Below are 137454 nucleotides of genomic sequence, written 5' to 3'. Positions count from 1 at the left end.
ATTCATTTATTTCAGCTGCAAGTGTTTGTGCCTCACTTTCTCCAGGGACGGCATGTTATGTAACGGTGCCATCTTCGCCAAAGCATCATGGAATCTTCCAGAATGTTTCCCACTCTTGGGACATTTATGCAGCTGTTTACAGTTTTGGAATTGGATCCCCCGTGGTTCCAGGGCTCAGAGCACAGCGCGAGTTACAGAGGCCAGCTGTTTCCTGTTTCTCCCTCACTGTCTGCAACCTAGCAACAAGAGGAGGCCACTCAGCCCCTCTGTGAAAGGACTGTCAAATTAATCACTTGTTCTGGGCATCTCAGTAGAAGAAGAGGTCCCAATGGTAGAAGCAATTCTATCAACTCTATTTGGAACTCTATCAACAAACACTTTGACTTGTACCTGATTTACCACCCCCTGAGAAAAAGAACAGGAAATGACATCTTCATAGGAATTGACATCGCCACAGGAAATGACATCACCAACCCAAGGAAACCAAAACATATAAATAGAAAGCAGGAACCATCAGCAATGCTTTGTCCGGAGGCTCATTGAAGATGTTACCATGTATGGTGACGAAACGTCTGAAAATGAACCTTCCAGCTCAGCGAGCAATCCTACATCTGGTAGAAGCTAATATTGGTGAACAGGCCCAGGTTAATGTTCTGGTATAATTTAACATTAATTAAAAACATCTGGAATATAAAGTGAATTGCAGTTTTTTAAAAATTCATTCACATGGTGAGGGTATTTATTACCCAGAGGACAGTGAAGTGTTGGTCTGGAGTCACATGCAGATCAGATTTCTTTCCCTAAAGGACATTAGTGACCCAGATTTTTCTGACAATCGATTCACAGTCAGCATTAGGCTCTTAATTCCAGATTTTACTGAGTTCAAATTCCACCATCTGCCGTGGTGAGATTCAGTCCCAGGTCCCCAGGACATTACCTGGGTCTCTGGATTAACGGTCCAGTGATAATGCCACTGTGCCATTAAACCTTTGCTGATGATTGTAAACACCCATCTGGTTCACTACAGGGAAACAGAGAAGGAGTTTGCCGTTTAGCCCCTCATGACTGCTCTGCTGTTCAATATGATCATGGCTGATCAGTGAGCTCAATAATCTCATCGCTCCCCACCAATATCCCTTCATCCAAAAAGAACTATATCCAGCTCCTTCTAATGTCCGTTAGGGAAGGAAACTGCCGTCTCTAGCTGGTCTGGCCTACATGTGACTCCAGACCCACAGCGAGGTAGTTGACTCCTAACTGCCCTCTGGGCAATTAGGGATGGGGTAATAAATGCTGGGCCAGCCAGTGACACCCACATCCCGTGAATGAATGGAGGAAACTGTTATTCCTCTCTATCTTATCAACTTCTTGAATTACCTTAAAACATAACCTCCATCTTCCTTAATCTTTGACAGTACTCAATGGAATACAAACTGAGTCAATGCCATTGTCTTTAAACTTTGACCCTTCATCAGAGAATCTTACAGTATAGGAGGCCATTCGTGCCTTGTACTGACTCCTCGAAAGAGCTTTCCAATTAGTTCTGCTCCCCCCCTCAACCCCCCCCCCAATAGCCCTGGGTGTAAGTTCAGGTAGTGTGTCCCAGATCACAACAACTCGCTGCTGGGTGAGAGAAATAGAGCAGGTTAGGGGGAGATTAATTGGAGATACTTTCATACCAGCCTGTTCAGACAGATGTTAATAGGAAATTCACCATTCCATAAGGACCCTCACCAGCTTTTACAACTGCCCCATTGACAGCATACTGTCTGGGGGCATAACGGCCTGGTACAGTATCTGCTCTGCCCAGGACTGTAAGAAACTACAGAGGGTGGTGTGCACAGCTCAGCCCATCACAGAAACCACCCTCCCATCCACGGGCTCCATTTACACGGCTCACTGCCGCGGAAAGGCTGCCGATGTCATCAAAGACCCCTCCCCCCCCCGGGGAATGCTCTCCTACAACCTCCTCCGTCCGGCAGACGGTACAGAACCCGGAACACACGCACCAGCAGGTTCAGGAACAGCTTCTTCCCCCCTGTTATTAGACTGATGAACGGACCTCTCTAACTTCATGCTTTGTGCCCCTCGTGTACAGCTGTAACCCTGTACACCTCGCTCCGTCTCAGCACCCTAGGATCTGTATGTGCCTGTCTGCTGTGATCTGCCTGTACTGCTCACAAAACAAAGCTTTTCACTGTACTCAGGGACATGTGAGTACAGTAAATCCAATCATCACCTTTTATGCATCGCTGGGGATTGACCCCCACCCCAGCCTCCTCATCCAGAGATAGGGACACTACCACAGCACCACTGGAGCCCTGAGATTACCTGGAGAGCTGATTGAATGAGCCAGCAGACTGTGGGCTCAATGTCCATGCTGGACCTTACCGTGATTCTATCCTTTGGGAGGGTAGAGAAGCTGGGAGGGGACATCTGGAACTCTCCCATAGAGTACTGGGGGGGGGGGGAGGGAGCGACTGGAATCTTAAAATCTAGGATTGCTGTTGGTCAGGAATTATGGGACCTGGCACCATGGTGAAGCTACAGCATTGATCAGGAACAATCTGATTAAACTGTGGGTTAGGTTCAAGGGGGGGGGGGGGGCTGAATGGCCTCCTCTTGTTGCTATAAACAAGAAGCTGGATGCAGCTGGGCTGAGTCATGGGACTGCGAGTGACTCCCTGTTTGAATCCATCCCCTCAGGGAGTACAAGCAGCTGAGCAGTGGAAAACATTCCGGAAGATTCCGTGAGGTCATGGTGGAGGTTGCACCCTTACATAACATGGAGCTCCCCCCACCTCCCACCTCCGCCCCACTCCGGAGAAAACACAGGATAAACACCCGCAGCTGAAAGATGGAATCAACAATCTAACTAAACATGAACTCTGTCTTCGCTGAAAGCGTTGAGTTTAAACCCTCTCCGAGTTTCAGACTTGGCATTCCAGACCGTAACAACTCAGCATACAAAATATATCTTCCTGTCTGGGTCTCTGTTTCTTTAGCCATTAGCTTCCCCTGGTCATTGGTATTTGTGTATAATCTTGCCAGAACGAGAGAGAGAGAGAGAGAGAGGGGGGGGTTACTTTAACTTTAGGGTCACCACACCTCAGGCCAGAGCATGGGTTAACGATGGAGAGTCCCTTGTAGGAATTGAACCCAGACCGTTAGCACCAATCTACTCTGCAAACCAGCCATCCAAGCTAATTCACCAGGCCCCAGCATTGTTCTGGCAAATCTGTGCCCTTCCTAGATCCATTGACTATGCTTGAGAAATTTTCATTGGCTGTTAGGCACTTTGTAAGGTGCCCTGATGGGGAAAGGTTGCTATACAAATGCATTTAGCTCCTTTACAGAAGGAAGGTTCCTGAAGGAATTGCATGATGGAGGAGAGGCAGAGTTCCGGAGTTCGGGCCCACTGGAAGTTGGGAAGTAGCATCCGGAAATGATTAGCTGTGACCTTGGTTGTTGCCTGTCCCCACCTTCACACGGCAGGGGAACCTAGCCATAGGTGAGCTTCCTCCAGGAGGAGGCGCTCTCTTGTGTAGAGCGTTAGTGAGCCACCCCACGGTGAGGGTGAAATCGGCCAAGGTGGGATCATCGTGCCTCATTGACATAGGAGTGGCAATCATTACTCACCAGCTTTTCTGTGGGATCTTGCTGAGCAGTCAATGTCTCTTCCCTCCTCGGGGTCTCTGCTGCCCAGTGATTGGCCATCCTCTATCACAGCTACAGCGAGCTCTCGCTGTCTCCCCTCAGTCCGGCTGCTCGTGCCCATTTGTAATTCGGTCTACTACCCACTGGGAGGAAAGCAGTTGAGACTCTGCGTGGTGCTGGGGGTTAAACGTGTTAAGAGTTCTCCAGGTATCCTTGGTAACCGTGTCTGGTGACTGCGATAAGCAGCACATGATGAGCTCGGGAGATGGGACACAGGGCTCTCTGACCTTGCTCCATGCTCTCAGGGTGTCTCAGACTGTGGGGGACACTGAAACCGCTGGGGTAGCAGGGAATCATGGTGTTCTTTCACCTGCCCACACCATCACTGTTCCTGAAGGCTCATGCCAACCATCGCCAAGTGGGTGACATTAGGCCTTGGGACAGTATGACCGTGTCAGATGGAGCAGAGCACCCAGTTGGAGTCACTCTGGGACCCACCCTCCATCCCTGGGGGACGGTCCCCCTGCAGATTGTCAATTTCAGTGACAGCGACATTGACCTCAGACCAAGGGCATCTGGAGAAGTCCTTAAACCTGCCACCATCACGGTGAGCGCCCTGAGTGGAGGAGACATCTCCGAGCTCCTTTCCAAATCAGACATTGGTGAGTGGGAGCAGATCCACAGGAGGCCATTCGTTACTGCTATCACCAATTACAGGGCAACCTTCAGGAAATGGGACGATGGTGTTGGGTATTGGAGCAAACTGAACCTCGGGATTGTCACTAAAGAGGAGCATCCAGTAAAGATTCCTTCTCACAGGATCTCACTCCATCACCAGGAAGGAAGCCTGGGCTACCTGCTGATACCTTTGGTGTGAGATGCCGTTGGAGAGTTGGGACGTCCGTACACCTCCCTCCCTGATCACCATGAGGAGGGAAGACAGAACACTGAGGGTCTGTTGTTTACTGGGGACTCAGTGCAAAGACCCTCTTCCCAGAACTGAGGAAGCATTGTAGGTTCTCAAGGGGATCCTATATCTCTACCGTGTCAGTTTGACCCACATCGCTGAACGCGTCATTCTGAAAAGGAACCAAGAGACTTTACAAACAATATTGGAAAAGAATGAAACTAAAACAGGAATTGCTGGAGAACCCCACCTCTGTGAGGAGACCATAGGGTTTCGGGATACAATCAGGTAAGACTTGTTGCTGTCTCACCCTAGAGACTAATCAGACAAGAACCATCTTTTCTGAACAGATCTAACACTAGTCAGTTCATCATCATCATTGGTCCCTCGCAGACAAAGCTGAGTCTCTCCCACTCTCAGGGTGAATCTGTAGGTGTCTGTATGGGGCTACCATCGGCTGTCTGGGGCGGGTGATACCCAGGTGTCACTGGGAACGCCCTCACAAGTCAGGTAAAGGTAGGGCAAATGCCAATGCCCCTCATTGGAAGACTGACCACGGGGAGAGAAGCCCGCTCTCCCCAGCTAGAGGGGTCTGTGCCTGACACCATACCCATGACCCCCCAAGACAGAGGTAGTATTTCGACCACAATTCCCAATGACAGTGACTCCTGTTAACACAAAGCACAGAGCAACACACAAGATGAAAGTTACTGAAATCATGGGCTCACATAAATGAAGGCCATTCAGCCCATGGTGTCTGTGCTGATGTACCATAAGACTTCAAAGCAGAAGTATGGATTGTGCGACATTAAGGAGCCCTGGCAAACCTGGAATTTTTGTTTGAGGGATCCTGAGGCAGAAGATGAGGCGTTCTTCCTCCAGTGGTCGGGTGGTAAAGGGGTGGCGCTGGAGGAGGCCCAGGACTTGTATGTCCTGCAGAGTTGGAGGGGGATTAGATTACTTACAGTGTGGAAACAGGCCCTTCGGCCCAACAAGTCCACACCGACCCGCTGAAGCGCAACCCACCCAGACCCATTCCCTTACATTTCACCCCTTCACCTAATACTAGGGGCAATTTAGCACGACCAATTCACCTAACCTGCATATTTTTGGACTATGGGAGGAAACTGGAGCACCCGGAGGAAACCCACGCAGACACGGGGAGAATGTGCAAACTTCACACAGACAGTCGCCTGAGGAGGGAGTTGAACCCGGGTCTCTAGCGCTGTGAGGCAGCAGTGCTAACCACTGTGCCACCGTGCCGCCCATATGTTCAGCTACGGGGCTGGTGGGGTTGATCGATGATCTAAATGGACTTCAGTAAGGCGTTCGACATGGGAGACTGATTGGCAAGGTTAGATCTCATGGAATACAGGGAGAACTAGCCATTTAGATACAGAACTGGCTCAAAGGTAGAAGACAGAGGGTGGTGGTGGAGCGTTGTTTTTCAGACTGGAGGCCTGTGACCAGTGGAGTGACACAAGGATCGGTGCTGGGTCCACTACTTTTTGTCATTTATATAAATAATTTGGATGCGAGCATAAGAGGTACAGTTAGTAAGTTTGCAGATGACACCAAAATTGGAGGTGTAGTGGACAGCGAAGAGGGTTACCTCAGATTACAACAGGATCTGGACCAGGTGAGCCAATGGGCTGAGAAGTGACAGATGGAGTTTAATTCAGATAAATGCGAGGTGCTGCATTTTGGGAAAGCAAATCTTAGCAGGACTTATACACTTAATGGTAAGGTCCTAGGGAGTGTTGCTGAACAAAGAGACCTTGGAGTGCAGGTTCATAGCTCCTTGAAAGTGGAGTCGCAGGTAGATAGGATAGTGAAGGCGGTGTTTGGTAGGCTTTCCTTTATTGGTCAGAGTATTGAGTACATGAGTTGGGAGATCGTGTTGCGGCTGTACAGGACATTGGTTAGGCCACTGTTGGAATATTATGTGGAATTTTGGTCTCCTTCTTATCGGAAAGATGTTGTGAAACTTGAAAGGGTTCAGAAAAGATTTACAAGGATGTTGCCAGGGTTAGAGGATCTGAGCTACAGGGAGAGGCTGAACAGGCTGGGGCTGTTTTCCCTGGAGCGTCGGAGGCTGAGGGGTGACCTTATAGAGGTTTATTAAATCATGGGGGGCATGGATAGGATAAATAGGCAAAGTCTTTTCCCTGGGGTCGGGGAGTCCAGAACTAGAGAGCATAGGTTTAGGGTGAGCGGGGAAAGATATAAAAGAGACCTAAGGGGCAACTTTTTCACACAGAGGGTGGTACGTGTATGGAATGAGCTGCCAGAGGATGTGGTGGAGGCAGGTACAATTGCAACATTTAAGAGGCATTTGGATGGGTATATGAATAGGAAGGATTTGGAGGGATATGGGCCGGGTGCTGGTATGTGGGACTAGATTGGGTTGGGATATCTGGTCGGCATGGACGGGTTGGACTGAAGGGTCTGTTTCCATGCTGTACATCTCTATGGCTCTGTGACCTCCATTCACTTTGCTACCTTCTCCCCCTCCCATTTATTTCTCCACTATGGAGTCTCCCAGCCTCATTCCTGATGGAGGGCTCTGGCCTGCTCCTTGGATGCTGCCTGACCGGCTGTGTTTTTCCAGCACCACATTAATCTTGACTCCATGACTATGGCACACTGGCTCAGAGTCAGTGGAGTGTGAACCAAGCACCGACATGAGCCAGGTCCAGACAGAGGTAGAGGAATGAAGGAGCATAGAGATCTCGGAGGGTTGTAGGGCAGGAAGATGGGATGAGGAAATTAGGGAGGGACTGAGTGGGAAGATAGATTAGATTCCCTACAGTGTAGAAACAGGCCCTTCAGCCCAACAAGTCCACACCGACCCTCCGAAGAGTAACCCACCCAGACCCATTTCCGTCAAGGAAAGTTCACCTGACCTGCTCGTCTTTGGACTGTGGGAGGAAACCCACGCAGACACGGGGAGAATGTGCAAACTCCACACACACAGTCGCCTGAGGCGGGAATTGAACCCCGGTCCCTGGTGCTGTGAGGCAGCAGTGCTAACCACTGAGCCACCGTGCCGCCCTAGAATTTGAGCTTCAGTGAGCCTGATGTAATTTGAACACACTTCCTTCTGATCCGGTGTCAGAAGCAGTACTGTTGTGCCACAAGTTCACACCTAAAGGTGGGGTCTGGGGGCTTGTGAGGAGGTGGGTTTAAAAATAAGGATGATGATGTGAGGTTTGAGCCGGGGAGCTGAACAGGATGCAGTGTGAGCTCAGACACAGGACAGCGATGGGTACGCTTTCAGAGTTTACGGAGAGTCAGCAGAAGATGCTGAAGAGATGTTGGGGAGCCCGAAGCTGAGGTGAAGGTCAAGCCTGACCGAGACTATTGCAGCATTGTGTTTCCTGAAGGCAGGCTCTCAGAGGAAGTGTGGAGCCCAGCGTCAGTGCAGGCATTTATCTGGATGCTGCACCATCAGGGGGAGCTCAAGAATTACAAATAACACCAGGAAATCAGAACACCAGAACCTTTCATTTTGCCATCACTAATGCTCCTCACCACCAGCTTATCTCTATTTTTATCAAGAGCTCAGCATTCTAGTGAAACAGTGAGGTTGTGAGACTGGCTCATGACCTGGTGGCCAGGGATCACAGGTTTGTTTGGGAGCAGCATCTTGTGATCTCTCTGTTGTAGTCCAGGAGCTAATTAAACGTCAGCGGCGATGGTTAATTCAAACATTAGTGAAAACAGCTCATCTTCCCTAAAAGGTAGATCTGCCAGCTACCAACTAAGTACAATTTACAAAGTGACAAAATCGAGACAGGACCTTCTGCCCATCTCATCCATGTTGGCATTTACCCTCCTCACAAACAGTGGTGGTTATACTTACCCAGCCTTCCCTCATAACAAGCAGGACATGAGGACCGCAGATGCTGGAGACCAGAGTCGAGAGTGTGGTACTGGAAAAGCACAGCAGGTCAGGCAGCATCCGATTCTCCTGCTCCTCGGATGCCGCCTGACAGGCTGTGTTTTTCCAGCACAGCACTCCCCCCCTTCCTCCATAACAACCCCAAGATAGCTTTTCAGCCTCAGCTCAATCATGGACAAAAGGATCACAGAGGGGAGGGGACAGGGACAGCCCTTGACATCAAGGCTGCACTTGACCAAGTGTGGCATCAAGGAGCCCTGGCTAAACTGGGATCAATGGGTGTCGGGGACAAACTCTCCTCTGGTTGGAGTCATACCTGGCACGCAGGAAGATGGTTGTGGTTGTTGGACATCAGCCATCTCAGCTCCAGGACATCTCTGCAGGAGTTCCTCAGGGTAGTGTCCTAGGCCCAACCATCTTCAGCTGCTTCATCAATGACCTTCCCTCCACCATAAGGTCAGAAGTGGGGATGGTCACCAACGATTGCACAACATTCAGCACCATTCGCATCTTCTCAGATACTGAAGCAGTCTGTGTCCAAATACAGCAAGATCTGGACAATACTCAAGCTTGCGCTGACAAGTGGCAAGTAACATTCACGCCACACAAATGCCAGGCTATGGCCATCACCAATAAGAGACAATCTAACCCTCGCCCCTTGACATTCAATGGTGTTACTATCACTGTATCCCCACTATCATTATCTTGGGAATTAACAGAAACTGAACTGGAGTAGCCATATATGTATGTCAGAGGCTGGGAATACTGCAATGAGTAACTCCCCTCCTGACTCCCCAAAGCCTGTCCACCATTTATAAGGTACAAGTCAGGAGTGTGATGGAATCCTCCCCACTTGCCTGGATGGGGGCAGCTCCAACAACACTCAAGAAACTCAACACCATCCAGGGACAAAGCAGCCGCTTGATTGGTCCCACATCCACAAACACCCACTCCCTCCCCCACCCACACTCAGTAACAGCAGTGTGTACTATCTACAAGATGCACTGCAGAAACTCACCAAAGATCCTCGAGCAGCACCTTCCAAACCCACAGCCACTTCCATCTGGAAGGACAAGGGCAGCAGGTACATGGGAACCCCACCCCCTGCAAGTTCCCCCCCACTCCTGACTTGGAAATATATCGCCGTTCCTTCAGTGTCCCTGGGTCAGAATCCTGGAATTCCCTCCCTCAGGGCATCGTGGGTCTACCTACAGCACATGGACTGCAGCGGGTCAGGAAGGCAGCTCACCCCCACCTTCTCAAGGTCCAACAGGGACTGGTGATAAACTCTGACCCAGCCAGAAATGGCACATCTGGTGAATGCATTTTTAGAAAAGAATTATGAATGAAAAGGTTGTGGACAAATTGTACGTAGGAATTGGGCAGACATTTCACCAAAGCACTATATACGTGCTCCTGGTAACGGATTATACAAACCCTACAATGTGGAAGCAGGTCATTTGGCCCATCAAGTACACACTGACCCTCTGAAGAACATCCCACACTCTGCTGCTGCATTTCCCATGGCTAACCCTAGTTACTTGCACACCCCTGGACACTACGGGCAACTTCCCACGGCTAATCCACCTGACCTGCACATCTTTGGACTGTGGGAGGAAACTGGAGCCACGCAGAAGATACCCACGCAGACTCAGGGAGGATGTGCAAACTCCACACAGACAGTCACCAGGTCTCTGGTGCTGTGCTAACCATTATGGGGCAGCTGTGCTAACCACTGAGCCACCATGCTGCCCAATACAGAGGGTAAAATTAGCATGGAAAAGGAATTGGTCAGCTAACAGGAATCAAACAATTTAGGTCGGCACGGTGGCTCAGTGGTTAGCACTGCTACCTCACAGCGCCAGAGACCTGGGTTCAATTCCCGCCTCGGGCAACTGTTTGCACTTTCTCCCCGTGTCTGCGTGGGTTTCCTACGTGTGCTCCAGTTTCCTCCCACAGTCCAAAGATGTGCAGGTCAGGTGAATTGGTCATGCTAAATTGCCCGTAGTGTTAGGTGCATCAGTCAGGGGGAATGAGTCTGGGTGGATTGCTCTTCGGAGGGTCGGTGTGGACTTGTTGGGCCGAAGGGCCTGTTTCCACACTGTAAGGAATCTAATCTACAAAACAAAATTGATATATACACGCCTTCTCTTGGTTAGCAAGATGTAATGGATGGTTTGCTACAGGGATTAGTGACACAACCTCAACAATTTACAATCGATATCCATGTTAGGTCAGGAGAATGGAAAAGCAGAGTATTGCTGAGATGGAGAGGGATTGTAAAACTGTGGGGTACAGGGGATCTGGGTGTCCTGATCAAACCTGAACGTGCAGGTGCAGCAAGAGAATGAGAACAGGAAAGGAATATAAAAGTGGGAATCGCTTGCTACAGTTGTACACCGCATCAATGAGACCACATCGAGAGTAGATTCACCTCCTGATTTAAGGAAGAACATTACTGCATTAGAAACAGTTCAGACAAGGCTTATTTGACTGATTCCTGGGATGGGAGGAAAGATTGAGTTGGTATCTGTTGGGGTTTAGTAGAATGTTTGGTGATCTTATTGATACAGAGAAAATGCTGAGGGCTTTCGACAGATGGTAAAGGATGTTTTCCCCAGTGGGAGAGAATAGAACCCGGGAACACAGTTTTACAAATAAGAGGTACCCTTCCTCAATCAGAAATGAGAATTCTTTTGGAGTCTTTGAAACTCCCTTCTGCAGAGGGGATGGGGGTCATTGTACATTTTAAGCAGAGGTCGATAGATTCTTGACAGATAAGAGAGTTGAAGGTGACTGGGATAAACAGGGAAGTGAAGGAACCACCATCAGACCAGCCATGATCTTACTGAATGGTGGAACGGGCTCAAAGGGCTGAATGGCCTACTCCTGCTCCTAGTTCATATTTTCATAAATTCTCCCTCTTCCCCTTTATCCTCGTATTCAGTTTAATCCTCAGTGTTGACATAGTTTAGGTCTCAGTCATGACTTTTACAATGAGTGTTGTTTATGCATTACCTTCGACATCAGAATCTTCTGGAGTGTGACAAGACGAGACATCTAAGGGCTTACAGAGAATAGACTGCCACCCACTTGCTTTTAAACCCAACCAAAATCCCACCGATGCTGGAGATCTGAAACAAGAACAGAAAGTGCTGGAGAAACTCAGCAGGTCTGGCAGCATCTGCAGAGAGAGAAAACAGAATTAATGTTTTGAGTCCAACATGACTAATCTTTGGCACTGAAGAGAAACAAGTGGGAAGGTGATGCGTTTCTGTCGAGGAAAGGTCAGGAGGAGCAAGTGGAATAGACACAAGAACATCAGAACCAGGACCAGCTGGAGGCCATTCAGTCCCTCGGGTCTGTGCCGCTGTTTAATTCCACCGTGGGCTGAGCTCATCTCAGCATTCCTCCTTAATTTACTCAGTGTCCCAGCATCCACCGCACTCTGCGACAGTGAATTCCACAGATCCATGTCCCTCTGAGAGAAGGAATTCCCCATTGTCTCTGGTTTAAACCTGCTGCCCTTTATCCTAAAACCATCACCTCTCATTCCGGATTGTCCCACATGAGGATCCATCCTCTCTACGTCTACTGTGTCAATCCCCTTTAGCATCTTATAGACCTCAATTAGATCTCCCCTCATTCTTCTAAGCTCCAGGGAGTATCAGCCTAAACTGCTCAATGTCTCTTCATCAGACAAACCCCTCATCGCTGGGATCAATCTGGTCACCCTCCTCTGAACTGCCTCCAATACACCCCTCCCCAGGTAAAGGGGATAGCCACATAATAAAAAGCAAAGGGGGAGGCAATGGTTTAAAGAAGTCCTCCGGCCCAGCAAAGATGTTTAACTGGAGGTCAACTAGTGAATAAAGGAGCATGAAAATGTTACCACAAGGCACAATCTCCCCGTGTCTGCCTGGGTTCGGCCCCAGCCTCGGGCGACTGTCTGTCTGTGTGGAGTTTGCACAATCTCCCCGTGTCTGCCTGGGTTCGGTCCCAGCCTCGGGTGAGATTAGAGTCAAGATCAGAGTGGTGCTGGAAAAACACCGCAGGTCAGGCAACATCTGAGGAGCAGGAAAATCAACATTTCGGGCAAAAGTCCTTCATCAGGAAAGGTTATCACATGGTCTGCTATTACACCCCACCCATTGTTCGTCACTAACACTCCCCATTCACAGCTATTGAGCCTCCCAGTCAGATCATTATCAATTCCTTTGTCTCTCCAACTGTCTGTGTGGAGTTTGCACATTCTCCCTGTGTCTGTGTGCTTCGGTTTCCTCCCACAGTCCAAAGATGTGCAGGTCAGGTGGATTGGCCATGCTAAATTGCCCACAGTGTTCAGGGATGTGTAGGTTAGGTGCATTAGTCAGGGGTAAATATAGGGTCGGGGAATGGGTCTGGGTGGCTTTCTCTTCGGAGGGTCAGTGTGGAATTGTTGGGCCGAAGGACCTGTTCCCACACTGTAGGGATTCTAGGATTCTACAACGGTGGACCAGGTTCCTGATCTAAAGCTCGAAGTTGTGTCCTGAATGCTGGAGAGTGTCTCAGTGCAAAAATAAGGCATTGTCCCTCCCACTGGCACTGGGCAGACCCAGGGCAGGAATGTGAGTGCGAGGTGAAAGCTTTAAAATGACAAGTGACCAGGAGGTTAGAGGTCATGCTTGCTGAGTGAGACCCAAATCCTGGTTTTAAGGAGCATTTTGGCAGAGGTCAGTGAGGTGGGAGGCAAGGCAAGGTTTCAGGAGGGAATTCCAGAGCCTGAGACAAAAGTGACAGTGCTACCAGCAGACTGAGAACCAGACTCAGGATAGTGATCAGAGAATTGTAAGGTTGGAGGGTGGTCAGTGTAAGGAGAGCTCAAACAACAGTTAGCATTTTACAATTGAAGATTTCTTGGTCACAGAGACATGGCAAGTGTGATGGACCTGCTAGGGTGGTCAGAACAAGGGGAACCAGGATGCTTTTCTGCTTGGGAAGTCTACAGCTTTCTCGACATAGTATCAAGGTCAATTAATTTAGGGGTTGAGGCACCTTCTCCCACATCCTTCCCCCCTCCCAACTACCCCCACCCACCCAACCAGGCCTTGTGATCACATGGTCTGCTATTACAGCTCGGAAAATGTGAGGACAGCAGATGCTGGAAATCAGAGTTTAGATCAGAGTGGTGCTGGAAAGGCACAGCAGGTCAGGCAGCATCCGAGGAGCAGGAAAATCTATTCCTGAAGAAGGGCCTTTGCCCGAAACGTCAATTCTCCTGCTCCTCAGATGCTGCCTGACCTGCTGTGCTTTTCCAGCACCACTCTGATCTAAAAACTGCTATTACAGCTCAACCGTTGTCAGTCACTAACAGTCCCCATTAACAGCTATTCACCCGCCCGGACAGTGTTTTAGATTAGATTAGCTTCCCTACAGTGTGGAAACAGGCCCTTCGGCCCAACAAGTCCGCACCGACCCTCTGAAGAGTAACCCACCCATATCCATTTCCCTCTGAACGATCCATCTAACACTACAGGAAATTTAGTATGGCCAATCCACCTGACCTGCACATCTTTGGACTGTGGGAGGAAACCGGAGCACCCGGAGGAAACCCACACAGACACGGGGAGAACGTGTAAACTCCACACAGAGAGTCGCCTGAGATAGGAATTGAACCCTGGTCCCTAGTGCTGTGAGGCAGCAGTCCTAACCACTGTGCCGCCCCCCAAAAGAGTTATTGTCTCCTTTGTCTCTCCAACTGTCAAGTTTTGAGGAAGAGTCACTGGACCCGAAATATTATCTCTGATTTCCCTCCACTAATGCTGCCTGACCTGCTGAGCTTTTCCAGCAACTTCTGTTTTCATTTCTGATTCCCAGCATCTGCAATTCTTTGGGTTTTTATTGAGTTAGGATAAGACAGGAGGCAGAGTCGAGTGAGGGGCCTGGTGAGGGCGACCTCAATGTCAGCAGCAATTCCTGTCTTTGTTTACAGTTTCACAAGCATCAAGGGGAGGGTTTCTCCCTCAGCGAGACGTCAACTAAGGGGCATTATTACTCATTAAACAGCAGTTCACCTCTTTCACTTCCAGCTCCCTATTTTGCCATATTTACTGAAACAAACCAAATGGCAGTACAATCAGGATGAAACCAGGGCAGGTACCTGGTGATTATACTCGCTGCTTATCTAAAGGAGCTTGATGGTTACCAGTCACACACAGCAATCCACCCACATTGGTATCGAACATGGGCTAGCCTCTGAGAACCCTGACTGTACACCTCCTATCCACTTACAGGATCCTCCGACCCTTCAGTGCTGACCCTTAGTGTGGGAACAGGCCCTTCGGCCCAACAAGTCCACACCGACCCTCCAAAGAGTAACCCACCAAGACCCCATTTCCCCATACCCTATTACTCTACATTTATCCCTGACTAAGGCACATCCCTGAACACTATGGGCAATTTAGTATGGCCAATTCACCTGACCTGCACATAGAGTCACAGAGTCATAGAGATGTACAGCATGGATACAGACCCTTTGGTCCAACTCGTCGACACGGTGGCACAGTGGTTAGCACTGCTGCCTCACAGCGCCAGAGACCCGGGTTCAATTCCCGCCTCAGGCGACTGACTGTGTGGAGTTTGCACGTTCTCCCCGTGTCTGTGTGGGTTTCCTCCGGGTGCTCCGGTTTCCTCCCACAGTCCAAAGATGTGCAGGTCAGGTGAATTGGCCATGCTAAATTGCCCGTAGTGTTAGGTAAGGGGTAAATGTAGGGGAATGGGTCTGGGTGGGTTGCGGTTCGGCGGGTCGGTGTGGACTTGTTGGGCTGAAGGGCCTGTCCCCACACTGTAGGGATTCTAGGATTCTCAACAATGTCTAATTTGTGCCGACCAGATATCCCAACCCAATCTAGTCCCACCTGCCAGCACTTGGCCCATATCCCTCCAAACCTTTCCTATTCATATACCCATCCAGATGGCTTTTAAATGCTGTAATTGTACCAGCCTCCACCACTTCCTCTGGCAGCTCATTCCATACACGTACCACCCTCTGTGTGAAAAAGTTGCCCCTTAGGTCTCTTTTATATCTTTCCCTACTCACTCCAAACCTATGCCCTCAAGTACTGGACCCCCCCACCCCAGGGAAAAGACTTTGTTTATTTATCCTCTCCATGTCTTTGGGAGGAAACCGGAGCACCTACAGGAAACCCACATAGACACGGGGAGAACAGACAAACTCTACACGACAGTCACCTGAGGCTGGAATTGAACCTGGGTCTCTGGTGCTATGAGGCAGCGGTGCTAACCACTGAGCCACGCCAGCAGCCTGTGTTCAGGGACACACACCCCAGATGAGGGACTGCCCCAGGCTGTATCCCTGTGATCTTCAGTCACTCTGAGCTCAGAGCATCCCTGCTCTGCCCTATCTTACCTTCCTGTGCCCCCTCCCTCTGAGATACCAGATTCATGTCACTTTTGTCTCACGGAGAGTTTTTTAAGACCTGACACCAAGGCCGGAAACGAGTCATTGGTGCCAGCGATGCCTCAGTCATGTCTGGGGGGAGAGGGAAGCCTTGGCTCCTCACACGGTGAGTCAAGGGCAGCCTCTGATCCTAGTCCAGGGGCTTGGACACAGTCAGTTAGTCATTCCGGGCAGGAAGAGTCAGGATCGTCTCCACCTCCGAGGTGAGGAGCTGAATGACAAATAACCCTTCACCCAGCTTGACTCTTTATTCCTGAAGGAAGGGGTGCTGTTTTCCTCCTGGAATGAGAGACAGGCGGGTATTGAGGGAGATGGAAGTGGGTGGCACAGCTGTCTCTGTTGGTATGGGGGTATGGTCTCTGAGTGGGCAGCACAGAGGGCACACGGGGTCAGTGGTGCTGGGGCTTGGGGTGGGTGTGAGTGAGTGGGGGGTGGATGTACCAGGTAATGAGTGTGGTAGAGCAGGAGCCTGGTGGGTACAGGAACAGAGATAGATGGAGGGTGAGATTTTTCTCATTCAATGTATTAAATTGTATTTCAGATACTGTTTAATGAAATAGCAAGACTATAAATACACAGTGGAATTAGCAACTCTCAAGTCTTGACATGACGTGTCAATGGACTGTGTACACAAGACCAGATTATGACACAATTTCCTGATTATAATGAGTTCTCTGCCAGATTTTGGAGACAAGGTGTTTGTCAGAGTGAAGAAGATCACTGACCTTCTCCCCGTAGCAGAGGGTATTTCTCCAGATGCTGAGACTGCTCTGACCCAGGAGGGCATCCTCGGACCAGGCTGGGCAGGGTCTGGTGCCATGGACACAAGGAGGACTTTCCACATCTGCACCATCCCAACCAGCAGCAGCTCAAAGACCCTGCCCACAAAGCGGGCTGCCCACTGCCCCCTTTCTGCCAAACTCGGGGCAAAAGTCAGACATGGCAGCTCTGCACGCACAGTGCTTGTCTGGGTGCCTACCAAGATCTCGAGAGGGCATGGGCACACGCGGTGTTGGTGAATTTGGGAATATGTGCAGAGTGAGTGAGGTGTAACAGGAATGATGCCTGGGGTACATCGGGTGTGAGAGATGCCCTGGGGGTGGGATAGTTAGTTAATGAGGCCAGTGGTAATTTGTGATGGGAGAGTGCGCACACACACACACACACAGTCACATACACATAAACACAGACACATACACACACACAGACACATAAACACAGACACATACACACACACAGACACACACAAACACACACACAGACACATAGACACACACGGTCACGCACAGACACAAGACATACAAACACACATGTACACACACACAGACACCACACACAGACAGACACATGGACAGACACACTCCAGAAAACCCGACTCAACTCAGACTGAGCAAAGATAACGTACGATTCTGTCCTTGGTGTGAGTTCGGATACAGGTGTCAGATTTTTGACCCCAGGGTGTTTGGGAATTGGAAGGTTGACAGTGGGCTGTGAGACCATTGGAATTGTTGGGTTTATGGATAGCATCACAACTGGGGCTGAGAACCACACCCTCACAACTCTGTCTGTGTGGAGATGTTTCTCAGGAGAATTCTAAACTGTCTCCAATATTCTCCATGACTCCTCAGGAAGCAGGCTGCTTTGGCCTGAAGAAGGGCTCATGCCCGAAACATCGATTCTCCTGCTCCTTGGATGCTGCCTGACCTGCTGTGCTTTTCTCGCACTACACTCTCGACTCTGATCTCCAACATCTGTAGTCCTCACTCTCTCCTGGTTTGACCAGTACCTAGTCCTGCCTTTTCATCATCTTAAGATCGTCCGTTGCATAATCCTGTAATTCAAAATAAAAACAGAAGTTGCTGGGAACATTCATCCGGTGAGTGGTGCGTGTGAAACAAACGTTTCAGATCTGTGACCTCTTGTGAAAGCTAGGAATGGGGCAAACTGTCACAGAATCCTTACAGTGTGGAACAAGCCATTCAACCCACACTCACCCTCCAAAGAGCATCCCAGTCAGACCCAGCCCTGTATCCCCCTTGGCCAATCCACCCAAATCTGCACATCTCTGGATTGTGAAGGAAACCGGAGCACCTGGAGGGAACCCACCTGAGGCTGGATTGGAACCTGGGTCCCTGGTGCTGTGAGGCAGCAGCGCTAACCACTGAGCCACCCCAGAAAGGCGAGACAGCAAATGTGACATCATGTAAGCTAGAACTACCTGCCAGCGCAAGGTTCGGGAACACTGGAACTGGAGTAGGCCATTCAGCCCCTCAGGCCTGTTCCACCATTCAATGAGATCATGGCTGTTTCCTAACTCCACACACCTGCCTTTGGCCCATATCCCTTTGCTTAACAAAAATGTATCTCTCTCAGATTTAAAATGACCAGCTGATTCAGCATCCTCTGCAGTTTGTGGAAGAGAATTCCAAACCTCTGCCATCCTTAGTGTGTGGAAGTGTTTCCTAACATCTCGAGTGGTAATGGAACAAGTTCTGCTTTTTTCCTGCAAATTATCATTATTGAATCAAAAAAATGTCTCACCTTTTTATTTGTGTTTTGTTGCTGTCGTCACCAGCCTGTTAGTTTCCTCAGTCCTCTCTGTGCATTCTCTCTCTCCTTCCTATTGCAAAGAAAACTGATGTTGCACATGGGTCTCCAATAGAAACCTTAGAAATGCAAAATTACAGAGTCACAGAGTAATACAGCATGGAAACAGGCCCTTCAGCCCAAACTGATCCGTACTGACCATGGTGCCCACTCAGCTAGTTCCAATTTCCCACATTTAGCCTATATCCCTCTAAATCCTTCCCATCCATGCATCTATCCAAATGTTTTTTAAATATTACTGTTGTACCTGCCCCAACTACATTCTCTTTCAGCCCATTCCACATACACACCACTCTCTGGGTGAAGGAGTTGCCCCTCAGGTCCTTCCTAAGTCTTTCCCCTCTCACCTGAAAATCACACCTTGGTTTTTGTATTCAGCGCTTCCTGAAAGCACACCAAGGGATGCCCAGATTTTGTCCAACCGGAGACATTGACCTTATCCCGAGATCGCTGTGTTCAGTCACACTGCTCTTGTCTTCTTCCAGCACTAGTCCCTCTGTTACGTCTTGAACCGAAATGTGTCATCTCGCACTTCCTGACATTGAGCTCCATCTGCTGATTTCCTAACACATTTCCCCACTTGATCACACTTTCCACTGTGTCTCTTGAAGTGATGAAAAGTAGACAGGAAGGTGGTTTGTAAAAGCACTCAGAGACAGTCTGAAGTCATGGAAGGAATTATGGAAATGCTAATCTTCCTCTCTCCTTTGGTAATCTGATAGTCTCTCCATCAGAAGCAGGAACAGCAGGAGGCCATTCAGCCCCTCGAGCCTCCTGCCCTGATCAGTTAGGATCCTGGCTGATCTGAAATTCCTCATGTCCACTTTTCTGCCTTTCCCCTTGAATTCCCAGATTGATCAGGAATCTAACTAAAACCAAAGGAACTGCGGATGCTGGAAATCAGAAACAATGCAGAAATTGCTAGAAAAACTCAGCAGGTCTGGCAGCATCCGTGGAGAGGAATCAGAGTTAATGTTTCAGATCGGGTGGCCTTTCCTCAAAACTCAAGAATCTCTCTCTCTCTCAGCCTTAAATATCCACACGGACCCTGCCCCCACAGCTCTCTGTGGTAAGGAGTTCCAAAGACTCTCAATCCTCTGAGAGAAGACATTCCTCCCCATCTCAGTCTGAAACTGGTGCCCCTTTATTCTGAGACTGTACCCTCTGGTCCCTGACCCTCCCATGAGGGGAACCATTCTCTCAGCATTGACCCCGTCAAGCCCCTTAAGAATCCAACATGTTTCAATGTGATCACCTCGCATTCTGGTAAACTCCAGAGAGTAGAGCCCCAACCTGTTTAAACTTTGCTCATAAGACCTTTGTTTAACCTTTGCTCATCCCTCCATCCCAGGGACATCCCAGTGAACCTTCCCTGGACTGCCTCTTTAGTTCTTTAATTCACTTTGCTCCAATACCCAACGCCATCGTCCCTTTTCCCGAAGGTTGCCCTGTAATTGGTGATAGCAGTAACGAATTGCCTCCTGTGGATCTGCTCCCACTCACCAATGTCTGATTTGGAAAGGAGCTCGGAGATGTCTCCTCCACTCAGGGCGCTCACCGTGATGGTGGCAGGTTTAAGGACTTCTCCAGATGCCCTTGGTCTGAGGTCAATGTCGCTGTCACTGAAATTGACAATCTGCAGGGGGACCGTCCCCCAGGGATGGAGGGTGGGTCCCAGAGTGACTCCAACTGGGTGCTCTGCTCCATCTGACACGGTCATACTGTCCCAAGGCCTAATGTCACCCACTTGGCGATGGTTGGCATGAGCCTTCAGGAACAGTGATGGTGTGGGCAGGTGAAAGAACACCATGATTCCCTGCTACCCCAGCGGTTTCAGTGTCCCCCACAGTCTGAGACACCCTGAGAGCATGGAGCAAGGTCAGAGAGCCCTGTGTCCCATCTCCCGAGCTCATCATGTGCTGCTTATCGCAGTCACCAGACACGGTTACCAAGGATACCTGGAGAACTCTTAACACGTTTAACCCCCCGCACCATGCAGAGTCTCAACTGCTTTCCTCCCAGTGGGTAGTAGACCGAATTACAAATGGGCACGAGCAGCCGGACTGAGGGGAGACAGCGAGAGCTCGCTGTAGCTGTGATAGAGGATGGCCAATCACTGGGCAGCAGAGACCCCGAGGAGGGAAGAGACATTGACTGCTCAGCAAGATCCCACAGAAAAGCTGGTGAGTAATGATTGCCACTCCTATGTCAATGAGGCACGATGATCCCGCCTTGCCCAATTTCACCCTCACCGTGGGGTGGCTCACTAACGCGCTACACAAGACAGCACCTCCTCCTGGAGGAAGCGCTCAGTGGGAGGTCTAACCAGTTAACATTCAGTGAAGTGGGAGGGCTGTTGGCCTGGATGTGGGTCTCTGTGGTGGCTCTGGTCACTGAGGGAGTTTTGCCTGACATGCCCAGGTCCTGTGTCGGAATTCCAACATCTCTTCGGGGCAGGTGGAGATTGGGAAGCAATCTGTTCCAGGTCACCCCTGAGGCCTACATTCCCCCCACCCCCACCTGACCCCTGGCTCTCCCATCATCATGGAGCCAACAGTCACTTCCTGGACTGAAACCTCATCTCTGGTCTGAGCACTGCAACACGCCCCCACGACCTGGACAATGTGATCCTGTGCCTGAGGAAAGACATTGGAGGTTGTTCACCATGAGGTCTCCTTACCTCCAGTCAGAGATTCCCATTCAGCACTGTGTTCACTGATGGGCCTCATCCAGCTGAAGGAGAGAATCGGGGGAGGAGGGGGAACCACGCAATTGAACAATGTCCCCAGCTCCAGGGGCATAGTGACCGGCTCCTCCCCTTCAGCTTGTTCCCATAAACCCTCTCTTAACACGGGGTCAGGGGATTCCTGTCCCCAAAGCCCCTTGTCCGTTCCCCAGTGTTCTGCTGTGGACTTCTGTACCTTTCTTTCATATTTCCTGAAGGGCTTTTCCATGCATCCATCCCATCATAAACACCACTTGCCCCCTCACCTTGAGACCCCAGGATGCAATAACCAACTTGATCCAATCTTGTGTCCAGGCTCCATCTGGATCTGCCCAACTTCCTATTCAATAACAGGAAACAAAGGCATTACTGATGATAGCCCAGGGTGCTGATGGGAACAGTGAAAGTGGGTTGGCCATTCTGGGAACAACCCACATGGAGCCAGACCGAGGGAGGGGTCTGTTCAAGTCCACATCAACGGAGTGGAGGTTGAGAGGGTGGAGAGCGTCAGGTTAATTGGAGTGACAGTAACTGATAACCTGTCCTGGATTCCCCACATTGATGCGATGGTCAGGAAGGCACAACAGCACCTCTCCTTCCTCAGGAAGTTCAGGAAACTCGGCGTGTCCATAAAGACCCTCACCAACTTGGACAGATGCCCCATTGAGAGCTTACAGTCCAGGTACTTTACGGCCTGTTTCAGCATCTGCTCTGCCCAGGACTGTAAGAAACTACAGAAGGTCATATTTATTTTTATTTTGAAAAGTGGGCAGCACTGCTGCCTCACAGCACCAGGATCCCAGGTTCGATTCCAGCCTCAGGTGACTGTCTGTGTGGAGTTTGCACATTCTCCCCAGTGTCCTCCCACAATCCAAAGATGTGCAGGTTCGGGTGAATTGGCCATGCTAAGTTACCCATAGTGCCAGGTGCATTAGTCAGAGGGAAATGTGTCTGGGTGGGTTACTCTGTAGAGGGGCGGTGTGGACTGGTTGGGCTGAATGGCCTGTGTCCACACTGTAGGAAATCTAATCTAATCTAAAGGTGGTGTGCATAGCCCAGCCCATCACCGAAACCACCCTCCCATCCATGGGCTCCATTTACACGGCTCACTGCCGCGGAAAGGCTGCCGACATCATCAAAGACCCCTCCCCCCCGGGGAATGCTCTCCTACAACCTCCTCCGTCCGGCAGACGGTACAGAACCCGGAACATACGCACCAGCAGGTTCAGGAACAGCTTCTTCCCCGCTGTTATTAGACTGATGAATGGTCCTCTCTAACATCAAGTAATGTTGATCTCGCTTTGTGCCCCTTTTGTACAGCTGTAACCCTGTATACCTCACTCTGTCTCAGCACCCTATGATCTCCCTCCTGATACTGCCTGCCTTGTTGTGTCCCTCTCCCTCCTGATGCTGCCTGCCTTGCTGTGTCCCTCTCCCTCCTGATGCTGCCTGCCTTGCTGTGTCCTTCTCCCTCCTGATGCTGCCTGCCTTGCTGTGTCCCTCTCCCTCCTGATGCTGCCTGCCTTGCTGTGTTCCTCTCCTTCCTGATGCTGCCTGCCTTGCTGTGTCCCTCTCCCTCCGGATGCTGACTGCCTTGCTGTGTTCCCCTCCCTCCTGATACTGCCTGCCTTGCTGTGTCCCTCTCCCTCCTGATACTGCATGCCTTGCTGTGTCCCTCTCCCTCCTGATGCTGCCTGCCTTGCTGTGTCCCTCTCCCTCCTGATGCTGCCTGCCTTGCTGTGTTCCCCTCCCTCCTGATGCTGCCTGCCTTGCTGTGTCCCTCTCCCTCCTGATGCTGCCTGCCTTGCTGTGTCCCCCTCCCTCCTGATGCTGCCTGCCTTGCTGTGTCCCTCTCCCTCCTGATGCTGCCTGCCTTGCTGTGTCCTTCTCCCTCCTGATGCTGCCTGCCTTGCTGTGTCCCTCTCCCTCCTGATGCTGCCTGCCTTGCTGTGTCCCTCTCCCTCCTGATGCTGCCTGCCTTGCTGTGTCCCTCTCCCTCCTGATGCTGCCTGCCTTGCTGTGTCCTTCTCCCTCCTGATGCTGCCTGCCTTGCTGTGTCCCTCTCCCTCCTGATGCTGCCTGCCTTGCTGTGTCCTTCTCCCTCCTGATGCTGCCTGCCTTGCTGTGTTCCCTCTCCCTCCTGATACTGCCTGCCTTGCTGTGTCCCTCTCCCTCCTGATACTGCCTGCCTTGCTGTGTTACCCCAGCCTCCTGATGCTGCCTGCCTTGCTGTGTCCCTCTCCCTCCTGATACTGCCTGCCTTGCTGTGTTCCCCTCCCTCCTGATGCTGCCTGCCTTGCTGTGTCCCTCTCCCTCCTGATGCTGCCTGCCTTGCTGTGTCCCCCTCCCTCCTGATGCTGCCTGCCTTGCTGTGTCCCCCTCCCTCCTGATGCTGCCTGCCTTGCTGTGTTCCCCTCCCTCCTGATACTGCCTGCCTTGCTGTGTTCCCCTCCCTCCTGATACTGCCTGCCTTGCTGTGTCCCTCTCCCTCCTGATACTGCCTGCCAGGCCATGTCCCTCTCCCTCCTGATGCTGCCTGCCAGGCCATGTCCCTCTCCCTCCTGATGCTGCCTGCCTTGCTGTGTCCCTCTCCCTCCTGATGCTGCCTGCCTTGCTGTGTCCCCCTCCCTCCTGATACTGCCTGCCTTGCTGTGTCCCTCTCCCTCCTGATACTGCCTGCCAGGCCATGTCCCTCTCCCTCCTGATGCTGCCTGCCAGGCCATGTCCCTCTCCCTCCTGATACTGCCTGCCTTGCTGTGTTCCCTCTCCCTCCTGATACTGCCTGCCTTGCTGTGTCCCTCTCCCTCCTGATACTGCCTGCCTTGCTGTGTCCCTCTCCCTCCTGATGCTGCCTGCCAGGCCATGTCCCTCTCCCTCCTGATGCTGCCTGCCTTGCTGTGTTCCCTCTCCCTCCTGATACTGCCTGCCTTGCTGTGTCCCTCCCCCTCCTGATACTGCCTGCCTTGCTGTGTCCCTCTCCCTCCTGATGCTGCCTGCCTTGCTGTGTCCCCCTCCCTCCTGATGCTGCCTGCCTTGCTGTGTTCCCTCTCCCTCCTGATGCTGCCTGCCTTGCTGTGTCCCCCTCCCTCCTGATGCTGCCTGCCTTGCTGTGTTCCTATCCCTCCTGATGCTGCCTGCCTTGCTGTGTTCCCTATCCCTCCTGATGCTGCCTGCCTTGCTGTGTCCCTCTCCCTCCCGATACTGCCTGCCTTGCTGTGTTCCCCTCCCTCCTGATACTGCCTGCCTTGCTGTGTCCCTCTCCCTCCTGATACTGCCTGCCTTGCTGTGTCCCTCTCCCTCCTGATACTGCCTGCCAGGCCATGTCCCTCTCCCTCCTGATGCTGCCTGCCAGGCCATGTCCCTCTCCCTCCTGATGCTGCCTGCCTTGCTGTGTCCCTCTCCCTCCTGATGCTGCCTGCCTTGCTGTGTCCCTCTCCCTCCTGATACTGCCTGCCTTGCTGTGTCCCTCTCCCTCCTGATGCTGCCTGCCAGGCCATGTCCCTCTCCCTCCTGATGCTGCCTGCCTTGCTGTGTCCCTCTCCCTCCTGATGCTGCCTGCCTTGCTGTGTCCCCCTCCCTCCTGATACTGCCTGCCTTGCTGTGTTCCTCTCCCTCCTGATGCTGCCTGCCTTGCTGTGTCCCTCCCCCTCCTGATACTGCCTGCCTTGCTGTGTCCCTCTCCCTCCTGATGCTGCCTGCCAGGCCATGTCCCTCTCCCTCCTGATACTGCCTGCCTTGCTGTGTTCCCTCTCCCTCCTGATGCTGCCTGCCTTGCTGTGTCCCTCCCCCTCCTGATACTGCCTGCCTTGCTGTGTTCCTCCCCCTCCTGATACTGCCTGCCTTGCTGTGTTCCCTCTCCCTCCTGATACTGCCTGCCTTGCTGTGTCCCTATCCCTCCTGATACTGCCTGCCTTGCTGTGTCCCTCTCCCTCCTGATGCTGCCTGCCTTGCTGTGTCCCTCTCCCTCCTGATGCTGCCTGCCTTGCCCTCTCCCTCCTGCGTGTCTACCTTGGATTCCACCACCTGCAGTATTTTTTGTCTCTGTGGGAGTGTGCAGGAGGCAGGTTCATTCGAAGTGTTTGCTAAACTCGCTGGTGAAACGTGAAGACTGTAAGGTGCTGTGCCGGAGAACGAATTATGTTCGCTGACTCTTTTTTTTCTCATTCTCACTTGACTCTCTTCCTCCAATCACTCTCTCCCCCACAATCAACACCCTGTCACCATCACAATCACCACCTTTCCCTAGCTATCTTCAGCTCTGATGAAGGGTCACTGTTTTTCTGTCTGTGCAGGTGTTGTCCGACTTGCTGAGATTCTCCAGCACTCCCTGTCCTTGTCAGAAGGAGATTTGAATGAATTAGAAGTAGAATTAGTTTTATTGTCTCATGTGCTCAAGTGAGTACAGTGAAAAATGTACAAGTGGCCACTTATGATGCCATCTCAAGTACAAAGCTCCTTCGGTAGGGCTCCTTCAGTTACAGTTCTTAGAAAAATAGAGAAATAAATGATCCAGCGATGCAGATTTTAGGAATAAATTAAGATGGAGAAAGTTCAGAACAGATTGATGAACAGCTGTCATGTTGTTTTTGTCTTATTCCCTTTCTCCTTGTCATGTTATACCACAGAACCCCAACAGTGTGAGGGCAGGCCATTTAGCTCACAGTAACTCTCCAAACCCCCATCCCTGTAATGCTGCATTTCCCACAGCCAACCCACCCTAACCCACATGGTTTTGGACTGTGGGAGGAAACCCACGCAGACACGGGGAGAACATGCAAACTCCACACAGACAGTCGCCTGAGGGTGGAATCAAACCAGGGTACCTGGCGCTGTGAGGCAGCAGTGCTAACCACTGAGCCACCCCTATTGCTTAGCATACACTGTCGCTGCAAGTCTGAAGCATACCTCCTAACTGTTATTGAAAGATCACTTCCACCTGAGCGCAAACTGTACCAATAATTATCTGTGTCAGGGTCACTGTATAAAGAAAGAAAGCTTCACAAAAATAGCTTTTGGAGGATTGAGTCCGGAATTTGATTTGTGCAATATTTAATTGCTCTGAACAGTTGGGACCAAACTCAGCTACAATTTTCTCATCCCTGAACACATCGATTGATGTTTCCATTTCAATGTCAATGCTCAAGCAATTACAGAGCTCCCCAGTGCTCTGCAAAGTTAATTTCCTGGGGACTGTAATGAGTCCAATTAATTATTTCAGTCGGTTAAGCAGATCGGCTTTGATTCTTCTCCCAATTATCTCAATATTCTCCTGGAATATCATAGAATTGTTTTGGTGAATGTGAAGAGAGATTGTCCTCCTACAAGTGGGAAATTTTCAGCAGAGATTAGGATCCTTCAATGAGCCCGAGACTCGGACTGAGACGGGGAGGAATTTCTCCTCTCAGAGAGATGAGAGTCTTTGGAACTCCTTCCCACCGAGAGCTGTGGGGGCAGGGTCCGTGTGGGTATTTCAGGCTGAGAGAGAGAGAGAGAGATTCTTGACCAAATGATTGTGGGCCTGTGGAATTCACTCCTTCAGAGTGCAGTAGATGCTGGGACATTCAGTACGTTTAGGAAGGAGGTGGATTTTTAATTAATAACAGGATGAGGCGTTATGAAGAGCAGGGAGGAAAGTGGAGTTGAGGCCAAGATGAGATCAGTGATGAACAACAGAGCAGGTTCAAGGGGCTGATTGGCTTCCTCCTGCTCCTACTTCTGTGGATCTTAACCCATTGATTTTTGCGGGATCTTGCTTTGCTATAGCCCTGCAGCACAGTGGCTCAGTGGTTAGCCCTGCTGCCCCATGGACCCCAGTCTGATTCCACCCTCGGGTGACTGTCTGTGTGGAGTTTGTACACTTTCCTGTGTCTGCGAGGGTTTCCTCCGGGTGCTCCAGTTTCTCCCCACAGTCCGAAGATGTGCAGGTCAGGGTGGATTGACCGTGTTACGTATGGGATCTTGGGGTGTGGGTGGGATGCTCTTTGGGGGCAGATTTGGTGGGCCGAATGGCCTCTTTTTGCACTGTAGGGAATCCACGAAAATAATCTTAAACCCAGTTAGAAAGGTCTATCGAACACGTCCAATTCACTGAGCACAGTCACTTCATTCCAGGAGGGATTTTGCGAATTGGCTGGGTCTTCCTCAAGTTGCAGGATCAACACGAGTTCCTGTGGGATGTTTAGTTGACAGCCTGTGTCTGTGTGGCTCTGAATGTCATTGGTGTGGTCCTGGAGCTCAGTGACCTAATGTGGGATGTGCAGAAGGTAAATAGCTTTGTGTGACAAGTCATTGTGTGCTGATGGGTAAATAATTGACCACAAAGGGTTTGGGAGCCAACACAGTGAATCAGTTTGAGGTCTTTGCTTGGGAGATAGTAATGTCATTGATAATCATTATTGTCAGAGTGGATCACCGGGCTCCCACTTGGTCAATGGGTCAGGAATTAGAGCCAGCTACGTTGCACAGTGTGTACTATCACTGCCTCAAACCTAGGAGATCCAGGTTCAAGTCATACCTGCCTCCCAAGTGTGAGCTAACATTTCTGAATGGGTTGAATCAGGAAATATCTAGATGCAGATAGTGAGGTGGAGGAGAGCGAGAGTCTGTGGAACTTATCTTAATGGTCTTAACAAAGATCATCAATAGTGATCCACACCACTGAGTGTTTGCTGAAGGTAGTAATTTAAGCTAATGACTAGAGTCCCTCGAGCCTGTTCCAGGGTTTGGTTAAGTTGTTAAAAGTTCTTACCTGCTTTTAGAGTCATAGAGTCATACCGCACAGAAACAGACCCTTCGGTCCAACCAGTCCATGCCCCATGCTGACCATAATTTTCTTAAATTTCAAAATGCACTTTATTCATAAAATATTTTGATGATCTGTACAATTGGTCCTGCCATACATACATAAACATCCCATTTCTTTGCATACAGAGACAGAGTAATCATTCATATATACAGGTCTGTACGATTACTATCCACATATTTAGCTGGGGGGGGTCAGCAGAGCCCCCTTACTGCATCAGACCCCTGTGCTTAGGCAGGCAGATGTTAGACGGTGGTCTTTCCCCACCACGCCTTGGCGGCAGCTGCCCCAAGCTTCAGCGCGTCCCTCAACACGTAGTCCTGGACCTTGGAATGTGCCAGTCTGCAACACTCAGTCGGGGCCAACTCCTTCAGCTGGAAGTTCAACAGGTTTCAGAGCGTCCTCCCAAAGTAAACCAGTCCCACCTGCCGGCTCCTGACCCATATACCTGCTAACCTTTCCTGTTCATGAATCTATCCAAAATACCTTTTAAACGTTGTGACTGCCCACCAACACCAATTCCTCAGAAAGTTCATTTCACGAGCGAACCACCTTCTATGCAAAATATTTGCCTCTTCTGTCTTTTTCGTGCCCCCCCCCAGTGCTGAAACCCCCATCCCATGTTTACATGACATTTCTCTCGTAATAGCGGATCATCCCATTGCCCTTCCTGATTCACTGCTGCACCCACACAATAACTCTGTCTGCTTTGTGTACCAGAACACCTGGACCCTGCTGTAGCTCAGAATCCTACAGCCATTCTCCATTTCAGGAACATTTTATTCTTCTTCCCAAAAGTGGATAACTTCACATTTTCCTCCCCATACTTCATCTGCCAGATTTTTCCCACTCCCTCAGCCTACCTCCACACGCCTCCAGCTCCCTAATGTCTCCCTCTCTTTCCTACCCGCCTCAGTGCTGTCCATGAGTATAGGGACAATGTCTTCACCAACACCCCAGCCCGCCCCCACGCCCCCACCACTGTCATCGAAGTCATTGATGTGGATCATAACAAATTGGGACCCTTAAATGTTGTCAAAGGACTGACTGTCAGCAGTTCCCATTATGGGACACATTTATGGATAAGCTTTATCTGTGTATCAATCCTTGCTAATATATTGCCCAACTGCTGGCAGGAGTACAATAATTGAATTGAATTGAACTGAATTTATTGTCCCGTGCACCGAGGCATGGTGAAAAGCTTTGTCTTGCGAGCAATACAGAGTTAAACAGCATAGATAGTAAATAATAGGGAAACAGCGGCAAAAACAAAATCACAGGTACAGGTGAATGTTAAGAGTTTGTGAGTGCATTCAGTATTCTAACAACAGTAGGGTAGATACTGTTGTGAAACCGGCTGGTGCGTGTGTTCAGGCTTCTGTACCTTCTCCCCGATGGTAGAGGTTGTAGAAAAACATTGCCAGGGTGGGATGGATCTTTGAGAATGCTGGCAACCTTTCCTTGACAGTGGGCCTGGTAGATGGATTCTATAGATGGGAGTTTGGCCTTTGTGATTGTCCGGGCCGAGTTCACCACTCTCTGTAACCGTCTCCAATCTTGAATGGTACAGTTCCCATACCAGGTTAAAAATCACACAACACTAGGTTATAGTCCAACAGGTTTAATTGGAAGCACACTAGCTTTTGGAGCGATGCTCCTTCATCAGGTGATAGTCACTCCGAAAGCTAGTGCTTCCAATTAAACCTGTTGGACTATAACCTGGTGTTGTGTGATTTTTAACTTTGTACACCCCAGTCCAACACCGGCCTCTCCAAATCGTTGCCATACCAGGTAGTGATACATCCAGACAGAACGCTCTCGATGGCACACCTATAAAAGTTGGCAAGGGTATTCGCTGTCATGCCAAATTTCCTCAGCTGCCTGAGGAATAAGAGACGTTGTTGGGCCTTTGTAACCAGTGCGTCCACATGAAGAGTCCAAGAAAGCTTGTTGTGGATGACCACTTCCAGGAGCTTGACACTTTCCACTCATTCCACCTCTGCGCTTTTAATGTGTGGGGGGGTTCATGAGTAACATCCTGCCGAAAGTCAATAATACGTTCACCTGTGTCTTGTCCCTTACCAAATCCTGTGGTGCTTGAAAAGCACAGCTGGCCAGGCAGCATCCAAGGAGCAGGAGAGTCGAGGTTTTGAGCACAAGCTCTTTATCAGGAAAGTTCCGGATGCTGCCTGACCTGTTGTGCTTTTGCAGCACCACACTCTCGACTCTGATCTCCAGCATCTGCAATCCTCATTTTCTCCCCTTTATTAAATCCTGTTTGACAATTCCAATACATTACCTCTTCTAGCTTCCCTTATCCACCTTCTAAGTTCAGTGAGGTTCAAGCAGACCGTGTTAAATACAGGGTCCAGTTCAGAAATCCATAACGGAAATTACACACATTATTGCAGAAGGTGCTAATTTTGTTTGTGGACATAAACAGTCCTTGTAACCTGTCTATTTCAACTCAACAAAATGGGTGACAGACATTCGCTCTTTCATTTCTTCAGAGACAACCTGCCTGGTTTGACATTTAAGCAAATTCTGGAAGTTAAATGTCAATCATTATTAATTGTGGCATTCTCCATAGCAATGGCTGTACCAAACATAGACCACATGTCAACCAGTTAGCACTTTTATCTCTTGATGTATTAGTGTTGGTTTTCACTTTAATTGGCATTCTTGCAAAGAATCCTGATGAGTGCAAGATGGAAACCTTTAACCCGCATCTTTCTTCAGCAATATTCGAGTTCTGTAATTATAAAATGATTAAAAGTCCTTATTGGTTTAACATCAGTAAGTGGAAACCCCAGAAACATAAAGCTGTGAAAGAGGGGTGTCAGCAATCAATGGCAAGAATTGAGTGAGCTGTGTGAGCAGTTTGCTTATGAAATAATATGAAGCAACATATTAATTTTAAAAATTCTATTGAGGAAATGCAAAATTTTGCGGGAAAGAAAACACATGCAGCAGCATCAATTGTACAAGGAACTTTAGAGAGGAAATAGGATGACTGTTCACTGAGGTTGAGTATCTGTAAGGTTGCTGTGAGGATTAAGGGTTGAATTTTTCTTTGTTATATTTGTAATGAGACCATTTCAACTAATTCCTGTGCAGTGTAATAGATTCTGGGTGTTTTTCCCCTTTTGAACAATAAACTTATGCTCCTTTGTAAAAGTACACTGACTGCCTCTTTTTCAGTGAGCACGTTTGGTGATTTACCACCACAGTCACCAAATTGCAAAAGTAAAACTTGTGATCCATCGAGTTGAGTTTCACTCTGGGGTCCGACCTGTCCAGTGCTTGTGGGTTTGGAAGGTGCTGTTTCAGAACATCCTTGTCATATAAGCTGAGCTTGTGTTTTCTAACATATTTATTTGATTTTTCCTTACTTGTATGTGACTTTTATTTTGATAACTGTCTCTGCCCTGTCGGTACATATGATAGGTTAAGTATGCCTTATCTTTTTGGACTTTTTCTATATTTAGGCACTGATGTTTGGTGAATTGTAACGCTGCCAAATTAATATGTGATATTTGTTGGTACTCCTACTGTATTAATACTTTATTATTACTTGCTAATACTGGTTCCCATTGGATTTATAACCTTTATCATTCTCTATACTTTGACCTTTGTTCCAATCTCTTTTATCTTCAGTCATTTTCGATGTTCATTAGGAACCGCCCCTCTCCTGATTGGTTAACACCATCTCTATCTTTTTCTTTTTTATCTTTTTTGCCAGGACCTTCAAGTACAGGTCATCCAATCAGAACCACTCCCTCCTGTCCCAACGCTGGTGCCAGAATTCCCTTGGCTCCCCCATTCCATGCCTGACCTTTGATCTGATTGACGCTGCACTAATCCAAGAGTGGTTCAGGCTAACGTTGGTGGTCTGGTTTTTAAGGTAGTTCAGTTTAGTGAGCACACCCCCCCCACGCCTCCACCCCTGCCCCCCCCATGCCCATCCTTTCCTTGGTCCTTGGTCCTGGTATGACACCTGTGTTTTCTCTCTCCCTGTCCCAGTAAGCTCATTGGCCACATCAAGTGGAATGACAAATGGGTTTTGAGAAAATTTGTAGCCCAGGTGGAGGTTCTGGATGTAGGTTTGCTTGCTGAGCTGGAAGGTTCATTTCCAGACGTTTCGTCACTGTACTGGGTAACATCTTCAGTGGGCCTCTGAATGAAGCTTCACCAGAAACTCACTGAAGATGTTCCCTACTATGGTGACGGGATGTTTGAGAACAAACCTTCCAGCTCAGTGAAATGACAAGGGATTCTCGATGGATGTAATTTGTCTGGTTTCCTGGAGGTGTGAAACAAGGGGTTAATTCAACCTCTACTCATGGTATGTGTGTTAGGAGCTGCTTCAAGTTTGAGGCTCCTTAACTGAGGAAGGATGCTCTGGCGATGGAGGGAGAGCAGCGAAGGTTTCCCAGACTGACCCCTGGGATGGCAGGGCTGACCTATGAGGAGAGACTGGACTAGACACATTGGAGTTTTAAGAAATGAGGGGGAAATCTCATGGAAGCCTATAAAGTTCTAATAGGACTAGACAGGATAGATACAGGAAGGTAGGCTGAAATGGTAGACTGCAGATGCTGGAGAGCAGAGTCGAGAGTGTGTTGCTGGGAAAGCACAGCAGGTCAGGCAGCATCTGAGGAGCAGGAGAATCGACGTTTCGGGCAAAAGCCCTTCATCAGGAAAATACAGGAAGGTGTTCCGGGGAGTCAGAACCAGGGCTCATGGTCTAAGGATACAGGGTCGGCCATTTCGGACCGAGAGGGGGAAATACGTCTTCACCCAGAGAGTGGGGAGCCTGTGGAATCCTCTAATGAATGTTTTCAAGGGGGACTTCGATATAGTTCTTAGGGCGAAAGGATCAAAGGGAATGGGGAGTAAATGGGAACAGGGGACTGATTTGGAAGATAAGCCATGACCTTTGATAGAGCTCAAAGGGCCGAATGGCCTACTCCTACCTCTATTTTCTACACTTGCATGTAACATCAGAGCACTGGAGCTAGAACCTGACTCTCTAGGGTTCCAGAGATGTTCTCTCTGATCATCCTTTGGTTTTAGTTGGCTTTGTTCATGTTCCTGTCCCTGAGTATCCTGCGACACGGTGGGAGCAGTGATTAGACTTCCAGGTCCAGAGGCAAATGGCAAGATAGGGCTGAAGTAAAACGTAGAGATGTCAGAGCACCACGTGTGAGGAATGAGACCAGCAATCTGACTGTGCAAGTCGGAAAAACATCCTGAAGGGGAGCTCAGCAGCGGCAGGAATCAGTCAACATCCCAAAAGGAAACAAAGCACGGCTGATTCCAGTCCAATGGGAGATCTGCAAATATCCCAGGGGGTCAGGAGAGCACCAAGAGATACACTGGACTGGAACTGCATCCATTTCACATTGAACAAAGTTCAAAACAGAACCGTAACAATCTGTCCGAGTCCCAGACGGCAGTCAGTCACCATCTTCTCAAAGGCAACCAGGGTTGGCTCATAAAATGCCATGGGGAAACTAGAAAGGGTTCAGAGAAAATTTACAAGGAAGTTGCCAGGGTTGGAGGATTTGAGCCAGAGGGAGAGGTTGAACAGGCTGGGGCTGTTTTCCCTGGAGCATCGGAGGCTGAGGGGTGACCTTATAGAGGTTTATAAAATCATGAGGAACATGGATAGGATAAATAGACAAAGTCTTTTCCCTGGGGTGGGGGAGTCCAGAGCTAGAGGGCATAGGTTTAGGGTGAGAGGGGAAAGATATAAAAGAGACCTAAGGGGCAATTCTTTCACACAGAGGGTGGTACGTGTATGGAATGAGCTGCCAGAGGAAGTGGTGGAGGCTGGTACAATTGCAACATTTAAGAGGCATTTGGATGGGTATATGAATAGGAAGGGTTTGGAGGGATATGGGCCAGGTGCTGGCAGGTGGGACTAGTTTGAGTTGGGATATCTGGTCGACATGGACAAGATTGACTCTCCCCCTCCAGGAAAAACAGCCCCAGCCTGTTCAGCCCCTCCCTGTAGCTCAGATCCTCCAACCCTGGCAACATCTTTGCCAATCCTTTCTGGACCCTTTCAAGTTTTACAACATTTTTCCGATAGGAAGGAGACCAGAATTGCACACAATATTCCAACAGTGGCCTAACCAATGTCCTGTACATCCGCAACATGACCTCCCAACTCCTGTACTCAAGATTCTGACCAATAAAGGAAAGCATACCAAACACCTTCTTCACTATCCTATCTACCTGCGACTCCACTTTCAAGGAGCTATGAACCTGCATTCCAAGGTCTCTTTGTTCAGCAACACTCCCCAGGACCTTACCATTAAGTAGGTAAAAACAATGACTGCAGATGCTGGAAACCAGATTCTGGATTAGTGGTGCTGGAAGAGCACAGCAGTTCAGGCAGCATCTGCTTTACTGCTCCTCGGATGCTGCCTGAACTGCTGTGCTCTTCCAGCACCACTAATCCAGAACCTTACCATTAAGTGTATAAGTCCTGCTCTGATTCACTTTTCCAAAATGCAGCACCTCACATTTAAATAAATTAAACTCCACCTGCCACTTAGCTCATTGGCCCATCTGGTCAAGATCCTGTTGTAATCTGAGGTAACCTTCTTTGCTGTCAACTACACCCCCAATTTTAGTTTGATCTGCAAACTTACTAACTATGTCTCTTATGCTCGCATCCAAATCATTTACGTAAATGACAAAAAGTAGAGGACCCAGCACCGATCCTTGTGGCACTCCATTGGCCACAGGCCTCCAGTCTGAAAAACAACCCTCCACCACCACCCTCTGTCTTCTACCTTTGAGCCAGTTCTGTATCCAAATGGCTGGTGATTGATGGGAGATGTTCATCCTGGAGTTCAGTTCCTAGTGGTGTACCGCAAAGATCGGTTTCGGGTCCACTGCTGTTTGTCATTTTAATAAATGACCTGGAAGAGGACATAGAAGGATGGGTTAGTAAATTTGCGGAAGACACTAAGGTTGGTGGAGTTCTGGGTAGTGCCGAAGGATTTTTCAGGTTACGGAAGGATGTAGATAAGGGGCAGGGCTGGGCTGAGAGGTGGCAAATGGAGTTTAATGCAGAAAAGTGTGAGGTGATTCACTTCGGAAGGAGCAACAGGAAGAAAGAGTACTGTGCTCATGGTAAGATTCTTGGTAGTGTAGATGAGCAGAGAGATCTTGATGTCCATGTACATAAACCCCTGAAAGTTGTCACCCAGATTGATAGGATTGTTAAGAAGGCATACGGTGTGTTAGTTTTTATTGGTAGATGGATTGAGTTTCGGAGCCATGAGATCATGCTGCAGCTGTACAAAACTCTGGTGCGGCCGCACTTGGAGTATTGTGTACAGTTCTGGTCACCACATTATAGGGAGGATGTGGAAGCTTTGGAAAGGGTTCAGAGGAAATTTACCAGGATGTTGACTGGTATGGAGGGGAGGTCTTACGAGGAAAGGCTGAGGGATGTGAGGCTGCTTTCATTAGAGAGAAAAAGGTTGAGAGGTGACTTATTTGAGACATTTCAGATAATCAGAGGGTTAGATAGGGTGGACAGGGAGAGTCCTTTTCCTCGGATGGTGATGGCGAGCATGAGGGGGCATAGCTTTAAATTGAGGAGTGATAGATATAGGACAGATGTCAGAGGTAGGTTCTTTACTCAGAGAGTAGTAAGGTTATGGAATGCCCTGCCTGCAACAGTAGTAGATTTGCCAGCTTTAAGGGCATTTAAATGGTCTTTGGATAAACATATGAATGAAAATGGAATAGTGTAGATTAGATTAGATTACGTACAGTGTGGAAACAGGCCTTTGGCCCAACAAGTCCACACCGACCTGCCGAAGCACACCCACCCAGACCCATTCCCCTATATTTACCCCCTCACCTAACACTACGGGCAATTTAGCACGGCCAATTCACCTAACCTGCACATTTTTGGACTGTGGGAGGAAACCGGAGCACCCGGAGGAAACCCACACAGACACGGGGAGAATGTGCAAACTCCACACAGACAGTCACCTGAGGCGGGAATTGAACCCGGGTCTCTGGTGCTGTGAGACAGCAGTGCTAACCACTGTGCCACCGTGCCACCCACATAGGATAGATAGGCTTCAGATTGGTTCCACAGGTCGGCGCAGAATTAAGAGCCGAAGGGCCTGTACTGCGCTGTAATGCTCTATGTTCTCCCTGTATTCCGTGAGATCTAACCTTGCTAATCAGTCTCCCACGGGGAACCTTGTCGAATGCCTTACTGAAGTCCATATACATATACTGCTCTGCCCTCATCAATCCTCTTTGTTACTTCTTCTAAAACTCAATCAAGTTTGTGAGACATGATTTCCCACGCACAAAGCCATGTTGACTACCCCAATCTGTCCTTACCTTTCCAAATACATGTACAGAGTCTACATTAGAGTGGTGCTGGAAAAGCGCAGCAGGTCAGGCAGTATCCAAGGAGAAAGAAAATCAACGTTTCAGGCAAAAGCCCTTCATCAGGATCCCTAATGAAGGGCTTTTGCCTGAAACGTTGATTTTCCTGCTCCTCGGATGCTGCCTGAGCTGCTGTGCTTTTCCAACACCACTCTGATCTCTACTCTGGTTTCCAGCATCTACACTCTTCACTTTTGCCAAATACATGTACATCCTGTCCCTCAGGATTCCCTCCAAAAACACCGAGGTCAGGCTCACTGGTCTATAGTTCCCTGGCTTGTCCTTACTGCCCTTCTGAAACAGTGGCACCATGTTAGCCAACCTCCAGTCTTCTGGCACCTCACCTGTGACTATCGATGACACAAATATCTCAGCAAGAGGCCCAGCAATCACTTCTCTAGCTTCCCACAGAGTTCCAGGGTACACCTGATCAGGCCCTGGGGATTTATCCACTTTTATGCATTTCAAGACATCCAGCACTTCCTCCTCTGTAATACGGACATTTTGCAAGGTGTCACCATCTATTTCCCTACTTCCTATATCTTCCATGTCCTTTTCCACAGTAAATGCTGATGTAAAATACTTGTCTAGTATCACACAAAGGCTGCCTTGTTGATCTTTGAGGGGCCCTATTCTCTCGGTAAAAACAAGGACTGCAGATGCTGGAGACCAGAGTCTAGATTAAAGTGGTGCTGGAAAAGCACAGCAGGTCAGGCAGCATCCGAGGAGCAGGAAAATCAACATTTCGGGCAAAAGCCCTTCATCAGGAATAGAGGCAGGGTGCCTGCAGAGTCTATTCTCTCCCTAGTTACCCTTTTGTCCTTAATGTATTTGTAAAAACCCTTTGGATTCTCCTTAACCCTATTTGCCAAAGCTATCTCATGTCCCCTTTTTGCCCTCCTGATTTCCCTCTTAAGTATACTCCGACTGCCTTTATACTCTTCTAAGGATTCACTCGATCTCTGCTATCTATACCTGACATATGCTTCCTTCTTTTTCTTAACCAAACCCTCTATTTCTCTAGTCATCCAGCATTCCCTATACCTACCAACCTTCCCTTTCACCCTGACAGGAATTTTTCTGTCTCTGGACTCTCATTATCTCATTTGTGAAGGCTTCCCACTCGTTCCTGCTCTTGTATCCCTGGTTCTTTTGAAATTAATGCCAATGTTGCATTTGCCTTCTGAACGACCACTGAATCTGCACAGCAGGTCAGGCGGCATCTGAGGAGCAGGAGAATTGGTATTTTGTGCATAACCTCTTCTTCAGGAATTTTAGGAGGGGGGTGGAGCTGAGAGATAAATGGGACTGTGGGGGTCATACTGGGGGGGGAAGATAACTGAGAAGGTGATTGGTAGATGCAGGTGGGGGAGTGATGGTGTTTGAACGATTTCACCAGTTTCCAAATCTCCCCTCCCCCCACCTCATACCAGATCCAAGCCTCCAACTTGGCACTGCCCTCTTGACCTGTCTCATCTGTCTATCTTCCTTCCCATCCATCCACTCCACCCTCCCCTCCAACCTATCACCTTACCAGATACCTCCCCCCTCCAGCCCCACTCTTCTATTTATCTCTCAGCCCCTTTTCCTCCACCCCATCCAACCATCACTCCCACATTCCTGATGAAGGGTTTATGCCTGAAATGTTGACCCTCCTGCTTCTCAGATGCTGCCTGCCCGGCTGTGCTTTTCCGGCACCACACTCTCGACTCTGATCTCCAGCATCTGCAGTCCTCACTGTCTCCTGCCAACTGAGCCTGCATGTTAACCCTAAGAGATGCTCAGTAGCAGCAGTGTGTACTATCTACAAGATGCACTGCAGAAATTCACCAAAGATCCTCAGACAGCACCTTCCAAACCCACAACCACTTCCATCTAGAAGGACAAGGGCAGCAGATACACGGGAACACCACCCCCTGCAAGTTCCCCTCCAAGCCACACACCATCCCGACTTCAAAATACATCGCTGTTCCTTCAGTTAGGAGCCAAATTAAAAAGTAGGACCTCAGAGGTAGTAATCTCAGGATTGCTACCAGTGCCCTGTGCCAGCCAGAGTCGGAATGATAGAATATTCTGGATTAATGCGTGGTTTGAGAGGTGGTGCAGGAGGGAGGGGTTCAGATTTTTGGGACATTGGGATTGGTTCTGGGGGAGGTGGGATTATTACAAATTGGATGATCTACACCTGGGCCAGACTGGATCCAATGTCCTTGGGGGGGGGGGGGGGGTCTTCTGCTAACGCTGTTGGGGAGGGTTTAAACTAAAGTGGCAGGGGGATGGCAACCAAATGAGGCGGTTAGTGGACAGGAAAGAGGTAGCAACTAAAGCCTGTAAGGAACTAGATCATGAAGTCAGTGTGACTAAGGGGAAGAGGAGGCAGGGAGCAGATGATGGACACAAAGAGACACACCCTTCTGTCTGAGGTGCATTTGTTTTAATGTGAGAAGTGTACTAGGTAAGGCAGATGAACTTAGGGCTTGGATTAGCACCAGGGAGTATGATGTTATTGCTATTACTGAGACATGGTTAAGGGCAGGGCATGATTGGCCTGGATATTGATGCTTCAGGCGGGATAGAGAAGGAGGTAAAAGGGCTGGAGGAGTTACATTACTGGTCAGAGAGGATATCACAGTCGTGCTGAAGGAGGGTACTATGGAGGACTCAAGCAGTGAGGCAATATGGGCAGAGAAATGGGAAGGGTGCGGTAACAAAGTATTACAGGCCGCCCAACAGAGAGCGTGAGATAGAGGTACAAATCTGTAAACAGATTATGGAAAGATGTAGGAGCAACAGGGTGGTGGTGATAGGAGATTTTAATTTTCCCAACATTGACTGGGATTCACTTAGTGTTAGAGGTTTGGATGGAGCAGAATTTGTAAGGAGCATCCAGGAGGGGTTTCTAGAGCAGTTTGTAAATAGTCCAACTTGGGCAGGGGCCTGGTGTTGGGGAATGAGCCCGGCCAGGTGGGTGAAGTTTCAGTAAGGGATTACTTTGGGAACAGTGATCACAATTCCATAAGCTTTAGGATCCTCATGGATAAAGACGAGAGTGGTCCTAAAGGAAGAATGCTAAATTGGGGAAAGGCCAACTATTGCAAAATTCGGCAGGACCTGGGAATATGGATTGGGAACAGCTGTTTGAAGGTAAATCCACATTCGATACGTGGGAGGCTTTTAAAGAGATGTCGATTAGAGTTCAGGAGAGACATGTCCCACTGAAAATGAGGGATAGAAATGGTAAGATTAGGGAACCATGGATGATGGTTGAAATTGTGAGACTAGCTAAGAGGGAAAAGGAAACATACACAAGGTTTAGGCAACTGAAGACAGATGAAGCTTTGGAAGAGTATCGGGAATGAAATGAGGAATTAAGAGGGCTAAAAGGTGTCATAAGGTATCCTTAGCGAGCAGGGTTAAGGAAAATCCCAACGCATTTTTTTCATATATAAGGAGCAAGAGGGTAACTAGAGAAAGGGTTGGCCCACTCAAGGACAAAAGAGGAAAGTTATTCATGGAGTCAGAGAAAATGGGTGAGATTCTTAACAAGCACTTTGCATCAGTATTCACCGAGGAGAGGGACGTGGTGGGTGTTGAGGTTAGGGATAGATCTTTGATTGCTCTAGGTCAAGTTGGCAAAGGAGCAAGTGTTGGGTATTCCAAAAGGCATTAAGGTGGACAAGTCCCCAGGTCTGGGCAGGATCTATCCCAGGTTGCTAAGGGAAGCGAGAGAGGAAATAGCTGGGGCCTTAACAGATATCTTTGCAGCATCCTTGAACAAGGGTGAGGTCCTGGAGGACTGGAGAATTGCTAATGTTGTCCCCTTGTTTAAGAAGGGTAGCAAGGATAATTCGGGTAATTACAGACCGGTGAGCCTGACGTCAGTGGTGGGGACGCTACTGGAGAAGATACTGAGGGATAGGATATATACCCACTTGAAAGAAAATGGGCTTAGCAATAATGGGCAGCATGATTTTGTGCAGGGAAGGGCATGCCTTACAAACCCAATAGAATTCTTTGAAGAGGTGACAAAGTTGTTTGATGAGGGAAGGGATGTAGATGTCATATACATGGACTTTAGTAAGGCATTTGATAAGGTTTCCCATGGTAGGCTGATGGAGGTGGTGAAGTCGCATGGGGTCCAGGGTGTACTAGCGAGATGGATAGAGAACTGGCTGGGCAGTAGGAGACAGAGAGCAGGAGTGGAAGGGAGCTTCTCAAATTGGAGCCCTGTGCCCAGTGGTGTCCCACAGGGATCTGTGCTGGGGCCACTGTTGTTTGTGATATACAGAAATGATCTGGAGGAAGGTGGAGGTTACCTCATTAGCAAGTTTGCAGATGACACTAAGATTGGTTGAGTAGCAGATAGTGAAGGGGACTGTCAGAGAATACAGCAGATTATAGATGGATTGGAGAGTTGGGCAGTGAAATGGCAGATCCCAGATGACACTAAGATTGGTTGAGTAGCAGATAGTGAAGGGGACTGTCAGAGAATACAGCAGATTATAGATGGATTGGAGAGTTGGGCAGTGAAATGGCAGATAGAGTTCAATCCGGGTAAATGCGAGGTGATGCATTTTGGAAGATCCAATTCAAGAGAGAACTATTCAGAGAGATCTGGGTGTTCAGGTCCACTGTTCCCTGAAGGTGGCAACACAGGTCAGTAGAGTGGTCAAGAAGGCATACAGCATGCTTTCCTTCTGTCCGAACCAGCCCACTCTCTTGGCTTTCAGACTGATATAGTTCAGTGTAAAATTTCCGGGATGCTGCATTGATTCTTTTAGAATCGTGGGTTAAATTTCCAGTGTCCTCCCTGATCGAGGTAATGACTTGGGTGGGCACTCCTTTTCCTAGCTGGTTGCGCTAGATACTTGCCCGGCTTATCCCCATGTTCAAACAGCCTTTAACTTGCAGATGTACGCTCCCTCTTGGCTGTCCGTGTGAGCATGGAGTTCTGCATAGACTGAAGCGCCGTGATCCTCTGCAGTTTAACCAGTGAGGGCCAGTCATAGTTTGCCTTTTCAGCTACTTTCAGATGTGTCTCGAGCAAGCATTGCTGCTCACCCGTCTGTCACTTCTTATTGGCTGAACAGGAGATAATCAACCCTCTAGCATCAGCTTTAGCTGTTTCCCAAAGAATGGATGGGTTACTGGCTGAGCCTGAATTAAGATCTAAGAAAGCTCTGAACTCAGTAGAAAATAATTCAATAAACTTGCTACCCTTCAGGATGAAGGGGTCCAGTCACCAGTGCCTCGAGCCTACCACTGTATCCTTACTCTTAACCATTAAATACACTGGGGCGTGATGAGAAATAGTGATATTGCCAATTGTCAAATGATGCCACTGAGCCCAGATGTGCTGCGGGGGTCAGAAAAAGATCAATCCTGGTACGGCATTTATGTGGGTTCGAAAAGAAGGTGAGGTCCCTGTCAGTTTGGTAAAGGTGCCTCCCAACATCTACCAACCCTAAATCAGCTCACAAATCCCTTAATTGGTTAGATCATAAAGAAGATATCAGCGGTTCTTTGGGCAATCTGTCTACCGTAGGCTCTATGAGACAATTGAAATCCCCACCTACGATGATATGTTGAGATGCAAGATTAACCAGTCTAGAAAGAGCATCTGTCAAGAATTGAAGGGGGTGAGCCGGGGGACAGTAAACATTTAAGATCCCATATTCTTCCCCATGTATCAAAGCTTTAAGAATTACAAATCTCCTGTGTGTGTCTTTAACACACTCTAATAACTTAAATGGGAGGTTCTTTCCAACTAAAATGGCCACCCCTCTACTCCTCGTATTGAAAGATGAAAATTAAACCCAGTCATACCCATTCTGTTGTAGCTTAAAATGCTCTGCATCATCCAGGTGTGTTTCTTGTAATAAGGCAACCTCCACCCTCTCCCTCTTAAGGTTAGAAAGTACCTTCTTCCTTTTGACAGGTGAATGACTCCCCTTAATATTCCAGATGCACCACTTAAACTATTGTACAAAATACAGAGGAATGGGATTGTGGGAGATATAGCAGTTTGGATCAGTAATTGGCTTGCTGAAAGAAGACAGAGGGTGGTGGTTGATGGGAAATGTTCATCCTGGAGTCCAGTTACTAGTGGGGTACCACAAGGGTCGGTGTTGGGTCCACTGCTGTTCGTCATTTTTATTAACGACCTGGATGAGGGCGTCGAAGGGTGGGTTAGTAAATTTGCAGACGACACTAAGGTCGGTGGAGTTGTGGATAGTGACAAAGGATGTAGTAGGTTACAGAGAGACATAGATAAGCTGCAGAGCTGGGCTGAGAGGTGGCAACTGGAGTTAAATGCGGACAAGTGTGAGGTGATTCACTTTGGTCGGAGTAGCCGGAATACAAAGTACTGGGCTAATGGTAAGATTCTTGGTAGTGCAGATGAGCAGAGAGATCTCGGTTTCCAGGTACACAGACCCTTGAAAGTTGCCACCCAGGTTGACAGGGTTGTTAAGAAGGCATACAGTGTTTTAGCTATTATTAATAGAGGGATCGAGTTCCGGAACCATGAGGTTACGCTACAGCTGTACAAAACTCTGGTGCGGCTGCACTTGGAGTATTGTGTACAGTTCTGGTCACCGCATTATAAGAAGGATGTGGAAGCTTTGGAAAGGGTGCAGAGGAGATTTACCAGGATGTTGCCTGGTATGGAGGGGAGGTCTTACGAGGAAAGGCTGAGAGACTTGAGGCTGTTTTCATTAGAGGGAAGAAGGTTGAGAGGTGACTTAATAGAGACATACAAGATAATCAGAGGGTTAGATAGGGTGGACAGGGAGAGCCTTTTTCCAAGTATGGTGATGGCGAGCATGAGGGGGCATAGCTTTAAATTGAGGGGTGATAAATATAGGACAGATGTCAGAGGTAGTTTCTTTACTCAGAGAGTAGTAAGGGTATGGAATGTTTTGCCTGCAACGGTAGTAGATTCGCCAACTTTAAGTACATTTAAGTCGTCACTGGACAAGCATATGAACGTACACGGAATAGTGTAGGTTAGATGGGCTTCAGATTGGTATGACAGGTCAGCGCAACATTGAGGGCCGAAGTGCCTGTACTGCGCTGTAATGTTCTATGTTCTATGTTCTAAACACATCCTTAGCCAAACCCTTCTGTAGCACCATCTGGACTCCAGAGAGGAGGAACCCGAACCACAGATCCCTGAGCTTTAATGCAAAAGAATCCACAAAACCCAAAAACTACACAGACTAAAATAACTACAGCCAACAAATCTCCAACACTTAGAAAAACTATGTACAGCAAAACCAGAAAAAACAAAAAAAATCACCAAAGGCACTGATTGGAGGAATTTACCCCCCATTCAAAGGGGGTACTTACACGTCCCACAGCCCTACTAACCATTCCAACCACCCTGTCAACTCCAACCAGCTATGGTCGCACCACATACACTGACCACCCAGTAAAGAAATAAAACAGCCAAGAGCAAGGTTAGCACTGTAGACAATTAACTAAAAATAAATATGCAACCCATCCCTTAACATAAGTTAAAAATTAAAGATTAATACTCTCTCCATCCCGGACATCATTTAACACAACTTATTACCAGAAAGGAAACTCCACCAAATCCTTCTTGAAGAAGAACAAACCTGAACTGCTCTGTCCCCTACGTCTATTCAGCCGTTGACTTCAGTCAATGTGTCCACAAAGTTCTTTCCTTTCTCTGGCCAGTCAAATGTATGATCCATTAGGATTGATCAGCAGCACGGCTGGATATCTTCGAGAATACTGGATCCCAAGTTCTCTCAATCTCCTCAGGACGCCATCGTAGGAGTTCCTTTTCCGGACCACTGCCTCCGGGAGGCCTTGAGATAGCATGCCCTCGGATCCTTCCCCTGGCCGCCAGGTCTTCCATGAGCCTCTGCTTGTCTTTACAATGATGGAAGCTCACCTGGACAGGGTGCGGGCGCTGATCCACAGCTGATTTTCGTGTCATGATCTGGTGGGCTCCTTCAATTGTTATCCTTCTCTTCTCAACCTCTAAACCACCCAGGTTGACAGGGTTGTTAAGAAGGCGTACGATGTGTTAGCTTTTATTGGTAGAGGGATCGGGTTTTGGAGCCATGAGGTCATGCTGCAGCTGTACAAAACTCTGGTGTGACCTCACCTGGAGTATTGTGTACAGTTCTGGTCACATTATAGGAAGGATGTGGAAGCTTTGGAAAGGTTCAGAGGAGATTTACTAGGATCTTGCCTGGTATGGAGGGAAGGTCCTGCAAGGAAAGGCTGAGGGACTTGAGGCTGTTTTCGTCAGAGAGAAGGTTGAGAGGTGACTTAATTGGGACATATCAGATAATCAGAGGATTGGATAGGGTGGACAGGGAGAGCTTTTTCCTTGGATGGTGATGACTAACACAAGGGGACATAACTTTAAATTGAGGAGTGATAGATATAGGACAGATGAGAGTAGTAGAGGCGTGGAACGCACTGCCTACAACAGTAGTGGACTCACCAACTTTAAGGGCATTTGAATGGTCATTGGATAGGCGTATGGACGAGAATGGAATAGTGTAGGTTAGACGGGCTTCAGATTGGTTCCACAGGTCTGTGAAACATCGAGGGCCGAAGGGCTTGTACTGCGCTGTAAACTTCTATGTTCTAAAGGGCATTAGTGACCCAGATGGGTCTAATCCAACAATTGGTCATGGATTCATGGTCATCAGTAGATTCTTAATTCCAGATTTTTTAAAATTCAAGTCAAGACCACCCTCTACTGTGCTTCCAGAACATTAGCTGGGTCTCCGGATTTCCAATCGTACCACTCAGCTATCACCTCCCTTCAGGGTATTTCCCTCCCCAAGGGCATTGTGGGTCTACCAACAGCAAGTGGACTGCAGCAGCTCACCCCCACCTTCTCAAGGGGCAACTAGGGACAGGTAATAAATACTGGACCCAGTTAGTGAGGCCCACATCCTTTGAGTAACTATAAAGGGATATCAAGGACTCCAACACAGATTCCTGGGCATTGAATACTCAGAGAGCTTGGATCATCTTCGGTTTCCCATTGCAGAAATCACCCAGAGGGCAGATTAAGAGTTAACCCGTGGGTCTGGAGTCACATGTAGACCAGACCGGGTAAGGATGGCAGTTTCCTTCCCAAAAAGACATCGGTGACCCAGATGGGTTTTTCCTGATAATTGATGCATGATTATCATTAGACTCTTAATTCCAGATATTTTTCAATTGAATTCAATCTCCACCATTTGCCATGACAGGATTCAAATTCAGGTCCCCAGGAAACTACCTGTTTAGAGACAATAGCACAACATCATTGCTTCTTGAGGGTAATAGAACAGGTGCTGACATGATGGAGCGAATGGCCTGCTTCTGTAATGGCAATATCCCAGCATAAAGCTTTCGGCAAAACAGAAACCTCTGAATTTTGTAGAATCAGGAAGTACAGGAGACGCCCTTCGGCCCATCGAGCCTGTACTGCCACATTGCACCTTCAGAAATGATTTGTTTTGGCAAGTGGCGGTGGGAGTCTGCAATGGAGGCTGACCTGCATTCACGAAGACTTCCTCTCAGTAAACAAATAGAAGACAAACGAAATACCTTCGAGACCTGAGAGTTCCCCTTGGGAACATGGTGGTGGTGGGGGTGGAGGCAGATACGATAGGGGCATTTAAGGGACTTGTAGATAAACACATGAATATACAATTAATGGTAGGGCCTTGGAACAGACCAACCGAGGGGTGCAGGCACAGAATTCTTTGAAGTTTGCGTCACAGGTGGTTAAAATGGTGTTTAGCATGCTTGCCTTCATTGGCCAGAGTATAGGAGTTGGGATGGTCATGTTCAGGTTGTACAGAACGTTGATGGAGTCTCTCCTGGAATACTGTGTGCAGTTCTGGTCACACTGGGATAGGAAGGACGTTATTAAGCTGCAGAAGCGATTTCCCAGGATGTTGCCAGGTGTGAAAGGTTTGAGTTATAAAGAAAGGCTGGACCGGCTTTCCCGCTGGAACGTAGGAGGTTCAGAGGCGAGATGATAGATGTTTACAAAATCATGAGGGGCGTAGACAGAGTTAACAGTAGTTGTCTTTTCCCTAGCGTAGGGGATTTCAAGACTAGGGAGGCACATTTTAAAGGTGAGAGGAGAGAGATTTTAAAAAGACAGGAGGGGCAATTTTATTTAGACAGAGGGTTTTCACGTGTGGAATGAACTTTCTGAGGAAGTAATGAATATGGGGACAGTTACAACATTTCAATTATATTTAGCTAAGTACATAGAATATAGAACATTACAGCGCAGTACAGGCCCTTCGGCCCTCGATGTTGTGCTGCCCTGTCATACCAATCTGAAGCCCATCCCACCTACACTATTCCATCTACGTCCATATGCCTGTCCAATGACGACTTAAAGCATTTAAACTTGGTGAATCTACTACCGTTGCAGGCAAAACATTCCATACCCTTACTACTCTCTGAGTAAGTAGGAAAGGTTTGGAAGGATATGAACCAGGAGCAGGCAGGTTGGACTAGATTAGTTTGGGATTACGGTCAGCATGGACTGGTTGGGCCAAAAGGTTGGTTTCCATGTTAGATGACTCTCTGACTCTCCGACAGTGCGGCACTCCCTCAGCACTGACCCCCCCCCCCCCCCGACAGTGCAACGCTCCCTCAGTACTGACCCTCCAACAGTGCGGCACTCCCTCAGCACTGACCCCCCCCCCCCCGACAGTGCAGCACTCCCTCAGTACTGACCCTCCGACAGTGCCCACTTCCTCAGTACTGACTTTCTGACAGCGTGGCACTCCCTCAGCGCTGATGCTCGGTCAGTGCATCGCTCCCTGAAGTGTAGACTGTGTCCCAGCCTGTGCATGATATTAGATCCCATGCTGAAAATGTGTTGCTGGAAAAGCGCAGCAGGTCAGGCAGCATCCAAGTAGGAGAATCGGCGTTTCAGGCATAAGCCCTTCTTCAGGAATGAGGAAAGTATGTCCAGCAGGCTAAGATAAAAGGTAGGGAGGAGGGACTTGGGGGAGTGGTGTTGGGAATGCGATAGGTGGAAGGAGGTTAAGGTGAGGGTGATAGGCCGGAGAGGGGGTGGGGGCGGAGAGGTCAGGAAGAAGATTTCAGGTTAGGAAGGTGGTGCTGAGTTCGATGGTTGGGACTGAGACAAGGTGGGGGGAGGGGAAATGAGGAAACTGGAGAAATCTGAGTTCATCCCTTGTGGTTGGAGGGTTCCTAGGCGGAAGATGAGGCGCTCTTCCTCCAGCCGTCGTGTTGCTATGGTCTGACGATGGAGGAGTCCAAGGACCTGCATGTCCTTGGTGGAGTGGGAGGGGGAGTTGAAGTGTTGAGCCACGGGGTGGTTGGGTTGGTTGGTGCGGGTGTCCCAGAGGTGTTCTCTGAAATGTTCCACAAGTAGGCGGCCTGTCTCCCCAATATAGAAGAGGCCACATCGGGTGCAGCGGATGCAATAGATGATGTGTGTGGAGGTGCAGGTGAATTTATGGCGGATATGGAAGTATCCCTTGGGGTCTTGGAGGGAAGTAAGGGGGGAGGTGTGGGCCCAAGTTTGGCATTTCTTGCGGTTGCAGGGAAAGGTGCCGGGAGTGGAGATTGGGTTGGTGGGGGGTGTGGACCTGACGAGGGAGTCACCGAGGGAGTGGTCTTTACGGAACGCTGATAGGGGAGGGGAGGGAAATATATCCCTGGTGGTGGGGTCCGTTTGGAGGTGGCGGAAATGACAGCGGATGATCCGCTGTACATGGAGGTTGGTGGGTGGTAGGTGAGGACCAGTGGGGTTCTGTCCTGGTGGCGGTTGGAGGGGCGGGGCTCAAGGGCGGAGGAACGGGAAGAGGAGGAGATGCGGTGGAGGAGATGTGGTGGAGGGCATCGTTGATCACGTCTGAGGGGAAATTGCGGTCTTTGAAGAAGGAGGCCATCTGGGTTGTACGGATTTGGAACTGGTCCTCCTGGGAGCAGATGCGGCGGAGACGAAGGAATTGGGAGAATGGGATGGCGTTTTTACAGGGGGCAGGGTGGGGGGAGGTGTAGTCCAGGTAGCTGTGGGAGTCGGTTCTGCGTGACTCTCTGAAAACCATCTGAGGAAATTCCCCAAACAGAAAACAAAGCAGGGACAGAGTGTTCAGGGAATACTGTAAACATTTATTTTTTTTAAACTTTTTTTTTATTTTTCCACACAGTACAAGATCAAGATTTCTAATACAATTCTGGAACCATCACCTAAGAAAGCACAGGACAAGTGGGTACACGGTATAATATAAATACATATCTTTTATATCTTTTTTTCCTTCTAAAAAAAATGCAAACAGCTAAAAATGGAACGTTTAAGTGCGTTCCACAAGAGCACAAATGTTCAAGAAAGGAATTGACAGGGATTACTGACCCTTGACCCGTGAACCACATGAGGGGTGACCCCAACAGTGCTTCCCCCTCCTTCCTCAAATACACTCATTACAAATTCATCTTCCGCATTAAACGGGGGGGGGGGGGGGGGAAAGAGTGTGAAGGGGAAAGAGAAAGAGAAGGTGGAGGACAGGAAAGAATAATATTCAGAAAGGGAAGGGTGAAAGTCAGATACCTTGAACCTGAGTGGGCTTTAGGGGTGCCAACTTTGGTTGGTTCCATTCCTGAAGGCTTTGTCACATGACTTGCCCCACGCCCCAGCCTTTTGGTCAGCTGACTTGTCCATTCTGGGAAGCCAATTGGGAAGCAAACAGAACTCATTACCCAGCTGGACAATGTTCAACTGTTGGCTTCGTTTCCTCATGTTCAATATTTATCTTTCAATCTGGTGTTGCGGGGGGTGGGGGAGGGGGGAGGAAGAAAAACCGTTGAAGAAAACGTTAAACTAAGCACAATCGTTTTTTGAAGGTCCTTGTGATTTTTCTCTGAGGAACTCGTGGTCATTGATTGCCAGAGTCTCCAGGCCAATCCTGGAGGGTTGACATTGCCAAGGCCTGGGCTTTGGGGTGCGAGAGAAGACAATCCCTATCTCTCTCCCTCCCTCCCCTGTGTATCACTGTCAGGTCAGGCCCAAATGGTTGGGCGATCACCGGGTGAAAGTTTCCTGCCAACTACATCAAAACAAATCGACAAACTTACCAGCTTGTACATGTCAAATTCGGAGACGTACTCCTTAACGTTTTTAAAAATAAAAAAAATACACATTTTTTTAAAAGCTTATTCACTATTCAAAGTGTAGTTTTAATATCTATGTTCATGATGTGTAGTTTTTGACATAAAAAAAACTAAAAGCCAGAGTGATGATGAAATGTGAGAGTAAGTTGTGGGCTGGCCATATTTACAGGTGGAGCAAATCAGTCAACGGTTTCCATCTTTTGGTTTGAGATTCCCATGCCTAACATTCAGTCAGGATATTTCAGTCAGTACGCCAAAACTAATCATAAAAAAAAAACTTAAAAAGATCGCGGCATCAGAAAGTGATGAGGCTTCTGTTAAAATACTAGTATATTACCGTAAAACATAAAGCAGCCAAATTATTGATAACACTGAACGGTTCAGTGTGCCACACTGGGCCTACACACTGCCCGGCTTTCCTGTTGAGGTTGGGGTAAGGGTGGTGGTGCTGAAGTCAGTGCAGTTTGCCTGGCATACTGTGTACCATCTGGCTGCCCCCTTTCTGTGTGTGTGTGTGGTGTGTGTGTGTGTGTGTGTGTGTGTGTGTGTGTGTATGTGCGCGTGTCTGTGCGCACCACCCACCCATGCCAAGGGCTGAGAAAGCCATTATCTGGCAAAAAGAAAGGCGCAGACCTTCCACCGCCCCAGGATCCCAGGCCCCCCGTTAAACTGACCAGGCTATTTCACAGCGTGCCGTCCCCTGACAGGGTCAGTATTTTGGATACTTAGAAAGCTTGCTCTCGGTGTCTGAAAGCAATGCATTTTTTAAAAACAAAACAATTGAAAAGAAACAGTAACCCAGGTCAAAACCAATATTGGGATTCTCGCTTGTTTCCTTTGTTCAATGTTGTGCGAGTCCAGCCTAACTGTCTCTGCACTCAGTGGACATGGTGGCACCTTCTGGAGGTGATTTTGGGATAGTGTGAGAGGCTGGGGCAGGATGGGAACTTCTGACCGTCCAACCCCCCCCCCCCCCAGGATCACAGGTGGGTATCAGGTTAGAGGCCGGATCCCTCATAACCCGCTCTCACTGGGATCACTGGGCTCACCTACTCAGCCTGGAATGATTTCCATATGATCGCTCCCTCCCGTCAAACCCACCTTCCTCTCCCACCATTTTAAAACCTTCCCTCAACAAAACTGTGGGAAGGAAATAAAGGAACATGTCATTCTGTTGTCAAAGCAGCCTTTCTGCAAACTCTCCCTCTCAGTGGAGTACAGCTGCCTGTTGGTTTAATCATTCACCTGTCACTTTGACACAGTCAATAATAACGAGCTGGTGCCCAGAGTCCCTGACTCACCATTATCTCAGTGTTACAGCTGCCAACGCTGACTGACCTTACACAGAAATAGCTACAGCCCCACACAATGCAGCTCTCATTATTACCAGGCCTGGGCAGAATGGAAAACGTGGAGCTGTGAAGCAGCTAAACCCCAGCCGCACTGAAGATGAAAACATCACTAACGACAATCCTGAAAATAAGTGGGGGTCATTCCCCCCCCCTCATGATCAATACACCAGCCAGAAATACTCCTGGTTCCAACAACATACCCCCCAGCCCAGGCCACATGATCTTCACTGACCCTGGTGCACAAACCTTCATTCCAGTGAAGAGAGAGAAGATGAATCATGACTATGTGTATGTGTTGGGTGGGGTGGGGGGGGGGGGGGGTGTCCAGATTTGCTTAGGAGTCGGGTTCTCTGGGTCTTGGGGCTAACATTCTAGGCTTGATAGGGCCGAATGGCTTACTTCTGCTCCTGGTTCCATCAAGGAGCTGGAGGAGCCACATCTTTAATTCGTTGACCGGGTGGGGGGGGGGGGGGGGGGGGTGACCCGGTGGGAATTCTATTTTATCACCAACCCTCAGCTTGGGGGAGAATGGGGAGAAGGGGGGGAAGGGGGAGGAGAGGAAGCAGGTACTAGGCCGCCATCTTGAACACACAAAAGGCTTCAGGGGGCAGTCCCCCCACACGGACTAGAGTCACATGGAGGCCTGGTGCGGCTCTAACGACGGTTTCACAAGATGGTGGGAGGGGGAAGGGAAGGGGGTGTGTGTTAGCTTTCGCCTGGGTCAGTCCGTACCCTCCTGGGATTTTTTTCCCCCACAGGCTGGCAAAAGGTGTTTGACTGGCAACTGTGAACTTGAGAGCGAGGGAAGGTTCTGGAAGTTTTGTGAGGCAGAATCTGAGGGTGTCTCACATTGGATTTCCCGCTCAGGAGATAAAAACTGCTTCCAAAACAGGTGCCCTTCCAGGAATGTGGGTGTGTCCCCTCCCAGATCCCCTACTGAGAGTGTGCAAGAGGCAGAACTGATCCACGCAATTCTTGATACAACGTAATCTCCAGGAGAGAAAATATGTCCCCCATTCTCTAAATGACTTCCTTTCCACTACCCGCTTCTGTCTGGAGATGCATGCAGTGGGGTTGAGTGAGGGGCTGTGAATTGTTTGGTTAATTTTAAGCCAGGGTTAAGGAGGAAGCATTTGGTCAGCGCTGACCCATGACCTCCTCTATATACACACACACACACACACACACACAGACACACACACACAGACACAGACACACACAGAGGGTTGAAAACCAAAACTGAATAGCTATTTTCTTTTAAAACATGTTTTAAAAACAGGTTGATGGTTCAAAAGGAAGGGGGCCACTTCTTAAGTTGTACTAAACTGTTGTTACAATAAATGCAGTGCGAGAGAGAGAGAGAGATGGGGTGGGGGGTGGGTACAGGACTCTGTGCAATCCGGACTGACTTGTACAACACAGCCATGGACGCAGTGCATGTCTAACACAAACAACAGAATCCGAAAGTCGTTAAAAGGGCGATTACAGATCAGAAATAGGCTCCATACGGAAAAAGAACAAGGGTTAGAACGTTTTCATTAGATTCACTACAACATTGATACTGAAAGCATCAGCATTGTTCTATACACAATGAGTGTAGTTTTAAAAAAAAAGCCACAGGTACAATGTCAAATTATTCCTTTTACCACGCACACACACACACACACACACACACACACGCGCGCGCACACACAAAAGAACTTCAAACATTGTGCAACATTTTGTTTTAAGCTTCTTGTAAATCTATCAACTGCAAGTTACTCACAAAACAGCTGCAAATAAATACCCCCAGTCCACTATGGTTTGGTCCAGTGCATTGTGGGATTGACTCTCTCACCTTGACCACAGGGAGAGAGAGAGAGGAGGGGGTGAGGGTGTTGGGGCATGTGAGGGGGGGAGGCGGGGGGGAGGAGTGGTGGAGAGGCAGGGGGCAAGGAGGGATGAGGGGATATGGGGAAGGGGTGAGTAGAGGAAGGAGGAGGAGCAGAGGAAGGGTGGGGGTGGAAAGACGAGGGATGAGGGGAGGGGAAGTGGTGAGGAGGAGGGGAAGGGTAGGAGGAGGGAGGTAGGGGAGGAATAGGAAGATGGGTGAGTGGTGGGGAGCAGACTCCTACAATGCAACAGTGTTTATTTAGAACGGTGTTCCTGTTGTTTGAACATCTTACGTACAAAAAGCTAAATAGAAAACGATGGATCGGGGGTAGGGACTGGTGTGGGTAGGTGGGCGGGGGGGGGCGGGGGTGGGGAGGTGAGGGAAGGGAAAAGAATGAAATCGGAATTCCAATAATTCTGCTCCATGTATAACCTCCTGATCACACTGTCAAATCCAACCAGGGAGCTCCCGAGACTGGCTCCAACTTTCATGGGATGGGGTGTGTGTGCTCGGGGGGGGGGGGGGGGGGAGGTGGTTTACAAATCAGAAAACCATATCGAAGAGTGATGGAGGGTGAGGAAAGGAGGCAACTGGGCAAAAAAATAAACAAATAAACAAATAAACTCCAGTGGATCACCTTAATGTTGGAAATGCATCCAGAGTCTTTCCCCAAAGGGGTTAGGAAGCAAAACTAAGCCTTCAGATTGGAGTGACCAACATTTGGAATATTTGCGAGTGATTGCTTGACCAAGTTAGAGAGGTTAGTCATTTCTATAGTTGTATTTACTGCGTTCTCTGGAGGGATTAACCATTCAGTTCAGACAAAAGTCTAGAGTAAGCACTACTTTAGGTGAATGGGGTTATATGGTCCTGAAAAGGCTGGAGTTCACATCAAAAAAAAAGCACAATTTGAGTCTCTCATAGAGAGCTTACATCGCAGTTTCTATAATTATCTGAGTGGGCTTCCCAACATCACTTCCTGCAAGCCCATTGGGACTGAGTGGAACTGTGGCCTCAGCATCCAACGCTACGTCTTTTGGTTTCCTTCCTTCTCCCTTTGGTGCAGTCAGCATCTTAATCCGCTGTGAGGGTGGGGAGGGGAAGCAGAGAGGAGACAGGGTGGGGGCAGTGGTTAGACTTGGCGACAACAACAAAAAAACCGGCCCCTCCAGCCGACTCAGTCACTGGGTTAGCCCACCTGCATCTCAGCTCCAAACCCTCACCCACGACCCGGAAAGCAATCCCTCAGGTGGAGGAGGATGAGGCCGTTCAGCCCATTGAGCTCCACCATTCAGTCAGATCGTGGCCAATCTGTCTATCTTCCACTTTCCTATCTTTCCCTGGCAATCCCTGATTCCCTTTCCTGATAAACAATTCGTCTGCCTCAGCCTTGAGTATCCTGAATGACCCAGCCCCTGACAGCCCTCTGTGGGAAAGAATTCCAGATTCACTCCCCTCAGAGGGGAGAAATTCCTCCGCATCTCTGTCGTCAATGGGCAACCCCTTACTCTGAAATGATACCCTCTGGTCCTAGACTCTCCCACATGGGGAAACAATCTCCCCACATCTCCCCCTGGCAAACCCCCTCAGATCTATCAATCCCGGTTTCAGAGTTGTTTTATTGATCCAAGCATTCGGGGACGAGAGGGAATTCCCCCAGATTACCACCCACCTCCACATTCTGCCCCCCCACCCCCATCCTGTCTGTGTGAAGGTATCGCCCACGAGTGAGGGATGTGATTGGATTCATGGGGAGAAGCCAAGACAATCCCCTGGCTCAAAGGGTCAGGATCGTATCGCAGGGTCTCAGGCAGTTCCCTGCTTGTTTCTGACACTCATCTCCACCACAACACGCCCAAACTCCCACTCCCCCACCACAACACCCCCAAACCCCCACTCCCCCACCACAACACCCCCAAACCCCCACTCCCCCACCACAACACCCCCAAACCCCCACTCCCCCACCACAACACCCCCAAACCCCCACTCCCCCACCACAACACCCCCAAACCCCCACTCCCCCACCACAACACCCCCAAACCCCCACTCCCTCACCACAACACCCCCAAACCCCCACTCCCCCACCACAACACCCCCGCTCCCCCACCACAACACCTCCAAACCCCCGCTCCCCCACCACAACACCCCCAAACCCCCGCTCCCCCACCACAACACCCCCAAACCCCCGCTCCCCCACCACAACACCTCCAAACCCCCGCTCCCCCACCACAACACGCCCAAACCCCCGCTCCCCCACCACAACACCTCCAAACCCCCGCTCCCCCACCACAACACGCCCAAACCCCCGCTCCCCCACCACAACACCTCCAAACCCCCGCTCCCCCACCACAACACCCCCAAACCCCCGCTCCCCCACCACAACACCCCCAAACCCCCGCTCCCCCACCACAACACCTCCAAATTTTCCTGATGTGTGAAACCTATGGGACAAAGTGGCTTTCCAGTTGGGATCCAACTGCAACTCTACAGAATTGGAACAGTTACTTGGAGTCAGACACACCTCGGACTGAGAATGAACACTATCACAGAGCAATGGGCTGAATGGTCCTTTGCTGTGAGACAGAGTCCACTCAAACCCAATGACCAGGTGGGAACACCAGTGACCCAGTCTGGGGCCTGTACATCCAGCCTCCATCATTGCCTTACCTCAATTATTGGCCCATCTGACTGAATAATCTTGACAACCACCACCAGAGGGATGCATATCATGGAGGAGAGGGCCAACATCCAACCCAACCCTTCCGCCCAGTCAGGGAACTTGTAGACTTTGTTGTAGGTCAATGGCGTGTACTTGGCGAGAGAGAAGATAAAACAAGCCTGCACAGAAACCAGCAAAATAAAGCATCAGGTTAGAAACACCAATTTTACCAAGGCCATAAAGCTCCCTCTACACTGTCCCCCATCAAACACTCCCAGGGACAGGGACAGCATGGGGTTAGTTAGAGTAAAGCTCCCTCTACACTGTCCCCCATCAAACACTCCCAGGGACAGGGACAGCACAGGGTTAGATACAGAGTAAAGCTCCCTCTACACTTTCCCCCATCAAACACTCCCAGGGACAAGGACAGCATGGGGTTAGTTAGAGTAAAGCTTCCTCTAGCTTCCTCTACACTGTCCCCCTTCAAACACTCCCAGGACAGGGACAGCACGGGGCAGTAAAGCTTCCTCTACACTGTCCCCCATCAAACACTCCCACAGCAGGGACAGCACGGGGTTAGATACAGAATAAAGCTCCCTCTACACTGTCCCCCATCAAACACTCTCAGGACAGGGATAGCACAGGGTTAGATATAGAGTAAAGCTCTCTGTACAGTGTCCCCCATCAAACACTCCCAGGGACAGGGACAGCATGGGGTTAGATACAGAGTAAAGCTCCCTCTACACTGTCCCCCACCAAACACTCCCCAGGACAGGGACAGCATGGGGTTAGATACAGAGCAAAGCTCTGTTTTTCTCTCCTGTGTTTTTAAGTTGCCTGCAGCCTCAGTGTGAACTGTTTCCATCGATGAGATAGTTTCCTGGTAAAGTTGAGTCATGTGCTGTGCAGCCAACACTTACTCACCAGTGTATGCAGCCTCAGCTGATCATTGTCTCAGTGCGAGGCTGTGGCTGGGTGAGGACAGGCCATGCCAACACTCAGCACCCAGCGCTGCACACTACTGATGTCTGACTCAGACAGTAACCATGGAAACACTCGTCAGAAGGGCTAAGCTGCTTAGTCGTCATTGTTAAACAATGTGTTCTGGAGGTAAATCAGCCAACTCCTAGCAAGGCAATGAATCAGAGCAGGAGGATTGGCAAGTTTGAGTTCCCTCCTGATCGTGTATCGCTCCCTGAGCTCCTTCCATTCCCTCTCAGTGTCACACTCGGCTCACACTGACAATGCTGAACTGTGTCTTACTGAGTAACACTGTCCTGTCTGGGTTAGGAGCTATCTCTGCAATCCACTGCCCCTGAGGCCTACAGATGCCAGGACATTTGAGTTGCCTTAAGCAGGAGACAGACAGGATTTTCAATTTGGGTTAAAGGGTGAGGGAGAAGTGGAGTTGAGGTTAAATGGCAGGGCTTAGTCCGAGGGGTTCATTGACCTCATCCTGCTCCTCCTCCTCCTCCTCTTCCTGCTCCTCCTCCTCCTGCTCCTCCTGTGTCTGAGTTTGAATCCTCCTGCAGAGTCCAGCTGGGTGCATAACGGCCTGGTACAGCAACGGCTCTGCCCAGGTCCATGAGAAATTACAGAGGGTGGTGTGCACAGCTCAGACCGTCATAGACACCACCCTCCCATCCACGGGCTCCATTTACACGGCTCACTGCCGCGGAAAGGCTGCCGATGTCATCAAAGACCCCTCCCCCCCGGGGAATGCTCTCCTACAACCTCCTCCGTCCGGCAGACGGTACAGAACCCGGAACACACGCACCAACAGGTTCAGGAACAGCTTCTTCCCCCCTGTTATTAGACTGATGAATGGACCTCTCTCACTTCAAATAGTATCGATTGTGCTTTGTGCTCCTCGTGTACAGCTGTAACCCTGTACACCTCGCTCTGTCTCAGCACCCTAGGATCTGTATGTGCCTGTCTGCTGTGACCTGCCTGTACTGCTCACAAAACAAAGCTTTTCACTGTACTCAGGGACATGTGAGTACAGTAAATCCAATCAAAACTGATGGAGGGAGCGCTGCATTGCTGGCTGTGTTGCCTCTCCAGTGAGCTGTGAAACAGGTCTGTCTTCCCAGGTTCAAACACAGAAATTGCTGGAAAAGCTCAGCAGGTCTGGCGGCATCCGTGAGAGAGAAATCAGAGTTAACGTTTCGGGTCCGGTGACCCGTCTTTCAAACTGATGGTAGCTCGGAAAATATTGTTTTACCTGCAAAAGATAGGGTAGAGGGAGTTTTTCCAGCAACCTCTGTTTTTTGTTTCTGGGTTACAGCATCTGCTGTTCTTTCTGTTTTTTTTACTGGGAAATTCAATAATAGAGCAAACATAAAGGCTTTGTATCTTCGGGCATGAAGCATTCGGAATGAGGTAGACAAATTGACAGCAAAAATCCAGGTAAATCGAGGTCATAGAGACTTTAAACTAGTTAAAGTTGGGGAAGGAGAGGTCAGCAAAAGTTAGTAAAGTTTCCAGAGCAACTAACAAGACAGACAGTACAGAAACAGTCAGGAATCTAACCTCAGGCACAGCAGAAAAGGGCATTCCTGATGAAGGGCTTATGCCCGAAACGTCGATTTTCCTGCTCCTCGGATGCTGCCTGACCTGCTGTGCTTTCCCAGTGCCACACTCTCGACAGCAGATAAGGGGACAGTCAATGCAGGACTGAGGATGTTGCACTTAAATGTACACCTTGTGCCAAACAAGGGGAATGAACTTGTAGCTCAGATTGAAACTTGCAGGTATAATGTTGTGTGATCACTGAGACAGGAAAAGGGGAATGGACATGGAAAAGAAGTTCCATGAGGAGGAAGGACTAGGATCCAGGGGCACTGCCTCAGAGTGAAGGGAATGGCCCTTTAGGACCGACATGAGGAGGAATTTCTTCAGCCAGAGGGCAGGGAATTTGTGGAATTCATTCCTGCAGAGGGCTGTGGAGGACTCGTCACTGAGGATATTTAAGATGGAGATAAATAGGTTCCTGATTGCTATGGGGATCAAGGGTTATGGGGAGAAGGCAGGAAAATTGTGCCAATGACAGCTTTAGGGTTGTCAGTCAAGCTCATTGTGTGGAGACCACAAATTTTGATACATAGGGCCATGCCATTGACAGACACAAATAACCCAACAAATTGACAACAGCTACTCTCCTTGTTTACTCCTACGGGCACTGCCTTGACCAAAATGATACCAAAGGTTGGCGGTTAACTGTCAGTGATCATCAACTGGTGCATTCTCCATGGCAATGTGTCCACAGTGTCCCCTCTCAGGACAGCAGAAATGCTATTTTCCCTCTACAGTGTCATCAGTTGTCCTGATGGAGGGCAAGCCAAGGAACTTGGACAGAATGTTCCGGAATGCTCATCTTGTGTATTGGCTTAAAAAACACAGAGAAAGAGGTGACCGAGCTGTAGCCAATGATGGTCAGGGACTCACCATACACAGCAGCGGAGTGATTATTGTCCAGCTCCACTTCATCCATATGCCAGGCCTGTAGCCAATCATGTCTTCAATTGCATCGTAGAAATCATCAGCTCCTGTTGGGTGGAGTGAAAGTGACCAGGTTATTGATTATAAATATCAATTATTTTTCATGATCAGTGTTTCGGGTTATTAACGCGATCAGCCTGTTCATCCGCGTGAAGGAACAAGGTTTATACACGTTATTTCAACCACCGTGCCTCAGGCACCAGAGTTCACTGCTGGCTTTAAAAGGGAATTGGGGAGGGGGTTAGCTCAGTTGGCTGGACGGTTGATTTGTCATGCAGAGCAATGCCAACAGCGTGGGTTTGATTCCCGTAAGGACTCCCCTCCTCACGTTCTCGCCTCACCTGAGTCATGGTGAACCTCAGGTGAAACTAACACCCCACCCCCCTTATCTCTCTCATGAGCAACTCCCATGGTGCAGCAGGATTGTGGTAACTTTACCTTTCACCAAAACCCCTTTGACTGACACAATTCAACAGGCAGCTAGCAAAGGCCCCTTTTACAATAACTCTTGGACAATGGTGAGCAGTTCTGGTTAAGGTAGAGGCAGTGAAGAAGCTGACTTATTATAGTCATAGAGTCATAGAGATATACAGCATGGAAACAGACCCTTCGGCCCAACCCGTCCATGCCGACCAGATATCCCAACCCAATCTAGTCCCACCTGCCAGCACCCGGCCCATATCCCTCCAAACCCTTCCTATTCATATACCCATCCTAATGCCTCTTAAATGTTGCAATTGTACCAGCCTCCACCACATCCTCTGGCAGCTCATTCCATACACGCACCACCCTCTGTGTGAAAAAGTTTCCCCTTAGGTCTCTTTTATATCTTTCCCCTCTCAACCTAAACCTATGCCCTCTAGTTCTGGACTCCCTGACCCCAGGGAAAAGACTTTGCTTATTTACCCTATCCATGCCCCTCATAATTTTGTAAACCTCTATAAGGTCACCCCTCAGCCTCCGATGCTCCAGGGAAAACAGCCCCAGCCTGTTCAGCCTCTCCCTGTAGCTCAGATCCTCCAACCCTGGAAACATCCTTGTAAATCTTTTCTGAACCCTTTCAAGTTTCACCACATCTTTCCGAAAGGAAGGAGACCAGAACTGCACACAATAGTACAGGAGGTATAACTTTCAGGACAGAATTAACAGGGTCTTTACAGTGGGACAAGGGGATGGGGAAATGAATTAATAAAAAGCCTTTAAGAAGAAAATATTAAAGGAAGCTGATGTGGGGGAAGAAGTCTTTACTTGTGGCAAAGTCCAAAAGCAGGGATCATACATCTAAGACAGTCCCAGCAAATGCAGTTGAGAATTCAGAAAGAATATCTTTACCCAGAGAAGGGGGAGAATGAGGAACTCACTCCAGTGGGAAGAGTATGTGGTAACTAGCAGTAATATATTTAACAGGAAACTGGCTAAACACCCAAGGGACAAAGGAATAGGAGGATATTGAGATAGGGAGGGATATGAAGATGGGGGTGGGTGGGAGGAAGAAGGTGTGCAGCATTAACACCAGCACAGAGCTGATGGGTAGAATGGCCTGTTAATGTGCTGTAACATTCCACATCATCATCCTGTCATGGCCAGTTCCACAGACATTACTGATGGCAGCGTGACAGAAAAACAAAACAAAACCCTCTGTAGAAATATTTCTATCCTGCCTGGCATCTCCGCACTCCAGACCTGAGCTCACGGCAAGTATCAGGGAAAACAGGGAGCTGTGGTCTCAAATAAAGTCAATGTCCTTATCTGCTGTCAATGGGGAAGGAAGGGAGTGCTATCAGCATGTGATTATAACTAGAACAAGCTGAGTCAACATCCGCACTAATAAATACGTCCTCCTCAGAAGTATGTCATAAAACGATAAGCAGCTGTCCCAGCAAATGCTGGGATTGTTTTCGTTAGAGAGAAGAAGGTTGAGAGGTGACTTAATAGAGACATTTCAGATAATCAGAGGGTTAGATAGGGTGGACAGGGAGAGCCTTTTTCCAAGTATGGTGATGGCGAGCACGAGGGGGCATAGCTTTAAATTGAGGGGTGATAGATGTCAGAGGTAGTTTCTTTACTCAGAGAGTAGTAGGGACGTAGAACGCACTGCCTGCAACAGTAGTGGACTCGCCAACTTTAAGGGCATTTAAATGGTCACTGGATAGGCATATGGATGAGAATGGAATAGTGTAGGTTAGACGGGCTTCAGATTGGTTCCACAGGTTGGCGCAACACTGAGGGCCGAAGGGCCTGTAATATGCTGGAATGTTCTATGTTCTCTGCAGAAAGTCAGAAATAAAAGTATAAGTGCTGGAGAAACTCAGCAAGGTCAGGCAGCCTCTGCAAAGAGAGAGAGAGAAACAGAGGGAACCTTTCCATTGGTGGTCACACACTCCTCTCATTCTTACTGCATCACTGAAAACCACTGTGAAAGCAGGCCTTTTCGCCAACCAAGTCTACACTGATCCTTCAGAGAGTGGCCCATCCAATCTCTGTAAGTGCATTTCCCTGACTAATCCACCTAGCCTGCACACTACCAGCAATTTAGTGTAGTCAATCCTGCACATTGTTAGACTGTGGGAGGAAACCCACACAGACACGGGGAGAATGTGCAAACTCCACACAGACAGTCACCCGAGGCTGGAATGGAACACAGGTCCTGAGCATTGTAAGACAGCAGAGCTAACCACTGAGCCACCGTGCAAATATGTATACTGTTGGAACACTGTATTGTTCAGAGCAAAGCTCAAACCTACAGCTTGTGGTTTATTGCAAGATGAATGGGATATAAAAATACGCCAGTACAGTACGCCAGTGAGGATATAAATGGAGCACAGTGTAACCTGAGTTGTGCATATTCCTCATTTAATAAAAAAATGTACTTTTCAGAAGTGGTTGAGTGAGGTGCATTGCTGGGATAGCGAGAGTTAACTTTCAACACTGATCTGAGCATGTAACCAGAGGGGAATGAGAGGGAATCTTATCCAGACATCCAGGATCAGGAGAGGGGGGGAGGATTTGACAGAGTGGTATCTGATAGGGTCACCCCTCCCCTCATGGGAGAGACTGGAACGAGGGGGCATGGTTTAAAATTAAAGGGTCCCTCATTCAGGATGAAAATTAGGAGAAGTTTGTTCTCCGAGAGTCTGTGAAACTCACTTCCCCCAGTGAACGGGGACAGTGCGATGTGTGAATATTTTGAAGTCATCAGCCATGATCCTGTTGAATGGTGCAGCAGACACAAGGGCCGAATGGCCTCCTGCTTCGCTCTTCAATGTTTCTTATGAGGAGGGACAAAGGTAATAGGTCAGAATTTCCCAACATGGGCGCTTGCAACATCAATTGAAAATTCAGTTTTTAAAAAAATAATTTATGGTGTCACTGGCTGGGCCCAGCAATTACTGCCCATCCCTAGTTGCCCCAGAGGTGGCACTGAGCCGCCTTCTTGAACTGTTGCAGTCCATTGGTGTAGATACACCAGCAATCCTGGGAGGGAAGGAGATCCAGGATTTTGATGTAGTGACATATGGGGCATTGGAGGCAGAATTGGCTGCCGGAGAGCTCCAATTACTGCAGGATGGTATTACTGTACAACACTGGGGTACAGTGCTGGTGGGGACAGGTCTGTCACTGTATAACACTGGGGTACAGTACTGGTGGGGACAGGTCAGTCACTGTATAACACTGGGGTACAGTGCTGGTGGGGACAGGTCTGTCACTGTATAACACTGGGGTACAGTACTGGTGGGGGACAGGTCTGTCACCGTATAACACTGGGGTACAGTGCTGGTGGGGACAGGTCTGTCACTGTATAACACTGGGGTACAGTACTGGTGGGGACAGGTCTGTCACCGTATAACACTGGGGTACAGTACTGGTGGGGACAGGTCTGTCACTGTATAACACTGGGGTACAGTACTGGTGGGGACAGGTCTGTCACCGTATAACACTGGGGTACAGTACTGGTGGGGACAGGTCTGTCACCGTATAACACTGGGGTACAGTACTGGTGGGGACAGGTCTGTCACTGTATAACACTGGGGTACAGTGCTGGTGGGGACAGGTCTGTCACTGTATAACACTGGGGTACAGTGCTGGTGGGGGACAGGTCTGTCACCGTATAACACTGGGGTACAGTGCTGGTGGGGACAGGTCTGTCACTGTATAACACTGGGGTACAGTACTGGTGGGGACAGGTCTGTCACCGTATAACACTGGGGTACAGTACTGGTGGGGACAGGTCTGTCACTGTATAACACTGGGGTACAGTACTGGTGGGGACAGGTCTGTCACCGTATAACACTGGGGTACAGTACTGGTGGGGACAGGTCTGTCACCGTATAACACTGGGGTACAGTACTGGTGGGGACAGGTCTGTCACTGTATAACACTGGGGTACAGTGCTGGTGGGGACAGGTCTGTCACTGTATAACACTGGGGTACAGTGCTGGTGGGGACAGGTCTGTCTCTATAACACTGGGGTACAGTACCGGTGGGGACAGGTCTGTCACTGTATAACACTGGGGTACAGTGCTGGTGGGGACAGGTCTGTCTCTATAACACTGGGGTACAGTACCGGTGGGGACAGGTCTGTCACTGTATAACACTGGGGTACAGTACTGGTGGGGACAGGTCTGTCACCGTATAACACTGGGGTACAGTACTGGTGGGGACAGGTCTGTCACTGTATAACACTGGGGTACAGTACTGGTGGGGACAGGTCTGTCACTGTATAACACTGGGGTACAGTACTGGTGGGGACAGGTCTGTCACCGTATAACACTGGGGTACAGTACTGGTGGGGACAGGTCTGTCTCTATAACACTGGGGTACAGTACTGGTGGGGACAGGTCTGTCCCTGTATAACACTGGGATACAGTACTGGTGGGGACAGGTCTGTCACTGTATAACACTGGGGTACAGTACTGGTGGGGGCAGGTCTGTCCCTGTATAACACTGGGGTACAGTACTGATGGGGACAGGTCTGTCACTGTATAACACTAGGGTCCCGTACTGGTGGGGACAGGTCTGTCCCTGTATAACACTGGGGTACAGTATTGGTGGGGACAGGTCTGTTACTGTATAACACTGGGGTACAGTACTGGTGGGGACAGGTCTGTCCCTGTATAACACTGGGGTACAGTATTGGTGGGGACAGGTCTGTTACTGTATAACACTGGGGTACAGTACTGGTGGGGACAGGTCTGTCCCTGTATAACACTGGGGTACAGTACTGATGGGGACAGGTCTGTCACTGTATAACACTGGGGTACAGTACTGGTGGGGGCAGGTCTGTCCCTGTATAACACTGGGGTACAATACTGGTGGGGACAGGTCTGTCCCTGTATAACACTGGGGTACAGTACTGGTGGGGACAGGTCTGTCACCGTATAACACTGGTGTAATGTACTGGTGGGGGCAGGTCTGTCACTGTGTAACACTGGGGTACAGTACTGGTGGGGACAGGTCTGTCACTGTATAACACTGGGGTACAGTACTGGTGGGGACAGGTCTGTCCCTGTATAACACTGGGGTACAGTACTGGTGGGGACAGGTCTGTCACTGTATAACACTGGGGTACAATACTGGTGGGGACAGGTCTGTCACCGTATAACACTGGGGTACAGTACTGGTGGGGGCAGGTCTGTCACTGTATAACACTGGGGTACAGTACTGGTGGGGACAGGTCTGTCACTGTATAACACTGGGGTACAGTACTGGTGGGGACGGGTCTGTCCCTGTATAACACTGGGGTACAGCACTGGTGGGGACAGGTCTGTCACTGTATAACACTGGGGTACAGTACTGGTGGGGACAGGTCTGTCAGTGTATAACACTGGGGTACAGTACTGGTGGGGACAGGTCTGTCCCAGTATAACACTGGGGTACAGTACTGGTGGGGACAGGTCTGTCCCTGTATAACACTGGGGTACAGTATTGGTGGGGACAGGTCTGTTACTGTATAACACTGGGGTACAGTACTGGTGGGGACAGGTCTGTCCCTGTATAACACTGGGGTACAGTACTGGTGGGGACAGGTCTGTCCCTGTATAACACTGGGGTACAGTACTGGTGGGGACAGGTCTGTCCCTGTATAACACTGGGGTACAGTACTGGTGGGGACAGGTCTGTCCCTGTATAACACTGGGGTACAGTACTGGTGGGGACAGGTCTGTCCCACTATAACACTGGGGTACAGTACTGGTGGGGACAGGTCTGTCACTGTATAACACTGGGGTACAGTACTGGTGGGGACAGGTCTGTCCCACTATAACACTGGGGTACAGTACTGGTGGGGTCTGTCTCAGGGTAATGCGTTGCCTGTGGGTTTAGAGTCAGTGTGGTGAGTGTTCCTGTTGTGGGTTGGAAATGAGTACCATCACTTACCATACACCCAGGCTATTGCAATACATTCAAAGAATGCCACCCAGAGAAGGCACATGCCGCTGGCTGCATAGTAGTCAAACAGCTGGAACACATACAACCCACCCTGTCAGGGGAGGGAAAACAAACAGCGTTACACTCAATAAGAGCAGTAGGATTCCCAGCTGATCCTCCCTCCATCCCTTCCAGCAGCTCTCCATCCATTTCCCCCCCTTCCTGCCCTCCATACATCACCAGCTCCCTGCCTTCTCTCTCCTCCCTCGGTATCCTCCAGCCCTCTAGCTCTCTTCTCCCTCCCTCCTCTCACCTTCATCTAGTGTGTTTCCCTCCTTTATCCACCCTCCCTCCATCTCTGCATGTCTTACCTATCCCTCCATCGCACATCTTCCTCGTTCCCCACCATTTCCCCTCCCACCTTATCTTTTCCGCCTTCTCTCCATCCTCTCTGACCGCCCACTTAGGAGTCATAGAGATCTACAGCACAGAAACAGACCCTTCAGTCCAACACATCCATGCTGACCAGATATCCTAAATTAATCTAGTCCCATTTGCCAGCACCCGGCCCATATCCCTCCAAACCCTTCCTATTCATATACCCATCCAAATGCCTTTTAAATGTTGTAATTGTACCAGCTTCCACCACACCCTCTGGCAGCTCATTCCATACATGCACCACCCTCTGTGTGAAAAATTTGCCCTAGCTCCCTTTTGTAACTTTCCCCTCTCACCCTAAACCTATGCCCTCTAGTTCTGGACTCCCCCACCCCAGGGAAAAGACCTTGTCTAATTATCCTATCCACGCCCCTCATGATTTTATAAACCTCTATAATGTTTAAAGACATGAACAAAGGGGTCATGTTCCTGAACTTACTTCAGTTACCATGGTCAAGCCGAGTAGGTAGCTGAGTGTGCATGTTATAGCTATGAAGATTTCCCGTCTGTAACCCTTCCTTAGGAAGGATGGGTAAAGATCTACCAGAGAAGTAATCTGCCCTTCAACTTCCACAAACTGTCAGAGACAAAAACAAGACATTAGATATTATATTCAGCGCTCACATTCCCGACAGTCACACCTTCAATAGCTTCTATTTCATCACTCTGTGGGGAAAAAACTTCCAGTCACTGGGTCAGGAGTTTGTGTGCTTTGAGAACCCTTAAAGCTGGATGCAAGGGACAAAGCAGAGTGTCACCTCTGGGTGTCCCTGTCCATGTGGACTCTACAGGCCTCACCTCACTCCACACATTACCTCCACCCAGTGACCCTCTCAGACCACTCACCGCTGCTGCTCACACAAGGGGCTAATGGGATGGGACTCTGTCCATCTGTCAACAAGGTGGGGACACAGGGGCAGGGGAGAGGGGAGGAGAGGAAGGGAGAGTGGAGGGAGAGTGGAGGGGAGGAGAGTGGAGAGGGAAGGAGAGTGGAGGGGGGGAGAGTGGAGGAGAGGAGAGGAGAGGGAGGGAAGGAACAGGTGTGGAACAGATAGAGGGTGGAGGAGGAGAGGTGGAATATGACAGGGGCTGAGAGGGAGCAGTCGAGGATGTGGGGAAGGTGTAGTGGGGGTTGTGGTGGGGGAGCTGTCAGTTTGTCATGTCGAACAGGCTGCTAAGTGAGGAAAATTACAGACTGGGTTCTATATAAATGCAGTAAGTACAAAAGTTGCAGCTTACTTTTAAATTGAAGCATTTAATTGACAATCCTACAACTCATGGGCAATAATAATAAACCATAAAAAAGCGACAGAAATTAAAATTTCATTTCAACAACATCCAGTTCTACCAAACTGTTAAACTCCAGATGATTCATCTCATCACTGTGAGTGCTTATAACACAGGGTTAGATCCAGAGTAAAGCTCCCTCTACACTGTCCCCCATCAAACACTCCTAGGACAGGGACAACACGGGGTTAGATACAGAGTAAAGCTCTCTCTACACTGTTCCCCATCAAACACTCCCAGGACAGGGCCAGCACGGGGTTGGATACAGAGTAAAGCTCCCTCTATACTGTCCCCCATCAAACACTCCCAGGACAGGGACAGCACGGGGTTGGATACAGAGTAAAGCTCCCTCTACACTGTCACCCATCAAACACTCCCAGGACAGGGACAGCACGGGGTTGGATACAGAGTAAAGCTCCCTCTACACTGTCACCCATCAAACACTCCCAGGACAGGGACAGCATAGGGTTGGATACAGAGTAAAGCTCCCTCTACACTGTCACCCATCAAACACTCCCAGGACAGGGACAGCATAGGGTTGGATACAGAGTAAAGCTCCCTCTACACTGTCACCCATCAAACACTCCCAGGGACAGGGACAGTACGGGGTTGGATACAGAGTAAAGCTCCCTCTACACTGTCACCCATCAAACACTCCCAGGGACAGGGACAGCATGGGGTTGGATACAGAGTACACTGTCACACCCTGTCAAGTGTGACTGGTTGTTGAGTTGCCTGAATAGGATGAGGATGCAAACTCTTTCCAATTAGGGCTTCAACATCTGAGAGGGTAGATGTCAAAGGTTAAGGGACACAGCTAGAATGAATGAGCTGTGTTTGCAGTGAGTGACCCATGAACAGAGCAATGAGAGACAGCAAGTGTCTCGTACTCACCTGCCTGTTATCAAATTGCACCTCTCAGTAAACATTATTTCCAGAAAGGAAATTTAGCAGCATTTGCATCTCTGAGGCAGGTGAGGAGATACAGGCTGAATATTCATCACAATTCATAAAGAATAAACATGGAAATGAATACTATCTGGAGGGTATTATCTAGTACACACCTGTACAGGTTACATAGCTGGAAGAGATTACGACATGGGAAAGCAAGACGAGGTAAACACTAGCTGCTCTATAGTCCTTCAGAGGCAGGTCAGGGGCTTAATCAACTCCCTGGGGTGCCCCTGGGGGGGTCACCTGCCCTTATTTGGGGTATTAGCTGCCCCTTCAATGCTGCTGTCACTGTGTTCGGGGAGGAGCCTCTGCGGGGGAGGGGCAGATGGAAGGGGTTAGGATATTTGACCGGGGTGACCATCACTGGTGAGCTTTCTGACCCACGTCACACAATCCTGCGTTCGGCAGCCATACCCGGAGCCGAATGAAACCAGCTCCCGGTGCACACACCACATAAACACGTCAAATAATCACCTCCACCCTCAGCAAGAAACAAAGCCAAGAGCATTGAACAATCACTTACCTGTCTGCACAAATTAAACAGGATGTGATGCACAAATATTAACTCACATATCAAATGTCTCGGCCAACTGCCAGGTCTCAATGGTACAAAAACCCTCAGACTTCCCGGGTAAACACGCTGAGCTTTTACTCTTATTCTTAATTAAGGAAACAGTTCCTCCAAATGGCGCTTGTCTTTGTCCCTTTGTCTTACTGAATGTGTCCTGGCTCAGACACTGGTTCCCCCCTTCATTGTAAAAGTACCTCCCTTTTAAAAAAGCATTAAGATTTCCCTGGCAAATCTCACCACAAGACAGTAGGAGGTGGGACAGGGGGTTATTATTTTGCCATTGGTTTGTTGAAAAGAGATTTAAACAAAAACAGTTCACCATGGAGACGATGGGCAAGTGGGAATATGTAGCCGTGCACAATTTAACTGACCGAGCGGTGTATGTTTCATGATTGTGAGCAGTCCTACATAGAGGTGTGCTGCCCTTATTGCACACTGGCGGGATCAGAACCTCACACACGTAGAGTTATCCACTTGCACACGTGTGTCCAAATGCACACGCATGCATGTATGAACTTATGAAGGACATCCATGAGCACATGGGCAGGCATGTGTGTGAGAGAGTGAGTTTGTGTGTGGGTCTGGGCACATGACGGCCCAGAGACATGCGTGTGGACACACGCCAAACCAGACACGCGTGTGGGAACACACACGACCCAGAGAAACGCGGGAGAGCACACGCAGACTCAGAGACACGTGCATGGGCACATGACGGCCCAGAGATGTGCGTGTGGGCACACGCCAAACCAGACACGCGTGTGGGAACACACACGACCCAGAGAAACGCGCGAGAGCACACGCAGACTCAGAGACACGCGCGTGGGCACATGACGGCCCAGAGATGTGCGTGTGGGCACACGCCAAACCAGACACGTGTGTGGGAACACACACGACCCAGAGAAACGCGCGCGGGAATGCACACTCCGACCCAGAAAACACACGTGTAGGAACACGGAGGCAAAGACGTGCATGTGGGTGCTGTCAGACCAGACACATGCACGGGAACACATACGACCCAGAGAAACATGTGCAAACACATGCAGAGCTCGAGAAACACGTGTGGTAGCCACAGTGCATCCTCAGTTTGTTGGTCTAGCTGCTACAATCGTTGGGACAAGATTTCACACCAGCACATCCCTGACCGGTGGGAACTGTAAGCAGACCCCTAAGGCACTGACAGCAAGTGGCAGAATTTACCGGTCGCTGGTGGGAGAGAGGGATTGTAGCTGGAGCTGGTTGCAACATTCCTCAGTGACCTGGTGGCCCTGGGATGGGATCACACTGTGACCCAGATACCCCAATGATTCTGTCCAATGGCAAAACGAGGTAAATACCAAAACACTGGGTGAGGGCACACAGCCCCAGCCCCTGAGTTTAGGGAACTGGAGGAAAAGATCCACCATCACGAAAAAAACATCCCCAGTGCAAAGTGGGTGAAGTATAGGTGGGTCCTCTCTCCCATTGGTTATGAACAAGCTGAGACTCCGAGAGAGAGAGAGAGAGAGGGAGAGAGAGAGAGGGAGAGAGAGAGGGAGAGAGGGAGAGAGGGAGAGAGGGAGAGAGGGAGAGAGGGAGAGAGGGAGAGAGGGAGAGAGGGAGAGAGGGAGATGGGGGAGAGAGGCAGGGGGGAGAGAGGCAGGGGAGAGAGAGAGAGAGAGAGAGATGTGGGAGAGAGGAACAGAGTGGGAGAGAGGCAGAGGCAGGGGGGAGAGAGAGAGAGGGAGAGAGGGTGATGGGGGGAGAGAGTGGGAGAGAGAGAGAGAGAGGGAGAGGCAGAGGGGAGAGAGAGAGGAAGATGGGGGAAGAGAGAGAGGAAGATGGGGGAAGAGAGAGAGAGAGGGGAGAGAGAGAGGGAGATGGAGAGAGGGTGATGGGGGAGAGAGACAGAGAGGGAGAGGGAGGGAGAGAGGGAGATGGGAGAGAGGGAGATGGGAGAGAGGGAGATGGGGGAGAGAGGGAGATGGGGAAGAGAGAGAGGGAGAGAGAGTGGGAGAGAGGCAGAGGCAGGGGGGAGAGAGAGAGAGGGAGATGGGGAGAGAGAGGGAGAGAGAGAGGGAGAGATGGGGGAGAGAGGGAGAGAGAGAGAGAGGGGAGAGAGAGAGGGAGATGGAGAGAGGGTGATGGGGGAGAGAGACAGAGAGGGAGAGGGAGGGAGAGAGGGAGATGGGAGAGAGGGAGATGGGGGAGAGAGGGAGATGGGGAAGAGAGAGAGGGAGAGAGAGTGGGAGAGAGGCAGAGGCAGGGGGGAGAGAGAGAGAGGGAGATGGGGAGAGAGAGGGAGAGAGAGAGGGAGAGATGGGGGAGAGAGGGAGAGAGAGAGAGAGGGAGAGAGAGAGGGGATAGAGAGAGAGATGGGGGGAGAGAGGGAGATGGGGGAGAGAGGGAGAGAGAGAGAGATGGGGAGAGAAGGGAGAGGGGGGAGAGAGAGAGAGAGATGGGGGGAGAGAGGGAGATGGGGGGAGAGAGGGAGATGGGGGAGAGAGGGAGAGAGAGAGAGAGAGAGAGAGAGAGAGAGAGAGAGGGAGGGAGGGAGAGAGAGAGAGAGAGAGAGAGAGAGAGAGAGAGAGAGAGAGAGAGAGAGAGAGAGAGAGAGAGAGATGGGGGAGAGAGGGAGAGAGAGAGAGGGGGGGATAGAGGGAGAGAGAGTGGGAGAGGAGAGAGTGGGAGAGAGGCAGAGGCAAGGCAGAGAGCGAGAGTGAGAGAAAGAAGGAGGTGGTGGTGGGTGTGGGGAAAGATTGCAACCTCCTCCACCAGCCAGAAAACAAAACCCCACCACACCCTGAACCCCCAAACCACACCCTCCACCACATCCCTGGCTGACCCCAGAGAGAGCTGCTCATTGCTCGTGATTTCAGAGACATGACCCCGTCCCCACCTCCCCAGAGTTCAAACTGACCTGACTGTCCAATCCGAGAAGAAGGAGCATTACGAAAAACAAGATAGCCCAGAATGTAGGCCAAGGCATCATGCTCACTGCTTTAGGGTAAGCGATGAATGCCAGACCAGGACCTAGGAGGCAAATGCAGAGAGAGATGGGGGGGGGGGGGTGGAGGTGTGGGGTTTAGGGCAGGGGGAGGGTGGAGGACGGGGTAATGAGGAGAGAAGGGGGACAAGAGGCACTAAATGATCATGTAATTTCACATCACAACAAAATACACAGGTACGTTATATCACAGCAGTTACTTTTAAAACAAAGATGGCATGCGTATCAACTTTTCAAAACGCCCTTTCCTTTCACAGTTGCAATGGGAAAGTGGCTTCAAATCAGTAATGGATATGCCCCATTTGACCAGCTGGTGACTTCACCAGCAGCAGATGGGCAGAATGGCCTAGGGTGGAAAGCTTCCATGGTGTTCCAACACACGTTAAAGGCTCACTGCTCGTTCAGGGCAATAAGAGATTAAAAACATTGTTCTTTCTCAGGACTAAGTAATTAAAAGGTCTCAGTGCAATGGCGTTAAACGCATTTTTTTGTCCCTTATTTCAAACCACCTGAGAAATTACTGAAAGGGCTTCTCAGGCCAGGACCGCGCCAGAGAGCTGCGAGGAATATGGTTTCAGAATAAGACCGGCTTATTCTACAATCGCCAGAAAAAATGACTCAGACGGAAATTCCCGCTTTCCACATTTAGAGAATGCAAAAAGGTTTTCGGAGTTTGCAGTTCCTGGGCTGGACTTTCCAAATAGTCCATGAAAACACTGAAAAAAACATTAGAGTCAAAGAACAGGATAGTGACGGGGGAGGGGAACGGGATAGTGACGGGGAGGGGAATGGGATAGTGATGGGGGGAGGGGAACGGGATAGTGATGGGGGAGGGGAATGGGATAGTGATGGGGGGAGGGGAACGGGATAGTGATGGGGGGAGGGGAACGGGATAGTGACGGGGGAGGGGAACGGGATAGTGACGGGGAGGGGAATGGGATAGTGATGGGGGGAGGGGAACGGGATAGTGACGGGGGAGGGGAACGGGATAGTGACGGGGGAGGGGAACGGGATAGTGACGGGGGAGGGGGACGGGATAGTGACGGGGGAGGGGAACGGGATAGTGATGGGGGAGGGGGACGGGATAGTGACGGGGGAGGGGGACGGGATAGTGACGGGGGAGGGGAACGGGATAGTGATGGGGGGAGGGGAACGGGATAGTGATGGGGGAGGGGAATGGGATAGTGACGGAGGAGGGGGACGGGATAGTGACGGGGGAGGGGAACGGGATAGTGACGGGGGAGGGGAACGGGATAGTGACGGGGGAGGGGAACGGGATAGTGATGGGGGAGGGGAATGGGATAGTGACGGAGGAGGGGAACGGGATAGTGACGGGGGAGGGGAACGGGATAGTGACGGGGGAGGGGAACGGGATAGTGACGGGGGAGGGGAACGGGATAGTGACGGGGGAGGGGGACGGGATAGTGACGGGGGAGGGGAACGGGATAGTGACGGGGTGGCGAACGGGATAGTGATGTGGGAGGGGAACGGGTTAGTGATGGAGGAGAGGAATGGGATAGTGATGGGGGAGGTGGAACGGGATAGTGATGGGGGAGGGGAATGGGATAGTGATGGGGGAGGTGGAACGGGATAGTGATGGGGGAGGGGAATGGGATAGTGATGGGGGAGGGGAACGGGATAGTAATGTGGGGATTGGGATAGTGAAGGGGGAACGGAACGGGATAGTGACGGGGTGGGGAACGGGATAGTGACGGGGAAGGGTAATGGGATAGTGACGGGGGTGGGGAATGGGATAGTGACGGGGGAGGGGAAATGGGATAATGACGGGGGAGGGGAAATGGGATAATGACGGGGGAGGGGAATGGGATAATGACGGGGGAGGGGAAATGGGATAATGACGGGGGAGGGGAAATGGGATAATGACGGGGGAGGGGAATGGGATAGTGACGGGGGAGGGGAATGGGATAGTGACGGGGGAGGGGAATGGGATAGTGACGGGGGTGGGGAATGGGATAGTGACGGGGGAGGGGAATGGGATAGTGATGGGAAGGGGAACGGGCTAGTGATGTGGGGATTGGGATAGTGAAGGGGGAGCGGATCGGGATAGTGATGGAGTGGGGAACGGGATAGTGACGGGGGAGGGGAATGGGATAGTGACGGGGGTGGGGAATGGTGACGAGGAATGGTAAGGGTGTGTTTAATGCTTTATCGATGTTTTGTGGTTGACGTTGGTGACCATTTCGAGGGCGGAGACTGGAGTGGGGGGGGGGGGGGGTTGGGGGTTTGTTCTAGGGGTCAGCGGTGGTCTCTCAGAGACAGGTCGTAGAGGGCACTGATCCTCGTGAGGAGTCAGGGAATCACTCCTCCTCCCTGCACACACAGGACACACCATGGGTAACCTGGGGGCAAGAGTCAGGGTCAACAGGGGTGGGGGGGGGTGCGTTTTTACAGAACGATGTCCCACACAGAGATGGAATGAGCAAAGGTGCAGTCATTAATTAACCCGAGCAAAACAAGTGGTTTTACCTTGACTGGTTTGAAATGAAGTCAGCCTGTTAAGGCAAGTTCCATCATTCCACAGAACATGGCAAATCAACATCGCCCTAACACCCACGGAGAAAAACATAATTTCCAATTTATCTACCCACTGCATCTGCCAGAATTCAACAACCCAGTTTTCAAAAGATTAGGGTCACATCCAAACAGACAGAGGAGTTTATAAAAAAAATTAATAAATTGATCCATTGAAAGAAGCAAGAAAAAAAAAGAAACTCCATGATTAGTTTCGAATCAGATTTAATATTTTAATGTACATTTTGTTTTCATAAATCAAATTCGTTAAATCTCTGGTTGAAGAAGGTGTAATTAACTGCAAGGTGATACTGCGGCCACTGGATAGGAATACCTGTATCGTCCTTATTATAAAATGCTTTGCCTTATTATTATTTTGAGCTTTAAGACCAAACTGACCTCGGAGAACGCAGCGACCTTTGCTTGCAGGTCAGGGATTTGAACTTGCACCAGGAGGTTTTAAGGGCCCCTTTGGGCAGGAGCTGTCCTCTCCCCTTGCCCCCAGTGTTTACTGACTGGAGGGGGATGGGTGTTGGGGGGGGGGGGAATGAGGGTTCTATTCTCAATGCCTGCCCATCGACAGGAGATAGCCATGAGAGTCGAAGTGACCTGGAGACATTAGAAACGCGGCAATCGTGGGGAAAGTAAACTGAGAAACAACCTCATTGGCTGATCTCATTCCTCCCGCGCTCTTGAGTTTCGTAAAGTTATGGAAGTGAAAGATACCAATATCTGCAACAAAACCTCCTAGGACAGGGACAGCACGGAGTTAGATACAGAGTAAAGCTCCCTCTACACTGTCCCCCCCATCAAACACTCCCAGGACAGAGACAGCACAGGGTTAGATACAGAGTAAAGCTCCCTCTACACTGTCCCCCATCAAACACTCCCAGGACAGGGACAGTATGGGGTTAGATACAGAGTAAAGCTCCCTCTACACTTTCCCCCATCAAACACTCCCAGGAACAGGGACAGCACGGGGTTAGATACAGAGCAAAGCTCCCTCGACACTGTCCCCATCAAACACTCCCAGGAACAGGGATAGCACGGGGTTAGATACAGAGTAAAGCTCCCTCTACACTTTCCCCCATCAAACACTCCCAGGGACAGGGACAGCATGGGGTTAGATACAGAGCAAAGCTCCCTCGACACTGTCCCCATCAAACACTCCCAGGACAGGGACAGCACGGGGTTAGATACAGAGTAAAACTCCCTCTACACTGTCCCCATCAAACACTCCCAGGACAGGGATAGCATGGGGTTAGATACAGAGTAAAACTCCCTCTACACTGTCCCCATCAAACACTCCCAGGACAGGGATAGCATGGGGTTAGATACAGAGTAAAACTCCCTCTACACTGTCCCCATCAAACACTCCCAGGACAGGGATAGCATGGGGTTAGATACAGAGTAAAACTCCTTCTACACTGTCCCATCACGGGGTTAGATACAGAGTAAAACTCCTTCTACACTGTCCCATCATGGGGTTAGATACAGAGTAAAACTCCTTCTACACTGTCCCATCATGGGGTTAGATACAGAGTAAAGCTCCCTCTACACTGTCTCCCCATCAAACACTCTCAGGACAGAGACAGCACAGGGTTAGATACAGAGTAAAGCTCCCTCTACACTGTCCCCCATCAAACACTCCCAGGACAGGGACAGCACGGGGTTGGATACAGAGTAAAGCTCCCTCTACACTGTATCTCTGACTGTGACTGGGGTCCAGTGATTACAATGAGTCTCCATGTGGAGTTTGTGAAGGTGCCTCTGCACAGTGGGACGCCCCTTTTCTGGGGCTGTTTGATGTGATCTTCCTTGTCCATTGAACGCTCAGAGAGATCAGCCCGAGGTTCCCGTGTCCCATCCCCGGGGCCGGTCTCCTGCAGGAGAGTTAGCTCCTGCTAGCCCACTGCGTGATTGGCTGGACAGCTTTTTAAAAATTAAAATCTAATTTAAATTAGACAAATACCACATGCATGGAATTACATGGATGAAAATAAGTTGTTAAATATTCACAGAAAACAACCATTGGGTGCAAGGCTGTTGCAAGGGCCAATGACTGCACTGAAAGGATTGACTCCACCTTGGTAGCAGCTACACCTGGAGGTTCCTAGACGTGAAGCGAGGCAGCCGGACTATTCGGCAACAGTGACATCACCAAGCAGACTTGAGCCTGTCCAGCAGAAATGAGTGGACAGTGTCGGGAAATGGGGAGATCGAGATACGGTGGTGAAAGTGAATGGCCCCCTCCCGTTTCTCCCCAACCCAAGAGTGCAGGGAGAATGGAGGAGCCCCCTACAAAAACTCCCTGAACCCTCCTCAGTCCAGGAACCCTCCAGAAGTCACAGCAACATCCACACTGCTGGGTCCGAACCAATCGACGGGTGACTCAGCTTTCAAAGAAGTTGCCAGCAAGTATTGATGGAGGAGAGGGCAGGAGATACTAACTGTTGGTTAGTTGGCGAGCTGTTAATGAACATTGGCATTGTATCCAGCACCCTGGTCACCAGAGAGGTGGGTCTCTGTCAGGGAGCGGGCACACAGTGCATCAGGTACATGCTCAGAAGGGGGCAATGATCCCCATCATTAGTTGGTCTGGAAGTCTGGGGAGGAACCCCAGATCAGACAGACTCAGCGCGGTCGGATTAACTCGGAAACTGCAAGGCCAGCATTATGCACGCTACAAAAATAAACACCGATTACAAACTGGTCAAACCTCTACGTTGTGCAGAATGCACCAGGTGCTGCTCATACCTGACTCAGCCACATCCGCTATGTCCACCCCTTGTTCTTGAGCCATGAAGCCAAGGATGGAAAATATCGCAAAGCCCGAAACAAAACTGGTACCGCTGTTCAGACATCCGAGGAGCATACAGTCCCTATTTACACACGTCACAATTGATGCATGGGGTTAATACGGTGCCCAACACGAGCCCACTCAACACACACAGCTTGACTTTTTTTTCCACTCGATTCCCCGTCAGTATCCCCCACCCACTGCCCCCCCCACCCAGAATGTCCCCCCCCCCAACTCCCTGGAGGCACCACGTACCGGTAACAGTTATACTTGTACTTGTTATAGCTTCCCAGTGACGTCATCGCTCCCAAACAGATCGCATAAGAGAAGAAGATCTGTGTCCCTGCATCAATCCATACCTGCGGGGGGAGGGGGGGGGGGGAGAGAGAAGGGGAGAGAGAGAGTAAAGGGAGAGAGAGTGAAGGGGAGGAGAGAGAGAGAGAGAAGGGGAGAGAGAGTGAAGGGCAACAGAGTGAAGGGGAGGAGAGAGCGTGAAGGGACAGAGTGAAGGGGAGAAGAGAGACAGAGAAGGGGGGAGAGAGTGAAGGGGAGGAGAGAGAGAGAGAAGGGGAGAGAGAGAGTGAAGGGAGAGAGAGTGAAGGGGAGGAGAGAGAGAGAAGGGGAGAGAGAGCGTGAAGGGAGAGAGTGAAGGGGAGGAGAGAGACAGAGAAGAGGGAGAGAGTGAAGGGAGAGAGTGTGAAGAGGAGGAGAGAGAGAGAGAAGGGGAGAGAGAGAAGGGAGAAAGAGAGACAGAGAGAAAGGGGGGAGAGAGAAAAGGAGGAGTGAGGGAGAGGAAAGAGTGAGTGTGAGTTGGGGGAGGAGAGAGAGAGAAGGAGGGTGAGGGGGAGAGAAGGGGAGTAGAGAGAGAGTCTTTTTATTGGCTGCTCCAAACTATTTCAGCTTGGATTGGTTAACACAACAGGACCCCCTCCCTCCCTGACATTCCCCCCCACCCCCACCCCCGACATTCTCCCCCCACCCCCCTGACAGCTGTGGCCTGTTACTGCCTGAGCCTAGAGTCCCAGGCCCCGAACCCCAGACCCTGACCGAGCCGGTACCCTCTGCTCTATCACAGGCAGTTGGTCTCTGACCATGAGAGAGCCTGACAGCACAGCCCTGCGTCCCAGCCACATTTATACACTGAGGACAACGTACCTCTCCCTCGACCCATCTCTCCACCCGCTCCCCTCCGCCCCAGCCCTCTCCGTCCTCTCGGAATGAGTTGGGAACTGGCCATGTCCAGGAATGGACGGAGGGTTTATCCCTCGGTACTCACCTGTGGGTCACCGAGACGGCTGATGTCAGGATACAGATAAAATTTGATTCCCTGAGCTGCTCCTGGCAGAGTGACTCCACGGATCAACAAGACCAACAGCATGAGGAAAGGAAACGTCGCCGTGATATAGACAACCTGCAGGAGAGGGGCACATACCAAACATGAACTCCGGCATCTCCCATCGCCAGGCAGCTCAAACAGATGGAGGGAACAGTTAGATTGCCGAATCCCTGGACACAGTGCTCTCTCACTTGGCTAACACATAAGAAACAGAAAATCATCAAAGACCCTCAAGCAACATTGTCCTTTTCCGAAAGGGCTTGGAATTCTACACACGGATAAGGAACAATAGTAGACCATTCAACCTTTCCAGTCTGCTCCCCTATCCAATAAGATGATGGCTGATCTGGTTTTAAACTTGACTCTACATTCCTGCATATCCCAGAGAATCTTTCATCCCCCGGGTCACTGTATTTACAGATTCTGCATCTATTGCCTGTTGAGGGAGGGACTGCCAAAGAAACCCTCAGAGGGAAAATACATTTCCTCATCTTTGTTTCAAATGGACAATCCCGTGTTTTTAAACAGTTCAAGACTCCAATCCCCCTGCTGCCTCAGGAAACATCCACCCCATCAATCCTTGGATTCTATCATTCATTCATTCAGATATCAATCTTTGAATAAATGTCTGAATGAATGAATCCAATGTTTAGATTCACCCAGTCAAGAACTCCCCCAGGATCTTATTAAGTTGCCTCTGACTCTTCGGAGTTTCTGAGGATACCAGCCTTGCCTCTTGAGTCATTCCTCACAACAGTCTCAGAATAAAGGGGGCACCAGTTTCAGACTGAGATCGGGAGGAATTTCCTTTCTCAGAGGATTGAGAGTCTTTGGAACTCCTTCCCACAGAGAGCTGTGGGGGCAGGGTCCCTGTGGATATTTAAGGCTGAGAGAAAGATTCTTGATCAGTCGGGGAATCGAGGGGAAAGGGCAGGGAAATGGGCGCAAGGAATGTCAGATCAGCCAGGATCCTGTTGGATAGCAGAACTGGGGCCGAATGGCCCAGTCCCATTCCTATTTCTGATGGCCTTGACCCACTTATACCAGTCACCCTTCTCTGACCTGATTCCAATGTAATACCATCCTTCGGGATAATACCATCCTTACGGATGGGGACATCTGCTTGTGAGGAGGTCTCACTTCAGTTGTACAGAGACTGGGTCAGACTCCCATCCGGAGGAACTGGGTTCAGTTTCGGGGCCCTCCGCAGCCCTCAGGAAGGAGGTACAGGCCTGGGAAGGATTGCAGAGCAGGTCCAACAGAGTGACCCTGGGCTGGAAAGGGTTAAATTATGAGGCCAGGTTGTAATGGATGAGGTTTGTAATACTCCTGGATGTCGAGGATTAAAGCATGGTCCAAATGAAGTGTTTAAAGTGATTAATAGATTTGATAATAGCAACAAAGAGATGCTATTTACTCTGGTTCCGAACAGAGGCTGTGGTGAAATTCCAGATACTCCAATGTCCAGCTTGGCCATTCAGGGCGGAATCAAAATGGAATGGAGGATCTGTTTCCCGAGGATCTGTTTCCCAACGTACTGACTGTAAACATTCAGTGTCAGTGGGAGCAGAGGCATATCTGACAGATATTCCATAGAGGTTTATAAAATCATGAGGGGCATGGATGGGATAAGTAGACAAAGTCTTTTCCCCCTGGAGTGTGGGAGTCCAGAACTAGAGGGCATAGGTTTAGGGTGAGAGGGGAAAAATATAAAAAAGACCTAAGGGGCAACTTTTTCATGCAGAGGGTGGTGTGCGTATGGAATGAGCTGCCAGAGGAAGTGGTGGAGGCTGGTACAATTACAACATTTAAGAAGCATTTGGATGGGTATATGAATAGGAAGGGTTTGGAGGGATATGGGCCGGGTACTGGCAGGTGGGACTAGATTGGGTTGGGATATCTGGTCAGCATGGACGGGTTGGACCGAAGGGTCTGTTTCCATGCTGTACATCTCTACGACTCTATGTTGTTATTAGACACCTCTGGAACAGGTGGGCCCTGAACCCAGGTGTACTAGCTCAGAGCTAGGGACACTACCACTGTACCACAAGTACCCCAGAAGTAATGTTGAGAAGCCCAACATTCACTGTCAATCCTTAATTGTCCTTGAGGGGGCGATGGTGAGTCACCTGCTTCACAGACTTGTGGCCACTTCAGAGGGCACTGCTGTGGGCCTGGAGTCACACGGAGGCCAGACCAGGTAAGGACATGAGTGAACCAGATGGGCTTTTTACAGCGATGGGTCAGAGCTCTGGTCACTGTCAGTTGGCCAGGCAGTAGGTTCACCATAGCGAACACCAACAGCCTGGGTCACCATGGGGTGGTCAGGGTCGCTGTGGAGAGGGGGAGAGGGGGGCAGGGTCAGAGAGCTCAACCACTCCCCCCTGGACACTGGAGCATACAGGGTCTGCAAACAGCCGAGCAAACCTGAGGGTGAGGACAGCTGGGAAAATGCTCATTTACTCTGTACGGTGTGTTGTACACAGCACCGAGGGTGAGGGAAACACACCCCAGGTAACAATTCCCGAGTGTTTGAGATAGGGAGGGGGTGTCGGGGCTGGAGGGGGTTACAGAGATAGGGAGGGGGTGTCGGGGCTGGAGGGGGTTACAGAGATAGGGAGGGGGTGTCGGGGCTGGAGGGGGTTACAGAGATAGGGAGGGGGTGTAGGAGCTGGAAGGGGTTACAGAGATAGGGAGGGGGTGTAGGGGCTGGAGGGGGTTACAGAGATAGGGAGGGGGTGTCGGGGCTGGAGGGGGTTACAGAGATAGGGAGGGGGTGTAGGGGCTGGAGGGGGTTACAGAGATAGGGAGGGGGTGTCGGGGCTGGAGGGGGTTACAGAGATAGGGAGGGGGTGTCGGGGCTGGAGGGGGTTACAGAGATGGGGAGGGGGTGTAGGGGCTGGAGGGGGTTACAGAGATAGGGAGGGAGTATCGGGGCTGGAGGGGGTTACAGAGATAGGGAGGGGGTGTAGGGGCTGGAGGGGGTTACAGAGATAGGGAGGGGGTATAGGGGCTGGAGGGGGTTACAGAGATAGGGAGGGGGTGTAGGGGTTACAGAGGTAGGGAGGGGGTGTAGGGGCTGGAGGAGGTTACAGAGATAGGGAGGGGGTGTAGGGGCTGGAGGGGGTTACAGAGATAGGGAGGGGGTGTCGGGGCTGGAGGGGGTGACAGAGATAGGGAGGGGGTGTCGGGGCTGGAGGGGGTTACAGAGATAGGGAGGGGGTGTCAGGGCTGGAGGGGGTTACAGAGATAGGGAGAGGGAATAGGGGCTGGAGGGGGTTACAGAGATAGGGAGAGGGTGTAGGGGTTACAGAGGTAGGGAGGGGGTGTAGGGGCTGGAGGAGGTTACAGAGATAGGGAGGGGGTGTAGGGGCTGGAGGGGGTTACAGAAAATAGGGAGGGGTGTAGGGGCTGGAGGGGGTTACAGAGATAGGGAGGGGGTGTAGGGGCTGGAGGGGGTTACAGAAAATAGGGAGGGGTGTAGGGGCTGGAGGGGGTTACAGAGATAGGGAGGGGGTGTAGGGGCTGGAGGGGGTTACAGAGATAGGGAGGGGGTGTAGGGGCTGGAGGGGGTTACAGAGATAGGGAGGGGGTGTAGGGGCTGGAGGAGGTTACAGAGATCGGGAGGGTGTGTAGGGGCTAGAGGGGGTTACAGGGATAGGGAGAGGGTGTAGGGGGCTGGAGGGGGTTACAGAGATAGGGAGGGGGTGTAGAGGCTGGAGGGGGTTACAGAGATAGGGCAGAGGTTACAGAGCTGGGAGGGGGTGTAGGACCTGGAGGGGTGTAGGAGCTGGAGGGGGTTACAGAGATAGGGAGGGGGTGTAGGGGCTGGAGGAGGTTACAGAGATCGGGAGGGTGTGTAGGGGCTGGAGGAGGTTACAGGGATTGGGAGGGGGTGTAGGGGACTGGAGGGGGTTACAGAGATAGGGAGGGTCTTTACCAACCTCAGAAAGAGCATCTGACGGTGAATTTTAAAAACAGATTCACTGGATGGGGGTGTTGTTTGCTTAGCCAGCATTTACTGTCCAAGGGCATTTTTAAGAATCAATCACGTTGCTGTGGCTCTGCTGCACAGACCGGGTTAGGAACAGGGCAATAATCAACTGTTCCTTTATTTCAGAATTTAAATATCACTTTTTGTCTCAGTGAGATTTGAACCCCTGTCCATAGGAACGTGAGAATTAGGAGCGGGAGTAGGGAATTCAACCCTTTGAGCCCACTCCACCCTCTAACCTGATCAGGGCTGATCTTATCCTGGTGTCAGCTCCACTCTCCTGTCTGCCCCCCATTGCCCTTTCCATCAGAAACATTTCATTCTTGAATCAGTTGATTGATTCTGCGCCCACTGTGCTCTGGGGCACGGGGATCCACAATCCTCTGACGGAAGTCTTCTCTCCTCATCTCAGTTTTGAACCTACCACCTCTCAGTTTACTCCGTGTCCTCTTGTCCAAGACTGTCCTGCACGGGTGGGGGGGGGGGGGGGGGGGGGAGACCTCTGTTCGACGTCCACCTTATCAATCCCCTTGAACGTTGTACATTCCTCAATCAGATTCCACCCCCCCCACCCCGATTCTTCTGAACTCCAGCAGGTACAAACCCAAACCATTCATCTGCTCCTCGGACCACAGCCCTTTCATCACTGGGAGCTAACCTGTTGGCCTTCCTTTGAACTGCCTCCATCCTTCCTCAAGTAAGGAGACTCAGACTGGATACAAAACTCCAGGTGTGATCTCGCCAACGCCTTATATAATTGTAACAACACTCCTTTACTTTTATAATCCAGTCCTTTTGCAATAAATGCCAAGGTTCCATTTGCCTTTCTTACTCTATGCTGCACCTTCACACCCACTTTCTGCAATTCATGCACAAGGACACCCAGATCCCTCTGCACTGACCCACTTTGAATCTGCTTTCCATTTAAATAATAATTTGCCCTTTTATTTCTCAGGCCCAACTGAACAACCTTGCACTGATCCAGATTAAACTCCATCTGCCAGATTTCAGCTCATTCTCTTCACCTATCAATATCCATCTGTAAACTCTTTATCTCCTTACCACAGCCTGCTTTCCCACCTATCTTAGTATCATCCACAAATTTTGCGAATTACTCTCTGTCCCAGGGTGCAGATCATTGATATAGACTATAAATAGTTGAGGTTCGAGAAGTGAACCCTGCAGCTCCCCTAGTTACAGTTCGCCATCCAGAGAAGGACCCATTTATCCTGACAGTCAGCCAATCCTCAATCCAAGCCAATACTCCACCCTAATCTCCCAGGAGTCTAGCCTGCTGGATCAGTCTTTTATGTGGCAACTTGTCAAATGCCTTCTGGAAGTCCAGATATATCAAATCCACCGGATCCCCACTATCCACCTCACTGGTTACATCCTCCAAGAACTCTGGCAAGTTGGTTAAGCATGACTTGCCCTTCGTGAAGCCAGGCTGACACTGATAAATTGAGCTTTGTTTTCCCAAGTGTTTAGTTATCTCCTCCTTTATGATTGACGCCACCAATTTCCCCTCTACAGGAGTCAAACTAACTGGCATATAGATTCCCACCTTTTACCCATCTCCTTTTTTGAATAAGGGCGTCACATTAACATGTTTCTAATCCACCAGTAGCTTTCCAGAATCCAGGGAATTTTAGAAAATCAGAACTAATGCATCCACTATCTCTGCTGCTGCCACCCCTTTTAATATGTAGCCCAACAAGGCCCAGGGACTTATCTGCCTTTAATCCCATTGGTTTACTGATTTACGGTGGCTCAGTGGTTAGCGCTGCTGCCTCACAGTGCCAGGGATCCTGATTTGATTCCAGTCTCGGGCGACTGACTGTGTGGAGTTTGCACATTCTCCCCGTGTCTGCGTGGGTTTCCTCCGGGTGCTCCGGTTTCCTCCCACAGTCCAAGGATGTGCAGGTCAGGGTGGATTGGCCATGCTAAATTGCCCGTAGTGTTCAGGGATGTGTAGGTTAGGTGGGTTGGCGATGGGAAGTACAGGTTATGGGGATTAGGGATGCTGTTCTGAGGGTTGTTGTGGACTCGGGCTGCTTCCACACTGTCGAGGTTCTATGATACCAAGTACCTTCTCCCTAGTTACAGTAACTGCAGCTTTTGGGAAGAAATTATTGCCTTCCACTCTGACAGCAGAGACAGAATACTGGTTTGTCCCTCTGTCATTTCAGATTTCCCATTATTACCTCGTCATCTTCATCCTTTAACATTTACTTTCACAATTCTCTTCCTGTTTATATACTTACGGAAACTTTTGGTATTAGTGCTTATGTTTCCTTTTGTAGTTTATCTTTGCTCTTTTGGTTTTGTTTTTAGTAACCCGTTGCTGACGCATAAAGTTCTCTCAATCCTCCACAGTGCCACTAACCTTTGCATTCTGATATGCCCTAGTTTTTGCCTTTATGTTAACCGTGACTCCCTTGTTAAGCTATGAATACTTTTTTTTACCATTTTGTCATTGATCTTCCTCTCAGGAATATTGTTTAACTGAGAGAGAGGTATTTAGTATTGCCTGAAGTGTTTGTCACTGTTCTGCTCTTTAATATTTCTGCCCAATCCACTCAGAACTCCACCTACCTGAGGCTGTATAATTACCTTTGCCCAACGTTAAAACTCTTGTAAGTGACTCTGTCCTCATTCTTTCAATCTGAATTTGAAATTCTAGCATGTTGTGGTCACTCCTTCCAAGACCATTTAACTACAAGACCATTTATCAATCCATCCTCGTTATGTCCTACCAAGTCTAGAGTAACCTGCCCTCTGGTTAGCTCCATGACATCTTGCTTGAAGAAACAATCTCTCATACACTCTGTGAGCCTGTTTTTCAGTCTGTCCCTTTGCCACGTTGATTAATCCCTTGCTCAATGTTCAAACCCCCATAATTACTGTGGTGCCCTTCTCACAAGCCCTTGTTATTTTTCTCCTTTATACTCAGCCCTACTTGAGAAGTACTGTCCAGGGGCTTGGACAGCCCTCCTCCCAAGGCGTTTCTTCCCTGGCTTCTGAGTTCCGCCATTATCTTTGGTGCCATTATCACTTGCCTTGGTGTCATCCGTAACCAATAATGCACCTCCACTTCCTGCTCCTTCTCATCCAAGGCTCCTCAGTATTCCGACGTTTAGTTCCCCAGTCCTACCCACTTGTGTTGTCAGTTCCTCAACTTCATTCTGAATATCGTCTGCATTTATGTACAAGGTTTTGAAATTGGTTCTGCTGATCTGACAGTGTCGTCCCTGGACAGTGATCTGGGAGAGGTCCCAGTGATCCACCGATCTGACAGGGTCGCCCCTGTAACAAGGCCCTGAGTCACATGTTAAGCAGGCACCATCTCCCTATTCCTGGCCTCACTGCCATGTCCTGACACAGAAGTCACACTGGCTCTTGGGGCGGTACTCCATGACGTTCCCAATACTCCACCATCTCCCGCTGCTAAAGAACGAGCCCACACCACCCCCCCCCCCCCCCCCCCCAACCAATCGCCAAACAGCTTCAGGCTCACCTTCCCGGTCGAACGGACACCTTTCCAAATGCAGAAGAAGCAGATGACCCAAGCGGCCAGCAGACAGAGCGCCAGTTCCCACTTCAGAGAGCCCACCCGGTCAATTCCAGCAGACAGACCCAACACATTCCGCCTGGGAAAAGGGAATTGGGGAGGGAAGAGAAAGAGAGGTGGAAAGAGCGAGAGAGAGACAGAGACAGACAGACAGAGAGTGAGAGAGGGAGAGAGAGAGAGAGAGAGACACAGAGAGACAGAGTGTGAGAGAGAGAGAGAGACAGAGTGAACGAGAGAGAGAGAGACACAGAGACAGAGAGAGAGGGAGAGAGACACAGAGACAGAGAGAGAGGGAGGGAGAGAAAGAGAGACAGAGGGAGGAAGGGAGAGAGGGGCAAAGAGAGAGAGGGAGGGAGGGATGGAGGGGTGAAAAGAGAGAGAGAGAAAGAAAGAGAGTGAGAGAGAGGTGGGAGGGAGGGAGATAGAGCCAGAGACAAAAAGAGGAAGAGAGAGAGAGTGAGACAGAAATAGAAGTTAAAGTGGAGGTTAGTGCCAATTGTAGAAGACAGAGAGAGAGGGAGAGAAATAAAGGAGAGTGGGCAAGAGATTGGGGGGGGGGGGGTGGAGAGAGAGAGAAAAATAAAAGCAATATTACTCGTAGGCTCCAAAAAGCCGGAGCAAAGCAGAGATGTGAAATGAAGGCACGTGGTGCAGTTCCATTGGGACAGTGCTGCTGCTGCTGCTGCTTTTTAACATGCTCACTGTAAGCAGGCGAGCATGCCACGGGCACCTGGGAGAGGGGGCACGGAGACAGGAGGAGGGGGGGGGGGGGGGGCGTGGAAGCTGGCATGCAAAACAAACTCATTTTCAGTAAAGATTAAGAAACAAAACTGCCAAGGGCTACCTTTGGATTAAAATAACTTCCAATTTACTGTTTGCGACCTCCACATCACAATAAAGAGCCCCTGGCACTGGCTTCGGAAATTCAAGGGAAAGCATTTATTAACGACTCTCAATGAACTGGGTGAGAAAGCTTGTGTCCCATTCATCTACGCGGTTTAGTGTTCTGGCCCAGCTGACTGGGGTAGCTCATACTGCCTGGCTACCCAGGGAACAAGAGACGGCCATGGGTTTACAAGTAGACAGAGGGAAAGAACTGCAAGATAACAGTGAAAACACAAACAGTTGGACACAGTGATCTGAAAACGTCCATGCTCATATTCGCAAAATATTCCCTTGCAGTTAAAACAGCAATTAACTCAGCTACAGATAATTATTCATCAGAGGTGTATATGTGACGTGTTCCATTATTTCAATGATTCGGAGTGTAGTCATGGACTTAAAACTTCAGGCAACAAGACCAGCATCAAACACTCCCCAAGCCAATGGGTTAACTACAGAGTAAAGCTCCCTCTACACTGTCCCCCCATCAAACACTCCCAGGGACAGGGACAGCACGGGGTTAGATACAGAGTAAAACTCCCTCTACACTGTCCCCTATCAAACACTCCCAGGACAGGGACAGCACGGGGTTAGACACAGAGTAAAGCTCCCTCTACACTGTCACCCATCAAACACTCCCAGGACAGGGACAGCACGGGGTTAGATACAGAGTAAAGCTCCCTCTACACTGTCACCCATCAAACACTCCCAGGACAGGGACAGCATGGGGTTAGATACAGAGTAAAACTCCCTCTACACTGTCCCCCATCAAACACTCCCAGGACGGGGACAGCAAGGGGTTAGATATAGAGTAAAGCTCCCTCTACACTGTCCCTCATCAATGATCCCAGGACTGAGGCAGCACAGGGTTAGATACAGAGTAAAGCTCCCTCTACACTGTCCCTCATCAATGATCCCAGGACTGAGGCAGCACGGGGTTAGAATAAAGCTCTCTCTTTCTCAGCCTTTCCCCCATACTCTCTAGTCCAATGTATATCCATTCTGCTCTGTTACTAATACTCCCAGATCCTCCTTCAAAGAATAAACAATAAAATGTAAATTAACAACAGAAAATGTTGAAGACAGACATTTGGTTCATCAGACCTAGAAAGACAAAGGAGAGGTTAAAGTGTTGGCTGTCCACAGGGAAGGTAGCTGCGAGATTACAGGATGATGTAAGGAATGGGGGTTAAAACTGGGAAATGGGAAGTGTTCCCGTTGGGAGGATAGCCTGGAATTTGACATTTTGTAAATTCACTGATGAACAAAGTTCAAAGCCTAATTCTTTTAAACCAGCAACACGAAAGGGCGATTACAAACTGAAGTGGTGCCATCATGTCCTCACACAGGGCAACACGAATAAACCATTACAGCAGCTGTCTGAAGTGAGCTCAGTGGCAGACAATACACCAGTCCAGACAGCTGATGGACAGGAACACAGGAATTAGAAGTGGGAGCGGGCAATACAGCCCTTCTGGAAGGACACAGCAAGACAACATAAAGATAAATTCAGAGAAGCACCCTCAGAGAATGTCTGGAACAGAGCTGAGGCCTTGTGTTCACTCAAGCGGCCTGTTCTATCGTCCACAGTGAAGGCGAGAGCTTGATTGAGAAGCTTTCACTAACTGCGGTCTGTCTGAGTGAGAATGGTCAATCAGGAATGGGAGAGCTCGAAACAGCCACTCGCAGGGGGCAATCAGATTGTGTGGAAATGTCAGCTGGCTCATAACAATAACACCTTTCACAGCTTTGGAATTTCAGATCGAATGAAATAAGTTTGAACTGTAATCACTGCTGGGATTCTGAGCAAACATTTCAGTGATATTGATAAATATTGCCCAGGACTCTGGGAGATATCTGACTCCACACGTCCTCTGAATAGGGATCTTTCCAGCCAGGCGGACAGACCTTTGAGATCTTAACTGAAAATGAGGACCTTCAGCAGAACAGCACTCCATCACACTGCAAGCTGGGGCCTGTGACTGTCATCTCACCAAGACAGTGGGTGTCAACTCCCACTGACCCACAACTCCTACCCAAACCCTTACCAGTCCCTCTAACATGGAGGCAGATTCTAATCAGAATGGAGATAGACTGGGACAGGGGGAGGTGCAGTGAGACCTGGCTGCCCTTGTACACCAGTCACTGAGAGTGAGGGTGTGGGAGCTGCAGGGAGAGGAGAAGGTACATTAGCCTTGATAGCGAGAGGGTTGGAGTACAGGAGCTGGGATATCCTACTGCAATTATACAGGGTCTTGGAGAGACCAGCCCCCGGAATACTGTATACAGCTCTGGTCTCCTTATCTGAGGAAGAATGGTCTTGCTTTAGAGGGAATACAGCGAAGGAATATCAGGCTTACGTACAGAGAGACTGGATCGGCTATGATTACATTCACCAAATTTAAAAGAATGGTTGGGGGGTGGGGAGGAATTCTCACGGAAACCTGTCAAATTCTAACAGGACCAGACAGACTAAATGCAGAAAGGATGTTTCCTTTGGTGAGGGGAGTCCAGAGCAAGGGGTCATAGTTTAAGGACACGGGATGGGGCCATTGGGACTGAGCTGAGGAGAAATGTCTTCACCCAGAGAGTGGGCAACATGTGGAATTCTCTGTCACAGGAAGGGGCTGTGGCCAAAACATTGGAATGTTGGCGAACTGGAAACCAGGGGCTGAAACCAGGGCCTCCTCAGAGGTTCCACCATAAATATTGGGAAGCAATGTCTTACACAAAAGGAATCTTTGCAGGCAAGTGATTGAATAAACAGAATCCAGTTAATATGGGAATTCTGTTGAACACTTGGTAGAGATCGCAAAACATGGAGAGGAGGAGGAGAGCTGGAATGAATAGCAAGACTGTTCCTGAACGGAACAAGACAACAACAACAGGCTGTGCTTCTATAGCACCTTTAACACTTCACAGTTGCTTCATCAGAGACAACTGAACATCAAGACGTGCAAGGAGACATTAGGATAACTGGCTAATGGGTCGTTGGGTTTGAAGGGGCCTCTTCAGGAAGATACGAGACAGAGGGGTTTTGGGATGGAATTCCTAAGCTCGGAACCCATTGGCGGAGGGATGGGATTGGTGGAGGTTTGAGAGGCTGGGATTGGAGGAATTGAGGGGATCTTGGCGGACAGGAGGGGAGTATCGAGACAAGGGTGGGCACAGTGAAATATCAAAACTAGGTCAAACGTGTGAGGTGATCCTGGACTGAGAGTCGATGTAGACCAGAGAGTAGAGGTGCTGCTCTAGGTGTTGCACCAAGGACAACACCAAACTGGGTTTAGAGAGCAGGGACTAGGCGCAGAGCTGAGTGGCAACAGGTAACCAATGGGGACTAAAGAAAGATCCCAAAGAACTGTGGATGCTGGAAATCAGAAACACAAACAGAAATTGCTGGAAAAGCTCAGTAGGTCTGGCAGCATCTGTGCATAAAAATCAGAGTTAATGTTTCAGTTGAGCGACCCTTGCTCAGAGCCAATGGGGACTGGTCGGGTTTCTGTTTGGAAAAGGCTAACAGGGTTCAGAGAGTATCTCAATAAGAGATAAGGAGTGGGTTATCAAGGAGGGCTCACTGGGAGTCAGAAACATTTCTGAACTGGTCACAGCATCTCGAGGCTGACAGGGTGGGGACAGGGCAGACGAAACAGAGTCAATTAAGAGTTTTAGGTTTGAGAATAAGCTTCCCTCGTTGTGCCAGAGCCCTGATCTGATCCTGCATTGACAGAGTTGTACAGTGACAGATGGATACAGATCAGAGTGAGACCATTCAGAGGATCAGACCTGTGCTAGCCCTCTGGAGGAAGAATGGCTTTACCGCTATGCTCACAGAAGACCAATGTGTTTGAGGGCAGTGGGGTTTGGTAGCACTCATTGAGATACCCTGTCAATAACCTGAAGAGCCAAGAGGCCGTGTCAGCTGAAAGGGTGCTCAGACCTGGGACTGATTGCCAGACTGTGGCTAAATGGAGGTTTTTGTAAAAAGACATGAGAATGGAATTTCTGGCTTTTCTTACTCCCAAAATTCTGTCACGGGTGACGTGAGGTTGGTGCTATTGCAGGTCATACACAGAGAGATGTTCTTTCTCAGGCGATCCTCAATACAGTGCTCAGTGTTCCATCTGTGGCCACACTTTGCCCAGGGTAGTTCACTCTGAAAGGTCTGGAAGAGGTAGTAGAGTCCCCAGGCCAGAATAACGATGTAGTAAACATTCAACAGGGAGACAATGACGATGGACGCACAGCCGATTCCTAGCCAATCAAAGACACCAAGATCATCTTTCTAATTAACAAGGAAAAGCAGCCACCCATCAACATTACACAGACCCCCCCTCCCCAATCCCCACACTTTCCCACCTGTCCAGTATTCCCAATCACCCACAAATCTCAAACAGCCACCTTTAACACCACCAGCAGCACCCCTTCCCCGCCAATTTCCCCTCCCCCCTCCCCCAACCCCAATTTGGGATTGAATTGGTCTTCCCACTGGATTCGTAATCCTGTGACCCAGACACATCACCAGGGATGTGGGGTCAAATTAAGAGAATAGAAGCTTGTAGTGTTTCAATCTGATGAGCAACGCAAATGGAATAGCTTTGTCAAATTGATCCCATCAATGGTGTTGGACCCTTTATCAAGATAGACCGACGTTGGAGACAGTCCAAGAGAAGGTTAGCTTCGGCTGATATGGAGAAGCCATTTTCTGAGGAGAGAGGAGGAAGGGAGGTGACCTGATTGAAACATACAGGATTCTCAGGGGCTTTGACAGGGGGAATGTGGAGAGATTGTTTCCCCGTGTGGGAGAGTCTAAGAATAATGGGAACAATCTCAGAATAAGAGGTCTTAAGGCAGAGATGAAGAAGAATTTCTCCCTCTGAGGGGAGTGAATCTGTGGAATTCTTTCCCACAGAGGGCTGGGTCATTCAGGATACTCCAGGCTGAGGCAGATGGATTGTTTAATCAGGAAGGGGATCGAGGTTAAGGGGGAGAGGCAGGAAGGTGGGGTTGAGGATGATCAGATCAGCCACGATCTCACTGAATGGTGGAACAGACGGGATGGGCTGAATGGCCTACTTCTGTTCCTCTGTCACATGGTCTAAAATGGCCTACTATAGAGAAGGAAATCTACTGGGTCTGGCCCATATGTGACTCCAGATCCACAGCAATGTAGCTGGTTACTAACTGCCCCCTGAAATGGCCGGGTAAGGACGGGTAACAAACTCTGGTTTTGCCAGTGATGTCTACATTTCGTGAGTGAAATAGAGACCAGCAATAGCTCCCAACCTGCGCTGATCATCCCCACACAAATCCCACTGGGGGGTGGGAGGAGGCTAACTGTCCCAGGGCAGTGGGAACATTGGCACCAAATCCTGGGACCACCCCATGCCCAGGGGGGGGGTTGGATTGACCATCTGCCTCATTGTGTTCACAAAACCCAGTTGAGGGATTGGGATTAAGTTTAAACCATTGATGACAAAGCTTCAACACGTTTAGTCCAAGTTATTCGAACTTGGTCTACAGTCACCCAGGCACTGGGCTCTCAGGGACCTCTGTAGTCAGTTATTTTGAGGATGGTATCCAGCCTCCAGCTACTCAGGGTAGCTAGGAAGTTGGCAGGAAGTGTCAACCTCTCAATATCAGATGGAGTGGGTCAGTAACGCCTTGTAATATTCCACTCCACTGGTTTCAACTCAAAAGGTGAGAGGAACTATAGGTACCACGGTGGCTCAGTTGGTTAGCACTACTGCCTCACAGCGCCAGGACCCTGGTTCGATCCTGGCCTCGGGTGACGGTCTGTGAGAGTTTGCATGTTCGCCCCCTGTCTGTGCGGGTTTCCTCCCACAGCCCAAAGATGTGCAGGTCAGGATGAATTGACTTGGGAAATGGTTCTAGGGGGATAAGGTGAAGGTTTAGTATAGACTGATAGACTGAATGGCCTCATTCCGCACTGTTGGAGTTTAACTCGAGGCTGGGGTTAGCTTGACTCATTAATAGCCTCCATCTCCTTTGCACCCTCTTAAATTTCTCACAAACGTAAGAATAGAGGGCCAAAGGTGGCCATTCAGCACCACAAGCCTGTACTAGCACCCAATCAGCTCCTGGCTGGCCTCTATTTTAGCTCCACACCCTCTTGGTGTTCGAGGGAACAAGAAACTGTCCGCACCTTTGTTACTTTCCTCTTGATCCCCAGCCCCCAACATCATTCACATTCCCCCACCCTCACCCCTCACCCCTCACCCCTCACCTCCCTCCTCACCCTCCCTCCACCCTCTCCCCCTCCTCCCTCACCCTCCCTACACCCTCTCCCTCACCCTCCCACCTCACCCTCCCTCCACCCTCTCCCCCTCCCTCCTCCCCATCCCCTCACCCTCCCTCCACCCTCTCCCCTCCCTCCTCACCCTCCCTCCACCTCTCCCCCTCCCTCCCCGACCCTCACCCTCCACCCTCTCCCCCTCCCTCCTCCCATCCCCCCAACCTCACCCTCCCTCCTGCCCCTCCCCGACCCTCACCCTTTATCCTCCCCCTCCCCATCCCCTCACCCTCCCTCCTCCCCGACTCTCACCCTCCCTCCTCCCCCCACCCTCACCCTCCCACCTCCCCTGCCCACGACCCTCACCCTCCCTCCTGCCCCCACCGTCCTCCTCCCCTCACCCTCCCACCTCCCCCACCCTCACTCTCCCTCCTCCCCTCCCCTGACCCTCATCTCCCTCCTCCTCCCGATCCATGACCTCACCCTCCCTCCTGCCCTCACCCTTCCCCCCACCCCCCTCCCTCCCCCCACCCTCACCTCCTCCCCCCACCCTCACCCACCCTCACCCTCCTCCCCCCACCCCCACCCTCCCCTCCCACCCCTCACCCTCACCCTCCTCCCCCCACCCCACCCTCCCTCCTCCCCCACCCTCACCCTCCTCCCCCACCCCCACCCTCCTCCCTCCTCCCTCCCCCCCACCCTCCCCCCACCTCCCCCACCCTCCCCCTCCCCTCCTCCCCCCACCCTCACCCTCCCTCCTCCCCCCACTCTCCCCTCACCCCCCTCCTCCCCCACCCCACCCTCACCCTCCCTCCTCCCCCCCACCCCCACCCTCACCCTCCCTCCTCCCCTCACCCCCACCCTCACCCTCCCTCCTCCCCTCACCCCCACCCTCACCCTCCCTCCTCCCCTCACCCCCACTCCTCCCCCCACCCCACCCTCACCCTCACCTTCCCTCCTCCCCTCACCCCCACTCCTCCCCCCACCCCCACCTCACCCTCACCCTCCCTCCCTCCCCTCACCCCCACTCCTCCCCCCACCCCCACCCTCACCCTCCCTCCTCCCCTCACCCCCACTCCTCCCCCCACCCCCACCCTCACCCTCCCTCCTCCCCTCACCCCCACTCCTCCCCCCACCCCCACCCTCACCCTCCCTCCTCCCCTCACCCCACTCCTCCCCCCACCCCCACCCTCACCCTCCCTCCTCTCCCCCACCCCCACTCCTCCCCCCACCCCCCTCCTCCCCCACCCCCTCCTCCCCCCACCCTCACCCCCCCTCCTCCCCCCACCCCCTCACCTCCCCCCACCCTCACCCTCCCCTCCTCCCCACCCTCACCCCCCACCCTCCCTCCCCCCACCCTCACCCTCCCCTCCTCCCCCACCCTCACCCCCCACCCTCCCTCCCCCCCCCCACCCTCCCCCTCCTCCTACCCCACCCTCACCCTCCCCCTCCTCCCCCTCCCCCTCACCCCCCACCCTCCCTCCCTCACCCCCCCTCCCTCCTCCCCCCCCCCTCTCCCCCCCCCTCCCCCTCCCTCTCCTCCCCCCACCCTCCCCCTCCCTCCCCCACCCCCCCCTCCACCCTCCTTCCCCACCCTCACCCTCCTCCCCCCACCCTCACCCCCCCTCCCCCCACCCTCACCCCCACCCTCCCCCCTCCTCCCCTCCCCTCCTCCCCCACCCCCCACCCTCCCCTCCCCCACCCCCCCACCCTCCCCCTCCTCACCCCCCACCCTCCCCCTCCCTCCTACCCCACCCTCTCCCTCCCCCGCCTCCCCCCCTCCCTCCTCCCCCCACCCTCACCCCTCCCCCCTCCCCCCCACCCTCCCTCCTCCCCCCACCCTCACCCCTCCCCCCTCCCCCCCTCCCTCCCTCCTCCCCCCACCCTCACCCCTCCCCCCTCCCCCCACCCTCCCTCCTCCCCCACCCTCACCCCTCCCCCCACCCCCCTCCTCACCCCACCCTCACCCTCCTCCCCCACCCTCACCCTCCTCCCCCCACCCTCACCCCTCCCTCGCCCCTCCTCCCCCCACCCTCACCCTCCTCCCCCCCACCCTCACCCCTCCCTCGCCCCTCCTCCCCCCACCCTCACCCTCCCTCCTCACCCCTCCTCGCCCCTCCTCCCCCCACCCTCACCCTCCCTCCTCCCCCCACCCCTCACTCCCCTCGACCCTCACCCTCCCTCCTCCCCCTCCTTCCTCCCCCACCCTCTCCCTCCCTCCTCCCCTCACCCTCACCCTCCCTCCTCCCCTCACCCTCACCCTCCCTCCTCCCCCCACCCTCACTCCCCTCGACCCTCACCCTCCCTCCTCCCCCTCCCTCACCCTCCTTCCTCCCCCACCCTCTCCCTCCCTCCTCCCCTCACCCTCCCTCCTCCCCTCACCCTCACCCTCCCTCCTCCCCCCACCCTCACCCTCCCTCCTCCCCTCACCCTCCCTCCTCCCCCCACCCTCACCCTCACCCCTCCCCCCACCCTCACACTCCTGCCCCCACCCTCACCCCTCCCCCCACCCTCACCCTCTTCACCCCACCCTCACCCTCTTCACCCCACCCTCACCCTCCCTCCTCCCCCCACCCTCACTCCCCTCGACCCTCACCCTCCCTCCTCCCCCTCCCCCACCCTCACCCTCCTTCCTCCCCCACCCTCACCCTCCCTCCTCCCCCCACCCTCACCCTCCCTCCTCCCCCCACCCTCACCCTCCCTCTCCCTCCTCCCCTCACCCTCACCCCTCCTCCCCTCACCCTCACCCCTCCCCCTCTCACCCTCACCCCTCCCCCTGCCCCCACCCTCACCCCTCCCCCTGCCCCCACCCTCACCCTCTTCCCCCCGCCCTCACCCTCCCTCCTCCCCCCACCCTCACCCTCACCCTCCCTCTCCCTCCTCCCCTCACCCTCACCCCTCCCCCTCTCACCCTCACCCCTCCCCCTGCCCCCACCCTCACCCTCTTCCCCCCACCCTCACCCTCCCTCCTCCCCCCACCCTCACTCCCCTCGACCCTCACCCTCCCTCCTCCCCCTCCCCCACCCTCACTCCTCCCCCACCCTCACCTTCCCTCCTCCCCCCACCCTCACCCTCACCCCTCCCCCCACCCTCCCTCCTCCCCCCACCCCCACCCTCCTCCCCCCACCCTCACCCTCCCTCCACCCCCACCCTCCTCCCCCCACCCTCACCCTCCCTCCTCCCCCCACCCTCCCTCCACCCCCACCCTCCCTCCTCCACCCTCACCCTCCCTCCTCCCCCCACCCTCACCCTCCCCCCACCCTCACTCCTCCCCCCACCCTCACCCTCACCCTCCCTCCCCCCCCCACTCCTCCCCCCACCCTCACCCTCCCTCCCCCCCCACCCTCACCCTCCCCTCACCCTCCCTCCTCCCCCACCCTCACCCTCCCTCCTCCCCCCACCCTCACCCTCACCCCTCCCCCCACCCTCCCTCCTCCCCCCACCCCCCACCCTCCTCCCCCCACCCCCACCCTCCCCCCACCCTCACCCTCCCTCCTCCCCCCACCCTCACTCCTCCCCCCACCCTCACCCTCCCTCCCTCACCCTCCCTCCTCCCCCCACCCTCACCCTCCCTCCTCCCCCCACCCTCACTCCTCCCCCCACCCTCACCCTCCCTCCTCCCCCCACCCTCACCCTCCCTCCTCCCCCCACCCTCCCTCCTCCCCCCACCCTCACCCTCCCTCCTCCCCCCACCCTCCCTCCTCCCCCACCCTCACCCTCCCCCCAACCTCACTCCTCCCCCCAGCCTCACCCTCCCCCCACCCTCACTCCTCCCCCCACCCTCACCCTCCCTCCTCCCCCCACCCTCACTCCTCCCCCCACCCTCACTCCTCCCACTCCCTCCCTCCCTCCCTCCTCCCCCTCCCCACGACCCTCACTCTCTCTCCTCCCCCTCCCACCCTCTCCTCCCCCTCCCACCTCCCCCTCCTCATGAATGTCCCCCTCCCTCCTCCCACCTCCCTTCCCCTCGTCCCTCATCCTCCCACCTCCCCCAACCCATGACTCTCCCACCTCCCCCGACCCACGACCCTCACCCTCCCTCCTGCCCCCACCCTCACTCCTCCCCCCGCCCTCACCCTCCCTCCTCCCCCTACTCTCACTCTCCCTCCTCCCCCACCCTCACTCTCCCTCCTCCCCCCACCCTCACTCTCCCTCCTCCCCCCACCCTCACTCTCCCTCCTCCCCCCACCCTCACTCTCCCTCCTCCCCCCACCCTCACTCTCCCTCCTCCCCCCACCCTCACTCTCCCTCCTCCCCCCACCCCCACTCTCCCTCCTCCCCCCACCCCCACCCTCCCTCCTCCCCCCACCCTCACCCTCCCTCCTCCCCCCACCCTCACCCTCCCTCCTCCCCCCACCCTCACCCTCCCTCCTCCCCCTCCCCCTCCCTCCTCCCCCCACCCTCACCCTCCCTCCTCCCCCTCCCCACGACCCTCACTCTCCCCCACACCCCCCTGAAAGAGAGGGGGGGGGTGATGTTGAGTGTTGGCACTTACCAGAGAAGATGGGACAGAGTTTCTCCCAACAGGTGATGCCCCCTTGGGATGTGTACTGACCAAGTGCTACCTCCAGGAAGAACACAGGCAGACCTCCACCGATCAGGAAGATAAAGTATGGGATGAGAAAAGCACCTGAATAGAGAAAACACAGAGAATCAAAGAAACTCACCGAGAGAAACCAAAAACCTATCCTTTTTGTTCAATCCCCAACCAAGCCCACCTCCAGAATTCCTCAGTGGTTACTATCACTACCCTGTCCCCAATAGGAGCTAGCTGGACGTGGGTCTCACTGGCTGGGCCCAGTATTTATTACCCGTCCCCAGTTGCCCCTTGAGAAGTTGGGGGTGAGCTGCCTCCTTAGTCCATGTTTTGTATCCGTTGTGCGGCCGTAGAGACAGTCAGACCCCAGTTTTGAGGGAGGGCACAGGGGAGACTTAATGGAACAGTCCCAGAGATAGAGCCATAAAAAGCTACAGCATAAAAAAAGACCCTTTGGCCCATTGCACATGCTAGTCAAAAGCAGTGGGGTGGCACGTGGGCTCAGTGGTTAGCACTGCTGCCTCACGGGACCTGGGTTCGATTCCTGGGTGATGGTCTGTGTGGAGTTTGCACATCCTCCCCGTGTCTGCGTGGGTTTCCTCCCACAATCTAAAGATGTGCAGGTTCGGGTGAATTGGCCGTGCTAAGTTACCCATAGTGTTAGGTGCATTAGTCAGAAGGAAATGGGTCTGGGTGGGTTACTCTTTGGAGGGTCAGTATGCACTGGTTGGGAATCTAATGTAAATTCTCAGATAACATCCCCTTTCCCTTTTGGTTTGTAACAATCATTCCAAATCACAAGGTAGCCATCAGTGGCCAAGTTAACATGTTATCTGATTGAACCTTAAAATTAACTCTCAGGACATGAACAAGCGATATTATTTGAGATCTTTTAATTTCAAAGGGCAAATTTAATTTTTTGCTGTGACAATGGAGTCCTACAGGAGGCGCAGTTCCTGCATGTTTGGTTGGCGTTACTTGAAACCTATCCTCCAATCCTACAGAGAAAACAGTGGGTGGATGTCAAAGTCTATGCTTCCTCCAGTCCTACAGGGGGCACTATTTATTGGGGGGGGGGGGGGGGTCAAGCTCATGTTGTCTCCAGTCCTACAGGGGGCGCACGTGGCTCAATTAGTTCTTTATTCTTCAGGCTGACTTGAATTGAAAACTTTGCTGTTGAGTGGGAACTGAGATCTGGAGACCTCTCAGGGTCAGCAGTTAAAATCTAAGAAAAGCCATCACACCATTCCAGAGACTCTGCAATTAAATTGCTGTCTGATTTGGTCACCGTTCACAGGAGATGGGCCGACTCCGCGAGATCTCACACAGTTAAACGACCGAATCTCACACAAGAACCATCACCTTATAGAGGGGCATGGATAGGGTAAATAGACAAAGTCTTTTCCCTGGGGTGGGGGAGTCCAGAACTAGAGGGGCATAGGTTTAGGGTGAGAGGGGAAAGATATAAAAGAGACCTAAAGGGCAACTTTTTCACACAGAGGGTGGTACGTGTATGGAATGAGCTGCCAGAGGAAGTGGTGGAGGCTGGTACAATTGCAATATTTAAAAGGCATTTGGATGGGTATATGAATAGGAAGGGTTTGGAGGGATATGGGCCGGGTGCTGGCAGGTGGGACTAGATTGGGTTGGGATATCTGGTCAGCCTGGACGGGTTGGACTGAAGGGTTTGTTTCGGTGCGGTAACTCTGTAACCTCCCATCGCTCACTGCTGCTCCCTTATGAGGTTGGCTTCAAAGAGGGAGGGGAAATAACAGGGACTTTTTTTTTGGAAAATATTTTTAAAACACAGCTTGCTGCTGACAACACAATCTTGAAACTCTTCTCGCTGGCGCCAATAATTTTGTGTCTTAGCCACATCACTGATACCAACCGAGCAACGTCGCCCAGCCCACACACACACTTACACAGACAGAGACACACACACACAGACACACACTCACACACACAGACAGACAGACAGACACACACACACACACTCACACAGACAGACACACACACACTCACACAGACAGATACACACTCACACAGAGACACACACACACACGCACACACAGACAGAGACACACACAGACACACACACAGACAGAGACACAAACACTCACAGACAGAGAGACACACACACGCACACACAGAGAGACACACACAGACACACACACACAGACACACACACACTCACACAGACAGAGACACACAAACACTCAGACAGAGACACATACACGCACACACACACAGACACACACACAGACACACACACAGACACACACACAGACACACACTCACACAGACACAGACACACAAACACTCACACAGACACACAAACACTCACACAGACACAGACACACAAACACTCACACACTCACACAGACAGAGACACACAAACACTCACACACTCACACAGACACAGACACACAAACACTCACACAGACAGAGACACACACACACACACACAGAGACACACACACACACAGAGACACACACACAGACACAGACACAGACACACACTCACACAGACACAGACACACAAACACTCACACAGACACAGACACACAAACACTCACACACTCACACAGACAGAGACACACAAACACTCACACAGACAGAGACACACACACTCACACACACAGAGACACACACACACACACACACAGAGACACTCACAAAGACACACACAGACAGAGACACACACAAACACAGACAGAGACACACACAAACACAGACAGAGACACACACAAACACAGACAGACACACACACAGACAAAAACAGACACACACATACAAATGTACAAGGACACACACACACAAATGTACAATGACACACACACAGACAGAAACAGAGACACACACACTGACTCACACACACACTGACACACACTGACACACACACACACAGACACCCTGATGCACAGCACTGCTCAATCTCAATATCAGTCATTTTGCAAAGCAAATGGCTTCATGTCAAAGATTAGTTTATTTTGTCTTTGACATGACAAGACCAGAGTTGGAATGAAGCCAATTTTACCATTTAACAGCACAGAATCTTTCCCTGAGATTTATAACTATAATCTGCTTTCTGATAGATTTAACCTTGGGTTTATTAATGTAAAGGTTGAGTAAGCACTTTATATAAATTTCTGTGGTTCACTCCGCTCAGTGTGAGCTCCTTAATCTAGGCGTGAATGTAGGTAGGGTCACATTCTAGTTCTCTCCAATCTGGCTTGGATATTTTCTCAGAAGTGAATCACTTGCTTGATTTCAGGATGTAAAGGCAATATGCCTGCTAACATCGCAAACATGTGCAGTCACACTGCGTGTTGTGCAGGAATGGAGTGAGTTGATCCTCCACTGTGTGAGCTGCAGCCTGGTGGGCATTTACTCACAGTCTCACATGCCCCATGAAAAGGTACAACGCAACGACCCTGAGCAGCAGTGACCCGAACAGGGAGGTAAAGGAGCAACTCGCCAAGAACATACATCAGCTGACCAAACGCCTGGCCAGAGACACACAGTGCTTTAAGGAGTGGCTTAAGGAAAGGAACAGAGAGGGGAGAAAGAGCGAGTGTGATTGAAAAGAGAGAGAGGAAAATAATAGGAAGAAGAGATATAGAAATTTAAAAAGGAGAGAGAAAGAGAGGGACAAGGGAGAGCAGAAATGAAGAGGTTTAGGGAGGGTTTTCCACAGAGTGTGACACAGGCAGCTGCCCATGCTGGAGTGCATGAAGTGAAAGATATTCCAGAGTTTGGAATCGGAGGAAGGTGCAGAGGGTTGTGGATGAGGCGGTGATGGATGGAGGAGAGTCTGAAGTGACAGAGAGCTTAGAACAGAGGCGGAAGGTGAGCGAGCCAGGGGGCAGGGGGAGTGTAGAATGAAGAATCTCATCTCCACTTCCTTCTCTAAAGCTCAAGGAAGCCCAGGGGCCTGCAGTTCAGTGCCGCAAACGGTGAAAACCACGAGTCAAGTGCAAGAAATGACAAACAGCGGTTGTGAAACTTTCCCCTCATCACTGGGAAATGTCTCGTTCACTCAGGGAGATGGTAGGCATGGTGCCTCTGCACAGAGCCGCTGATGTTACTGGGACTGATTCAGGCAGCCCTCTGATGTAGTGTTCACTTTGTTTGCCCTTTGATTGTTTGATTTTATAATCCGAGCAGAGAGCTCACGGGCAATGTCTTTGGACTTCTCTCAGCACTGCCCCCTGACTATAACACATGCTTTGAACTGAAGGGATGGGCCAGATCTCTGGGTCGGTCAGTACACAAAGCAGGAGGTCTCCACACCTTATCCCACTGGCCTGTAATCGCTGTGTCCTAAAGTCTACACTAACAACAACTGAGCATCTACCTAGCACCTTCCATAGCGAAAACATTCCAAGATGCTTCACAGGTATTTCCAAACAACATGGGGGCTCAGCGATTAGCACTGCTGCCTCACAGCACCAGGGACCCAGGTTCGATTCCCACCTCGGGTGACTGTCTGTGTGGACTTTGCACATTGTCCCCATGTCCGCGTGGGTTTCCTCCCTCAGTCCGAAGATGTGCAGATTGGCCTTGGGTGCAGGGATGTGCAGGTTAGGGTGGGTTAGCCATGGAAAATGCTCAGGACCAGGGTCTGGGTGGGATGCTCTTCAGAGGGCTGGTGTAAACCTGAGGGGCCGAATGGCCTATAATAGGGATTCTATGAAACAGAAATGTGGCACAAGCTGCCAGTGGAAGATTTGAGGGCAGGAATCATAAACAAAGGAGGTTTTGAGGAACATGTTAATGAGGTGGAGAGGGTTAGGGAAGGATCCCGGGATCCGGGCAGGTGAAGGTACAGCTGTAGACAGTGGAATGATGGGAGTCGGGGACAGCTTCGAGAGACTGGAATTGGGGGAGGTGCAGAGATCTCAGAGGAGCTATGTGCCTGGAAGGGAGGACGCAGGGGTCTGAGAACAAGCATATAAATCTGAATCAAGGTGCAGGGGGAACTGCGAGGCGATAGAGGTCATTATCCAGGAACCTAGAGATCCCACACATCAGCAACACAAGGACTGAGGACAAATCAACCTCAAAAAACTGTTAGCTTTCCATAGTGCCTGCCCCATCCGCAGCAATTCCAAAGTGTTTTAAAGCCACCTGACAGGGAGAACAGCAACCTCACTTTAGTATCTCATCTCAAAGTTAGCACCTACGATAGTGCGGCACTCAATCAGCACTGACCCTCCGACAGTGTGGCACTCCCTCAGTGTATGTTACTGTCAGTATGCGTTACTGTCAGCGTGTGTGTTACTGTCAGTGTGTGTGTTACTGTCAGTGCGCTACTGTCAGTGTGTGTGCTACTGTCAGTGTGTGTGCTACTGTCAGTGTGTGTGTTACTGTCAGCATGTTACTTTCAGTGTGTGTGTTACTGTCAGTGTGTTGCTGTCAGTGTCTGTGTTACTGTCAGCGTGTGTGTTACTGACTGTGTGTGTTACTGACTGTGTGTGTGTTACTGTCAGTGTGACTGTTACTGTCAGTGTGTGTGCTACTGTCAGGGTGTTACTGTCAGCATGTGTGTCACTGTCAGTGGGTTACTGTCAGTGTGTTACAGTCAGTGTGTTACTGTCAGCATGTGTGTTACTGTCAGTGTGTGTGTTACTGTCAGTGTGTGTGTTACTGTCAGTGTGTTACTGACAGTGTGTGTGTTACTGTCAGGGTGTGTGTTACTGTCAGGGTGTGTGTTTCCGTAATTGTGTTACTGTCAGCGTGTTACTGTCAGGGTATGTGTTACTGTCAGCATGTGTGTTACTGTCAATAGGTGTGTTACTGTCAACAGGTGTGTTACTGTCAGCGGGTGTGTTACTGTCAGCGGGTGTGTTACTGTCAGCGAGTTACTGTCAGTGTGTAACTGTCAGTGTGTGTGTTAGTCAGTGTGTTACTGTCAGTGTGTGTGTTACTGTCAGTGTGTATGTTACTGTCAGTGCATTACTGTCAGCGCGTTACTGTCAGCGTGTTACTGTCAGTGTGTGTGTTACTGTCAGTGTGTGTGTTACTGTCAGTGCGCTACTGTCAGTGTGTGTGTTACTGTCAGTGTGTGTGTTACTGTCAGTGTGTGTGTTACTGTCAGTGTGTTGCTGTCAGTGTCTGTGTTACTGTCAGCGTGTGTGTTACTGTCAGTGTGTGTGTTACTGACTGTGTGTGTTACTGACTGTGTGTGTGTTACTGTCAGCGTGTTACTGTCAGTGTGACTGTTACTGTCAGTGTGCGTGCTACTGTCAGGGTGTTACTGTCAGCATGTGTGTCACTGTCAGTGGGTTACTGTCAGTGTGTGTGTTACTGTCAGTGTGTGTGTTACTGTCAGTGAGTTACCGTCAGTGTGTTACTGACAGTGTGTGTGTTACTGTCAGGGTGTGTGTTTCCGTAATTGTGTTACTGTCAGCGTGTTACTGTCAGCGTGTTACTGTCAGGGTATGTGTTACTGTCAGCATTTGTGTTACTGTCAATAGGTGTGTTACTGTCAGCGGGTGTGTTACTGTCAGCGGGTGTGTTACTGTCAGCGGGTGCGTTACTGTCAGTATGTATGTTACTGTCAGTGCGTTACTGTCAGTGTGTGTGTTACTGTCAGTGCGTTACTGAGAGTGTGTTACTGAGAGTGTGTTACTGTCAGTGTGTATGTTACTGTCAGTGTGTTACTGTCAGTGTGTGTGTTACTGTCAGTGTGTATGTTACTGTCAGTGCGTTACTATCAGCGCGTTACTGTCAGTGTGTGTGTTATGGTCAGTGCGTTACTGTCAGTGTGTGTGTTACTGTCAGCAGGTGTGTTACTATCAGCGAGTTACTGTCAGAGTGTTACTGTCAGCGTGTATTACTGTCAGCGTGTGTGTTACTGTCAGCGCGTGTGTTACTGTCAGTGCGTGTGTTACTGACAGTGCGTGTGTTACTGACAGTGCGTGTGTTACTGACAGTGCGTGTGTTACTGACAGTGCGTTACTGACAGTGCGTTACTGTCAGTGTGTGTTACTGTCAGTGTGTGTTACTGTCAGTGTGTTACTGTCAGTGGGTGTGTTACTATCAGTGTGTTACTGTCAGTGTGTTACTGTCAGCGTGTATTACTGTCAGCGTGTGTGTTACTGTCAGCGTGTTACTGACAGTGTGCGTTACTGACAGTGTGTTACTGACAGTGTGTTACTGACAGTGTGTTACTGACAGTGTGTTACTGACAGTGCGTGTCACTGTCAGTGCGTGTCACTGTCAGTGCGTGTGTTACTGACAGTGTGTGTTACTGTCAGTGTGCGTTACTGTCAGTGTGCGTTACTGTCAGTAATGCACTGTCAGTAACACGCACTGAGTGTGTTACTGTCAGTGTGTGTTAGTGTCCGTGTGTGCGTTAGTGACAGTGCATTACTGACAGTGTGTGTTACTGACAGTGTGTGTGTTACTGACAGTGTGTTATTGTCAGTGTGCGTTACTGTCAGTGTGTGTTACTGACAGTGCATTACTGACAGTGCATTACTGTCAGTGTGTGTTACTGTCAGTGTGTGTGTGTCACTGTCAGTGTGCGTTACTGTCAGTGTGCGTTACTGTCAGTGTGCGTTACTGTCAGTGCAATACTGACAGTGTGTGTGTCACTGTCAGTGTGTGTGTTACTGACAGTGCGTTACTGTCAGTGTGTGTTACTGTCAGTGCGTTACTGACAGTGTGTTATTGTCAGTGTGCGTTACTGTCAGTGCGTTACTGACAGTGTGTTACTGTCAGTGTGTGTTAGTGTCCGTGTGTGCGTTACTGACAGTGCATTACTGAAAGTATGTGTTACTGACAGTGTGTGTGTCACTGACAGTGTGCGTTACTGTCAGTGTGCGTTACTGTCAGTGCAATACTGACAGTGTGTATTACTGTCAGTGCATTACTGACAGTGTGTGTGTCACTGTCAGTGTGTGTTACTGTCAGTGTGTGTGTTACTGACAGTGCGTTACTGTCAGTGCGTTACTGTCAGTGCGTTACTGTCAGTGCGTTACTGACAGTGTGTGTGTTACTGTCAGTGTGTGTTACTGTCAGTGTGTGTTACTGTCAGTGTGTGTGTTACTGACAGTGTGTTACTGTCAGTGTGTGTTACTGTCAGTGTGTGTTACTGTCAGTGTGTGTTACTGTCAGTGTGTGTGTTACTGACAGTGTGTTACTGTCAGTGCGTTACTGACAGTGAGTGCGTTACTGTCAGTGAGTGCGTTACTGACAGTCAGTGTGTTATTGTCAGTGTGTGTTACTGTCAGTGTGTGTGTTACTGACAGTGTGTTACTTTCAGTGCGTTACTGACAGTGAGTGCGTTACTGTCAGTGAGTGCGTTACTGACAGTCAGTGTGTTACTGTCAGTGTGTGTTACTGTCAGTGTGTGTTACTGTCAGTGTGTGTTACTGTCAGTGTGTGTTACTGTCAGTGTGTGTGTTACTGACAGTGTGTTACTGTCAGTGCGTTACTGACAGTGAGTGCGTTACTGTCAGTGAGTGCGTTACTGACAGTCAGTGTGTTATTGTCAGTGTGTGTTACTGTCAGTGTGTGTTACTGTCAGTGTGTGTGTTACTGTCAGTGTGTTACTGTCAGTGTGCGTTACTGACAGTGCGTTACTGACAGTGCGTTACTGTGTGTGTTACTGTCAGTGTGCGTTACTGTCAGTGTGTGTGTTACTGACAGTGCGTGTTACTGTCAGTGTGTGTTACTGTCAGTGTGCGTTACTGACAGTGCGTTACTGACAGTGTGCGTTACTGACAGTGCGTTACTGACAGTGTGCGTTACTGACAGTGAGTGCGTTACTGACAGTGAGTGCGTTACTGACAGTGAGTGCGTTACTGACAGTGAGTGCGTTACTGACAGCGCGCGTTACTGACAGCGCGCGTTACTGACAGCGTGTATTACTGTCAGTGCGCGTTACTGACAGTGTGTGTGTGACTGACAGTGTGTGTGTGACTGACAGTGTGTGTGTGACTGACAGTGTGCGTTACTGTCAGTGTGCGTTACTGTCAGTAACGCACTGTCAGTAACACGCACTGAGTGTGTTACTGTCAGTGTGTGTTAGTGTCCGTGTGTGCGTTACTGACAGTGCATTACTGACAGTGTGTGTTACTGACAGTGTGTGTGTGTTATTGTCAGTGTGCGTTACTGTCAGTGTGCGTTACTGTCAGTGTGCGTTACTGTCAGTGCGTGTTACTGACAGTGTGTGTGTCAGTGTGCGTTACTGTCAGTGTGCGTTACTGTCAGAGTGCAATACTGACTGTGTATTACTGTCAGTGCATTACTGTCAGTGCATGTGTTACTGTCAGTGCATTACTGTCAGTGCATGTGTTACTGACAGTGCGTTACTGACAGTGTTATTGTCAGTGTGCGTTACTGTCAGTGCGTTACTGACAGTGTGTTACTGTCAGTGTGTGTTAGTGTCCGTGTGTGCGTTACTGACAGTGCATTACTGTCAGTGTGTGTTACTGACAGTGTGTGTGTTACTGACAGTGTGTGTGTCACTGACAGTGTGTGTGTTACTGACAGTGTGCGTTATTGTCAGTGCGTTACTGACAGTGCATTACTGACAGTGCATTACTGACAGTGTGTGTGTCACTGTCAGTGTGTGTGTCACTGTCAGTGTGTGTTACTGACAGTGTGTTACTGTCAGTGCGTTACTGACAGTGTGCGTTACTGACAGTGAGTGCGTTACTGTCAGTGGGTGTGTCACTGACAAGTGTGTGTGTCACTGACAGTGTGTGTGTCACTGACAGTGTGTGTGTCACTGTCAGTGTGCGTTACTGTCAGTGTGCGTTACTGTCAGTGCAATACTGACAGTGTGTATTACTGTCAGTGCATTACTGACAGTGTGTGTGTCACTGTCAGTGTGCGCTACTGTCAGTGTGCGTTACTGTCAGTGCAATACTGACAGTGTGTATTACTGTCAGTGCATTACTGACAGTGTGTGTGTCACTGTCAGTGTGTGTTACTGTCAGTGTGTGTGTTACTGACAGTGTGTTACTGACAGTGTTATTGTCAGTGTGCGTTACTGTCAGTGCGTTACTGACAGTGTGTTACTGTCAGTGTGTGTTAGTGTCCGTGTGTGCGTTACTGACAGTGCATTACTGTCAGTGTGTGTTACTGACAGTGTGTGTGTTACTGACAGTGTGTGTGTTACTGACAGTGTGTGCGTTACTGTCAGTGCGTTACTGTCAGTGCGTGTTACTGACAGTGTGTGTGTCAGTGTGCGTTACTGTCAGAGTGCAATACTGACTGTGTATTACTGTCAGTGCATTACTGTCAGTGCATGTGTTACTGACAGTGCATGCGTTACTGACAGTGCGTTACTGACAGTGTGCGTTACTGACAGTGTGCGTTACTGACAGTGTGCGTTACTGACAGTGTGCGTTACTGAGTGTGTTACTGTCAGTGTGTGTTAGTGTCCGTGTGCGCGTTACTGTCAGTGCGTTACTGACAGTGTGTGTGTTACTGACAGTGTGTTATTGTGAGTGCGCGTTACTGACAGTGCGCGTTACTGACAGTGCGCGTTACTGACAGTGCGCGTTACTGACAGTGCGCGTTACTGACAGTGCGCGTTCGTGTCCGTGTGCGCGTTACTGACAGTGAGCGCGCTATTGACAGTCCGCGCTACTGACAGTCCGTGTCAGTGCACACTGTGACTCATTCTCAGAACACGGAAAGGTAAAGGATTCTGCTCTATTTTTAACATCAGCCATTTTCTGGAAACTGAGCTAACATCAGTAGATGTTTCTCTGTACCAGGAACAGGAGAGTTTTCGCCTCCTCCTGCCTGTTTTCTCAAACAATTCCATTCATATTCTAACACAATGGCCAGGAACTGCGAATCTCGGCAGCTCCTGAGAAAGGGGTCATTCCAGGACTCAGGTGGCTTTTTATTTTACAGCATTCCATTCATCGGATATTTCAATTTGGCACAACAGGCCCTCCCTCTCACCTCACTGGAACCTCCACTCCCTCAGGGACCCCAGCTCCCCCAGGGACCCCAGCTCCCTCATTACCCCAGAAGCAGCCACTCTGACCCAGGGGTTTCTCTGTAGTTGAGGGGTATATTGTGTTTTTTGGGGTATATGGTGTTTTTTTGGGGGGTAAGTCTTGGTTACCGGCCTCATCTCAGCTGGCTTCGTGACCCCACCACCCCTCCTCAACCCCACACCCCGCCCCCACACACCAGGGATACATCCCTATCCACCCAAAACCAAAATGGGAATATTACCCCGTGCTGTCAGCGCCAACCTGACCTGTACCAGCTGTCTTGCCGACTGGCAAACCCCACTCCCCCAAGCAAGGTGTCTGGATTGCTGTGACCACTGTCCCATTGGTCTGGGTGTTGTGGTCAGGGGCTATGGACATGGAGGGTGGAGGGCTCCAGCACTATCCCCATCACACAGCCAGCCAGGAATATCTGTGTGCGTGCGGTATCTGCACAGTGTATCTGTGCGCACGCGGTGTGTCTGTGGGCGCACGCGGTGTGTCTGTGTTCCCCGCGCGAATGGAGGCGGTGAAAGGACTAAACCGAAATGGAGATGGGAGAGAAAGATAAAGCACGGTATTCCCCATGCGGTCCAGCTCTCTCTAAAGACAACTCCAGCCTCAGTTACAACTCTTCAAACATGTCTGCAGCTGCAAATATTCAGCTCAGTTGTGACTTCCGTTTGTCTTTGTAACCACTTCCAGACTCGAGCACAAACACCGAACAAGTCTGTGTGCAACTGCACAGCAGCGGTTCAGGAAGGCAGCTCACTACCACTTTCTCAAGGGGCAACTAGGGACGGGTAATAATACTGGAACCAGCCAGTGAAGCCCACATCTCACTGGTTCCTCAAATAATGTTCCAAGGTTTCATGTTTTCAGGACCATCCACATGTAGTCACAGTTTGACTGTCATACAGATTCCTGCTCTCCAAACTGGTTTCATGTGTCCCAAAGTAAATCATTGTTTCCTTGGCCACTGTTGGAATATTGTGCGCAATTTTGGTCTCCTTCCTATCGGAAAGATGTTGTGAAACTTGAAAGGGTTCAGAAAAGATTTACAAGGATGTTGCCAGGGTTGGAGGATCTGAGCTATAGGGAGAGGCTGAACAGGCTGGGGCTGATTTCCCTGGAGTGTCGGAGGCTGAGGGGTGACCTTATAGAGGTTTATAAAATCATGAGGGGCATGGATAGGGTAAATAGACAAAGTCTTTTCCCTGGGGTGGGGGAGTCCAGAACTAGAGGGTATAGGTTTAGGGTGAGAGGGGAAAGATATAAAAGGGACCTAAGAGGCAACTTTTTTCACACAGAGGGTGGTGCGTGTATGGAATGAGCTGCCAGAGGAAGTGGTGGAGGCTGGTACAATTGCAACATTTAAGAGGCATTTGGATGGGTATATGAATAGGAAGGGTTTGGAGGGATATGGGCCGGGTGCTGGCAGGTGGGACTAGATTGATTTGGGATATCTGGTCGGCATGGACGGGTTGGACCGAAGGGTCTGATTCCGTTCTGTACATCTCTATGACTTTATGGTGATTTTTCAAATTTTTCTATCCTCTTAATTGCAATCCTGTGAGACCTCAGAGTAAATGTCACATCTTGCTCCTTCAGAATGTAGCACAATCTTTAAGTTAATTTGCAGGTACATTTGAGATAAAAGGATAATAAGGAAAAGGACCACAGCAATAATTTGTGCTCAGACCCAGGGGATGTAGGTAGTGTCCTAAATTAATGTTCATTTATGAGAGGGATAAGGTCGTTTAGAAATTAGGGGAAGGATTGTGAGAAACTGGAAGAAATTAGCAAAGACAGAGGAGGTTCTCAGTGATCTGACTGATTCTAAAGTAAATATATCTCCAGGACCAGATGAAATGTACCTCAGACTACTGAGTGAGGCAAGGGAGGGATTAATAGGGGCACTGGTAATGATTTTCAGTTCCCTCTCTGACCACAGGAGAGGTGCGTGAGAACTCAAAGACAATCGATGTGGGATAAACCAGGAAAGTACAGGCTAGTCAGTCAGTCTCGTCTTCGTGCTGAGAAAACGCTGGGAAGCAATTCTCAGGGACAGAATTACTGTGCATTTGGAGAGGCAGGGGTTAATCAAGAAAGGTTTTGTTGAGGGGAGGCCATGACTAATTTTCCAAAGTGCTGACCAGCTGTGGGGATGAGGATTTCAGCAAGGCTTTTGATAAGTTAAGGGAGCAGCACATGGGCTCCACGGAAACATGGTATATTTGGGGGCGAGAAACATATTGGCCATGATCAAATGTCAAAGTAGACTTGATGGGCAGACTGGCCCAGTTCTGCTCCTACACCTTATGGTCTAATTGGATTGAGAATTGGCCTACTGGCAGGAAACAGAGGGTGATGTTTGCCAGAGATTTCTTTGATTGACACCCGGTGTCCAGCAGAGGAGTTCCACAAGGGGTCAGCGTTGGGGTCCTTGATGACTGGTTTTTATAAACAAGGTAGACTTGAACATATGAGGGTTGGTCACCACATTTGTGAATCATATGAAAACCTGTGGGGTGGTAAACACTCAGGAGGATAGCCTTCGATGGCAGAAGATGGTCAGTGGCAAATGGAATTCAAGCTGGATAAATGTGAGGCAATGCACTTGGGCAGGATAGACAAGGCAAGGAATAGATGGACTTAGACCCTGGGAACCACAGGATCAGATGGACCTTGGTGTGGATATCCATTGGTCCCTAAGGTACCAGGACAGGCGAGTAAAGAGATTAAGGTGGGGTATGGTCTCCTTGCTTTTATTAATTGAGGCGTAGAGTTTCAGAGCAGGGAGGTGATGCTGGAACTGGATAAAATGTTGGTTAGGTCACAAAGAGAGTATTGTGTGTAGTTCTGAAATCCACATTCCAGGAGGGATGTACAGCATTGGGAGAGGGTTGCAGAGGGAGATTTACCACAAAAGTTTAAGTGATGGGAAGAGATTGGGGGTAGTTTCCCTTAGGACAGAGCGGACTGAGAGGGGATAGATTGAGATGGATGAAATGACGAGGGACTTGAACAGGGTAGATAGGAAGGAATATTTCCCCTTGGTGAAGGGGTCAGTGACCAAGGATATAGATTGAAGGCAAGGGGCAGGAGGGTTAGAGAATTCTGGCAATCTGGAACTCTCTGCCTGGGAGGGTAGGAGAGGCAGAGACATTGAGGAAGGATTTGCAATGCCAAGGTATAGGCCAATGGGAAATGAGATGAGAACAGTTAGGTTATGGTTTTGACTGGAGTAGACTTTTTTTATAGGTGGTGTCACATGTAGGCCAGACACAGTGAGGATGGCAGATTTCCTTCCCCAAAAGGACAGAAATGAGCTCATTGGGCCAAAGGGGCTTTTTCTATCTATCTCAGCAGTTTGCAAATGTAACCCTGGGAACAGCAATAGGCAGAGAGCAATCTGATTCCCCAAATATCCCAAAATATGTTCAATGATTAATTGGCATAAATTATAAAAAGGATGGTGAGCACTGTACATCACAACTATTACTCAACGGCAGCTTGTGCAACATTTTCACACCAACAATGACACACACCACCCTCAGTAAGTAACACATTTATCTCTCTAAGACACACTGTCATTGGTTCAAATCCCACTCCAGATGATGAACATAATGGCCAGTTGAATGGCTCCCTCAGTTAAAAGTTACAAGTGGTTAGATCAGATGTTAAAACAGAGTTCATCCTGGTTGTCTGTCCAACATTTAACCCTCAACCGACATTACAACAACAAAAAAAAGTAGGTGTTCTAGTCATTACCTCTTTGTGGGATCTTGCTGTGTGTGTGTGTGTGTGTGTGTGTGTGTGTGTGTGTATCAGCTGCTACATTTGCGACAAGTGACAACACATCAAAAAGTACTGAATCAGCTACAAAATGCATTCAGCTGTCCAGTGGTTGTGAAAGGTGCTATGTAAGTGTAGGGAGCAACTTTTATCAGTAGAAGATACCACTGTAGTAGTTCAGCAACATGAGCTCACTGTGGCCCAGGCAAGCCAGCTTCCAGGGTTCCCTGACAGAATGCTACCTCTCTCACAAACAACCAAGTCAGAGTGGTTTCCCAGTTGGCTCCTTATGGTTTAACCTTTGATCGTTTCCAATGTGGGACCATTTCTTAAAGCTCAAAAACTCACTACAGCAGAGTATGCCATCTGAATATCAACCCAGCACTCCGAACTGGAACAACATGGAGATCTCGGAGGGTTGTGGGACTGAACTGGAATCGTCACATAAACACAGCGGCTACAAGAGCAGGTCAGAGGCTGGGAATCCTGCGGTGAGTAACTCCCCTCCTGACCCCCCAAAGCCTGTCCACCATCTACAAGGCACAAGTCAGGAGTGTGATGGAATCCTCCCCACTTGCCCTGGATGGGGGCAGCTCCAACAACACTTGAAGCTCGACACCATCCAGGGACAAAGCAGCCGCTTGATTGGCACCACATCCACAAACATCCCCTCCCTCCCCCACCGACACTCAGTAGCAGCAGTGTGTACCATCTACAAGATGCACTGCAGAAACTCACCAAAGATTCTCAGACAGCACCTTCCAAACCCACGACTACTTCCATCTAGAAGCACAAGGGCAGCAGATACGTGGGAACACCACTCCCTGCAAGTTCCCCTGCAAGCCCCTCACCATCCCGACTTGGAAATCTCTTGCTATTCCTTCGGTGTCACTGGGTCAGAATCCTGGAATTCCCTCCCTCAGGACATTGTGGGTCTACCCACAGCACGTGGACTGCAGTAGTTCAAGAAGGCAGCTCACCCTCACCTTCTCAAGGGGCAACTAGGGACAGGTAATAAATACTGGGCCCAGCCAGAGATGCCACAGCCCAGCGGTGAATAAAAGAGCTTGCTACTGAGCCTGTATCTGAACAAGTGCCAAATGAACAAGTTAACACCAATCTAGCCACTGCCCCCTCTACACTCCATTAGTTGGAAATGGAATCTCGGGCTGGAACAATTCTGCGTGACATCTTTCCAAATGCAAGCAGCAGCCTGAAAGCTGTCCTTGGCAACACTGTCTCTGGGGATGGGCTTGGGGGAACATGTCGATGAAGTTACACAGAGGAGCTGATGGAACTTCCGTCCCCTCCCAATGGAGGGAAATCCTTCAAGGCTGACCCCAGGGATGGAGGGACTCTGTTGTATGAGGAGGGGTTGAGTAGGTTGGGTCTGTATCTGGATCAATGGTGCTAGAAGAGCACAGCAGTTCAGGCAGCATCCGAGGAGCAGGAGAATAAGCTCTTCATCAGGGAGATGTGATGCTGTTTCCCCGTGTGGAGGAATCTTGGACCAGAGGGTCATCATCTCAGAGTAAGGGGTCACCCATTGAAGACAGAGATGGGGAGGAATTTCTTCCCTCAGAGGGGAGTGAATCTCTGGAATTCCTTCCCACAGAGGGCTGTCGGGGGCTGGGTCATTCAGTCAATTCAAAGCTGAGGCAGACGGATTATTAATCAGGAAGGGGATCGAGGGTTAAGAGGGAGAGACAGGAAAGTGGAGTTAAGGATTATCAAATCAGCCACAATCTTATTCAATGGAAAGACAGACTCAAAGGGCTGAATGGCCAGAGCAAAAAGTGTCTGAGTTAATATCTGAACATACAAAGATGCACTGACTCACTCTCGTACACACACTCGCTCACACACACTCGCTCACGTACACACACTCGCTCACGTACACACACTCGCTCTCACACACACACACACACTCGCTCTCACACACACACACACACACTCGCTCTCACACACTCGCTCAGACACACACACAGATATTTGCCAGTGCTCAATGAGAGAGAAATTATTGTCTATGTTCCATTCCAGAGTTGGGGTCAGGAGGTCAGGCTATGTAGTGACTAGTGTTTCTCAGCCAAACCAAGCTTCAGCCCAAAAATAAAACATCGGATTGGTCTCTCAGCAGGGCAGGGGGTGGGGGGGGCAGGCTGAGGGGGTTGGTAATTATCCAGCTTCTGTCGGTCATGTCATTCATGTGTCTGAGCGGAGGAGCCAGCTATCTGCAGTATCCCAGTGTCAGAGAGACACACAGAATACAACCGAGGCATAGAGAGTGTGAGACACAGAGAGTCAGAGAGAGAGTGTGAGACAGAGTGAGAGCAAGAATGGCAGAGAGAGAGACAGAGAGAGAGACAGAGAGAGAGACAGAGAGAGAGAGAGACAGAGAGAGAGACAGAGGGGAAATAGTCTATTATTAATTCCACACAGTGGACAGTGAAAGAGTTAGCATTGATGTGATGGCTGGAATGGCCTGCTTCATTTCATCAGCTCCCACTTTTCCCTCGCAATGGCCTTTCCGAGCTCCACTGAACAGCAAATGAGAACCTACGCAGGCTTTGTTTCTGAAAATATTTAAAATAAGTTGTGTGGGCGGCTGGGAGATGAGACAAAGTGTGTCTGGTGACTGGCCGGGCTCTGGAACACTGAAGCTGGTTCTTCCCTGTTCACCCTGCGGCTCCGAAAGACACCGTCAGGGAGGGAGGGTCGGGGAGGGGATGGGAGAGGGAGGGAGGGAGGGAGGGAGGGAGGTCACATCTTGAGGGACACGAGTGTATTTCCTTCCCACCCGCCCCAGCCCCACACATTGACCCGGAAAATGCTGACCCAGTATTCACCGGTGATGGGGGGAGGGGTTAGAACGGGGGTTGGGGGAGGGTGGATGGGGTCAGAGGGGGTTGGGGATGGGAGGGTGAAGGGGGTCAGAGGGGGTTGGGGGGGTCAGAGAGAGGGTGGGGGGGTCAGAGACGGGGTGGGGAGGTGAACGGGGTCAGAGGGGGTTGAGTGGGTGAAGGGGGTCAGAGCGGGTGTGGGGGGTGAAGGGGGTCAGAGCTGGGGTGGGGGGTGTGCTCGAGGGCAGGAGGAGTTGCCTCCCGGGAGCTGATTCCCTTCACGGGGGGAGAGTCAGGGACTGGGAGCGTCAGCAACAACAAAATAAAGGAAACATTTCACAAAATGGCTGCTAGTGTCAGTCAGTGTCAGGAAGTGAAAGCAGGAACTGTCTGAATATTGCCAAAGAGTAAAGAGGAGTATATCTCCCGGTTACAGTACCGACAGTGACTGGCCAACACCGTTTAACCAGGCACTATCACTGTCCATTACTACCTCACCGCGTCGTTCCCTCAGATATTTGTGTTTCACCTTGGTTCTATGATTCTGTTCTGTGTCAGCAAACACATTTTCAACCAACCAACCTTCCTTGTTGCTAGCTCTCTGCGAGCGAAGAACTTGCATTTCTATAGCACCCTGTGAAACCTCAGGATGCCTCCAAACCAATGTTTCCAAAGTGCAGCCAACTGAGGCACAACAACCTTGCACAAAGGGTGATGTGAGCATAAACCAGTGAAGTTTCCCCAGAGGACTAACTACCCTTGGTATTTTGGTTTGAGCCCTAAAACTTGCAAAGATTGTTAATTCACTGACACCAATCCCCTTCTGCGTTTGCTTTGTCCTGAGCTTATCCAGAGAGTGTGGTACAGGACCTACAGAATAGCCCTTTGAAAACTGGAAGGGGTTTGCAGGGTGGAAATAAGTATACCTCCATTTGATCAGGAGGAATGATTCACATGTTAGGGAGCTCAAACAGATCCATCTGCTCCCTCTGACAGGGAGATGAGGACTCCCTTTCTCTACCCATAACCTGTAAGTGACCTCAGGAGAATGGGTGAAGCCAATGTAACATGAAGGCTAAGTCCTTCAGAACTGTGACCAATCTCGGTTTCAGTGATATTGCTGGGGACCAGGAGGCAAAGAAATAACTTCCATGGGAGCTCTGTCGTTCATCAGACCACAGGCAGGCCCTGGAAGAAGCTGGTGGTCTGTTTATTAACCAGGGGTAATAAAACCACAAAGACAAGGTCTTTTCCCTGGAGTGGGGGAGTCCAGAACTAGAGGGGCATAGGTTTAGGGTGAGAGGGAAAGATATAAAGGGACCTAAGGGGCAACGTTTTCACACAGAGGGTGGTACGTGTATGGAATGAGCTGCCAGAGGATGTGGTGGAGGCTGGTACAATTGCAACATTTAAAAGGCACCTGGATGGGTATATGAATAGGAAGGATTTGGAGGGATATGGGCCGGGTGCTGGCAGGTGGGACTAGATTGGGTTGGGATATCTGGGTCCGCATGGACGGGGTGGGCCGAAGGGTCTGTTTCCGTGCTGTACATCTCTCTGTGACCTCTGTCTAAACATATAAAGGATTTCCCACTAGCCTCTTCAGTCATCTCTCCAAGACAACACTTCATGTTCGGAATGGGACAAAACATTGGGAAAGGGAATCCTTAAGGGCACGGTGGGCCGACCTACAGAGGTGACGGCCTAGTGGGCATTATTGCTGCACTGTTAACCCAGAGACTTGGTAACGTTCTGGGGACACGAGTTCAAATCCTGCCACGGCAGATGATGGAATTGGAGTCCAATAGGAATCTGGAACTCAGAATCTTATCACGACCACAATCCATTGTCAGGGAAAACCCATCTGGGTCACTAATGTCCTTTCAGGAAGGACAGTGCCATTCTTACCTGGTCTGGCCTATATGTGACTCCAGACCCATAGCCTGAAGCCCTCTGGGCAAACAGGGACAGGGAATAAATGCTGCCCTAGCCAGTGACACCCTGATCCCATGAATGAATCAAAACAAAAATATGGTCTGCAGCGGTTCAAGAAGGCAGCTCGCTCCCACCTTCTCAAGGGGGCAACTAGGGACGGGGACAATACCAGCCAATGACACCCACATGAATTAGAAAGGATCCACTCAGGTCAATGCAGTGAGCTCAGAACCAAGAGAGGAGGGTGCTGCTGCTGCTGGGGGAGGGGGAGGAGGAGGGGGAGGGGAGCGGCCAAAATACAAACCAAACCAGAGCCAGCTGGGAACTGAAAGTGACGCCACAACTGAGCAGCGGCTTTCGCTCAGAATCTGACCCCGACCTGAGCACTCATCAATTATTCACCGAGAGGAGCACGGATTTGAAGGAGAGCAGCTTGTGCTCAGGGAGAGGATAATCCCGGGCTTTAAATAACGCTGACAGCACCCACATCTGCTCCCATCCTCCTCCCCCTCTGACCACGTTAATGCTCAGCGTCAGCAGCACCAATGCGCCGTCACCCTCCCTCCCTCAGACTGCCCCACACCCACACACCTTCTCCCCACATCCACCCACCCGGACCCCTCCCACCTACAGAGCGCCACATCCACCCACCCACCCACACAGGACCCCTCCCACCCACTCACCCATCCAAGACCCTCCCACCCACTCACAGAGCCCCATGTACACCCACCCAGGACCCCTCCCACCCACTCACAGAGCCCCATGTACACCCACCCACCCAGGACCCCTCCCACCCACTCACAGAGCCCCATGTACGCCCCTCCCACCCACTCACCCATCCAAGACCCCTCCCACCCACTCATAGAGCCCCATGTACACCCACCCACACATCCAGGACCCCTCCCACCCACTCACAGAGCTGCATATCGACCCCTCACCCCTGGACGTGTCTGAGCCATGTTCAGATGGTTGGGACAATCCAACCAGCTGACTCCTTGACTCCTCACTGAGCCCCCCCACCCCGACTCCACTCCTTGCCCCGAAGCTCACTGACACCCCTCCCCCAACCCCATAACCCTGGCCTGAGTGACCCTCTCGCTCCCTTCTCCTCACCCAGCCAGGGGTGTCAGCCGCACCCCTATTCTCCAGCAGGATGAGACTGACATGGCAGAGACCCCAGTCCCAAGGGCGTGGTGAGTAGTCTCTGCTGCTTACACCCTCATCTGGAATGACCTACTGAGGGGGTCAGGGTGGGGACGGTTAACATTCAACCAGTTTCTCAGACCGGAGTCACGTATGGACTTGAGACCAGCCAAGGACAGATTTTCTTCCTCCAAAGAGACACAAGGGAACCAGATAGTGGTTTAATACGACAGTCTGACCAACGTATAGTCATCAGAATCTTTTTATAAAAAATACATTCACAACAGGCCACAGAGAGATTTGAATTCACACTGACTGGAATAATCTTCAGATCACTAGCCTGTGGAGGGAAAGGAAACTTCAGACTTTCCTTGGCTTTGAGGGAACAAAGTCCACCCCCAGTGCAGGCCCTGAGCCAGTACAGCATCCCATGGGAATAAGGGATCAGCCAGACAGGGAGTGATAGGGAAAGGAAGTTCATAACTGTGGAGTTTTGTGAATCTCTGAAATTATGTTGCTGCTCAGATAAAGATGATGATTCAAGGTAGAGACTGAGGCTGGCTCAGTCAGGGAGAGAGTGCGAGAGCGACAGAATCATTAAACAGAAGATTGGCCATGCTGTCCCACTCTGCACTCTCTCTGTGGTGAGCATTCAAACCAAAGACTCATCTCTCTCTGACCCTGAAATCTGTGCTTTAGGAGCGACCAGGATAATTCTTTCCAGTTCCCTGCACCAAATCCACTCCCAACTTCCATAAAATTGATTGCCTGGTCATATCATGTGGAATTTTGGTGGGATCGAGCTGTGTGAAGATAGGCCTTCCACATTTCCGACAGGATAACAGTGAGAACACTCCAGAAATACCTCTGCTCTGCATCATCTACACAGGTCACAGACATGGAAACACTGACTCTGACCTGGAGTCCACAGATAGCCAACAGGACTGAACTTCCAACAGAAAGCTCACTCGCATTTCTTTAAACCAGGTTAAGTTGCTGAAATTGTAAAATAATCCCAGTGAGTGTAACTAAGTCAGTCGACGATTGTGTCACTGCTTTGAACAATGAGGAATGGGCAATGATTGCTGGCCTTGACATGAGCATTCACATCCAAACTGAATGAGTAAACCAAAAGGAGAGATCAGAATTCCAACTGTATTACGGTCACAGGCAGTTACTGTAACAGGATAGTGACCAGCTGAGATTTTCAAACTGCTTATAACGCTAGAATAGCCATGAACGATACTCACACATGAGGTAATTAATATTTGTGAAACTGACGGAGATGTTATGAGTTCCAATGGCATTCCTCAAACAAACTCAACAAGCAAACTCTGACACTGCTCATGAGCACTCACAGATCGAAATTGGCCGCATAAAAGCTATTGATGGGAGTGTCATAATGGTCTGTCCCAGTATAATACTGGGGGACAGGTGTGTCACTGTATAACACTGGGGTACAGTACTGGTGGGGACAGGTCTGTCACTGTATAACACTGGGGTACAGTACTGGTGGGGACAGGTCTGTCCCTGTATAACACTGGGGTACAGTACTGGTGGGGACAGGTCTGTCACTGTATAACACCGGGGTACAGTGCTGGTGGGGACAGGTCTGTCGCTGTATAACACCGGGGTACAGTACTGGTGGGGACAGGTCTGTCGCTGTATAACACCGGGGTACAGTACTGGTGGGGACAGGTCTGTCCCACTATAACACTGGGGTACAGTACTGGTGGGGACAGGTCTGTCTCTGTATAACACTGGGGTACAGTACTGGTCGGGACAGGTCTGTCGCTGTGTAATACTGGGGTACAGTGCTGGTGGGGAGAGGTCTGTCACTGTGTAACACTGGGGTACAGTACTGGTGGGGACAGGTCGGTCCCTGGATAACACTGGGGTACAGTACTGGTGGGGACAGGTCTGTCACTGTATAACACTGGGGTACAGTACTGGTGGGGACAGGTCTGTCGCAGTGTAATATTGGGGTACAGTACTGGTGGGGACAGGTCTGTCGCTGTGTAATACTGGGGTACAGTACTGGTGGGGACGGGTCAGTCGCTGTGTAATACTGGGGTACAGTACTGGTGGGGACAGGTCTGTCGCTGTGTAACACTGGGGTACAGTACTGGTGGGGACAGGTCTGTCCCTGTATAACACTGGGGTACAGTACTGGTGGGGACAGGTCTGTCGCTGTGTAATACTGGGGTACAGTACTGGTGGGGACAGGTCTGTCGCTGTGTAATACTGGGGTACAGTACTGGTGGGGACAGGACTGTCCCTGTATAACACTGGGGTACAGTACTGGTGGGGACAGGTCTGTCGCTGTGTAACACTGGGGTACAGTACTGGTGAGGACAGGTCTGTCCCTGTATAACACTGGGGTACAGTACTGGTGGGGACAGGTCTGTCCCTGTATAACACTGGGGTACAGTACTGATGGGGACAGGTCTGTCAGTGTATAACACTGGGGTACAGTACTGGTGGGGACAGGTCTGTCGCTGTATAACACTGGGGTACAGTACTGGTGGGGACAGGACTGTCGCTGTGTAATACTGGGGTACAGTACTGGTGGGGACAGGTCTGTCGCTGTATAACACTGGGGTACAGTACTGGTGGGGACAGGTCTGTCGCTGTGTGATACTGGGGTACAGTACCGGTGGGTCAGGTCTGTCACTGTATAACACTGGGGAACAGTGCTGGTGGGGACAGGTCTGTCACTGTATAACACTGGGGTACAGTGCTGGTGGGGACAGGTCTGTCACTGTATAACACTGGGGTACAGTGCTGGTGGGGACAGGTCTGTCACTGTATAACACTGGGGTACAGTACTGGTCGGGGACAGGTCTGTCGCTGTATTACACTGGGGTACAGTACTGATGGGGACAGGTCTGTCACTGTGTAACACTGGGGTACAGTACTGGTGGGGACAGGTCTGTCGCTGTGTAATACTGGGGTACAGTACTGGTGGGGACAGGTCTGTCCCTGTATAACACTGGGGTACAGTACTGGTGGGGACAGGTCTGTCCTTGTGTAACACTGGGGTTCAGTACTGGTGGGGGCAGGTCTGTCACTGTGTAACACTGGGGAACAGTCCTGGTGGGGGCAGGTCTGTCCCTGTATAACACCGGGGTACAGTACTGGTGGGGACAGGTCTGTCGCTGTGTAACACTGGGGTACAGTACTGGTGAGGACAGGTCTGTCCTTGTATAACACTGGGGTACAGTACTGGTGGGGACAGGTCTGTCCCACTATAACACTGGGGTACAGTACTGGTGGGGACAGGTCTGTCGCTGTGTAACACTGGGGTACAGTACTGGTGGGGACAGGTCTGTCGCTGTGTAACACTGGGGTACAGTACTGGTCGGGACAGGTCTGTCGCTGTGTAATACTGGGGTACAGTACTGGTGGGGACAGGTCTGTCACTGTATAACACTGGGGTACAGTACTGGTGGGGACAGGTCTGTCGCAGTGTAATATTGGGGTACAGTACTGGTGGGGACAGGTCTGTCGCTGTGTAATACTGGGGTACAGTACTGGTGGGGACGGGTCAGTCGCTGTGTAATACTGGGGTACAGTACTGGTGGGGACAGGTCTGTCGCTGTGTAACACTGGGGTACAGTACTGGTGGGGACAGGTCTGTCCCTGTATAACACTGGGGTAAAGTACTGGTGGGGACAGGTCTGTCGCTGTGTAATACTGGGGTACAGTACTGGTGGGGACAGGTCTGTCGCTGTGTAATACTGGGGTACAGTACTGGTGGGGACAGGTCTGTCCCTGTATAAAACTAGGGTCCCGTACTGGTGGGGACAGGTCTGTCACTGTATAACACTGGGGTACAGTACTGGTGGGGACAGGTCTGTCCCTGTATTACACTGGGGTACAGTACTGGTGGGGACAGGTCTGTCGCTGTGTAACACTGGGGTACAGTACTGGTGGGGACAGGTCTGTCCCTGTATAACACTGGGGTACAGTACTGGTGGAGATAGGTCTGTCCCTGTATAACACTGGGGTACAGTACTGGTGGGGACAGTTCTGTCGCTGTATAACACTAGGGTTCAGTACTGGTGGGGACAGGTCTGTCCCTGTATAACACTGGGGTACAGTACTGATGGGGACAGGTCTGTCAGTGTATAACACTGGGGTACAGTACTGGTGGGCACAGGTCTGTCGCTGTATAACACTGGGGTACAGTACTGGTGGGGACAGGACTGTCGCTGTGTAATACTGGGGTACAGTACTGGTGGGGACAGGTCTGTCGCTGTATAACACTGGGGTACAGTACTGGTGGGGACAGGTCTGTCGCTGTGTGATACTGGGGTACAGTACCGGTGGGTCAGGTCTGTCACTGTATAACACTGGTGTACAGTGCTGGTGGGGACAGGTCTGTCACTGTATAACACTGGTGTACAGTGCTGGTGGGGACAGGTCTGTCACTGTATAACACTGGGGTACAGTGCTGGTGGGGACAGGTCTGTCACTGTATAACATTGGGGTACAGTACTGATGGGGACAGGTCTGTCACTGTGTAACACTGGGGTACAGTACTGGTGGGGACAGGTCTGTCGCTGTGTAATACTGGGGTACAGTACTGGTGGGGACAGGTCTGTCCCTGTATAACACTGGGGTACAGTACTGGTGGGGACAGGTCTGTCAGTGTATAACACTGGGGTACAGTACTGGTGGGGACAGGTCTGTCACTGTGTAACACTGGAGTACAGTACTGGTGGGGACAGGTCTGTCCCTGTATAGCACTGGGGTACAGTACTGGTGGGGACAGGTCTGTCCCTGTATAACACTGGGGTACAGTCCTGGTGGGGGCAGGTCTGTCCCTGTATAACACTGGGGTACAGTACTGGTCGGGACAGGTCTGTTGCTGTATAACACTGGGGTACAGTACTGGTGGGGACAGGTCTGTTGCTGTATAACCCTGGGGTACAGTGCTGGTGGGGGCAGGTCTGTCACTGTGTAACACTGGGGTACAGTACTGGTGGGGACAGGTCTGTTGCTGTATAACACTGGGGTACAGTACTGGTGGGGGCAGGTCTGTCACTGTGTAACACTGGGGTACAGTCCTGGTGGGGGCAGGTCTGTCCCTGTATAACACCGGGGTACAGTACTGGTTGGGTCAGGTCTGTCGCTGTATAACACCGGGGTACAGTATTGGTGGGGACAGGTCTGTCGCTGTATAACACTGGGGTACAGTACTGCTGGGGACAGGTCTGTCCTTGTGTAACACTGGGGTTCAGTACTGGTGGGGGCAGGTCTGTCACTGTGTAACACTGGGGAACAGTCCTGGTGGGGGCAGGTCTGTCCCTGTATAACACCGGGGTACAGTACTGGTGGGGACAGGTCTGTCCCTGTTTAACACTGGGGTACAGTACTGGTGAGGACAGGTCTGTCCCACTATAACACTGGGGTACAGTACTGGTGGGGACAGGTCTGTCGCTGTGTAACACTGGGGTACAGTACTGGTGGGGACAGGTCTGTCGCTGTGTAACACTGGGGTACAGTACTGGTCGGGACAGGTCTGTCGCTGTGTAATACTGGGGTACAGTACTGGTGGGGACAGGTCTGTCACTGTGTAACACTGGGGTACAGTACTGGTCGGGACAGGTCTGTCGCTGTGTAATACTGGGGTACAGTACTGGTGGGGACAGGTCTGTCGCTGTGTAATACTGGAGTACAGTACTGGTCGGGACAGGTCTGTCGCTGTGTAATACTGGGGTACAGTACTGGTGGGGACAGGTCTGTCACTGTATAACACTGGGGTACAGTGCTGGTGGGGACAGGTCTGTCCCACTATAACACTGGGGTACAGTACTGGTGGGGACAGGTCTGTCGCTGTGTAATACTGGGGTACAGTACTGGTGGGGACAGGTCTGTCGCTGTGTAATACTGGGGTACAATACTGGTGGGGACAGGTCTGTCACTGTATAACACTGGGGTACAATGCTGGTGGGGACAGGTCGGTCCCTGGATAACACTGGGGTACAGTACTGGTGGGGACAGGTCTGTCACTGTATAACACTGGGGTACAGTACTGGTGGGGACAGGTCTGTCGCTGTGTAATACTGGGGTACAGTACTGGTGGGGACAGGTCTGTCACTGTATAACACTGGGGTACAGTGCTGGTGGGGACAGGTCTGTCCCACTATAACACTGGGGTACAGTACTGGTGGGGACAGGTCTGTCGCTGTGTAATACTGGGGTACAGTACTGGTGGGGACAGGTCTGTCGCTGTGTAATACTGGGGTACAATACTGGTGGGGACAGGTATGTCACTGTATAACACTGGGGTACAGTGCTGGTGGGGACAGGTCGGTCCCTGGATAACACTGGGGTACAGTACTGGTGGGGACAGGTCTGTCACTGTATAACACTGGGGTACAGTACTGGTGGGGACAGGTCTGTCGCAGTGTAATATTGGGGTACAGTACTGGTGGGGACAGGTCTGTCGCTGTGTAATACTGGGGTACAGTACTGGTGGGGACGGGTCAGTCGCTGTGTAATACTGGGGTACAGTACTGGTGGGGACAGGTCTGTCGCTGTGTAACACTGGGGTACAGTACTGGTGGGGACAGGTCTGTCCCTGTATAACACTAGGGTACAGTACTGGTGGGGACAGGTCTGTCGCTGTATAACACTGGGGTACAGTACTGGTGGGGACAGGACTGTCGCTGTGTAATACTGGGGTACAGTACTGGTGGGGACAGGTCTGTCCCTGTATAACACTGGGGTACAGTACTGGTGGGGACGGGTCAGTCGCTGTGTAATACTGGGGTACAGTACTGGTGGGGACAGGTCTGTCCCTGCATAACACTGGGGTACAGTACTGGTGGGGACAGGTCTGTCGCTGTGTAATACTGGGGTACAGTACCGGTGGGTCAGGTCTGTCACTGTATAACACTGGTGTACAGTGCTGGTGGGGACAGGTCTGTCAGTGTACAACACTGGGGTACAGTACTGGTGGGGACAAGTCTGTCACTGTATAACACTGGGGTGCAGTACTGGTGGGGACAGGTCTGTCACTGTATAACACTGGGGTACAGTACTGGTGGGGACAGGTCTGTCCCTGTATAACACTGGGGTACAGTACTGGTGGGGACAGGTCTGTCCCTGTATAACACCGGGGTACAGGACTGGTGGGGACAGGTCTGTCACTGTGTAACACTGGGGTACAGTACTGGTGCGGACAGGTCTGTCCTTGTATAACACTGGGGTACAGGACTGGTGGGGACAGGTCTGTCCTTGTATAACACTGGGGTACAGGACTGGTGGGGACAGGTCTGTCCTTGTATAACACTGGGGTACAGGACTGGTGGGGACAGGTCTGTCACTGTGTAACACTGGGGTACAGTACTGGTGGGGACAGGTCTGTCCTTGTATAACACTGGGGTACAGGACTGGTGGGGACAGGTCTGTCCCTGTATAACACTGGGGTACAGGACTGGTGGGGACAGGTCTGTCCTTGTATAACACTGGGGTACAGGACTGGTGGGGACAGGTCTGTCCTTGTATAACACTGGGGTACAGGACTGGTGGGGACAGGTCTGTCACTGTATAACACTGGGGTACAGTACTGGTGGGGACGGGTCTGTCACTGTATAACACTGGGGTACAGTACTGGTGGGGACAGGTCTGTCCCTGTGTAACACTGGGGTACAGTACTGGTGCGGACAGGTCTGTCGCTGTATAACACTGGGGTACAGTACTGGTGGGGACAGGACTGTCGCTGTGTAATACTGGGGTACAGTACTGGTGGGGACAGGTCTGTCCCTGTGTAACACTGGGGTACAGGACTGGTGGGGACAGGTCTGTCACTGTGTAACACTGGGGTACAGTACTGGTGGGGACGGGTCTGTCACTGTATAACACTGGGGTACAGTACTGGTGGGGACAGGTCTGTCCCTGTGTAACACTGGGGTACAGTACTGGTGCGGACAGGTCTGTCCCTGTATAACACTGGGGTACAGTACTGGTGGGGACAGGTCTGTCCTTGTATAACACTGGGGTACAGTACTGGTGGGGACAGGTCTGTCCCTGTGTAACACTGGGGTACAGTACTGGTGCGGACAGGTCTGTCCCTGTATAACACTGGGGTACAGTACTGGTGGGGACAGGTCTGTCCCTGTGTAACACTGGGGTACAGTACTGGTGCGGACAGGTCTGTCCCTGTATAACACTGGGGTACAGTACTGGTGGGGACAGGTCTGTCCCTGTGTAACACTGGGGTACAGTACTGGTGGGGACAGGTCTGTCCCTGTGTAACACTGGGGTACAGGACTGGTGGGGACAGGTCTGTCACTGTGTAACACTGGGGTACAGTACTGGTGGGGGACAGGTCTGTCACTGTATAACACTGGGGTATAGTACTGGTGGGGACAGGTCTGTCACTGTATAACACTGGGGTACAGTACTGGTGGGGGACAGGTCTGTCACTGTATAACACTGGGGTATAGTACTGGTGGGGACAGGTCTGTCACTGTATAACACTGGGGTATAGTACTGGTGGGGACAGGTCTGTCACTGTATAACACTGGGGTACAGTACTGGTGGGGACAGGTCTGTCACTGTATAACACTGGGGTACAGTACTGGTGGGGACAGGTCTGTCCTTGTATAACACTGGGGTACAGTACTGGTGGGGACAGGTCTGTCCCTGTGTAACACTGGGGTACAGTACTGGTGCGGACAGGTCTGTCCCTGTATAACACTGGGGTACAGTACTGGTGGGGACAGGTCTGTCCCTGTGTAACACTGGGGTACAGTACTGGTGCGGACAGGTCTGTCCCTGTATAACACTGGGGTACAGTACTGGTGGGGACAGGTCTGTCCCTGTGTAACACTGGGGTACAGTACTGGTGGGGACAGGTCTGTCCCTGTGTAACACTGGGGTACAGGACTGGTGGGGACAGGTCTGTCACTGTGTAACACTGGGGTACAGTACTGGTGGGGGACAGGTCTGTCACTGTATAACACTGGGGTATAGTACTGGTGGGGACAGGTCTGTCACTGTATAACACTGGGGTACAGTACTGGTGGGGGACAGGTCTGTCACTGTATAACACTGGGGTATAGTACTGGTGGGGACAGGTCTGTCACTGTATAACACTGGGGTATAGTACTGGTGGGGACAGGTCTGTCACTGTATAACACTGGGGTACAGTACTGGTGGGGACAGGTCTGTCACTGTATAACACTGGGGTACAGTACTGGTGGGGACAGGTCTGTCACTGTATAACACTGGGGTACAGTACTGGTGGGGACAGGTCTGTCACTGTATAACACTGGGGTACAGTACTGGTGGGGACAGGTCTGTCCCTGTATAACACTGGGGTACAGTACTGGTGGGGACAGGTCTGTCCCTGTGTAACACTGGGGTACAGTACTGGTGCGGACAGGTCTGTCCCTGTATAACACTGGGGTACAGTACTGGTGGGGACAGGTCTGTCCCTGTGTAACACTGGGGTACAGTACTGGTGGGGACAGGTCTGTCCCTGTGTAACACTGGGGTACAGTACTGGTGCGGACAGGTCTGTCCCTGTGTAACACTGGGGTACAGTACTGGTGGGGACAGGTCTGTCCCTGTGTAACACTGGGGTACAGTACTGGTGAGGACAGGTCTGTCAGTGCAAAACACTGGGGTACAGTACTGGTGCGGACAGGTCTGTCCCTGTGTAACACTGGGGTACAGTACTGGTGGGGACAGGTCTGTCCCTGTGTAACACTGGGGTACAGTACTGGTGGGGACAGGTCTGTCGCTGTGTAACACTGGGGTACAGTACTGGTGGGGACAGGTCTGTCCCTGTGTAACACTGGGGTACAGTACTGGTGGGGACAGGTCTGTCACTGTATAACACTGGGGTACAGGACTGGTGGGGACAGGTCTGTCCCTGTGTAACACTGGGGTACAGTACTGGTGGGGACAGGTCTGTCCCTGTGTAACACTGGGGTACAGTACCATTCTGGAAATCTTACCTTGTTTTGGTGGATTTGCTACAGCTAGCACCCTCTGCTCAGACATCTCGTTTATTTCCTTATCTCTGCACCTCTTCTGTTCTGATCTCTTAAACAGCCCCAGTTTCAATCCCTGCTGTATTGGGGATTCAGCTCCTGGCTCCTATCCCTGGAAAGGCCTTGCCTGAACATTGCCGTGTTTTGCATGAAGACACACCTGAATCTAGCTCTCTGGTCAAACTCCAAAATATTTTATTTCAGAAAATTACTACCAAAGCCTTGTCTGGGTTTAAACTGGGTGAAGGAGCTTGCTACTGTTTCATGATTTTTAACGAGGTACTACAAGGCGTAGTTGTTTATGTGAAAGGATGACTGTTTGCATGTTAATTACCAGAATGGTCACATTCCACCTTCCCCACATTCCTTGAGGGAGAGTTATGAGTCATTGTAGCTCTTGCCTCCAGGAATCTTGCATGTATGGAGTTATTACATGGAATTCAGCTTCTACAGGAGACAGGTTTCAAATAAAGGGCAGTTATCTCTTTGTTGGGTCAGTATTGTAAGGTTTGTTCAAATGTTACTCACTACCATCATGAGGAGACAGGCCATTCAGCCCAACTAGCTGTGGCTGATGGTCCACATTGAGCCTCTGATCATTACACCCGCCTATTCCTGCCCCCCTCAAGTCCGGCATTGTTCCTTCTCATGGGACTCAGTCCCACATTCCCCCCACTTTGTGGATGAAAGGGCTTTTCCTGAATCCCCGATTGGATTCATTACTGACTTCTGCTGATAGCCACAAGTCGTGGCTAGTGTAGGTCTCGATTATCAAAACTGCCTTTGCAAATCCCCACTGGAATCTCTAATGCCGGCTTGTAACTTGGCAGAAACACTTGGGTGCAAATTCCTTTTGGGGCAACGACCCTAGAACCAATCTCTGTACCAACTCAGTATTCTCTCTGTCTGTGAAACCACAAGATTCCCCATTGAAACTTGCTGAGGGGATGCATTGTGTTACGCACACAGCTGTTCCTGTCCAGCTCCACCTAATAATGCCAAGGGAAAAATGATGCAGGGTGGAAGGGACATATTTCTAGCAGAGTGTACATGAGACACAAACAGGCCTTGTTTTGATAACTGCTTGTGCTAAATCCTATTATTTAATTCCAACAAATAACAGGCACTTGGCTTGTGTGATCACATAGAACATAAGCAAACTGATTATAGACCAGAGACCACATGACAAACCATCATTCAGACAGAAGGAACCTTTCGCAGATTTCAGAAACCAAAGAAAATGTAGGAAATGCTCTCTGAGGTTCAACTCAGCTCCAGAAACAAAAAAACACACACACAGCAACTTGGAATCGAGAGAAGCTTGTGGGACTGAGAAAATGGGGAATTATTGTCCCAGTGAACAGGAGCTAGGAGCCCTTCTACTCACCAAATTCAGACAAAATCCAGACTGATCTGCAGCAAGTTTTGCTGTTGTTCTTGTGGTGATGAAATTAGGAAGATAAAGACTGACTTGCATTTCTATAGCAGCTTTTACAACCACAAATACTTAGCAAAGCATTTTACAGTCGGTGAAGCAAGTGTTTTGAACTGTGGTCACTTTTGTGATCTAGCAAGCACAACTACTGGTTTGTACACAGCAAGATTTCACACACTATGACCAGGTAACCGGCCTGAACAGTGTTGGCTAAGAGATAACACCCATACGCGCTTTGCCAAAACTGCCAAAGGATCTTTTGACATTCACCAGAATGGGATTGGAAACTGGGGTGGGTTCAACTTCACACCATTGACAGTGCAGCACTCCCTCAGTATTGCACTCCAGCCTTGAATCAGTTGTGTTCAGGTCTCTACAGTGGGTTTCAGACCACAACCTTCTAAGTCAAGAGATAAGAATACTGCGTTCTGAGTTTCATCTTCCACCACTCAGGTATGAGGGAGATGGCGGAGGGAAAGTGTGTTCACACAGTGGACCAAACCACAGCAAGGCAGAAACACACTGAGCGAACAAGACAGCAAGAGATCATATTCCTGATGAACAGGGGAATAAAGAGGCCATTCTCCTGGGAAAATTACAAAAGCAAATGGTGCACAGGAGCAAAGACTACTGGAAACAGAAATTATTCAAACTGCCTACACAATTTGACAAATGAGTCAAACATTGGAAAGGGAGCCTATTTCTGAACAACCAGGACACAAACACTAGGAGGCACTGCACTAATGGAGATAGAATCTTGGAGAGACCAGGTTCACATTATGGTCCTGGATTCTATACTATTACATCGACATTGCAATGTTGAAGGAAGTGCAGAAAATATTTATAAAATAAAGGCAGAATAATTAAAGAGTGATACACAATGATACACAAAAGGCTAAAAAGGCCACACTTTCCAGTTCTAAAGAAAAGACCAGGTGGAGGCTAATTTTTTTTATTCTCTAAGGTTATGGGTGACACTGACTAGCCCAATGTTTATTGCCCGTCCCTAGTTGCCCCTTGAGAAGGTGGGGGTGAGCTTTCTTCCTGACCCACTGCAGTCCGTGTGCCGTAGGTAGACCCACAATGTTTCACAGAGGGAGGGAATTCCAGGATTCTGACCCAGCAACACTGAAGGAACTGAAGAAACGAAGATATTTCCAAGTCAGGATGATGAGGGGCTTGGAGGGGAATTTGCAGGGGGTGGTGTTCCCATGTATCTGCTGCCCTTGTCCTTCTTAGATGGAAGTGGTCGTGGGTTTGGAAAATGCTGTCTGAGGATCTATGGTGAGTTTCTGCAGTGCACCTTGTAGAATTCTGATGAAGGCCACTGAGCAGGAATGCTTGGTTGTCTCTTTGAGGATGCTGCCTGGGCTGCTGAGCATTCCCTGTTGGTATTTCCAATCTTGAACATCTGGAGTGTTTGCTTTTGTATCAATGTCTGAGGAGTATCGAGTGAAACAGAACATTTATCAACAAACATCCCGCCTCTGACCTTGTGATGCAGTGAACAACATCACTGATGTAGCTGCTGCCCTGAGGAACTCCTGCAACGATGTCCTGGAGCTGAGATGACTGATCTCCAACAACTACAACCATCTTCCGATGTGTCAGGTATGACTCTAACCAGCGGAGAGTTTGCCCTGATACTCATTTATTCCTGTTTTGCCCGGGCTCCTTGAATGCAGTCTTGATGTCAAGGGCTGTCCCCCTCCCCTTCCCTCTGGAATTCAGCTCTTTTGTCCATGTTTGACCCAAGGCTGGAATGAGGTCAGGAGCTGAGTGACCCTGGGGGAACCCAAACTGGGCAGGTCACTGAGCAGGTGCTGCTTGATAATACTGTGGATGCTGCCTTCCATCACTTTACTGATGAACGAGAGGAGACCGATGGTGTGGTAATTGTCTGGGTTGGATTTGTCCAGCTTTTTGTGTCCAGGACATACCTGGGCAATTTTCCATCAGGTGGATGTCAGTGTTGTAACTGTACTAAAACAGCTCGGCTTGGGGAGCGGCAAGTTCTGGAGCACATGTCTTCAGTTCTCGTGCTGAAATGTTTTCAGGGCCCATAGCCTTTGCAGTAGCCAATGTGTCCAACCATTTCCTGATGTCATGTGGAGTGAATCGAATTGGCTGGAGACTGGTATCTGTGATGCTGGGGACCACTGGAGGAGGTCGAGATGGGTAATCCACTCAGCACGTCTGGCTGATGTCCTGGGCTCCTCTGTCCTTGAGGATGGGGATATTTGTGAAACTTCCTCCTCCACAGAGTTGTTTGTCTATCACCTATGGCAGGACTGCAGAGCTTAGATCTGGTCTGTTGGTTGTGGGATCACTTAGCTCTGTCACTTGCTGTTTAAGCTGTTCAGTGTGCAAGTAGTCCTGTTTGGTGGTTTCACCAGGTTGACACCTCACCTTCAGGTATGCCTGGTGCTGCTCCTGGTATGCCCTCCTGCACTCTCCGTTGAACCAGGGTTGATGCCCTGGCCTGGTGGTAATGGTTGAGTGGGGGATATGTCAGACCATGATGTTACAGATTGTGCATGTGTGTTAATGTGTGTGCTCAGGAGCAGGACTCAGAAGGATATTCAAGGGCAGAGGGTTGAGAGTTAATGAGAGGGGGAGGAGCATAAAAATTGGCTGGAGCAGATCCACCGTTTCTGCCTCATACTATTTCTGATACGGCTTTGCTTTTTCATCCACACACACACACACAGAGACACACTCAAACAGACACACACACATTCACTCAGACACTGCAAGTTGTCATCACATCTGACGAATAAATCATTTTCTAATTAAAATGTCTCCTTATCGATGGAGAAAAGGTAAATATTGTGATGGTTAATCTTGTTCCTGTGTGAATGCATACCTTACATCATAATGGCCCCGCCTTTGTAGTTCCAAACCAGCCAATGGGTGAGCTGAAGGTACCATTTTAACCTGGTGTTTGTGGAAAATGAGGGGCATGCACAGGGTGAGGTGGGGAGAGGGGACAAGGGGGGAGGTGATTGAGCCCATACCATACACATAGATGAACACCTCCCACATTCAGCAGTGGGGGGGCCGGGGGGGTGAAGGAAACTATAACCTTCAGTAAGTACACTCAGGGGTTCTCTTGCTGCCACCATTTTACTCAGCAAGAGAACAGACACAACATGATGTAGGAAACAGATGATGGTGTGATACACTACTGACGGTTTCTGACCCTTCTTTCCGTTAAGATTAGGATTCCAACACGTGCATTTTCATATTCTGCATCTCTCTTGCGTGTGTTGGGGGTGGGGGGCGGAAGAAGACAAGAGACAGAGCGTGGAGGCTGGGGGAAAGTAACCAGCCTTGCTCATGGAGATTAAAATAAAGCACACCGTTTCCGTTCCTGTGTGCAGGCGGTTAGAGCAGTACAAGCTGCACAAAGACAGAGCACACATTATGTAACCACCCCCCAGCGCAAGGCAGAGCGGCTGACCACACATGATACACCCCTTGTTCAAAACACAACGACCACACAACAGATACCCCCGCCCCCCAGCACCCAGTTCAAGGCACACATTATTGCACCTACCTCCACCGTTTTTGTAGCAGAGATAAGGAAATCTCCAGACGTTCCCAAGGCCAATGAAGCCTCCGGCCACAGACAGGATAAAATCAAGCTTGTTTGCCCATTTCTCTCGCTGCACCTTGCCATCTGCTTCATCCTCGGGCCGGGTACCCGGACTCTTCCCGGGAGAGGGCTTCAGGGTGTCTTTGTGAAAATCTTTTAAGGAATGCATCTTTTCACCCCGGGCCATTCCTGATCACACACACCCACACACCACCACACACCACACACAAGAGGGAGGGAAGGAGGAGAAACAGAGGGGGGAGGTTAATCAGGACCGATCCTTCCAAAAACACACAGCACCAACTCTATCTCATCGCATTTCTGATCACTTTATTCCAATATTAAAAATCAATCCCCATTGTCTCTGCTTCTCCCACCCAACAATCCACCCCCTACTCCCACAATAAAACCATTCCCACTCTATTAGAATTTAATCCATTGTCTATATTGCCTTAAAGTAATGCATAATCTCCCTCTTGGATTGTATGCACCGTAACCCCTCTGTAAGTCCCCATTTACAATTGGAGAGTGAATATTCCGCTAGATACATAGTTCCCTCCTTTACAAATCAATTTTCAGTTTGTTAATCTCTTCCACCTCCCCCCCCCCAACACACACTCAAAACGATTCCCTCCATATCTTCCCCGTGAACCTGCTCAGTTTTTCCTTAAAAAAATAAAAATCTATCCTTTCCTGAAAATATTTTTTTTTGATTACAAAACGAGATTAATCATCTCGTGTGTGTCTTAATTTTTTGTGTTCATTTTACAAAACGATTTTTAAAAAAAGGCAATAATTCGCTACATACAACAATACATACAACAAAAGCAGTACTGTACTCCAGGGAATAACGCCCTTACTCTTGGTCCAGTACTTGTCCAGCCTTCTGTTTGAGAGAATAAATAAAAAAAACAGAAAAAACAACAAAAAAAACGAGAGAAAGAAAGAGAGAGAGAGAGAGAGAGAAAGATACAACTTTCCGGGGAAAAAAAGGGTCCAATACAATTCGCAATAGTCACGGAAAATACAGCAGTTTTTTTTAAAAAGCTTTCCAAACCAAATCCCATCTTCCAATTTATACATATGTATATATATGTTTTTAAAACTCTCAGGAAGATGATCGGAGCGGACCATTAAATGCTGAGAAACCGCTCGGTAGGTTTTCTTGTCAAAGGGACTGACCTGTTATTTCCAAATGGTCTCTTTGTTTCCAGACAACGAAAATTAACAGGCGCTTCGTTTATACCATTTGCCAGATTCTCTCAAATATTAAAATCACACTAGGATGTGCTTAAATGCAAAATCCTTTCTTGTGAGAATGGCTTTTTTGTTTATAAAGACGTTGCTTCTCAGAAATCCCAACACAGACAAAGCCCCAAGAATCGATTTTACAAATTGCTGTTCACGGAATTAAAAATTCACCCTTCCCTCAACGTTTAAGAACTAAAATTTGTCTTTCGCTGAAAAGTGTCCCAGAATCATTGTTAATTACCTGTGCCTGGGATCCCAGAGGCTGGAGGATCCCTGAGCAGCTCACAGATCACTCAGTTATGTTACTGCAACTGAGTCGGTGAGTGGTGAAAGGTGGATTTCATTTATAGGGCCTGTCCTTAAGCAGACCTCCTTCAACACTAACCCCAGCGCGAGTGGAAAAACCCCAGAACTGAGCGGCTCTCTCTGCGTCACCACGTCAAAGTTGGCACGGTTGTGAGAAAGAGAAAGCGAGCGAGGGAAAGCAGCGTTGGAGTTAGTCAGAAGAGGGAGATGGTACTCTTGGGATGTACAGGCACACTCAGAAACACATCTCATACACACAGAGCAACAAAACACACAGAGCAAATCACATTCAGAGTTACAGACAGAGAAACACACACACAGATAGAAAATACCTACTCAGAGACAGACACTGAGAAACACAGACTTGCACAATACATACACTGATACACAGACACATCGAGTCACACAGAATACACACACAAGTACACTGACACACAGACACACAAAATACACAAGAAAATATACACATACAGATACACTGAGACACAGATGCACAAATTACACAGACGCATACACAGAATGACAAATGAGATACAGACTCAGAAACACTCTCAGACAGTAGCCCTCACTGTCAGATACACTATCACAGACGCACACACACACAACAGACACACAATCACAGAGACAGCTCATCCAGACACTGTCACACAGGCACACACACTATCACAGACACACACATATACACAACCACTGCCATTAAAACCAGTTACATCTTTGTACTAGAATTCCACATATTCTGCTTCTTGCTCCCCCCTGCCCCCCCTCCCCACTCCAGGTTCCCTCTGCCTCTGTTATTTAAGATATACCCTCTCAGTCACATTGCACACATTCTCACTGGCTGTTTATATTTCTTGCACTTTACAATGAAGGCTGTACAGAGACTGAAAGTGGAGACAATCAGGAAGTAACCCTCACCCATACCCCTCCCCCACCAGCCACAACCTCCTGCTCCCCCCACCCACCCACCCCAGCTCAGCGTTGCAATCACTTCCCCCTCCACAGCACAGTTTCTTTGTTGTGCCTGGGGCCCAGCAATATGTTTGTGAGGGTTAGGGCTTTGTGGGGAGGGAAAGACCTGGTTGAATCCCCTCACAAGGAGCAGTTAAACTCTTGCCGCTTTCCTGCTGGCAGTGGACTGGTTAACCCTTTGCTGTAAACATTGTCAGAGCACCAGGGTTTGGATCTATTTGTTAAGAGGTTTGTCTTAACGCCTGGCCTGGCCTGGCCTGGCCTGGTGTAGCTAACCCAGGAGGTTGTGTATCTGAATGCAGTGAACAGGAAATCCTGCTGTGTGACAGCACCCATTTTGTATCACCAGGGACACCCATTTTAGAGTTTTCAATGCGTGCTGCTTTGTCAGTTTCAGAGGCTTTCTGATTATTCCACCTCAGCAGCCAATAATACCAACAGCTCACATTTATAGAGTGTCTGGAAGCTAGTAAAACATCTAAAAGCCCTCATCCAAAAATAAATTGTTTCCAAGCCACAGAAAGTGATTTAAAAACAGGTTATTACAAACATAGAAAGATATAAAACAGGAACAGGAGTAGGCCATTCGGCCCTTTAAGCCTGCTGATGCCCTGAGCCAATTATCGAGTTCAATACCCTCATCAAAAACTCTAGAATGGCCCATTTTGCCAGTATGGCCCAATACCTCATTTATGATTAGGTTCCCTTGCCCTTCGACCCAACCAGTCCACACTGACCCTCCGAATAGTAACCCAGCCATACCCATTTCCCTCTGACTAATACACTAAACACCAAGGGCAATTTAGCATGGCCAATTCACCTAACCCGCACATCTTTGGATTGTCGGAGGAAACCAGAGCACCCAGAGGAAACCCACACAGACACGGGGAGAATGTGCACACTCCATACAGTTACCCGAGGCTGGAATTGAACCTGGGTTCCTGGAGCTGTGAGACAGCAGTGCTGACCACTGAACCACCGTGCTGCTCTGTCAATGCTCCAAATATAGTTCAGATGCTATGAGATTCCCTTCTCCTTTTCATTAAGTATGAACTGGGCCCCTGGGGTACAGACTGCCAGCATCCATCACGTGATATTCCTGCAGTGGACCTGTCCCGTCCCCCATCACTCTGTTCATCTCTCCAAAGAGGCTGTCAAACCTGTTGTTGGCTCCATCACTGATGATGCTTTTAAACAATTGAGAGAATAATAATGATTGGTAAAAGCCAACCTTCCATCTGCTGACTCCACTTACACTTCCCACTGCTTCGGGAAAGCAGCCATCATCATCAAAGAGCCCTGCCACCCTGGTTATCCTCTCTTCCAGAGCTGAAAATGTGTTGCTGGAAAAGCGCAGCAGGTCAGGCAGCATCCAAGGAGCAGGAGAATCGACGAATCCTGAAGAAGGGCTTATGCCCGAAAAGTCGATTCTCCTGCTGTAGGGCAGCACAGTGGCTCAGTGGTTAGCACTGCTGCCTCATAGTGCTAGGGACCTGGGTTCAATTCCAGCCTCGGGTGACTGTCTGTTTGGAGTTTGCATGTTCTCCTTGTGTCTGCGTGGGTTTCCTCCCATAGTCCAAAGATGTGCAGGTCAGGTGAATTGGACATGCTAAATTGCCCGTAGAGTTAGGTGCCTTAGTTAGGGGATCTGGGTGAGTTACTTTTTGGAG

At 50.4% G+C, this 137454-nt stretch overlaps 1 protein-coding gene and 1 long non-coding RNA gene across 5 annotated transcripts; both read right to left on the bottom strand.

Moving 5' to 3' along the window:
- Positions 1 to 17099: 17099 nt before the first annotated feature.
- On the bottom strand, positions 17100 to 18944 carry LOC122559182 (uncharacterized). Its single transcript, XR_006314354.2, has 3 exons — positions 18882 to 18944; positions 18469 to 18593; positions 17100 to 17758 (listed from the first exon to the last, which is right to left on the bottom strand). It is a non-coding gene; the product is annotated as an uncharacterized LOC122559182 (long non-coding RNA).
- A 29676-nt stretch (positions 18945 to 48620) lies between these two features.
- Positions 48621 to 134905, bottom strand: LOC122558788 (sodium- and chloride-dependent taurine transporter-like). Of its 4 annotated transcripts, none has more exons than XM_087994050.1 (15): positions 134751 to 134901; positions 134079 to 134144; positions 133220 to 133447; positions 97485 to 97619; positions 90756 to 90990; positions 85801 to 85933; positions 78230 to 78364; positions 77209 to 77312; positions 76911 to 77035; positions 71535 to 71647; positions 66266 to 66403; positions 65398 to 65500; positions 58969 to 59069; positions 55530 to 55700; positions 48621 to 53944 (listed from the first exon to the last, which is right to left on the bottom strand). In XM_087994050.1, exons 3-15 carry the CDS (start codon positions 133443 to 133445, stop codon positions 53792 to 53794), a joined length of 1872 nt encoding a protein of 623 aa, XP_087850176.1. In that variant the 5' UTR covers positions 133446 to 133447; positions 134079 to 134144; positions 134751 to 134901; the 3' UTR covers positions 48621 to 53791. The 4 variants fall into 4 exon arrangements, with proteins under 4 accessions (XP_087850176.1, XP_087850177.1, XP_087850178.1 ...); XM_087994051.1 differs by having other exon boundaries at positions 134079 to 134141; positions 134751 to 134891; XM_087994052.1 differs by lacking the exon at positions 134079 to 134144 and having other exon boundaries at positions 134751 to 134905.
- Between the last annotated feature and the right edge of the window lie 2549 nt (positions 134906 to 137454).

This window comes from Chiloscyllium plagiosum, unplaced genomic scaffold (assembly GCF_037043375.1).
Source record: "Chiloscyllium plagiosum isolate Xiang-an unplaced genomic scaffold, Cpla_swu_hap1 HiC_scaffold_14, whole genome shotgun sequence".
NCBI classification, from domain to species: domain Eukaryota; kingdom Metazoa; phylum Chordata; class Chondrichthyes; order Orectolobiformes; family Hemiscylliidae; genus Chiloscyllium; species Chiloscyllium plagiosum.
The sequence above is the reverse complement of the archived record's forward strand: the minus strand, read 5'-3'. Positions and strand labels throughout refer to the sequence as shown.

Bases quoted from the DNA above. Each gene is read 5' to 3' on its own strand.
- LOC122558788 (XM_087994052.1), bottom strand. From the start codon at position 133,445: ATGGCCCGGGGTGAAAAGATGCATTCCTTAAAAGATTTTCACAAAGAC. The intron at 71,648-76,910 runs GTATGAGCAGCA...TTTGCCTCCTAG, and splicing joins AGCGGATGTGGCTGAGTCAG to GTCCTGGTCTGGCATTCATC. The intron at 65,501-66,265 runs GTAAGTTCAGGA...CTCCCCTGACAG, and splicing joins GCTTGACCATGGTAACTGAA to GGTGGGTTGTATGTGTTCCA.